The sequence below is a fragment of the Erpetoichthys calabaricus genome, chromosome 12 (assembly GCF_900747795.2).
Source record: "Erpetoichthys calabaricus chromosome 12, fErpCal1.3, whole genome shotgun sequence".
NCBI lineage: Eukaryota > Metazoa > Chordata > Cladistia > Polypteriformes > Polypteridae > Erpetoichthys > Erpetoichthys calabaricus.
Genome location: NC_041405.2, coordinates 92,262,972 through 92,403,985, shown reverse-complemented (window position 1 = coordinate 92,403,985; position 141,014 = coordinate 92,262,972). Strand labels below are relative to the sequence as shown.

Genomic DNA, 141,014 nt, shown 5'->3' with positions numbered 1-141,014 from the left:
TGGGGGGACAGATCACACATTTCTTCAGGCCTTAATGACTGACTAACTTTATAATCTCTCACCTTTTCTCCTTTCATCTGCTCTAACTTTGTTCTCTTCTTTCCCTCCCATATATTACTTGCTCTTTCCTTTTCAGTTGCAAATCTGATGAAGGCTATACAGATGAAATTACATTCTTTCCTTTAATTGTGAAAATAACCTTTAACCTTTTTTAAAAACATATATTTACACTGTGTATATAAATAAATGAACACTAGACAGTGTAGCTGTGTGCTCTACAGCAGGCATGTCAAACTCACTACCATTGGTGGGCCACTCCGACTGCCATACGTGCGTCAGCGGGCCGCACTGTAACATACTGAAAACTTTAAAAAATGTAACACTTAAAGTTTAAAGAAAAGCAACTAATTTCCATACAATCTCTATACAACAGCGTACAATTACAGTCTTAGCCTCTTAGCTATGCCCTTATATATTTATATTATATTCATTGCTTATATAAGAGTCTTACAGTGTGAGATCTATTTCTTTTGTCATGACACTTGGCATCTCTTGTTAGTAACCAGTTCGTCAATATCAGGCTTGAAATCTTGTGCAGCTGCAACTTTTATGAGGGATGAAAGGTGCTCGACGGTAAGTCTTGAGCAATGTAGGGTTTTGGTAGCTTTCATTAACGAAAACAATTGCTCATAAAGGTAAGTGCTTCAGAACATAGACAGTACTCTCGATGCCAACTTACAGATCTGCACATACGAGGGTGGCAGGTAAGCATACAAGCCTGGCACACCAACTTCGTTGTATTTTGCCTTCAGAATAGAATCTGACTGCAGTTCAATCAATTCCATTTGGATATTCTCAGGCGCATTCTCAACGTTGTAAGAGTATGGTGACGTAAACAGCGCAAAGTCCTGTTCGTGTGAACTGAAATTACGAAAACGCTCACTGAATTCATTGCTCAGTAATTCAAGTTGGAAAACAAATCCTCCAAAAATCAAATTTTACTTTACTAAGTTTACTTCAAAGTTTATATTGTAAAATAAGCAGATATACAAAAAGCCCCCTGACCTACGCTAATTTTACAAACTCAAAATCACAAACATTTGTTAATAAACAACTCACCAACTTCTCGTGTCCACTTCAGATCTTCAGCTGCAGTCTGCACTAACTGTTCGTTACAATACTAGCACAAAATTACATAAAACTAGAGCAAAAAAAACGTGAAAATATGCAAGCTATTACTACTCGTGATGGTCAGTTCTGCCCAGTGGCCAGTCTCAGCAGCCCAGCCAGTAGTGTACCCTGCTAGAGGCGGCTCTAGGCTCGTGGCGGCCCTGGGCAGAGAAAGAATCGATGGCCCCTTCGCCCACCAATGTCAATATGGTATCTTATGCACGTCGGATGGCCACATCCATTGCGGACATTGCATAGCCACCTCGTGCTCATGTCATGCTTCTATATGCACGTGTCCGTAACTCGAAAACCAAGTGGCGGCCCATGATATTCTCATTATGGCAGAACGTTAATATACTACATATAGCTTACTGCTCCGACTCGAGCGACATTAGTAAATACAGCGTACTAATTAACAAGAAACACAATGTTTTTTGGCCACATTGCCATCAGCTGTGCCGTTATTTTCTCTTTCTGTTTTATATTCAATATATATTGGTGTGGCGGCCCTGTGCAGGTGCACAGTTTGCACATGCCAAAGGCCACCCCTGCTGCCAGGCTGCTGCAGCCTAGCACTTCAGTTGCGACGTCGCGGCTCATTAACTTTGGACAAGGCTCGTGGCTATACTGGCAGATGACTTTTCCGGTACCGTAATGCCATGGGAAAACGCGCTTTTGTCAGAAGGCAGAAGTAAGAAAAGTCAATAAGTAAAACCAAAGATGCAGAATGATTCAATCACAAACGATAGTAATCATTTTGTACAAGTTTATTGCTAACTAGGATCTGTCATGCGGGCCGCACAGATTTCTGTTGCGGGCCGCGTGTTTGACATGCCTGCTCTACAGCACCGTGAAAATTGACCTTTATTTAGTGCATAGGAGAATCTTGTGTTGTCTCAATGGCTACCAAATGATGTTACCTTCTGAACAACTGTAGGACATTTGAGAACAGTAATATATGGACCTCCTTTATTTATGATATATGGTTACATTCAGGATAACTATAGAACCATCATAAACATGCATATTTGCGAGTCAAGGTTGAGAAGCTGTCAATTAAACAACGCATATTGATGCTCATTAAGCCATTCTTTGTGTGATTTAGTGCTATACAAAAAAATGTTGTTGTAGTTATACTTGGTCCTTTTTTGGTTGCAACAAAACATTGTGTTTAGATCATTAATATAATATTTAGAGATATGACAAAATCCTTTTTTTAGAACATCAACAGAACCCTTAAAAAGCATTGGTGTTATTCTACTTTTGGTTTAGGTGGGGCTTCATTACTCTGAACATTAAATTTAAACATTTTTCTCTGAAGAAGATTGACTGCTGTGATCCAAATTTAACAACACGGATCATAAAAATCCCCACCTACTTTGATTTAATTTGACTCAGTCACTGCATTCAATTATAATCAGTAGAAACTGAAGCCATACAACATCAACGGCCACATCTCTTTTATTTTTGTGATGTCAGAAAAGTGGTTTGTGTATTTTCTCCATTAAAGGAATAACAACCAACCCGAGAGGACTAGAAACTCAATAATATGACATCCATTGAGACCTAATTGTGAGGTTAACTACCTGCCTAGAACAGATCTGTGGCATTAAATCAGCGGAGGTTGTGTCATCTACCATTTCAAATCTAGAAGGAAAAAGACCAGAAAGAACAAAGATGAAGGAGGGATCAGACTTAAAAAATAATAACTGTAGCCAGGAGTGTAAAGGAATAATGAAAACATTGTATTGCTGTGGTCTGCACCTTCAAAACCCAGAAATGTATATATATTCAGTATATATATAACTTTATTTTAAAGTAGAATAAAAGCTAATGTTAAACGGTTAACTGAAGCCAGCCAAATGGGAGCTAGAGTATTTAGCAAAAGTCTAATGTTTACGAAAAGTCTAAGGACATTGTGGTGTGGGAGGTAAAATTTTCTTCAAAGAATACACCTTGCCTGACAAAAGGGCCTGAACTGCCTCGAAAGCTTGCATATTGAAATCTTACTCAGTTCACCAATAAAAGGTGCCATTTTGCTTCACTTCTCCTGGCAAGGGTATGAAACCATTTCTAAAGCTTTGAGTGTTCCTGGGAGCACAATGACCTCAATCATTTTAATTGGAAGATGTTTGGGACACCGAGACTCTTCCTAGAGATGGGCATCTAGCCAAACTCAGCAAGAATCGCATTAGTTAGAGAGGTGACTAAGAAATTTGTTTTGAATAGAAAGTTGCCAAGCACGCAAGTCCCTAAAAATACTCAAAATGCTCACTAGTGGGCTAGTCACCCAAAATGGAAGATGAAGAATCTCAATAAATAGAACAATTTATTTTTATTAAAGCTTTGTTGAAGAAACATAAACTCAGGTGAGCACAAAGGCACAGAAGGTAATGTCTTCAAAATTGGTAAACCAAAGGCACAAAATGTCCAAATACTCAATCCAAAAGGCGAAATGAAAAAAACAGAGCAAGGGATCAAAATATCCAGAAATCACAAAAAAAACAGTTTAAACTCAAGAGAACTCATCACACCAAGAGCACATTCACAATTAACCACAAGATACTGTGGGTTATCATCAGCCTTTTTAGAGTAGATGGTGATAGGCAGGTGGCCCTGCCCCTTGAAGGACCATCCACAAAATACATGGCACCTAATGAAAGGTGCTTAAACATGAAAAACTAAATAATCAACAATGCTTTCATAAACAATTGAGCAAAATAGACATCAAAGAGACATTTGAAACCCAAGCCAGGGGAGGAACCTCATCTGAAACATAACACCAATGGTCACTCTAACAGTCCATCAGAAGTCCTCTCCTGTGGTGTGTGGACCTGACAAAAGGATGGCCACCTCAGTAGTACTCCATCAATCAGATGAAAGTCACTCTTGAGTAAAAGGCACATGACGACCCACTTGGACTTTTCCTAATTGCATTTAAAGGACAGTAAGAGCATGAGGGCAAAGATTCTTTTGTCTGATGAAACAAAAACCGAACTCTCTGGGCAGAACTCCAAGTACTATGTGTGGCAAAGACCAGGCACTGCAGATTACCTGTCTAATACCTTTCCAACAGTGAAGCATTATGGTGGCAACACCATGCAGTGGAGTTCTTCATGATGGCAGGCACTACGACACTGGTCAGAATTGAGGGAAGGATGAAAGCAGCCACATACAGAGAGGAACATGAAGAAAACACTTCAGAGTGCACACAACTTGTGACTGTTTACTTTTCAGAATGACAATGACCTGAAGCATACAGCCAAGAAAATGCTGGAGTGGCTTCAGGACAAGTCTCTGGCTGCACTTGAAAGGCCCAGCCAAAGCACAGACTTAAACCCCATATAAAATCTGTGGAGATACCTGAATATGGCAGTTTACAGAAGCTTCACTGCTTGACAGGATCTACCAGGAAGAATGGAATAAACTGCCCAAATCCTTGTGTGCAAAGCTTGTAGAGACTTAACCCAATGAAGACTCAAAGCTATAATAAACACTTTCAAAGAGGCTTCTACAAAGTACAGAATTAAGGGTATTTATACCTATATGAATGAAAGATTTCAGTTTTTGATGTCTAATAAATTTGCAACTCTTTGTGAAAACATGTTTTCACTGTCATTATGGGGTATTGAGTATACAGTGGTGTGAAAAACTATTTGCCCCCTTCCTGATTTCTTATTCTTTTGCATGTTTGTCACACAAAATGTTTCTGATCATCAAACACATTTAACCATTAGTCAAATATAACACAAGTAAACATAAAATGCAGTTTGTAAATGGTGGTTTTTATTATTTAGGGAGAAAAAAAAATCCAAACCTACATGGCCCTGTGTGAAAAAGTAATTGCCCCCTGAACCTAATAACTGGTTGGGCCACCCTTAGCAGCAATAACTGCAATCAAGCGTTTGCGATAACTTGCAATGAGTCTTTTACAGCGCTCTGGAGGAATTTTGGCCCACTCATCTTTGCAAAATTGTTGTAATTCAGCTTTATTTGAGAGTTTTCTAGCATGAACCGCCTTGCCATGCCATAGCATCTCAATTGGATTCAGGTCAGGACTTTGACTAGGCCACTCCAAAGTCTTCATTTTGTTTTTCTTCAGCCATTCAGAGGTGGATTTGCTGGTGTGTTTTGGGTCATTGTCCTGTTGCAGCACCCAAGATCGCTTCAGCTTGAGTTGACGAACAGATGGCCGGACATTCTCCTTCAGGATTTTTTGGTAGACAGTAGAATTCATGGTTCCATCTATCACAGCAAGCCTTCCAGGTCCTGAAGCAGCAAAACAACCCCAGACCATCACACTACCACCACCATATTTTACTGTTGGTATGATGTTCTTTTTCTGAAATGCTGTGTTCCTTTTACGCCAGATGTAACGGGACATTTGCCTTTCAAAAAGTTCAACTTTTGTCTCATCAGTCCACAAGGTATTTTCCCAAAAGTCTTGGCAATCATTGAGATGTTTCTTAGCAAAATTGAGACGAGCCCTAATGTTTTTTTGCTTAACAGTGGTTTGCGTCTTGGACATCTGCCATGCAGGCCGTTTTTGCCCAGTCTCTTTCTTATGGTGGAGTCGTGAACACTGACCTTAATTGAGGCAAGTGAGGCCTGCAGTTCTTTAGACGTTGTCCTGGGGTCTTTTGTGACCTCTCGGATGAGTCGTCTCTGCGCTCTTGGGGTAATTTTGGTCGGCCGGCCACTCCTGGGAAGGTTCACCACTGTTCTATGTTTTTGCCATTTGTGGATAATGGCTCTCACTGTGGTTCGCTGGAGTCCCAAAGCTTTAGAAATGGCTTTATAACCTTTACCAGACTGATAGATCTCAATTACTTCTGTTCTCATTTGTTTCTGAATTTCTTTGGATCTTGGCATGATGTCTAGCTTTTGAGGTGCTTTTGGTCTACTTCTCTGTGTCAGGCAGCTCCTATTTAAGTGATTTCTTGATTGAAACAGGTGTGGCAGTAATCAGGCCTGGGGGTGGCTACGGAAATTGAACTCAGGTGTGATACACCACAGTTAGGTTATTTTTTAACAAGGGGGCAATTACTTTTTCACACAGGGCCATGTAGGTTTGGATTTTTTTTTCTCCCTAAATAATAAAAACCACCATTTACAAACTGCATTTTGTGTTTACTTGTGTTATATTTGACTAATGGTTAAATGTGTTTGATGATCAGAAACATTTTGTGTGACAAACATGCAAAAGAATAAGAAATCAGGAAGGGGGCAAATAGTTTTTCACACCACTGTAGATTGAAGAGTAGAAATGGCATATGTATCCATTTAAAATAAGCTGAATAAAGTGTGCAGAAAGTGAAAGTGTATAATACAGTGTATAACAGTCTTTAAATTGTATACAGGATCTTTAAAAATACATTCATTATGAGGACTGAAAATCAATTATTTGAACAAATGCTTAGTAAAAGTAAAATTGCTAATAATTATACATACTATTAGGAAAAGCAAATTATTAAATGATTTCGGAAGTACAGTGTTCCTACTGTAACAGAGAAGCGTGAAACTGACATACTTTGCTTTCTCCGCAGGTGGCTCAGCAGCTCTTTTTGTAGGTGATCTGTGTCTTTAAGAAGTTTTATTTAAATACGAGGCGTGTTTCCTGCTCCCATTGATCAGACGCACAAAATGAGGCAGGCGTAGGACTTGAACAAACGCACGGGAGCTGCAGGAAACTGGTGATCTTCAGCGACATCTAAGAACAGGGCAATTTTATTTTTCCAGAAGAATGGTAATCTGTGAAATTCAGAAGTACCATTCAGAGGGATAGTGCAGAATTCGTTCAGATGAGGATGCAGTAAAAGCAGGCTTTATACAGCTCGCGTTCTCCACAGCCATGTGAGTTTCGGTCCCGAATGGACTGCAGAATAAATGTTTCCGTCCAGTCTGTCAGCGGTGTTAACGGAAAGCACCAAAGGATAGCACTTGGGTTTTGGAGTGGTTTTGAAAGATCTGTCGAAATCTGATAAACTGAGTAACGACAAAGGATTGCCATCAGCCTGAAAGAGGAATATTAGAACAAAGAGCGCTCGCTCGCACGTCTTTTCACAGAGCCGGGCACTGGATCGCTCGGCTCGAATCCGAAAGGCGTGTGGCTAAGATGCGCCTTAGTTTGGGGACAGGAGAGCAACAACAAGAGTGGAATTTGAAACCGTGGAGGTGGGACAAACACAATTGAAACAACCTTCGGAGTCTGCCTTGAAGCACTACTGCGCCCAGCCCGCGCTCAAAGACGTCAAGAAAGGAGTATTTATTTTAAGGAGGGTGTGATAATAATAGAAATTAGACAAAATGTCGGCAGTAATGGTCGCGAAGAAGGTAACGCGAAAATGGGAAAAGCTTCCCGGCAAGAACACATTTTGCTGTGATGGCAGGGTGATGATGGCCCGTCAGAAAGGCGTCTTCTACCTCACCCTTTTCCTCATTATTGGGACCTGCTGTCTGTTTTTTGCTTTCGAGTGAGTACTGGGGGTTTGAGTCGATCTGATTTTTTTTGGGGGGGGGGCGGACTGAACTGTTAACTGCTGTTGCCTGATTATATATTTTTTATAAAGAGGTGGGTTGGGGGAGGGGGTCTTGAACAGGGGCGTCACCTCCCAATAGACGGATACTGCCTTGGTTGCTTTATTCAACTGCCTTCACACGATCAAGACCTGAATTCTCTGCGGATGTTACATTTAAATTGAGCTATTAGAGCTTAAAGAAAGTCTTTGTACGTTTCTAGGTAGATACGGGACTCATTCACATTCATGGGTACAATGCACATTAGAGTCTGCGGCCACTCGGTTCCCCTCCCCTTCGCTCCAGTGACGCTACTAACTACGGCAGAAGTGATGTCAAACGTATAAAAAAATCTGGCATTTCACATTTTAGCAGTCAGATATGCACTGGAAGTCCCGCACACACAATTATGTTGGCGTCCAAAGGTGAGCGAAAATAGCACACCTGTAACGCCGCATGGAAATCCATCAGAGAACCAAGGATGGGTTCTAAATGCCACTGACAGTGGAGCAGCATGGTGGCGCAGCGCGAAGCTCAGCCATTGTAATATCTTAAGAGTGGAGTTTGCCTGTGCTCCTTATGATTGTTTGATTTATTTTCTTCCACCTTTCATGGAATTTTGTTGGTTAGGCAACACTGCTTTGGCCTGGTGTCCTTGTGGGCCAGATTGGTACTCCATACAGCCTTGGGGAAACGTTGGCACATTTGACCTTTTTAGAATGGTTATTTGGAAAACTGGATATATCATTACTTGTGTGGTGCTTGTTTTGGTACTGGCTAGGCCTTATCGACATGCAGAACAATTTTAAAGAAACCCATTAATAAGCTTTTATAATACTGTACCCAAGAAAATTTTATCTTCTTAATTTACACAATGACAAGCATTTTTATAATTACAGAATGGTCTTATAAGACTTATTGTAGGTTGTCAGTCTTCATTCCTTGTAGCACTTGCCTTTATACTCATTTACTACACTTATTTATTACTGTGACACAGGAAAACTGAGCTTTTTTTGTTTTTGTTCTGTATAAATAGAACAGTTCATTCAACTTAACCATGATTAGTCAGTGTATTTTCTTCCATTCATCAATTTTCTAACCCACTTATGTAAATGAGAGCAGTAGCTTTTCATATTTCGCATTATTTGCACCTCATATAAAATATGTGGCAGCATCATGGCTATAATGAGTGATGAACTCCTTTGGAAAGCTGCTTGTTCTGTCCCTACGTCTGGTAAAAAAGCCCCAGAGCAATCCAATTTAACATGACAGTGGTTTGGAAATGTGCAAACAATTTGTACAAATACCTAATGATTTAATCCAAAAGCATTTTGAAAATGGTAAGTAAATAAATGGCATAATGCATGTTGTCTTACCCAGCACAAGGCCAGGCTTTATAAACTTAGATTTGTGAAGTACATGATTGTTGGTTGGAATGAACCATTCCCCTCTCAAAGGTTGGCATTTAGATCCTTACAGACACTTCCACCCAAGCAGTTTTTGTTTAGTTTTTATCTCTAGTGTACAGTGTGAAGTCCAGAACCAAGCCATATTAAATACTAAACATTCAAGGTTTTGCTTTTCATTTTTCTTAAAGTAACTTTAGTCTGAATCACGTGTTTTGTCAGTTTTCTTTTCATGCAAATTGACAGTATACTATATATTGTCCAAATTTTTTTTTTTTTTTGGTAGCCAAATTTGGTTTGCACTGCCTTGTAGCTGTATACACCTGTGTTCCACTGTCTGTACCCAGATATGGCCTACATAAGGACAGCACACAAGGCCAAGGGAGAAATCCCTGGAGTGTAGAGGCAAGGAAACTGCTTCCCAGAACCTAACTCTAACTGAAAGCTTACAGGTCCAGGGGAGCCTGGATGACGATCAAGCATCACATCCCCAGAGCCTAACCCAACTCCGAAGACCACAGGGAAAGGCAGCAAACCGGCCGATAACTCGAAGGACCCTATCCACCGTCTTTAACCAAATATGGTTCTTGCAACAATACCAAAAACATCTGCTGGGATAAAGTGTAACCGGTCCAAGTTTGGATGGACAGTGCCTTCTCTCTTCCCAGGAAATCTCCTGTGCATTCCAGAGTGACTTTGGGAACATAGATGTTTTAGATTTTTCTGAGATAAAATTGTGTTCAATACCTGGCCTCTCGCTCTTCAGATGGGCTTTCTTCAGGAGTTTGTTTTTCTCCCACATCCAAAAGACATGGTGCTGTATTATTTGCACATTTTAATTGAATTGACCTTATTTTTAGTAACGGCTGTATATATTATGGCTAAAATTATTACTAATGTAATACTGAAACATAATGTAGTACATAAAAAGAAATATATTGTGACTAATGTGGGAGTCCTTGTGTCACACAAAATCAACCACTTGCCTTCGTAACCAAAAAACTTTATTCCTCTGTGGGCAGAAATCGTTAAAGAAATCCTCTTAAAATAGACAATACGATATACTGCGGACTACCCCCTTATTATAATTGTCAGCCAGACTACTACACCACGATTGTGAAATCTTCCCCAGACTGTTGTTTTCCACCCAGTGCACTAATATGTCTCTAACTTCTCATCTCTGAAGAACAAAAAGAAATGTTAGCTTTTCATTTTTAAAGAACATTCTTCATAGAGAATCACATTACTTTCCTTGTGTCAAGATGTGTTAATCATTCATCTGCTGCTGGTGTGTAATGTTGGAAGTAGAGGCCACAAGAATGTGTAGATCGGTGCTGCCCAGTCGGGGTCCAGGATGCTGCACTTGCGGCACAGTGTATGCCAGGGATATTTTACGTTCCGATTCCAAACTGTTATCTGCCTTCTGAAAGGATCAGTATACAGGCAGATAATGGCAAGTTCAATTTGAATGCAAGAGTCTGAAAATAGGTCACATGTGATTATAAATCCATTCCAGTTTAGTCCAGGTGCCATCATGGAGCTCAAGAAGAGAAAAATCTTAGCAATGGCCAATCAAATGAATACCGTTAACTCAATGGTAGTAATATAAAGTGCCTCAGCAGCATTCCTAAGAAAAGAGTATGCTAAAATGAGCCTTTGACCTTGATTTGAATGTGAAGACTGCTGCAGCTGCCTTTAATATTATCTTTAAATTGACCTGGTATGAGCGGGTATGGGGTGCAGTGTTTCCCCTACCATTGAATATAGATGGGTCATCCCCCTGTATGGGGCTGGTTGTGCCTTGCATCTGATGTTGACAAGAGAGTCTGTGGTCTCTACTCCCCCTGAATAAGAATTAAAAAGGTTGAATGTGGATGGATTGATTTGAATGACTAAAATTGAAAATGGAATAGTAATGCCACATGAAACTTTAGACAAAATTCATATTATTTAGAACTACAGGTTTTAAAGAATATTGGTTAACTTCTGTAATTGAAGATGTGAGTTCCAAAATCTGCTAATTACACCTTTTGGTGAAATTTAGTGAACACGTTATTGTGACTTTTCATGCAGTTGGTCATGCGCTGAAAATATGTTTGAGCTTCAAAACCTGCTAATTGCAACAGTGTAGTGTTATAGTTTTAGGGATTTACAGTGATCCCTCGCTATATCGCGCTTCGCCTTTCGCGGCTTCACTCTATCGCGGATTTTATATGTAAGCATATTTAAATATATATCGCAGATTTTTTGCTGGTTCGCGGATTTCTGAGGACAATGGGTCTTTTAATTTCTGGTACATGCTTCCTCAGTTGGTTTGCCCAGTTGATTTCATACAAGGGACGCTATTGGCAGATGGCTGAGAAGCTACCCAACTTACTTTCTCTCTCTCTCTCTTGCGCTGACTTTCTCTGATCCTGACGTAGGGGGTGTGAGCAGGGGGGCTGTTCGCACACCTAGACGATACGGACGCTCGTCTAAAAATGCTGAAAGATTATCTTCACGTTGCTACCTTCTGTGCAGCTGCTTAGTGAAGCGACATGCTGCACGGTGCTTCGCATACTTAAAAGCTCAAAGGGCACGTATTGATTTTTGACTTTGTTTCTCTCTCTCTCTCTCTGCTCCTGACGGAGGGGGTATGAGCTGCTGCCTTCAACAGCTTTGTGCCGGCGGAGCTTCGCATACTTAAAAGCCAAACAGCCCTATTGATTTGTTTGCTTTCCTCTCTGTTTCCTTTGAAGAGGAAGATATGTTTGCATTCTTTTAATTGTGAGACAGAACTGTCATCTCTGTCTTGTCATGGAGCACAGTTTAAACTTTTGAAAAAGAGACAAATGTTTGTTTGCAGTGTTTGAATAATGTTCCTGTCTCTCTACAACCTGTGTTTCTGCGCAAATCTGTGACCCAAGCATGATAATATAAAAATAACCATATAAACATACGGTTTCTACTTCGCGGATTTTCTTATTTCGCGGGTGGCTCTGGAACACAACCCCCGCGATGGAGGAGGGATTACTGTAGTTTCAAAATCTGCTTATGGACCCAGATTTTCCTATTTATCTCCAAAATTTATCTTTTGTACTTGGCTGATTTTGGAACTGAGCTCTTCAATTGTGGTGCTGCCCTAGTCATTTAGGGTATGTACTCCTTGCTGTCATTGAAATTGGTAACCTGGGCTTTAATGGTGTGTTACCAAATGCCAGATGGCTAAGAACAATTGGCGTCCTGAGCGGTGAGAATCGTATGATGTGGCACTGACTTTCTGTCCATGTTTGGTATAAACTGGTGGTTAAGTTGGATCCTGTGATGCCAAGCTGTTTCCTTTGGTGTACAGAGTTCCAAACCCTGTGGATGGTTTACCAGTCTGCTGTAGCAAACAGTCATGCCACCACTGTAGACATTTTCATCAGTTCAGATTCCATTGTGTCCCCTTACTCCTTGTGCTTATCCTCGGAAAGTGGAAGGGCATTTTATCTTTTTCGTAATGATTTCTTCTCACTACACGTACATAAATGGAGCAGCTGTGCAGAGCTAATGGTATTCAGTAGTGTTGAATCGGCCCTGATGGCTGTTTTGCTATAGCAGTATTTTCTGAAGTGTTTTGTCTAGATGACATTCCGTGCTTGGTGATTGGTACAACATTTTAGCTTCTCTTTTGTGCATTTTGGTTATTTTTGAAAAGTTGACAGTTTCTGTGGGGTCCATGGCCAGCTTGATGTAGTTTTTTGTGAACTCTTCTGCAATGACTGAGTTCAATCATTTTTTAAAGAGTTTACATGGCAAGATTTTCAGTTCACTTTTCCCCCCGTGGTCTACAGTTACCCAGGCCAAGATTACTTCCCTGAGCCTGTGTATTGAAGGCCAAGCTGTAGTTCTTAAAATCCACCCTGTTGAGGTATTTGGTGGTAATAGAAGTAAACCATCAAAGATTTGTTTGTGCCATTTGGCCAATGCCAGGATTCTCTCTAGCTTCCCTCAACTTAGTACTGGATAAGCAGTTTCATAAAATAAAGTAGGTGATGGCTTGCTTGAGATAAATGCACTTTACTACTGTATTCCATGCAGTTGTACAAATCTACTGGTGTTGTGTATTTGAAGTGCAGTATTGCTGAAAAACAAGATGAAGGCTAGGGATCCTATAGTGTATCTACCCTTGCCTAATTATTGGCCAGGTTAGTATATGAAGGTACTGCAATTTGTTATCATTGGATAACAAATAATTGTATTTTTGCATATTAAAAAATAATTGTATTTTCACTCTTAAAATTGACCTGTTGTGCTTTCTGAGTGCTTGTCAACTCATCAAAGTAGGGGTCACTTTTTCTGTTTTGCATTTACCCTCACTAAACAGATAAAGCAGGGCCTAAGGAGTTGGAAATTAAATCCAAGTGTGTTCCATCCATCACTTAGTATGTGAGTAAGTTGCCTAGAGTAGGGGACCTCCAATGGGAGACGTAACAAAATAAAGATTGCCTCCCAGATGACATCAGACATGCCCATAGAATTGTATAATGGACATTTGTTTCAAAGTTATCCCAGGCCTAAATAGTACAATATACATGCAATGCACAAAGCCCTGATTCTATTTTCACAGCCCACATATAATTGAGTTACAGAGTTGGGGCAGTGTTGCGTTCAAGGCTCGAACCAATCCTGCACATGTGTAAGTGCCTTAGTCAATAGAGAAATTGGTTAAATGTGTTTATATAATAATTAATATGCCCTTTGTCCTTATTTAACTTTGACTTCATTATTTTACATAATAATTCAGCTTCCTTGAAACCCGTTCAGTAAAGCCCTTACTTCTGTGTCCTTTTGTTTTAACACCTAGATTCACTTTACTTGCCAAGTAATTGTAAAGCGCATTTTTGCCTGAGATATGTAGTAATAACCTTTAGCAAGTGGGTGTCATAAAGCAGTTCATTTATTTGTATAATACAAGAAAAGCCATGAAAAGCAGTTAATTGGGCAGGCGATACCACGGTGCATCTTATCTTCTTCAAAGGATACTGAACAGAAGTCATTCAGTTTGGATTTGCGTGTTTGCTATATTCAGCAATGGGCCTTGACGAGTTTTACTAAAGACTTAATCAGTTGATGTGAACAATGATCTGCAGTTTGATTTAGATTTATTCTTAATGTTTGAAATATGTTCTCCTTTTATTATGTCTTGAAAACTTATCACTTTTCTTTGTGTTGAATTCTACAATGACATTCTTATTGTGGCTCAATTGCTTTTCTGCCTCTTATGACTTTGTGGCTTTATAGTAACTGAGAGCTGAAATATGAGATCTTGAGAAATGGCTTCCAAACCAATCTGAGGACTGTTATTATTTCCAGTGCCCTCTGCCTTGATTTGTCCTTCCCTGTTAGTGTTTTTAAAGACTGTATACGCCTAATAACTACTGCTGGGAGGTATACCTGTTCATACCAAAAACCGTTTATTTTTGTTATGATATGGATTTTTCTTATACCGCAATACCGATTTAAATAGCTTAAACAACGTTCGGAACGTGGTGCAGTGGAAAACTGTTTAAGGGGGGACCTTACACCGCTAAACACGCATGCAACGGAGTACATGAGTTATTGGAGGTATTGAGCAATGAAAATGGACAGAGAACATTCAGAAACTGAAGCTGTTGCAGATGATAAAATTGAATATGATGACACAGAAGAACTTTTGCCAAAAAAAGGAGCCGTGTCTGTTGTCTGGAGATACTTTGGTTTTAAAAGGTCGGATGTAGACCAAACAACTATTTACTGCAAATGCTGTCGAGCTAAAGCTGTCGCCGGAGGCGGCAACATGAGCAATTTGCTGCACCACCTTAGCCGCAAACATGCTTTGGTGTACCATGAATGTATAGAACTAAGATTGGCACCCTCCATGTCCTTGGGTAAAACTGAAAAAGCTAGAGGACACTCGAGTCAGACGCGTTTGCCAAAGATACTGCCTACAACAAAAAAAGCAAGCAGTGGATCGAGATAACCAACGCCATTACAATCCATATAGCTAACGTGTCAGTGGACAGAGATTGTTAACATTTACAGAAAGTGTAGTTGGTTTACAAAAAATATTTACTATTTATTCCTTTTCTAGAACATGTTCAGTGCAATACAACTTTTGACAAGCACCTCTGGATATTTTACTAAGTCTAAATGCCTCTTCGGATGGTTGAAAATAAGTTGTCAAAATTTTAGTTTAAGTTGTTTGCAAAATTTTGTTCAAATAAAAAGGTTCTATATTTTGACTGCAGCTCTCATGCAATGTGATTCCTTCTCTTCATTAGTGACACCCCCTTGAAAACTATCACTTTATGGGGTCATGCAAAGCTGTATTAATACGTGTATGCACATTAAAACGTTGTTTTGTACAATGTACAATTCTCATGACAGTGGAATAGGTTATTCTTAGCCAGTCTACTGCAGAAATTGCAGTGGAAAATGTGGTTAACATCCACTCGTGCACGGGGAAAAAAAATACCGTCGAATACCGTGCAACTGGTATCATTTTGAAAAATACCATGATATAGAATTTTGGTCATACTGCCCAGCACTACTAACATTTATTTGTATAGCACATTGAACTACACTGTTTGTATGAAAAAGTGCTTTGCAAGATGTCAAAGAGAAAGCTACAAAAAAATGTAAATAAGATTAGGAAATAATATTAAGGAATAAATACCAAAGGAAAAACCAACAAACCTATATGGTCTTGGAAAACCGATAAATAAGTAGAAATGTAGTGTCCTTATACAGTATACAATATCGTGATGTAGGAGTCTGGTGATTAGTCAGATGAATGGGAAGAAAAAAAAAAGGAAAACAAAACCTCCAGCTTACAAACAAAATCTGCATGGGATCCAACTCCAAAACTCCACTGTATCTAACCAATCTACAGTATCTAACAACATTTTAATATTCTTGTACTCTAACAAGGGATATATATCTTTTTAACAATTAAATTGGGTTGCTATGTCTCTAGGGAGAGTTGTGTTAATTCTGTAGTGAATTCTGTGTATGGTAGTCTGCTGGGATATGCTGGTGCATCTCCTCTAATTGCTTGAGCTGACCTTAGAGGACACCCATTAGGATGTAGACTTGTCTTATGCATTGTGCTGGTCTTTTTAATTTTTACTTGCAGGGTGATTGTTCTTCAGATGCAGGCATTCTCTGCCCTGGGGCAGTCTTTTAAACCCGTCATCTTGTTAGAGGTCATTCAGTTTTTGCTTAATTAGTTGCCTTATCTTAAATTTTCTGCTACCCAAATCTTTGTTGAGATGCAATATGTTGATAATTTTTTTAGCACTTCATGTGAAATGTTTTTATACCAGCTCTTAGTTCTGGTGGGGGGGCTTTTACTCTAGTACGATTGGAATACAGCATTCATGTTCGATAAGAACACATTGCTAGACTTTTTGGGGATAAAAATGATAGTTAAGAAGTAAAAACCTGCAGTTATCCAGAAACCCTTTAGTCAGTAACAGGATGAAATGTAAAGCTCTTGATCTACAATATTTTATTCTACCACAGAGAAATGTACAGCTTGAGTCTTTCCTGACAGTATTGTGTGCATAGTGGGAATTAACTCTGTGAAGAATGGCAGTCCGCAGTCCATCACTGGGCATGTTGACTCCTCCTGGGCCAATTCAAAGACTCCATTTAAGATAATAGTATACATGTCTGCAAGATGCATGAAGAACCTGGAATACCTGAAAACAGCCTATGTGAAAACGGAGAGAACATGTTAACTCCACATGATTGTAATCACTTTGGTGTGTGAACCTTCATTCCTGCAGGGCTAATTTGTTTGACACAGTGTTCCTCTCTCTCATCAATGTAGAGTATATTTCTATATTATTTTAGCACTGTTCAGAAATGCTTGGTTTTATTATCTTAGTCTTGAGTCACTTTGTAGGGCCATTATGGTAGCCAGTATTATGGAGAAAATGGTATATGGCAGAATAGTTTGAAGATTTAATACTTCATATTTTAATGGTGTTCAGCATATGAGCCAGCAGTGCAGTGATGCTGATGAAAACAATACTAATCCCGTTTTTAGGTCAGTTGCTTAGGTGTCTTTTGTCTCCTCTATGCTTTATGAATGACCAGTATGTTTTTTGGGGGGTGGAATGGTTTAGCAGATTTTAAGCTGATGTCTTATGGCTTCTTGAGGTAGGATTTGATTTGTATTCTGCTGTGTAGAGTTTGTTGCGACTGTATTTTATTTTTAGCTGTATTTTTATTCCCCTGCAACGTATTCAAAGATAATGCATGTCAGGGTTTAATTGGTGAAACTAAATTTGCCACAGTCTGGGTATGTGTATTCGTGTATCTTCTAATGGATTGGAGGCAAGAATTTTAGCCTTAAGCAAAACAACAGAGAGGCTAAGGCTGGGTTTATACTTCACACAACACGACTCGTGCACCTGCAGGCACTACTGCTACGTAAGCGGTGTACTGGATATGCTTAAGCGCGTACTTTACGTAAATCTGAAATATTCCACAGAGTGGCAGTGGGAGATTCCGTCACTGTGAGAAAACAACGTTCAGCTACACTGTGTTGTGAATTGCCTGAAACATCCATTAAATTCCCAGGACACCTTGCCACAATAGCTCTGAAAAAAATGTTTAATGATTACATCCATCAATCCAGGTATGCGCCCATTCTAGCTAGCATTGAGTGCAAGGAAGAAACAGTCCCTGGATGGGAGCATCAGCTCATTGCAACTTGAATACAAGCACACATACACTTGTGTCATTTTAGCATCACAAAATCCACAAACCTGCATGTCCTTGGTGGAAACTGGAGCACACTGTGGAAACCCACCAGGGAAACATGCAAATTCCAGGCAGAGAACACAAAAGAGACTCTACTGCGAGGCAGCAGCACTATCACTCCGCCACCATGCATCCACAGCATGTGTAAGTATAAACAGTATTTATTATGTAAATGAAGTTAACGATTTATTTGTAAAATATAACCTACATGCTTTAACACATTTTCATATTCAAAGTGATATCAAATATAAATCAGGATTCTAAATGTGCAGAGAGCTGGAATATCATAAATTTAATGTGTTCTGTGTGGCAGCTGCTGCCTGCTGTTGCGCTGGGTTGCCAGAATCATGTAGTAATTAACGAGTGGATTAGTTTTAAGATGATGTTTATGACGTCCTACTTTAAAGACAAAGTAAACGAGATTAAAATTGAATTTTACATTTTAATCACAAAATGTACCTTCCCCCAAACCCGTGGCTAAAGTGCGGTTCTGTACATTCTGATGCTGTTGCGAAGGTGCAAAAAAAAAAAAAAAAAAAGACACAGAAGACAGAATGTGAGACCTTTTAAAATGTATTGCGTCATTACATTGGGGAATATGCAACACTTGTATTGCCTATGCGAGAAATAGATGAAGAAAACCACCACAAATACAGTTGTATGTCCGCATTTAAGTCTCATGGTTTACTTCACCACATCGAACCATTCATCAAACATCGAAGCACGCACATTGATCATGTAGGATCTGCAAAGTGGCTCGCTGTCACATTTTGATAGTAAACAGAGACTCTGACGTTATGTTCCAACTTGAACATGCAGCGCGCGTTTTTTTTTTTTTTTTTTATATATTGGTACTGCAAGTCGTGCACGTGTTGCGTTAATATCTAAGGATGTGCTCAGAAGACGTGTCAAATAAATGCTGGGAACGTGTGGCAGCCATGTCCAGCCATGATAATAAGCCAGTCAGTTTAATTCAGGGACCTAATTTTAATTTTATATATTGACCTTTTTTTGTGGAGCTGCATGGTGTAAGAATTGTATTACGCTAATGGGTTAAATAGAGAACTATCATTTTTTTCAGCAAGTTTTGTTTTTACTACTGCTTAATGGTGATATATTTTCATATACTGTATGTGGCAAAGGTTCTGTATTTTTAGAAAAATGTGAAATACAGGGGGGAAAAAAAACTCCAATATAGCCCTGCTATTTGTTTTCCAAAATGTTTCACATTTTTTCAAGAAAATCTTTCAAACAGACATTTCTGTAAGTAATCGAATGTCCCCTTAACATTCTGAAATAGTCAAACTGCTGTCTTACATTACACCCCTGGTGCCCACCAGTCCCAACTCCTCTCTGTCATGCCCACAGGTTTCTACATACTCAACCGGCAGTGCTGATTTCACATATGCCCTGTCCTGTAACAGCACATCAGCAGTTAGCATGTACTGTACCTGGTGCTCTAGTTGTCTAGTAGAGCGCATTTGTCTGAATTGTATCAATTTTAAAGATTCAAAATAGATTACTGGTATACACTTGTACCAGATTTCAATCTTTACCAAAATGAATTTGAACGGTTAAACAAAAAATGTGTTTGAGCCAAAAATCTTTAATTGGGTCACCTTTAACTGCAGTCTTTAGTAGCCTTTAGCAACATACGGACTTGAATGCTCCTGGTATGAGCTTTCAAGTTCATTTTTACCATCTCCAGTTTTCTCTAGCTTTGGTCTGAGATTGAGTGGACAGAGCATTGTTGGAAGAAAGGAAAGCTAACTGATGTTGAAACTTCCTACAACTACGTAAAGAGTGGGGACATTAGACACCTGTATCACAGGGCTGTTAGTTTTACTGTGTCAGACTGATATCATCATTATGATGCTGGCTTTTTTCCTGACCAAGTGCATACAGGAAAAAGAGGTTGTTAATGCACACGAAAGCCAGTGCTCATCTTTATCTGTCTCCGAAAGAAAGATCTTGTTTTGTATTCCTTTTGTCAGGTGTCCCATAACCTCTTGATGAATAACGCTTTGTTAATGATTATTAATGAGATCTGTGTGTGTCATCAGAGCTAGGAGCAGTTAGGCTGTGCGCGGTTGCATTTGTGAGCTGGTAGTGAGACGCTCTCAGTGAACGAAACTACTGTGCTTTTTAATGGCTTTCCTTTTTATTTGTTGCCAGTCAATCTATTAGGTGTCCTAGGCAGCCACTTAATGCACCTTCAGCAGAGGGGAGCCATTTATGAAAGTTAAAGGGTGCTTGCTTAGGGCACTGAGAGGTACCCAAAGGTTGTCGAACTCTAATAATACTGAATGGGTGCTGTTACCCATTGGGTGGATGCTCTGTGCAACAAGGGGCGCATGCTTATTAAAGTCTGTGATATATATGTGTGTGTGTGTATATAATAATATATATAGTGAGTAAGTGGACACTTGAGGGTGCTTTTGCCCCATGAAACCCAACAGACAGATCCCGACACAGGTTTAAAAGCACCAAGAAGTAATTTAATTTTCTTCTACAAAGTGCCCCTAAGCACCTCCACCACCATAAACAAGCAATAACTATAATATTTATTCTTCCACGTGACTGTCGCAGAAACTGCCACATTGTAACTTTTTTTTTAGTTGGCAGTACTTGATAGTAGAAGAGATGAGGAAAACAGCTTTGCGTCTGTCTACTTTTTAACTGCGCCGAGCTGTAAACAACATGTCGGGCAGCGTCCTCTCTTCTCGCACTGTTTGTGACACTTCAAGTGCCCTGTCGGCTCCTGGGAGAGTGGAAATCTTTGAGAATGAGTGTAATCGGCGCCATCTAAGCAGGACTCCATTTGTCCCTTAAGGTAAATTCAGGTCACTAAAACCCTGCAACATTCAAGTTTGCTTTTGTGATCAAGTATTTTAAGAAGATGGAGAGTTTATATCTAATAAGATGTACAGACCTCTTCATGTAAAGTGTTGGACTTGGGAATTGTTTGGACCTTTTGCCCATTAAGCACGGAAGGGCAGCGTCCACATTTATCAGAATTATTTTTCTCTTAAATCACAGGCACATAGTGCAAGGTTGTCGGGCAGAAATTTGGACGATCACACAGAAAATGTAATTTCTCTACCACAGCGGTCGTGTAGCTCCTTTCAAAAGGGATCTACTTCCAAGAGAAGATCCAAATACATTTTAGCTGCTGTTAGTACTACTTACGTGTTGTGTTATACCGTCTCTAAAATGTAGTTTACCCGAAACCACTCCAGTAGTTCTCAATGTATCTTTACTTCTTAAATGTATAATGGGTAATCAACTAGTACTAAATACAATAATTTTCCTCCTCTCCTCCCAGCAGCTCCGTCACACTCCCTCCCAACTCCTGCTAAGCTCTCTGGGTCTCCCATAGTCCTTGACCCGGAAGTGCTCCTGTCCTTCAGTCAATGTGATTCAATAGCACTTCCGGGTCAGATGAAGACATATTTTTCTTCAGCCCGGAAGTACTTCTGCTCTTCTGTCCCCATGACTTGGGAGTACTTCAAGGCTCCAGGGAAATTAAAAATCCCTGTGTTTCCCTGCAGCGTCACACGATGGCACCCAGCAGGGCTGTGAAGTTGAACTCCATCTCCCATGATGCCCTGCGGGAATCCAGGGCACCTCCATGCTGCTGGGAAGACGCCATGTATCGGCCTGGATGTGTCGGCCGGGATGAGCTGCTGGCCGTCCATCACTTTATATATATATATATATATATATATATATATATATATATATATATATATATATATATATATATATATATATATATATATATAATATGATTCAGCTTAATTTATGGCCCTTTATGTAAAAGGGCTTCCAGTATACTAAAGAATAAATAATTAGCCTTTAGCTCTTTATTTAACTGAATCGTAAAAGGGGTATATTAAATAGAGTAGTAGTGGTTCAATAAACTGGAGCAGCATTGTGGCACAGCAGCTCCTATTGCTGTCTTATAGATCCAGAATTCTGTGCCCATTTTTAAGTTTAATTTGTGGCTCTTAATTAGGACTATTGTTTGTGTATGTTTCCTGTAATAGACTGATTTGCTGTCTAAGGTTGGTTGTGGCCTTATGGCCAAGATAGTCAGTCCGCTGAACTGGATAAACATGTTAGAGATTGAGTAGAAGGTTTTCCAAATACTGCACTAAAATAAGGTGCGTGGAATTGAAACCAAATCTGTCTTCACACAACTGCTGGTTAGGGTTACTGGGTGGGCATATTAAAAAAAAAGAAGTGTTCATTTTGTAGGTCTAGTTGGTATCCCTTCCATTTTGTAAGGTTTCCATTTCTTCCAAGAAAGGTTTAAATTAAAGCCAAATTAGAGAGTGTGGTGAATAATTGTGCTAGCAAAGCTTTTTACAACTCTTTTGCTTGGACCTTAATTTTCTATGTGGCCTCTAGCTTTTCAGGGCCCATTTTTTGTCTCTGTGTGACCCTGAGCAGGTCAGTTAATGCACATCATTAGCACACTGCAATTCTGTGCTTGTATATCACCCTGGGATACTGTTCACTGTACACAATAGGTGTTTGGCAAGTCACCCTCTGGTTTCACAATGGTTTTGATAGTGTCACAGAAGGATGGAGGGGGGTATCCTGTCTTTCATGACTCTGTCATGTTTGTTTAGTGTTTTTGGTGAGTAAAGTCCATCTGAACATGATACAGAATCTGCTTCCTTATTTCAACACCTGACGCTGCTTCTAGTTTATTTGGCTGCCTTTCTGTCTGTTCCAGTCTTTGGCATTAATTTGTATCTCAAACCACAAAAAGGGTGACATCCTGTGAATGGCTACGTTGCATTTAAAAAGGGGGGAAAATCTACATTTAAATATGCTTAATATATTCTGAATAGGTTATATCTTTTTGTTTTATAATACCATTCTCTGACAAATGAGCAAATGAGGATGTGTGTCTGAAGCAGAATGAGTGCTATTTCCTTCTATTTAACAAATACATTTGCATACATATCTTTTTTGTTTCTACTCTTTGCTGGTTTAATCACATCCAAAGACATGAATGTGATGAGAAGGTTGTCTTCTTCACACTTCATGATTGTGGGGATTCAGTGTCTGGGTTTCCATGTGCCTTTGGCTTGTTTTCATTAGCACCTTTAGCTACAGCACAGAACTTGTTCAGTTTGGCTTGAAGAGTGGGATGCTGTCATTACTAGGATTTGAACCCTGTCAATAATTGCATGCAGCAATGTTTAAAAAGCCTCCTCTTTTTCCATTTTTTTAATATGTATACCTATCATTCCACTGAGTTGATCTTTCTTTGTGTTGTTCCATCTTTCAATTTCTTCATGTTCTACATTTTCACTTGTTACAACCAGACATTCTTTGTCTCTCATGTCCCTGTTGATGAAATGGTTAATTGCAAAACCAGCTGAGTCCTGGATATTTGTCTTCTCTGCAAAGGGCAGTGTGTCACCCTGGCTCCCAGAAGGGAGAAAAAGTAAAATGATTTGAAATCAGACTGCGGCAAGCTTTGGTGGGGGGGTAGGGGGGTGGTTAGTAGCAGGCTGGTCTGTATGCGTTGGCACTGCTCTCTTAGATTAAGGTCACAGAGGTCTAAAAACGGCAGGGAGGGAGACCTGTCTGCACTTTCACATTTAGTTTTAAATGAGAGCAGTCAGACCTGCTAAGTGGAGTAATGTGAACAATTGGTAATAAGTGTACTGAAGCACGTTTCTGGCCTTACAGTTGCGTGCCTGGCAAATTTAAAGCAGCCAAGGACTTTTTAGTTCAAGGGATGTTCGTCTTTTGAAATAACATTTTGTTTAAGAGTTTTATAAAAATGTATAGTATGTCATATCCTAAAAACTTGAAGCTGAAGTGCATGGTTTAGTGTTGAAATACCAGAGCCGTTTTAATTATTAATTCTTCTCATATATTCTAATGTTTTTAGTAGTGAGTCATTCATAAAGTGGGCTGACAAGATGTCCTCCATCCTCGATGTAAGTGTTCTGTCACTTAGTGTCCCTGATTGGCTCCTGCTCTTTAACAGCTGGTGTAAGCTACATCACCCTCTACAGTTATCATAAAGCCTCACCCATTCTGAATTCTCTAAGCCTCACAACATTAATTATGGCATCAGGCATGGTTGTGAATGTGCTTTCCTGAAGTCGGAGTCCTGGTTAATGTTGGGCGGAGTGGTGGCTCTGAGGCTAAGGATCTGTGCTGGTATCCAGAAGGTTGCCGGTTTGAGTCCCCGTCACTGCCAAAAGAGATCCTTCTCTGCTGGGTCCTTGAGCAAGACCCTTAACCTGTAATTGCTCCAGGGGCACTGTACAATGGCTGACCCTGCGCTCTGACCCCAAGGGGTATGCGAAAACTAACAAATTCCTAATACAAGAAATTGTATAAGGTGAAATAAAGAACCAAAAAAAAAAAAATATTCAAGTTTCTAGCCCTGGGCCCTCTGTATTCTCGTGATCATCTTATTTTACATTAATCTTCACTATTTAATTTATATATTCCCTGGGTCAGGATTACCACATGTACACCAGCGGGGCATGCTGGGACCTGTAGTTCTAAGGGACAGCCCTGTTGGTTTACATGGGGGCTACCGGGGGAGCTGCCAGGATTAATGATCCCTTCTTTGTGGGGCTTCCAGTTGACCCAGAAGTGCTTACAATGGGCTGTGCCTTTAGCACCGGAAGTACTCCTGGGTCCAAGATGAAAGAAGCCTGTGAGTGGTATTTGCATTAATAAAACATATTTGCACCCAGGACTTGTGTTTGTGAGGTTGTGTCACTTTCACATTTAGTATTTATGGTATGGTTAAAGAATTATTATGGAGTGTGGACATCCCTTCCATTTGGTAAGGTTTGTGCCGCACTCCGATAGAACAGTACAGTTATTAGGTTTGGGTGTAATATTAGTTTTAATGTTGGTAGAAGCCTAAAAAAATACTCCAGTAGACTATTCTACAGAGAATTTATTTTTGCACAGGTTGGCCTGCATTGTTTTAATGTTAATGCACAACTTTGCCGTTGGTCTATGCTGTGTAGAATTACTATGTTTGGTTTCAGAACTAGTTGCAGCTTCTGTGACAGAGGCACTGGGCCTCATTTCAGCTGATCGCAATCTATTTCTAAAAAAAGTGTTGGTATTCATCAACATGGATATGGCTGTCCTATGTGACCAAATCCCACGTCAACTCTGAGGTTGGCACATCTAACATTTTGTCAACAAGAAGGGTATTCTAGCCCAGTAATTTGAAACTGTGCATTAGAGAAGCTTTAATGCAGGTAATATTGGGGAATGAATGCGTGTCCAGTTATCACAGATTTATCAAGGTTAGAGCTGCTGTGAAATCCAAGCAAAATGTCTTCTAATTAAATTGAACTAGTGTAAGTAGACTTTTGTTGGTAATGTTGAATTAATAGAAAACTTCAAACTGGCCCTGAATTACTGAGTGTGGCTCTGTTCATGGGAGTGCCATGCAGTCTTACACATCTTTCTGTGTTTCTTCCTTCTATAATATGTCCACGTTCATCAGAATTCTGTAGTTGGATTTATTATTTTTATAATGTTCTTATGAATGGGTGGTCATATCTGGAGACGTAAGGAATTGGTACCTTAAACCCTGAGCCATTTATCAGAACAAAAGTGCTATTAGTGGGTTTAAGTGTATGTCTATGTAATGAGAAATTTGAGAATTGAAACTGAACACTTTTTAATTGCATGCTATGAAAGGAACTTAATGAAATAAATGTCGTTCAGTAACTGTAAAATAAAAACATGCTCCATCTAGTTTATTCTCCCTGTAACCTTGTGTGCAAGGTAGGAATCAAGCAGACTTTGACAGGGTGCCAGTCTGTTTGTACAGGGACAATATTTAAAATTCTCATTGTATTTGTATTTTCTTTATTGCTTTATGAAAGACTATTTCCTGCCTTTCATTTACCTGTAATGCCCGAATAGGTTAGTTGATTTGCAACCTCTTACTGTATGTATATAAAAAGTATTAGAATTGTAAATTTTAAAGTTTGATAATTCCTTTTAATACATTTTTTGTTTTTCCCCAAACAACTTTATTGTAATAAAGATGCTATTTTTTGATGTACTTTTTATTTTTGAAAACCAGAACATTTATGTACAAAGGCATGCTACTCTTGGACACAAATAATAACCAATAAAACCATTAACTTCAAAATCAATACAAAAAGGTGGAAAAATAAAAATACAAAGACAACAGACAAAATAAGATTCAACCCCTACCCATAAAAAGACATTTTTGATGTGATACGGTGACACTATGGCACATGATTAGGCAGTTTTTATTTCATAATATTTGTATCCTTTTTGGACGAGACATTGAAATGTGATTCCATGGTTTTGAGTGTTATTTTGTGTATCTGACAAGCTTCTGTATCAGTTTGCCTTGGTGCAGATTAGAATGCCCCCACATCATTTTATCTTCAGACATCAGCACAGTAAAAGTAGTAAGCCATGTCTTCTGTGGTGTGAAGGGTATTTTGTAATGTAATACCTGTAGTGCTCCGATTCTCAGCTGGAGATTTACATTATGCAATGATAGCAAAAATGAACACCATCAGCAACACCAGTATGCTCAAAGAGAAGCTTTTGTAGATTTAAACCTTGATTTTGCTTTACAAGTTGGCTTTGAAGACACTGCATGATGTTTACAACACTTTCAAATTATTTGTTTGGAACAATTGGATTAGGTAAGACTCCTCATTTTATTTAAGAAGTTTAACCACATTTAAAATTTATATATTCACTTTTCCCCTAGGACTTGACCTTTTCTAAAATACAAATTTGTAAAGTCATTAACCAGTGGCCCAAAAGTTTGCAGTCCCTCCCAAACATGGCAGTTACTGTTTTAATCAATGCCTGCTGAAGACTTACTACTTGAGTGGCCAAGCAACCCCTGGTGGATCAATCAATTAATGTGGCGAGGCTAACATCTCTTATATATATTTCTCTTCTGGTTCGTCCTGCTTCCACTTCAAAACTGGTCCCGCCCTCATGCAGCCGACACGGCATTTCTCGATTTCTATTCGTCGTCTTCCATGTCATGCACTATACTGGCCTGCTGAGCGTAATACATCCAACAAGTACTCAAGGTGCTGCTACAACGGTAAAGTAGCTTTACTAGTTTTGCGGGAGCCACCTGTGTCTTTACAACAGCTTCTTACACAGCAAACATCAGAAGCTAAAAATTATCGTGAACACATTTGAGAATATAACCCTTCTCTAGTGTTTGCTTCCATGGGTGCACAGATAACTCAACCTCCTGGCCATGGACCATACTGCTTTAAAATACACGGGCAAATTTATCACCAAATCTCTCCACTATACGCCAACACTTCTACCTCTCCAGGATATGGACAGTTGAATGTTTTTGACACAGCGCAAGCTACTAAAGTACGCTTACAAAATAAAGCAAATTCTGCATGCAGCGAAAATGTACTTCTCCAGCTAGATTCCATGCTCAGAACCATCAACCCCTTCGCTAAATCATACAAACACATGTATGAAATCGCTCGGTCCAATCCAACAGCATCTGTACGAATGGTTTTCAAGGAAACCCCTAGGCACTATTTACGACAATACAATGCCCTGACATGTCACACCGATGTTGCGGCAATTTTCGTTGGAGAAGATGGTGAAACGCCTGCCGAAAGGGACATTTGCATCTATCCCATAGGCAACTCCTGTAAACAGATTTACACACTCAATATGAATTGTGATCCTATGGTCTACCCACTTTTATTCCCTTACAGAGACATTGGCTGGCACAAAGATTTACAACATGTTCCAGATGAAAGAACTGCCAAACAAATGAGGCTTACTCAATGCCAATTTTACGTGTACAGATTAGCAATGAGGAATACATTTAGTATTTTGCACTCCAGCGGCAAACTATTCCAACAGTACGTCGTAGATGCATATGTTAAAACAGAGGGCACGCGTCTCAACTATCTCAGATTACATCAAAAAGATCTGCGCATCGAACTATCAGACGCACTGCAAGCAAACGCTGAAAATAACAATGTTCGTGTAGGCAAAATGATCATATTACTGTCCACATTTCCAGGAAGTCCAAGATACATGCAACAAAACTATCAGGATGCCATGGCCATAGTACGTAAATTCGGAAAGCCTGATTTATTTATCACTTTCACATGTAATCCTGCTTGGCCGGAAATTCCATATGCACACTGCGTTTTTCAAGAAGTATTTATTTCTTCTTAATTTCTGAATTCCTTTCTCACCGTTTTCCATTCCTATTCTTACACCGCCGTATGCTACGGCGGGTGTCGGCTAGTATCCAAGAAAAGATTAATGCTGTCTATTTAAATGGCTGCTTTATTTCCATAACCTTTTTTTGAAAGGTCTAGCAGCCAACTATGTTATTTAACTGTACAGTTTCATCATGTTGTGTACATGGAAGCTCAGCAAAATGTGAAAAAATTGCAGACAGCTTGGGCTAATTGTTTTTTTGGTTTGTAATGTAAAAAAAAAAGCAGGCAACCAGGCTGTTAAGCTTTTTCGGATCCTGGTGATTCTTGGTGTTCATAAAAAATCGTAAATTCCATCCTGACGGTCTAGTCTTTGATGACTTGGATTTTTTTGCTCACAGCCATGTCTCGGACTGGAAGAATGAGCAACCTACCTGGTATATAGTGAAGTTGAGGAAGACCTTCTGCGTGTGTGGCTGAGATCAGTGTTTTCTACTATGGGCGATGCTGTCACTGTGCTGTGATAGGCTTTCTCATCAAACAGTCTTGCATTCATCCAGTTAATGAATTCTCTCAAAATGATATTGATAGTTAAACTGAACAGTGCAAATACTAGATTTGACCAAATGTTTTTTTCAATTCTAGGAAGATCTATAATGGTGAGTTCATAATGTGTAAATATTTTATATTTATGACAGCTGCCTATTTAATATCACCTGCATTTGCATCTTTTGTTGAAAATGGTTTGATTACGTGATCAGTTTTCAGTGAGACCACCTGTATTTATAGATCATGTACTTATCAACCTTTGAATAGCAAGGGTGTTTAGGTACAAACTCTGCTTTTCAAAACCTAGGTTTAACTTGTGTGAAAGTCACATACAGTATTCATAATGACTTAATACTTCATGACCTGAAAGAATACAAAATGGTGTGTTGTTGTTGTTGTGTTTTTTTTTTTTTTTTTTTTTTTTTAAATGTGTTGCTGAGATCTGCTGCAGCTGTGTTTAGATGAATCACAGATCTGTTGGCTGTGGTGCCCTAGTGGAGTGTGGGATAAAGCAAAGATCCACAGCTCTAAGCCCAAGCTCTGTGTATGTAATGTATTGCTTAAAAGTTTTTTGTAAAGAGGTGAACAGATGGCACATCCACCCTTGGCATGCGACAGACATCTGTGTATAGCTGAGAAGAGGACACTTTCCCATCTTTTGTTACGGAGTGGTTTTGTTTAGGGCAGAGTGGTCAGTCAGCGCACTGTAAGGGATCCTTTTGTTGTTTATGCCAAATACAGACATGAAGGCTATAATTAAAGTGGCAAAACAAAGGGAGTGCCTAATATCTTTTTGCATTGATTCTACTCCATCTGTGTAGCACTAGCACGCCAACTAACTGTGCTCAAAATAAAATGTCATACTGTAAGATGCTAGCCTTGAACATCTGTAATGCCACTCTGTCTCTCTCTGGTTTAAATGTTTATTGCTTTTATCTGAAAACAGATTGGTTTATATGATCCAATTGTGTGGAATGTGGGCAAGGTTGACATTTTTAAGTGCTTATTTCTAAATTTTTTTTTTTTTTTTCACCTAATGTTGGCTTGACCTAATTCTATCTCCCTTCTTGATCCGAGACAGATGAGGGATACCTTCAGGGCACACAACACTGTAAGCATGCTAGGTTGCTGGTGTAGATCATTTTTCCTATCTGTGGTATCAGCAATGGGGTGGAGTATGAATCATTGAGGCATGGAATTGGTAAGCTTTTTGTAGCTTATGTGAGTCAGTCAAATCAACGGCATTCTTGTAGTTCAGGTCAGAGTTAAATGAACATGTCCATGACTATCGTGACCAAAGACATTTAGGATTGTAGCATCCCACACTCCAGCGACAATCTGTTATATTTTGTATTGTAGATTCGTTCTAGTTTGGCATTATCACATCTTGTAATTTACTTGTCACAGCAGACACGTGAATCCTATACGCCAATTAATTTCTAGATTCTCTTTCTGTGCAGCAATTTCTATCCTTTGCCCACATTACTTTTATTGATTTCTCTTGAGTGTCTTGTGTAACTTTCTCTTTCCAGCTCAGCCTACTAGTTTTATTTACCCCAATACATTTTCAAATGTACAGACTTTCTTGTCTTGCTGCTTTAGGAGAACAGTTAAATCTTTTCTTAAGAAGCAATAACTTGGATGATAATACTCTTGACTACATTCCATGCAGCAAGTGATGGAATTGAACATTGTGCACAGTGATAGTTATTGTATCCAGTGCTGGGTAGGAGCTGACTCCCATGAAAGTAAAGAATCGTTCAGTTAGATAAAACAGAAGACAAAAATCCCCAATAAGGAAAGCATGACACACAAATTCTCTACTTTTCCTGTACCATGTTTGCTGATATTGATACTTTTTTCAGCATTTTATTTGAATACATATTGCAAATTTTCTGTATAAACCGACGACTTAAACGGTTATTGTTAAAATAACGTAAACATTTAAATTTGCCAGTTAGCTTACCTTCGGGAACGTAAGAAAAAGTAACATACCATAACACATTTTGTTATTTTGATTTGCTTTAAATGAAAATGTTTTATTACTCAGCCATGCTCATCAGAGTAATGCAAATTGCTTTCCAGCTGTTTTGATTGAATATTTTAACTTTCTTCAATAATAGCTCAGATGACAGAGGAGAGGCATTCTGAAGTGCAGGTAATTCAAAATTACTGTCTCCCACCACCTTTAGCTCTGTGTGAGGCGTCCTATTTTCCAGATGTTGATTTTTAGATTACTTGCTGCACCAGCAATGCTTTGTTTGACAGTTCAGCCACAAATATGTAGACTTTGCAACTTACATTATTAGTGAGTTCAAATTATACTGGAACTACCTTCTTGCTTCAAGTTGTTGTCTTCCATAATTTTGGAAGCAGGGGCCTTTGAAATCTCCACATCCCACTGGATGAACATGACAGGTCACACGTGTATCTTGAGAGCTATATTCACATACATACTGCTAGGCTGAATCAATTTAAAGTATTTTTTTTTTTTTTTTTTTTTTTTTGTGTGTGTGTGTGTGTGTGTGTGTATATATAAAATATAGATTTCTCTCTCTCTCTCTCTCTCTCTCTCTCTGTCTTCCCCTACTGTATTTCTCTACTAATGCAGTCATGTTCCTCAGCCAGATGTCAACACATGGAAAAAGCTTGGAAAGGGTCTATCTGGCATGAATTAAAATGTGATGACTAAAATGTCCACTTTACTGCATATCGTCCGGTAGGCAGAATGAACTGCTAGCAGTGTACTGGAATATTTATTAGCTGGATGTGGCCCAGTTTGTATTTAGCTGTATTCATGTGCTATGGGAGTTTCTCCCCTTACCTCTTTGTTCTGTTCTTGTAAAATTCAGGTAGAGAAGCGACATTGCTTCTGATTGTTGTATTTGGTCTACATGAAAATCATTTAAAGTTTAGCTTAATTTTTACATGAATAACAATTGCACAGTAAGCATATTACAAGTGTATTGCATTGCTTAGGGTATTTTGTGGTTAGTTTATATTCTATCTGGCTGAAAGTTTTTCATTTTTTATATGATTGGCTATGGTGAAAGTTCAGCATTATATCAAAACTAGAAGATTTGCATAGCATTATCTTTTCTGAAATGTTTAACTCTTGAGGTTGGCCTTGGGTTTACGGAGGTTGAGAATTTGCCATGGCAGCCAATGAGGTTAGAGGCAGTTGGGAGTTTAAATGGTAATGCTGATAGGGAAGCAAGAGTTTTGCCTAAGGACTTCACCATCTACCCTCCACTCCTCACTATGGATGTGAGTTTAGGGTAGTGGCTGAGATTGCTGGAACAGTTGGTTGAAATGAATTCACTGCATAGAATAGCTGGTCTCGCTTTATTTAATCATTTGCAAGGACCTTTGAAGAGACTGAGAAGAGCAGTTTACAGGAATGTTTAAGATACCCCATGGATTCCTCGATTGAACTGGTGAAATAATCCTTTGGAGTCTCCAGCTATTTTCCTTTAGATCGGTGCATATTTTTCTTACTCTCTGTTGCAATAAACGCTTCAAATATTTTTCTCCTGTGGTCACTTTGGTTACTTGGCTCAATGGTAGCATAAACTGAAATTGCAACTGCATGTGGAGTTTGCAGCAGTTCTGGGTCTTTATAGCTAGGACTGCCTGGTAGATTTATTAAAAGAAAGTATTTTTTTTAATACACTGAACCAGAATACATTTTCACAGGGGAGTATGGTGAATGATTGTAATGAAGTTTACACCATAATAAGAGAAAGAGAACTTGTTTAGGAAGGAGGCAAATTTATAACAAAATCCTCCGACTACATGAGGATAATTTAATTACATGGGGAGCTAACTGATCATAACACATTTAATATGCTGCCCTGGTAACATTGCATTAATCATTTCTTTGTGCTGATCCAATAGCAATTAAATGAACTCTGGAACATTTGAAAGCCCACAGGCGTTAGAAGTTTGACGTTTGTAATTCGGGTATCAGCAGAAATGGTTGTACTCGGAGGTCTTAAAGCAGATTTGGTGAAAATGTTTTGTCCTCCGCCCAACACTGTTAAAGTAAAATGCAATGTTTTATAACTATTAAGGAGGCCTTTTTTGTTTTTCATAAAATGTAGAACTAAAGAAAAATTGTTGTAATCTTGTGTATATTGTTTAGTGTCGGTGTTTAGCAAAGTGTACTTACAGTAGTGGGGTATGTCTTGGTTAGCTGATGGGTTTATTTTGATGCCAGCTCTTTCATTTCCCCACCTTGTTAATTTAAGTTTATGTGCTTTTTATGCATCTTGGAAAAGTTGAGCAGGATTAAGGTTTACAAGTGACCTTTACTGGTAGCTATTGAAACAGATGCCTCATACGGAGTTTACTGCAGTCTTTAATACATGGTGATAAGGATGTGGATGGTGACTTCATCTGCCTGTTGAAAACACATCTGATTTGTTGCAACGTAGAAAGGGTAGCACCTCAGAAGAATTTGGAAAGTAAGACTTTGTTTTCTCTGACTTTTTGAAAGGAAAATTGAATAGAAGCCCATACATTTAATTTTGGTATGTATACTATTCAGTTCAGGGTCACATTGAATTCAAGTCTATTCTAGTAGCATCATGTTCAAGGTAGATACCAGTGCTGAATGGGATGAGAGTCCTTCACAGGGCACATTTGTGCACACATCCACACTGGGCAATTTAAAATCCCCAGTTCATTTAATGTTAAAAAAAAAAAAATATATATATATATATCATAACAGGAATAACAGACTGTTTGGTGTCGATGACTGTCACCAGTGTTGCTTTGGGGAGTTAAAAGGATGTACATACATTTACATACTGTACATATGTAAATATGTTCCTGTAATGTGTCTGCTATAACCTTTTGTCCAGATACTTCAGTTTTTCTCCAACATTCTAAAGATCTGAAGAGTAGACTGATTTGGCAACTCTAATTTGGATCCTGTAGTGGATCAACAACCCATTCAAGTTTGGTTCTTGCCTTTTGCCTAGTGTTATTTATATAAGGTCTGTCTTTTTCCTTGACCTTGAATTGGGTTAAATAGGTTTGAGAATGTTTCAATGAGTGATGTTCAATTGAAAATCTTACTGTATTTAACATATTGTAACTTTTTTTTTTTTTTAATAGATTTATGTAGGTCTTTAGGCAAGAAGGAAACAAGGTGATGGGTGTGCATGTCTACTGTTCATCTTACTGGTTTTCCCTAGAGTTGTTTACTTTGTGGATCTTTCAGAGATTTCCACTTCTGTGGCTTTAACTGGATGTTATGTGTATGATGGTATGTCAGGCTCTCCAAGTCTGTAATGTATATAAAAGGCGCAATCCTGGGAGCTGAGCCCTCAGAGTTGGTGTCCTGCATGCAGACCTCTGTTCCTCTTTGTTTCACAGATCCATGTCCATGAACACGTGACAAAACAGTAAAAATGAATGCACATGATTTTTTTTTTTTTACTATTGTAAAGTGATTTACTCATTTTTGTTGCACTTAGCCAGCTGGTAAATATCAACAAGCTGGAATGGTCTCCAGTAATTTCCAAAACATTGAAACATTAAGGACATTGAATTTGTGGCTAGTAGTTGGCAATAACAAGAAATGTTAGCTTTACATTTGCATTTCTCTTACCAAGCTCACAGTTAACAATGATACATTGTTCCAAGTAGCATCTATTTTCTCACCTGCCTATATTCAGTTCAGGGTTATTTGAGTTGCACTTAACTTTTTTTATATCGAGCATTGTTTTAAAGCTGCAAGCAACCATGGAAAGGGCCTCCCATCCATTGCAGGGCACAATGGCAAGCCTTTCAGTGCTGGGGTAGTTTGGATTTGCATGTTATCCATAATACATCTGTGTTAGTTTGAGTGGAAAAGTAGAGTATCTGACAGAAAAATCCAAACCGACATAATGAAAACTGCAGACTCCATGCAGACAGTGCCCAGGCTGGGATTCAAACACAGCATGAGTGGCTTTCAGCTAATATTATACACTTGTGTGTTGCCCTCTGCTGCCTTCTGATGGTATATGGGAAATCAGTTCGCCTTCAGCCTATCCTCGTGACTGGCAGCTCAAATGCTCAGAGTAATTTTCGGAATACTCCTGAAACACAAACAGCATGTATTATCTTGCCCAGTGGGCCACTTATCCACACTGGTTTTTGCAGAAGATCTCTAGTTAGTATTGTGGAAGTCTCTTCTAAATAAAGTTTACTTGCATGCTTTTTACTTTGGCTACAAAGTAGGCAGTACAGAGTAAATAAGAGGAGATGATGGTACTGGTTTTGTGCATCTGAAATTATAAAGAACTGATTCCACACATTTGGCAGGGCTGCACAACAGGCTGGGATCATGTTTACTGGTCATTGTGTGGTACGTTTTAGCTACATGATGCCATACCCCCCCCCCCTTCCCCCAAGGGAGTACAGAAAATCAAATTATAAGTTAAAACGAACTAACCGTTATCAGCTATACTATGTCTCCCTGAAATTGTAACTTAATAGCCCTGGATTAAGTGCTTCTTTTTTGGTGTAAAATCCTTTTGTGAAATTTAGCCACATGAAGAATGAAGGGGGAAGCTTTTATTTGTGATCGGTATTCCTATGTGGCACTTAGGCCTCCCTCCTGCTGTGAAACATGCAGTTTAAAAAATGCTTTTCCAAAAACCAGAAATGGGAAGATTTATTTGCAGTCTAAACATGTTCATTGGAACAGTGTAGACCTACATGAAAGCCTTTAGCTCACTAAATTATGCTGCCTGTGGCACACTTGTCAAGCTGTCACTCCCGTGGGTCTTGGAAGAAAGCAAAACATGTGGTAATTAATCTGAAGATTGGCCTAAAAGGATATTTTTGTGTTCATGATTGACTCCTGCCCACACAAACAAGAAGAGGTAGTGGTTACTATTTGTTGTTTGGTACCCTGAATGAATTGGGGCCATTGTGACAATTGGTAGTCTAAAATGGATCCTAGAATATCTCAAGTTTTATGCATAGACTGTTTCTAGGCTTGATGATGGCTCAACTTTTAACATCCACTGAACCTTTCATTCTTAACATGAGGCTCATTGATCGCAATAGGACCCTCATGACAAGCCTTCACCTGTTTCCTCATAGATAAAGATTGAGCATGGCTGCCATTTCTTTCTGTCTGGTGTTGTGTTGCTAAATAAGTGTAGTTAAGTAGCTTGCCATTCAATGTAAAACATGTTAAGTGGATATTATATTTACAAGGGAAGCAGAAAGTTTGGTCATATGTCAAGGGTAACACAACTTAATTTTTTTTTCTTTCTTTCTTTCACAGGTGTCCATATTTGGCAGTTCACCTCTCTCCTGCCATCCCAGTCTTTGCCATTGTACTGTTCTTCTTTGTGATGGCTATGCTGCTACGGACAAGTTTCAGTGACCCTGGTGTGCTACCCAGAGCCCAGCCGGATGAGGCAATGTATATTGAGATGGAGATTGGTAAGAACATTTTTTAGTTTTGTTATGATTAGCTTGAGGGGAAAAAACAGTGCATGCAGGAAAGGGTCATATGATTGACTTGATTCGTGCCTTTTACCACATGCTCTGGGATAGGGTTCCAGTCTCTGTCCCTTAAACCAGGGGTCCCCAACCCCCGGTCCGCGGCCCACTACCGGGCCGCAGCCATCTGACAGCCGGGCCGCGAGAGAACTGCCGGCAACGGAGACTCACGCAGACTTTTCAGAACGCTAGGCGGGTGGGGCTTTGCAGCGGCGCAGAGAGAGGAGAGAGACTATGAGGGGCCAAACAGGCCATACATCATATATTTCTGTGTGTAATCTATTGGTAAGTGACCGAGGTGAGAGAGTATTACAACAAAGTATTTTTATGGTCCCGACAGTTTCCCTATATGACACGAGTCTATAGAAATCTCGTTACTACGAAGTACATTCAGCAGATGCTTTCATTACAACGAAGTGACCTTGAAATGCTTGAACAATCATCCACAGAGCAGTTAGATCTGTGGTCGCAGCTCAGTTGTGCACGTTTGCACAACGATCCCCAAACAGAAACATTGTAAAAAAAAAAAAAAAAAAAAAAAGTCTCTTTCTTCGAACTTTCCTCGTACTGTTTGCTGTTTTTGTTGTCTGGTTTTCAGTGATACCTTTTGCTTATTGCTTGTCAACATTTGAAAAACATCCATTAGAATTTAACTCATTGTCACCCTCCTATAGAAACGGCAGACACGATAAAAAGATAGCAGTGTTAATATTTGTGATGTGCAATCTGTTGGAATGGCAAATGCAAAGCATATGTCTTTGTTATATGCAAAAAAAGAAAAAATTTCGGGTTGCAAACGTATGCGAACTGCTTAATAACTTAATAATAACAGAAATGTTATGGAAATTGTGTATAAAACTGCCCACTCCTCCCCCCGACCGGTCCGTGGAAAAATTTGCATCTAATAAAGTGGTCCTTGCTGTCAAAAAGGTTGGGGACCACTGCCTTAAATGACCGAGTCTCTTGTCCCAATCCCAACGATTGGTTAATGTGATATGAGCTTCTGTGATAGGCCCCAGTGCCCCACAACAGAGTTAAGTGTTTTAAAAGTTTGTTTTTCATATGACTTAGATATTGAATTGACTGCTATTCTCAATGTGAAATTTCATTAGCAATGTATACAGTACATAAATATTGCATTCAGGAGTTTTCACTGTTACACAGAAATATTAAAATACTGAAAGGTTTTAAGTAGCTACTTGCATCACTTTCTTTCCCTATTCTCTACTGAAGCTCTGGCAGGTTTTAAGCTTGCATATTAATCTGTGAATCTTCTCATTGGCAAGCTCAAGCACTCTTCAGCAGCAATGTGTCCATGTGTTTCCTTGCAGGGCTGAATCCCCGGTGGAATGCAGGGACCTAACTTAAGTATGATGCCTTGCCATTGCAGGCTATACTTTTCCATCAAACCACATTCACTCTTACCAGGTCATTTTTTCAATCCCCTTTCAAACTAACTTGTTCACTGGGGACGCAGGGGAAACTGTTAACTATACATAGAAACAAAGTTGGCACTTGAACCTAGGGCCCTACATCAATGAATTGACAATGTTAACTTTTGTATTAAAGTGCTCTTCAGAATTCAGATATGCCCAGCTTCATTCTGATCTCTCAATTCAGAAAAGAAAAAAAATGCTCCTTAAAGATTTGTATGTTTGGTTAATTAGAAGTGCCACACTGGCTGTGTGAGAGTGAACATGTGATGAATAGGCATGCCATGCATCGTTGGTTGTTGCTGACTTAATCTGGAATTGGAGTAAATGGGTTTGAGAATGTGTTATTAAATACATTCTTAAGGTTACACTAGTAGAGAGAAGACTTAATACAGTCGGTTGAGATAATACTGTCCTAGCATAATTTGTCCAACAGCTGTGCTTCTTCTTAGTATTTGTGTCCATCATCCTTTGTGTTTGTCTGCTAGGTGGATTACATCTTGCCTGAAGAAGGGGCCTAAGTTGCCTCGAAAGCTTGCATATTGTAATCTTTTTAAGTTAGCCAATAAAAGGTGTCATTTTGCTTGACTTTTCTCTGCTAGAGGGATAAAGACACTGAGTTGATCAGCAGATTGCTAAAAGCTTGGTTCCTAGTGGAAGTATTAATAATGTGTGGTACTTCCTCAAATGGTCATTTTTTTTTTTTTAACAGATCAGTTTTCTAATTTATGTTTGTTTAATTATGTGTTAAAACTTACTGTCTTTCAAAACTATAGAAAGGATTGACTTCATTTTTTCTCATACCAAGTATTTTTCATTCTTCTAAGAGGAAGTTGAATATTTTTGTTGTTGCACCATTTCTATAACCCTGAATTTGCTGCAGGCAAAGTTCAACTTTTACATTGCTCATAACGTTTACTTTCATATCAGCATACCACTTACAGTGGTATTTTAGATTATTATCTAGTTAAAAAGGTCCATAACCCAGAGTGTGATTGTAAAATGAGGTAATTTAGGTTTATAAAGCAAAATCAATTAAGATGGAATAACTGCTGTGCTGTGTTTTTTGTACTTTTTTTTATATATATATATATATATATATATATATATATATATATATATATATATATATATATATATATATATATATATATATATATATATAAAGATGTTTGATTTATTTTACAGAGGAGGATTGTGTTTTGTCCTCCGAACCCCTTTGTTTTCTGACTTACTCTTGCTATTTTTTTGTGGTTATATACTAACTGATTGCATTCCTCAACTTTTGGAAAGAAAAGATATGCAATTTTTCATGAATGTAGATATTACAAATAACAAAATAAATAGTAATCCTTCTTTTAAACATAATTTTAAAACTTACTGTACTGTACTCTCCAGTTCAGTGCTGTGTGGAAGCTAAAACCTTGTCCTGGCAGCATTTGATACAGGGCAACAAATGTGAGTTGGGGCCCAGGCAATTTTAGGGCTAACACTCACATAAAGACCTTCAAAATCACCAGTTAATGTGGTGTTGGTGTGGTGTGTTCGTTGGTGATTTGGGAGGAAAGTCTGTGCAGACGTAGGGAGATGTTTTAAGTGCCACATGATGATAGTCAGGTTTGGAACTTGGCACTGCTGTCAAACAGATTCAGTACACAGAGTTAACTACTGCACTCTCAGTATTTTAAACATTAAAGACTTCCAAAACAATTGACATAATACTTATTAAGGATCTGTTTACTTTACTGGGTGGCATTGTGGCACAGTAGTTAGCATTGTTGTATCCCTTAGCTAGTGTCCTGGGTTTGATTTCAATGACTGGCTATTGCCTCTGTGTGGATTTTTCTCTGGCCGACACAGTTGATAGTAATTACTTCATTTAAATTCTCTACAGTAAGTCTTTGTTCGTTTTGTGTATTCATTTCACAGAACTGTCTAAACTTATGAAACTTTATCATCATCTTCACCTATCTGGTAGGGAATTTCATCCTTTGAACAAACATATAGTATGTGCAAGCTTAAAGTACATATTTAACTATAATGTTGTTATAAATTTAGATTTCTGGCTCACAATCAAGAGTAATACATTTTAATAACATAAGCATTTATCTGGGCAAAGGATGCCCTAAAACTCATGAGTTCAGGTTTTGAATCTTAGCCTGTCTGTTGTATGTGCTTAACTTGCATGTTATCCCCATTTATATGACAGTAATCCCCTGTGATGGACTGGCGCCCTGTTTAGGCTTAGTTCCTACCATGTGCAGTGTTGTCAGGATTTGCTCTAAATTGGACTATGTAGTTTTGATAATGGATAGGTGACTAACAGTGGAAGGCACAGTGGTATAGGTGGACAGCATTGCATGCAGCTATTCAGTACTAGTTCAGTTGCTGTCTTCTGTTTGAAGTCTGTATATTTCCCTATATTCATGTGGCTTTCTAAGGGATCTGCAGTCTAAGGTTATGCTGTTAAATTGGACTGGTGTGAAGGTGTTTCATGGTGGACTGATGTACTGTATCATGAAGGGCTGATTGCTCCCTTGTGACTAATGATGGGAGGATAGAATTGAACATATCAAAAGACTGGGAAAGATAATATAAGGATGACAAAATGTTTTTGCCTAGTTCTCTGCCCTTTATTAAATGACACACAGGTTTTTTTTTTTTTTTAATTTATTAGCTTTCTTCAGATGCAGGCCAACCATAAAAACATATATCTACAAGCTCTCTCTCTCTCTGTGTGTGTGTGTGTGTGTGTGTGTGTGTGTGTGTGTGTATATAATACAATACACACTATGGGGCGGAGCCCCCTGCTCGCTTCGCTTGCCAACCCCTGGTGTTGGGTAACCCGAAATACATTGATGTATGTATGAGATAAATTGGAGTGTAAAGGTGTAGATGATGAACAAAGGAAGTCGTTGATAGATTGTGTCATCTGGATCTAACACGTAGATCTGTGCATATTTGCGTTCGTGATTTGGCTCAGGGTGCACTGTTCCAATCCGATGTAATATTTGTCCACATACGCAAAAGTAGTATGGGCCATTGCCAGCTGGTGGCCTGATATTTACCCCGGTAGATGCAAAAGCAAATGAACTATTGTAGGATCTAATGCAGTCCATAAAGTTTTTACTTTCGGGTACATTGTTAGTTAGAAGCTTCCATAGATATTCAGGATATTCATCTAAAGGAGGCAGTCTAACCTGACCCTTTTTACAACAACGTGTAAACTCATTAGTTGTATTGCCAGTTGTTTCTTCAGGGAAGTTAAGTGAATGACAATGACAGCAAATGATATTCATTAATCCTAATGAATGTTCATTAATAGTGGACTCATTACAGAATGCGTTGTCCGCTAATTGGCGGAATTGTTTAGCGGCTGTTTGTCGTTCCTTTCTTTGCCGTTTATCTATTGCCTCTGCTGTTTGAGAGGCGCGTTGTAGGCGCCTGCGTTCATTAATTGTATTCAGTTGGGCTCGAGTCTAGCTCCGTTAGTCGAGCTGTTTGGTTTTGGAGCCGAGACAGTTTTGCTTCGAAGGTTTCAGACGCGCGTTGTAGGCGCCCACGTTTAATGATTTTATTTATGCGGGCTCATTTTTGTAGCTCCGTTAGTTGAGCTGGATCGTTTTGGAGCCGTGACCGTGACTCCATTAGTTATCCGTTGTCTACCGTTAGTAATATGGATAATTGCACTTGCTGTTAATACGGATCGTTTTCTGTGGTTGTACTGTTAATAATGCATCACTGTAATGTGATTCACATATGCTATATGGTTTGGACGTGTGAGGATGCCGTACGTTTAATACGGAGAGTTTGTTTATTCTTATTACCCGGACCATGCTGTGTAGTGTGGACGTTTATTTCAGAAGCGCGTTGTAGGCGCCTGCGCCTTTCATACATTCTCGCACCTTCCGTACTCTTTGTGGACCTTTGCAGACTCCGTCGTGTCGTCCGTTTGACTCTGGGGTGCAGTGCAGAATCCTCTTTTCTGTGTGGCTGTGTCGTTAGTTGTTAGCTATGGGCGCGTTGTTGCTTCATGTCTTATTTACGTTAGTTGAGCTCTTTCGTTTTTGAGCCATGACTCCTTCGTTCGCTGTGGATCAGACTTCGCTTGCGGTTTATGAGACGCGCACTGTAGGCGCCTGCGCACTATGTCTCCTGGGGCCATCGCCGTGTACCTGCGTCCGTGCCTTCCGGTTTACCATTCTCAGTTAGTAATATGGATATATATAATATATATGGAAAAGCCCTTAAATAGTATGCCAAAGCCCCATATGGTCATTTACAAAATTAAAATGTTCTCTTATGGATAACGTTTGTCCTATGCATGGCATAGAGCATAGTACAACTACTTAGCAGAGTGTGCAACTTGCTTTGAGTCACACAGTAAGCATGTAGCAAAGATTGAATGTGTGTCCTTGTCAGTTGCTTACCCATAAGTTCACAATACCTCTTGCACTATGTTAGCACTTTTCTCAGCAATCCAGTTCTTGCCCTCTCATACATGGCAGCCTTTCAATGGGGATTTCATGGCATGTAAACGTTACTGGCGGCCATCCATTGATGAAGATTAGAGGGGGGGTGGATGGCTAGTGCCTATACTAGGCACAAAGTGGATGTCAGTACATGGTAATGAATTGATAAGTCTTTTATTGGCATGGCCATATTTTAGGCTTCAGGCACAGCAATTGGATTGCCTCCTCTTTCAACAGTACATTTATTCCATGGCGGTGAAGTGTTAATCCAATACGAACTGGCTCTTTTATTACAAAAGAATCATTGGATACTATGGGGCACATGATTTAGTCCATGGTTCTGCATTCAATACTTCCCTGCTGTCTTTGCCAGAAATGAATGGTGAATGAGGTGACCATACAACTTCAGAGAAAAGGCAAACATCTAGCCTTTTATATTTCTTTATTATTCATCAATATTACAATTTTTTTCAGTGCTTTAAATTTTTACTGCTTTTTGCATTGTGTAATCGGATCATACAAAGAGAGAGCTTCCTGCACAGTTTCTGCTGATGAAACATTTTAAATGGAGCACCTTTTGCAGATCTGTCTATTCTGGCATATTTACAGTCCATAGCAGTACAGGTTTTAATGCTTGCATTAAATTAATGGCACCAGAGATGCAGTCAGGTGTTGGTTTTCTCATAGGTCTTTCAGCATAATTGATTCTATGTACCCTATTATTTAGAGACGTATTTAATGTGTTTTTTTTTTTTTTTTATTAAATCATTGAGTCCCTTTAGAGACTCTCTATTAAATGTATAATATAATACAGCAAATTTATAGTTTCACTGGATTGTGCACATTCCACTGTATGAACTTTCCTCCAGATGTCCTAAAAATATACAGAGTGTGTGTGGTAACTTTTACCATTCCTTGCCTTTGTTTCAGTATTAAAAGACTATTATACACATTTAGTTTTTCCACATTTTTCTTACTAATATTTCCACAGAGGTATAAGACTCTTGAGTGGCACGTCGTCCAGGGTTGGTGCCTGTCTTGAGGTCATTGTTGTTGTTGCTCTGCCCCATGAACCTAATATTGGAAGTTATTTACAAAATGCGAATGGAATTAACTTTGAATACATGAGGGTTTTTTTTTTTTTTTTAATGCCCCTTTAAGGAGACCTATGTCAAAAACGTTGACTTGTCCCACTCTGTTTTTTACAGAAGCAGCAAATGGAAATGTCCCATCAGGCCAGCGGCCACCGCCTCGGATTCGCAATGTCCAGATCAACAACCAGATTGTAAAGCTCAAGTACTGTTACACATGCAAGATCTTCCGACCTCCAAGAGCTTCACATTGTGGAATCTGTGATAACTGTGTGGGTGAGTAATAAATAGATGTTTAGTATGAATGTGAAAGCTTAGTCTGAAGGAGCTGTACAAATTGACATTTAGAGAAATCTGTAGAGGGTGAATGGCTCAAAGGAGATGGTAAGAACAAAATTCTGCTCACCTCTGAATCGTAGAATCATCTTAATACTGATGACCAAAATGCTCCATAGACCAGTGTTTATCTGTAAAACAAAATGGTATCCCCTGTTGCTGCAAAAATAGATAAGGCATGAAAGGTTAAGTTACTTTCTCAGCCTCCGTTAAGGTTTCTTTTAATTGTGTTTTTTGTGTATCTGTTCTTTTCCTCAGAGCGCTTTGATCATCACTGCCCATGGGTGGGAAACTGTGTGGGGAAGAGAAACTACCGCTACTTCTACCTCTTCACACTCTCCCTGTCACTTCTTACTATATACATCTTTACCTTTGATATTGTCCATGTGGTTCTCCGTAAGTATCTTATTCTGCAGTTCTCCCTTTTGTCTAGTCCTTTGTAAGTATGGCCTCAATTTTTAATGGTTCTTAAAAGATGATCCATTTTAAAATCTTACCATTGTTTATTATATTGTTTTGATTGTATTATACTGATTTTGATTGGATTGGATTGATCATGTTTGATTAAATATTTTTTTACCTACTGGTTCTGAATTGGTTAAAGGTGGCAAAATTTTGGAGACCCTGTATATATTCATATCTATATGTATGAATAAAAATTTTCTTAGGCTGATGCACTGTTGTGGGGTCACTAGAATGAATTGTAATATTTGGAGGAAGTAATTAAACTGTTGGAAACGGAAACTTGTTATTTATGACCCATGGTATCTTTGATTTATCTCACAATTTTGGTATATCATTTATAATTCTATTGGGCTAATGATATGTTTGTAGAGAAGAATGTCTGTCTGAGTGGGTCAGGTTTTTAGGAAATGAAAGGGAAGACCTTTGTTGAGTAGAGCATAGGGATTGCATGTTCACCTCGGAAATTAATCATCTCAGGAAAAGTTAATATGCACACTGACCTTGTTTGGAACTTGTTTGAGCAGATGCTGAGTTGGCATTCTGTACCTGTGTTGCTTTGGGGATTTTTTTTTTTTATAGGGCAGTGGAAATAGTGAGATGAGAAGTAAAGTTTTAAGATAAGAATTTTGCATGTATTGAAGGGCAGATTGTTTTTGTTATTTAGGTGACTTCCAGGGGGACATTATTGTGATGATTGAGACTCATATTATTCAACATTTTATGTTTTTAAGATGATTGCAATATGCCTTTCCTGAGGTGGACAAAAGACATGCATAAAAAAAAATTAAACAGTGAGACAACTGAAAGTTTTATTCCATCTGTTTTATGTAATCCTTCAATTTTTAGGAAGGTCCTGGAGTGCCATGGCTGTATTTATTTATTTGTTTTTTTTAAACTTTCATCCATTCCGGGTCACAAGCAGCAAAAGGCTATCTTGGCACAGTCAAAATCAAAGCTGGAGTCAATGCTAGGTTGAATGCCATCTTACCACAGAGTGCACTCGTGTATGCAGCCACACTCACAAGGCAAATGTTGAGGCATAACATAATAATCTCAAAGCTGCTTAATCCAATCCAGGGTTATTTGAGGTGGATTGGCACCACTTGTTTTATGCCTGGCGCATAAAGTTGAGACTGCCTTATAGTATTGTAGACCTTATTCCTCCAACTAATGTGAAGGGTTCAAAAGGAATTTTTTTTTTTGTAATTTAGTAATCTACTTTTGCTAAAACTAAAATATAGGATGTCATGGTGGTGCTAGAGTTAGCACTACTGTCTGACAGCTTCAGAGAGCCAGCTTCAGTTTTCCCTCTGATCACTCTGTGTGGAGTGTAGAGATTTTATGGGTGTTCATCGCATTCTGAATGTGTTAATTTACGGCTCTTAACTATCCCAACACGCACATCTCTATCTGTTCATGCACACACCCTATGATTTGCTGTTGTTTAATTCAGAATTGATTACCTTTCTGCCCCCTTGGACTCTTTGTTATCTGTGACACTGAAAAGTGGAGGGAGGGTTCTGAAAATGGACCGATGAAACATGAAAATGCAAAGTTCAGAGGTTAAAACAACACAATTGAACCTCACAATTTGTTTGAAAAACAAATGCAGCGAATATGAAGACAAATGAGCAGTTTATAATTCCACTAATGTGTACATTTCAGTAGAATGAATAGTAAAGTATATTATAAAATGTAAATGATTTACTAGTAAAACTGAAAATTAGATTCCCTTTTTTTAAACTTTCTCAGGCTTATTTTTTTTTTTTTTTCTTTTCTAATAAGCATTTTACAATTTTTCGCAATGCCGGCTAATTTATTTTTAGAAATTTGCATTCCTTTCAATCTAAATAATGAAAACAGAGGGGTGGACTTTTGCATTGCCTGTGATTTTTGTGTTCTGTTTTTAGATCAGCTAATTTAGAGAGAAACTCTTCCCTGCATTTATTTTAACATATAATTTGCATACATCACTGGGATCTGTAAAATGGCAAGAATAGATGGCACAGTAACTAAAAATGTGAAACTGAATTAATTGGTGCCTTGGTTTCTTTTTCAGGCTCTGTTAGTGATGGGTTTGTACAGACACTCAAAGAAACCCCTGGAACATATCCTTTTATTGTAACAATTTTATGTTTTGGGAACCACATTGCCTGCAGTTCTGTGTGGCCTACCCAGTAAATGTTTTCTGTAGATCACACTGAAGAAAAGAAGTCTGACCAACCTCTTCCTTCTTTGACTGTTGTTTGGAATGAATGACTATTTAAAGGAATAATGAACAAGTGCTAATCATTAAAAATGTGAAGGCAGTCATTTTGGATGAATGTTCAGATTTTGCATATCTTCATTTATAGTGTCAATTTGATTTTATTGATTTTGTAACTTATAGTTTAACTGTATATATCAGTTTCTGTTATCAACCAATTAAGCTAGTTTTATTAGACTTGCAAAGCAGTGAATGGTTATGCAGCATTTAGCAGTTCATAGGGGACCTTTACATGATTACATACTTTATTTCTTAGTGGAGTGCTGTAGTTTCAAAACGATGCATTGATTCCTAAGCAAAGCGAATGCATTATGAAACAAACTATAATCACTATCCTGAAAGTTCAGAAGACATTCTGAAAGTGGCATTCTATTTGGGTTATGCACTGCGTTGTATTGCTTTCATGTACTTTAGAACTCTAAGTATGCAAGTAGCTATAGTCTGCCATAAGAAAGAAATTTTGCCCAATTGTGCGTTTTAGGTCTACATTTTAAGTATCTGTGGTGTCAGACTATTATCCTGCCGAGACACCCAATTTATGCTGGTAACTTAAGTAAAATAAGGAGTGTAATCATTTGTCCCCAAGCTGGAATCGCAGACACAAACAAGAAGTTTGTAAAACAATCATTGAAGTGTTTGTGATGTTTATCTTAGCTTTATATTGTATACATGCAGATTCACTTAGGCAGCATTTGTTAGTTTTTTGCTTATATTTAACAATAGGCAATAGGGGAACAACCAATAGAATGAAAGTTAATAAAATAATAAAAAAAAAAAACACAAACAATATTTGCTGATTATACCTAAACTAAAATACTCCTATATTGTGACAGCACTGAAAGTTATTTTTAAATGCATTTGTTATATTAAGTACAACCATGTTGACATCATTATTGCTACATTCACATCTTGGGATGAATATGGAAACAAAAAAACAAACCATGTAATAAATTGAAATCTAGTTATTTTTCTGACAGTAACTAGTCTTCTTCTGGAACAGATTTTTTTTTTTTTTTTTATTCTTATTTTTTAATGTCATATTTTTATTTACTATTTTCAGGTACTTTTAAGTAATCCAAGTGTTTACAATGCACCACATTGCTTTATCTTATTATACAGATGAGTGGTGTATTCAGTGCCAGGGGTGCTCAAAATAGACTGATTTTTCTGCCAGTGATAACTTGGTATTTCTATTGCATGAGAGTGGGGGCAGCCATTGCCCTTCCCTGCACAAGTATATGCAAGCTAGGAGAATAAGACAGGATAGTCTTGCATTAACACTAGAATTACCAGAGCCTACGAAAAAACTCGTATATCTGGCCCACCTTAAATCGCTTCTTAAATCCGTTCACACCTCTCCGCCAGCATCCTTTGTCCTCTAAATGTGCTAATAAAAGACACGCTGCCAGCAGCCGGCTATTCCATCCCCCCACCGACTTAGAACGTGAGCGAAGTTTTCCCAGCTCACGCCTTGATTGATTATGTGGGAGTGAAGTGGAGTTTTACAGTGGAAATAAGAGATCATTATTCTAAAGTAATCTGTGTAAACACATTGTTAAAACAGAAACTTTGTCATATTTTAGTAATAAATGTTACAAAATGTAGTAGGCATAAACTATAGAATGTGTAAAGCCCGAGTTCCAAAGATCAAATAAACACTTTCACAAAAGCTTCATGGACAATACAACAGCCTCCGTGGCGTAGCGCATTAAGATTTGCCTCTTAGAGCACAACAGCTCTGCCCCCTTTCAGACCTGAGTTCGATTCCCCGCTAGGGATAAATTGTTGCTTTTTTTTTTTTTTCTTTTTAACTTCAAACGGACATAAAATTTATAAATTGGTATGCACTGTCAGTTAATGGGATCGTGTTATTTTCATGTGGGATGCTCCTTTTAAAATATTTTTTTAACAATTGAGACTGCAATTAACAGGAACAACTGTCCTTATAACTGTTATTTTTAAGATCCATAACACACAGACAGACGAGCACTGCGTAATAGGGAGACAGACAGGCAGAGATATATAAATAAACAGGGAAGGCACATGTACTGAAAGAAGAAAAAAGATCAACGTGCGTTGTTCCTGTAGCAGTGAATGAGCTCACCCGCTCTAACATCACCCCTCCACCCGATCTTACTTAGAGAGTCAGATGGGGGGGAGGGGTGATGTTAGAGCGGGTGAGCTCATTCACTGCTACAGGAACAACGCACGTTGATCTTTTTTCTTCTTTCAGTACATGTGCCTTCCCTGTTTATTTATATATCTCTGCCTGTCTGTCTCCCTATTACGCAGTGCTCGTCTGTCTGTGTGTTATGGATCTTAAAAATAACAGTTATAAGGACAGTTGTTCCTGTTAATTGCAGTCTCAATTGTTAAAAAAAATATTTTAAAAGGAGCATCCCACATGAAAATAACACGATCTCTTTAACTGACAGTGCATACCAATTTATAAATTTTATGTCCGTTTGAGGTTAAAAAGAAAAAAAAAAAAAGCAACATTTTATCCCTAGCGGGGAATCAAACTCAGGTCTGAAAGGCGGCAGAGCTGTTGTGCTCTAAGAGGCAAATCTTAACGTGCTACGCCACAGAGGCTGTTGTATTGTCCTTGAAGCTTTTGTGAAAGTGTTTATTTGATCTTTGGAACTCGGGCTTTACACATTCTATAGTTTATGCCTACTACATTTTGTAACATTTATTACTAAAATATGACAAAGTTTCTGTTTTAACAATGTGTTTACACAGATTACTTTAGAATAATGATCTCTTATTTCCACTGTAAAACTCCACTTCACTCCCACATAATCAATCAAGGCGTGAGCTGGGAAAACTTTGCTCACGTTCTAAGTCGGTGGGGGATGGAATAGCCGGCTGCTGGCAGCTTGTCTTTTATCAGCACATTTAGAGGACAAAGGATGCTGGCGGAGAGGTGTGAATGGATTTAAGAAGCGATTTAAGGTGGGCCGGATATACGAGTTTTTTCGTAGGCTCTGGTAATTCTAGTGTTAAGGAGTCCAGGGCAGGGTAAACACTCAATTATTAAGAGCTCATTGACAGCAGGAATTGGAATATGAATGACATTGGCTTTTCTCAACTGTGCATTAGAAAATTGGGGAGAATTATTTTACAAGTATTTACTTCAAAAAAAAAAAAAAAAAATAAGGCTCAAAAAGTGATGGAACACCTGTGTAGGCTTCACGTGTTTTCTGTGTTAGGTTGTTTTAGCTATATTTAGACAAAGCTTGTCCTCCTGTTAAGTGTGTTTACGGGATAGTTGAATCCTGAACAAGTAGTACCCAATCAAAAAAAAATGTTTACAATATAACCTGATTTGGCATGTGTGTGGACTGTTGAGCATTTACTGTAATACTTTGGCATTAGCAAGACAAAGCTCAAATCTGATCTGATGTAAATTTATTTTATTGAAGACTATTACATTTTGGGCCCATTCAGACTTTGGTGTTTTTCTAGCATTTAAGTGCTAGACCAGAACTCTCCTAAACTGCTTGAAGCAACATTATTCACACCTAAGCCTTTTAACAGTGAGTAGTTTAGAAAAAACATGCATGCAGTAGTTTTCAAGTGTTTTCCCCCCAAATGCTCATTCCATTGAAATGAATGGTAACACTCATAAAACAATGGTGAAAGAAAACAAAAGAGTAATTTGGAAGCAATTTTACAGAAAGTTGCTGCCTATTCCTGGATAAAGCAGCTCATTGAAACTAGAAAGAAAAAAAAAAAAACACTCATTGTTGCATGTGCATGTGCATCAGTCTTCTAGTGACAGCTATTGAAGGAAAAAGATTAAGGTAGATAGCTTGCACTCAAGTTATAAGAATTCAAGAAAAATGCGGCGATGCTTATTAGCTACCTGAGACCTTAAACTGGGCATATTAAATTTACCCCTCAGCCCATGCAGAATTAAATGTATATGAATACAATGTACAGTTTATTCGGTTCTTTTGAATTGATTACAGCTGTGCACGATAACCCCTTCCCTACTAGCTGTTACTAGACAGCAAGTTCATGGACTTGCATAAAGTTGCACAGAGAGCAACAGGCAATTTTTTTTTTTTTTTTTTTGTGATATTACACAAATATTTTTTTAAATCTACATATCACTGTTTATGTGCTTATGGACCCCCATATGTAATCCTAGAATTTTTCAGGATAGCTGCCTGAATTGTCCTCTCAACTTTGTTTTCTGCAGAACAGGGTTCACCCAATAAGTGTGCTTTATGTCATTGATGTCAACTACTCTTCAGTACTGTGATTGCTAGGATTAAAAGCAGTCAAGTCATACAAGACATTCTAGAAACAAAACCATCACTTCACAACTATAAAATGAAAATAATGTCAACCATATTTTCCCTGCAAAATGCTTCTTCAAAAATGCTGGAAAAATGTCCGGCTTGGACTCCCTCAAGCCCTCTGCAGAAATCAGTCAAGTTTAAAATAACAAGTATTAGCCATAGAGCACATACATTTATCTAGAGTTTCAGTAGTTTTAGCTTTCAGTCTTTGGGTAAAATAATAATAAAAAGCTCTGATTAAAGCCAGGAAGAGTATGTAGCTAGCTTAAGAAAGGATTAATCTGTTCTGACAAATACGGAAGTGACCAAATAATTCATAAATAAAGGTCCAAATTGGATTCATGGTCAATGCTGTGTAACTGGAAGTTATTTAGCTACGTTTGTGTAGCGGTAAGTTGAGAAATGCTGCCACTTTGTGCTGAGTGACAGCAATGTTTGAGGTGGATCTTAGGGTGTGATTTGTTTACATTGCAACACAAAAATGAAGAAAAGACTGCCATGCAAAACTACACTTATTCACAGGATCCTGATCACAAGTATTTTATACTATAATACTACAGGTAACATCTGAGTGAGGTCAAAGATTGCACTGTAAATGTACCATTTAGGTAGACAAAGTCCAGATTCAGTCCAGACTAAATTTATTCCAGTCCTGGAAGTTTTTAGACTTGTGGAAAAGTGGCTTTAGGATGGACATTTTAAAAGGTGGATTTAGCATAATACACACTGTTGCTATAAGTAAGTGTATTTTATGTGACTATAAGGTATTCTGTCTCTCTCTTTTTCCCTTAACTTTTCTCTCACGGTCTTGGAAGTTCTAGTCTGCTTCTTCACACTGTGGTCTGTAGTCGGGCTGACAGGCTTCCACACATACTTGGTCCTTCTCAATCAAACCACCAATGAAGATGTGAGTACTGAGGTTTTTTTTTTTTTTTTTTTTTTTTGTGTGTGTGTGTATTCCCTCCGCTAACCACCAAATATTGTTCTCCTTCTTCCATCTCTTGAGCATCTCTTCATGATGTGTGTTGTATTTTTTTGTAATCAAATTTTTAGTAACATAATTTTAATGACTGCACGGGTGGTGCTTGGGCATGCAAGTCGTTGCTTGTTAAATTGCTTTAGGTCTGGTCTGTGTATTTGGGATCAACGTTTCCATTGTGTGTGGAAATTCAAGCGCAAATGCTTACGTAACTTCTGCTTACTATGGTTGTTGTCAGGAAAATTTCTGTTGCTTACCAACCACTGGTGGAAAGTAATTAGAAATAATAAAAGCACAGCCTGCATGGATTTTGCTCCCTGTCAGTAAGTGTTTGCTCAGCTCTTACACCCAGCCAACCATCATTATTAATAGCTGAATCAATAACTGCATGTATTCGTTCATTTGACTAGCACTGTGCGGTTCTAGTGATAAGACAGGACTAAAGGACACCTTCACTTTAAAAATAAAAACTTGTTCAGTTTTGTCAGTGTTACTAAATGTAAAATCAGCTTTACATTTCAATTACTTTTTCCTGGTTTAAGGTCCATGCCTTCTTAATATGTTTTATTTCACTATTGTGATTGGGCCATATCATATCCATCCTATGGGAGTTTATTTTAATTTCATTTCATTTGCAGTATGCACATGAACACATTCTTGGCTACAGGATAGCAATGATAGTCTGATAAATGGCCAGAGAAGGCAACCTTTTAGGTATTGTTATATTTTATGAGCTGTATGGACCTGTATGTTGGGAGAATTTGTGAGAAAAGAATGATTTAAAATAGAAGATGCTGATTAAACCCAAGATGTGGGTGTGTTTGATATATGTTGGCTCTTTCTTGGGCATCTTTGAATCAAAGCAAAAGTATGCAAGCAGGAAGGTGTATGGTGGTGGTTAGGAAAGTTGGCCAGCCACTTTTCTGAGTTTATTGAGGAATATTGCATAGAACTCCGAGCAACAATGTGCTAAAAGTAAATGAGATTGGCAGTACACTGGGGTGAGGTGTCCAGTAAAGTCCAGAGGATTCAAATGCAGTATTCTGTTGCTTTTAAGGATAAAGCATTGGGTCATTTTACAATAAACTATTTGTTGAATCTGCAAAACAAAGAAACTGGACCACAAATTTTTTTATGAATGAAATAATCAACAGTACAAGTATGCGGTGGATTTAGAAGGTTTTTCATGCTACATTCCCCGTGACCCTGTAATTAGGATATAGCGGGTTGGATAATGGATGGATGGATGTTGGGGATTAGTCAGTAGCTCTGAATATGACCTAATAGGAATAACCGCCAACAAAGGACTAATAGTTCATCTTGATGGTTTTGTTATAGAATGTTTAAATACTGCACTCCTAATGGAATCTGAGTAACTATTGAAAATGAAGTATTTCTACTACATGTTGGATGGAAGAAGTTCTAAATTAAACAACCAAGTGGGTTTACAGGACATAAATATTTTATCTTTGATGGCAAACACAACTACTACTGTAAATATACATTAGTGTTAAACATCAGATTCTACTTCTCTATCTGGATAAAGTGGATAAAATGATCTTGTGGCTGGCATAATTATTGCAGAGCTAGGGAGCAAAAACACCTAGTGGTGGAAAGAAAACTTGTCAAACTATTAATCTTGTGCCTTTTCTCAGAAATGATGGAGACTTTAGTGACTGTTATAAAATACCCAGTAACAAGGAACGGTTATAATTTGGAATACCAGATAGTCTGTCTGTACAGCTGCTTGCATTCTGTAGGGATTGTTATTAGTGATAACTGCAGTACAATGTTTTACACTCACAGAGATATTACATATACCAATCTGAAATATTTGAAGAAAAGTTTCCCCAAAGGTCTCCATCCTGGCTAGCATTTGCAGAAATTAATTTTATAAAAGAGTAAGTAAATTGTTTAATTCAAGAGAGTAACTGTAGTGTAGGCACAGGCATTAGTGTTGCTCCATCAATACCTTTTGACTTTGTAAATGTCCGCTTCACTCTTAATAGATCTTAGGATTTTCTGGCAGCACACAACCCAATGAACAGATGGGAGTCCTACTCCTGTTCCCAAGGAGAGTAAATTGTCAACCCAAAGACTGTTCTACTTTACTCCTTCTAAGGCTGTAAAAATGACACCGCATTCTCAAACCCGTGTAATCAAATTCAGGATCATGTGCTGCTTGAGCCTACCCTGGCAATAACGTGTGAGAAATAGCAACCAGTGCTGGACAGGGTTCTAGTCCATTGCAAAGCCCATGATACCACAAAAGGTAAAAGTAACACGGCATACAAAGTGTACCATCATGTAGTGCCATTGATCCATAGTGTCTAGTATCAACTCAAAGAATGAAAAATGGTACAGTGCTGCTTCCTATTAAAGAAAAAGAACCTTTGGAAAGGAAAATTCAACGTTTTAGTGTTTTTTTTTTTTTTTTTGTTTGTTTGTTTGTTTTTTTCTGTTACGCAGTTTGAAACAAAAATGAGAATATCTGGGACTCTTTCACATTTTCATATTGGTATTTGCTCTGCATTGATGATTAAGATGGCATAGAAAATTGGTATGAAGATGCCAAATAGCCTACTTCAGCTCAAGTAGTGAATTTATTTTTGAAATCTCAGACTACTGCCAAATTAACCAAGGCAGATATCGGATTAATATTGTGATAAAATGTTTGTGTTGTTAAGGAAAAGGACCTTTGTGAGAATTTTATCATTCAAGTCTACTTGCTACTTTGTGTGTGTGTGTGTGTGTGTGTGTGTGTGTGTGTGTACTGCAGTCTTGAATAGATGGCTGTAGATGTCTTGACATGACATTTGTTTGTCATGTCAATCAATTACTGTTGTCTTTACCTTTCATAGCAAGTGCGATCACGGGAGAAATATTGCGATTTATAGTATAGGATAAATTAATTGATAACTTGCTTGAATGCCTACGTAGATAGAGACAATGGAATCTGTGATCTAAAGTAAGTCAAAGGTCCCAGCAAGATGAGAAATAACAAAAGGGAAAAGGTACATTCAGTGCTCCAAGTGCTTTAACAATGTTTGAAATCTAACAAATGAAATTAGTGGGGAATTATTCATTTATTTTTTTATAAGAAATAATTATTTGATGTTTTTATTGTTTTGTGTTTTAAGACTTCCTCTTTATTATGTTGATTTTTTTAAAGTATTTTTTCTCTTTAGATTAAAGGCTCATGGTCAGGAAAGAACAGGGTACAGAATCCATACAGTCACAGGAATATTGTGAAGAATTGCTGTGAAGTATTATGTGGACCAGTGTATCCCAGGTATGTCCATCCCCTCCACTCCAGCTTTGTTGACAATTGCATGCAGTATGATGCAGTGTCATTGAGCAGAGTTTGCATGCCCCCTTTGCCTGCATGGGTTACTCTTGGGGTAGTTCTCTCTCTCTCTCTTTCTCTTTCCCCCTCCTCCTGTATAAATTGTGAATGTGCGCTGGCTGTATCATTAGAGATAAGGTACGTGTAGATGTTAAGATATCTAGAATAATCACAAAGTTGGTAAGGCTGGGCTTTAAAGATAAAGTTGAATTTTAAAGAGAGGTCCAAAAACTATTCTTGGTGGCTAACTGAAGCATTTTCTTTTGTTGTTGCTAATACAAGGGGGAAAACACTACATGTTGTAGACAGAAAAACACTAAGTAAAATACATTTGTATCTATCAATATAAAATAGTTTTCAAATATCTGGCTGGCTTTTGTTATAAGTAGGAAAACAAAAATTGGGTATTTCTGATAGTATTTATAGTTGTAATTGTATAGTATACACACAAAATATGTAAATGAATGTGGCACACTTAATATGTGTGTTGGATTACAAAGTAGGGATTAGAAATATTACCCAATTCTCAAAGGATTTTATTAGAAGTTAAAGATTAGAGGATTGCATGTGATAATGAGCAATACATGCTTGGTCAATAGAAGAAAGGTTAAGAAGTAGTCTTTTTTTTTTTTTTTTTTTTTTATTTCTCCTTATTTTATATCATTATTGTAGACTTGCAAGGTATTTTTGTTTACCGGCTCCAGGTTTCATTATCCTTTAGTCATTATTTGACATTTCTAGATTTGATAGATAGATACTTTATTAATCCCAAGGGGAAATTCACATACTCCAGCAGCAGCAGCATACTGATAAAGAAAATATTAAATTAAAGAGTGATAACAATGCAGGTATACAGACAGACAATAACTTTGAATAATGTTGTTTACCCCCCGGGTGGTATTGAAGAGTCGCATAGTGTGGGGGAGGAACGATCTCATCAGTCTGTCAGTGGAGCAGGACATTGACAGCAGTCTGTCGCTGAAGCTGCTCCTCTGTCTGGAGATGACACTGGAGATGATTCTCCATGATTGACAGGAGCCTGCTCAGCGCCCGTCGCTCTGCCACGGATGTCAAACTGTTTATCTCCATGCCTACAATAGAGCCTGCCTTCCTTACCAGTTTGTCCAGGCGTGAGGCGTCTCTCTTCTTTATGCTGCCTCCCCAGCACACCACCGCGTAGAAGAGGGCGCTTGCCACAACCGTCTGATAGAACATCTGTAGCATCTTATTGCTGTACTTTCTTACACAGAGCATCAATATTGGCAGTCCAGTCCAATTTATCATCCATCTACACTCCCAGGTATTTATAGGTTTGCACCCTCTGCACACAGTCACCTCTGATGATCACGGGGTCCATGAGGGGCCTGGTCCTCCTAAAATCAACCACCAGCTCCTTGGTTTTGCTGGTGTTCAGTTGTAGGTGGTTTGAGTCGCACCATTTAACAAAGTCATTGATTAGGCTCCTATGCTCCTCCCCCTGCCCACTCCTGATGTAGCCCACGATAGCAGTGTTGTCAGCGAACTTTTGCACGTGGCAGGACTCCGAGTTGTATTGGAAGTCCGATGTATATAGGCTGAACAGGACTGGAGAAAGTACAGTCCCCTGTGGCACTCCTGTGTTGCTGACCACAATGTCAGACCTGTAGTTCCCGAGACGCACATACTGAGGTCTGTTTGTAAGAGAGTTCACGATCCATGCTACCAGGTATGAATCTACTCCCATCTCTGTCAGCTTGTCCCTAAGGAGCAGAGGTTGGATGGTGTTGAAGGTGCTAGAGAAGTCCAGAAACATAATTCTTACAGCACCACTGCCTCTGTCCAAGTGGGAGAGGGATCAGTGTAGCATGTAGATGATGGCATCTTCCGCTCCCACCTTCTCCTGGTATGCGAACTGCAGAGGGTCGAGGGCGTGACGGACCTGTGGCCTCAGGTGGTGAAGCAACAGCCACTCCATGGTCTTCATCACATGCAACTTCAGAGCGACAGGCCGGAAGTCATTCAGCTCACTAGGATGTGATTTTTTTCCAAAGCCTCGGGACTCTCCCCTGTTCCAGGCTCAGGTTGAAGATGCACCGTAGAGGACTTCCCAGCTCCAATGCACAGGCCTTCAGCAGTCGTGGCGATACTCCATCTGGACCCGCTGCTTTGCTGGCACAAAGTCTCCTCCGCTCTCTGCTTACCTGGGCTGCTGTAATTGTGGTTTGGAGTAAACTCTCTCCTATGCTGGTATCAGCAGTAATGAGGCTAATGCAGTGGACTGGTAATTGTACCTTTTACAGTATTGTTTAATTAAGAATGTAAGAAATTTGACAAACGAGTTTGAAATTATTTTGCCCAAAGAGATCAGTATATATGCAGTACATTTAAGTACTAACCTAAAAGCAATACAGAACAATATTTTAAAGCAGACTGCAAGTAGTCTTATCCAAAGACTAGATGTAAAATTAGTAATATAATAATGGCACAGTTATTTAATGGCGGATGGAATAAGCTCCGTTTTACAGCTGGACTGACTAAGTAATGCAATTGTGCTTTGTGAGGTGATTTAATTTCAATAATCATCTAAACAGTAGTAGAGTGGGATCAGTTTTGATGGGCATGGGAAGCTCATTTACATTTTAGGAGCAAGAACATTGAAACAATGTGAGTTTTTACCCAGGCAGGGAGGGACAGTTATTAAGCAGATAAATCACAAATCAGAGACACATGTATTTTTATACTCTCATACAGACATATTGCTGTTTCATAAATATTTAAATAAATATACAAATTTCTAGCTTTATATCAAAAGATGAAAGGTTACATAATTGTGCGGGAGAAATTATTAGCCTTTTTGAGGTAAATTTGTATCTAACCCTTGAATGCGTGTTTTTAGCCAGCATCCTTGCTAAGATGGGTAGAGCACAGTATGTATTTCTGTGTAAGCTACTTCCTGCCTGGTACTATGCCCTCTGCTGTCCATTTCTGGAATGGAAACTTCTGTTAGTATAACTATGTCAATGATGTTATGATCATATTTTTAACACTCTTAAGATGAAATTTCACTACATCAGTATATTCTTGACTAAAATCTCTGAGGTTTCTATTCTTGTGGCTTATGTACCTTGTGCAAACTGTGTCTAAGATATCATTGTCAACAAGCATGGTGCCCATTGACCCTACGTTTTTGTTTAGTTTCAGACTGTTCACTCTGTGACAAGTTTTTCTATTCATTCCTCCGTTATGAAACTTGATTAATCAACTTCAGACGAGGGCATTGAATGCAAACACCGTAAAGCCTATTTCACATTAGATGACTTTTCCAGAGTTTTTTTAGTCTTAGCTTTCATTTATCATATCCAATCGGAGGCAGTTGACAACACACTCCTGTGAAGCCAGTTGCCTTAGGTGACATACCTAACAACTGAGACCTGCTAATCTGTGACTGGCTAAGATAAGCTCAAACAGTTGGAGGGGTAGACTGAGTGCAGGAGAACTGACAACCAAATGAACCGATGTGTGCTCATCTGGAAGAACAGTGCATAGAATGTAGCGATGAGGAATAACTCATAAATAGAAAAGCTTGTCTGTGTGGCGTCTCATGTTTTATGTGCTAAAATAGAATGGGGGGAAAAAGGGCAGAGGCTGCGGATAAACACATCATAGCTCTTTGTTATAACACCACTTTGTCATGCAACACGTTATTGGCTGTCAGAAAAAGGGGCAAGCACAACTGCACTAGAAGGTTGGTGCTTAGTTGGTAACCGTGACATGGCCTGAGATTTTCAGTTGTTTAATTTAACATGGTGCAGTGACAAGACTGGCGACTATGATCAGCAAACCTGACATGGCCCACAAGGACAAGTCACACAATGCGACATCGGCTTAAGTCTACCAACCTAGCGACAAATTCATTAGTTTCAGTCAAATAAAAGTCATTTCTGTGGTTTCAATAGATATTGGTTAACCATCAGGTGGAATATAAATACCATATATGCTCAAGCATAAGTCAGGTCTTGAAACCCAAAAAATCAATCATAAAATCAGACCCTGACTTATACGCCCATTCAAAAATGCAACACTTAAATTATTTATTTATTTTTTTTTAACATCTTTTTGCCTCCTCCAATCCCAGACATATTGAATTTTGTTGCAGCAGCGCAGTTACCAATTTATTTCGCTACTTCAACAATGTTAAAACCAGCTTCATATTTTCTTCTGATCAAAAGCTCCATTGTAGATCTGTTATGCTCTTACAATAAAGGTGTATGAGGGTGTGAGATACAAAAAACACAAATCAGTGCAAACGTTGTTTCAGAATAGTTCGGGTATTACCGTGTGGTTATGTAGGCGAGAGAGAGGTTAAGAGCACACACAGATACAGCGCATTGCCGCACCCACATGGAAATAAAGGCAGTGTGCTCCGTGGTTACTCTCTTAAGTTGGCGTGAACATATCATAATCCCTTGTACCAGTAACATGCGTTTTCCGCATTCAACTTTTATGAGCGACATTATAAAATACCAGAAATTATACTGTAAAATCAAGTCCCAACTTATCTGCGAGTGTATATACGGTAGTTACCACACAATAGAAGTGCCACACATTTTAGTTCAGTTGCTTTATTACCATATGGCAAATGACATTGCTATTTTTGTTCGTGCTACTCCTCCGTGGAATTTGCAGATACAGTTAAAAGCTTACTATGACTTACATTTTAGAACTCAAAAACAAATACAGTATAAAAGACTCACTGCAGTAATTAATTATGATATTCAGCAGTATTTTTGTTCTGACTTTGATGTTACTGGCCAGCCCAGAAGTGGAGCTCGTGCTTAGATGTAATGGCTTGGTTCTCGGAGCTCATCTAATGACGAGTCCATGTTGATGTGTCTTTGTGTAGCATGAACCACATTATATAAGTATATCACATTTCACTGCCTTCTTTACACAAGGTCAACCACAAGAAGCAGCAAATCCAAAATATGTCACAGCTCCATGCCTGTCTGCTTGCTTTTTACTCCTGGCTCACTCATACACTGCTGCTAGTGATCCAGATAGTGTCTGCTTTTAAACATGGGGAAAGATTTATTTGAAACCTTGCTAGTTTTGTCATCCCAATTTTGTTGTTACAATAACCAGTTTTATAGCAATTTTCTGAGTTTACTCGTGTTACTTGTTTGATCCACAAATCGTCTTTTATCAATGCTCCACAGCCCTTGGCATCTTTTGGGATGAAACCTGTTCTTTTTTTATATCCTGTGATACCACATCCAGCTTCTTTATGACACCCTTGGCCTCATTGCTTCTACCTCCAGCTTAGTACACCTGTTCACCCAGTCATTCTTCATTTTTCGCTTCATGTGTCCAAATCATGTTAGTCTGTTTCTCCTTAGCACACCCATCACCTCTAGACTAAGCCTTTGTGTTAATTCTGCATTCATCTCTCCTTCACTCCATGACTCTCCACACATCCATCTGGTCATTTTCATACTTGTTCCTTCAAGCTTTTCCCCATGTCCTGCTTCTATTGGCCATGTCTCATTCTTACAGAGAATACTATTCCTAAAACCGTTGTCATAAACTTTACCCTTCAAAGCCAGAGAGACTCCTTTAGAAGTCTAAAATCAATATTTTAAAAAAGTGTAAGCTTTAGAAATGGAAGATATATTGTGTCATCTTTTACAAGTGCAGGTATAGTCTGCATTTCATACCTCTGGCATTATCATTAACTTTATTCGTGCACTAAAATGATCACATGTTAAAAGAGATAAACTGTTAATGCTTATGTAAATTCATTCATACTATTTTTTTAGCCTAATTTAATCAATTTTAGGAACAATGGAATCACAGTCTGTCCTGGCAGCACTGAGAACGAGCCTAGAACCAACTGGGCACTACTTCAGCTGGTAAACAATGTGCGAGCCATTAAACTCGCTTGCTATAAACATACTATAAACATACTTGCTATAAACATACAAAACAGTCATTTTTGAAGGGCAATGTTTTCCCAATACCTAGTCCTCTTCCTTTTTTTTAATGAGGTGATAACATTTATACAATAGCATTAAACTATTGGATATTCTGAAATATTTTGAAAAGATATCACTGTAGAGTTTCAGTCATGGACTTCACTCCCATCTCTCTACAACAGTTGGTTAACAAAAATGAGGTTTGCTTCTTTTGGCAATAGTGAAACACATTTTGGACTTTGCTAGGAAATATCTTTTGTTTTTTTGTTTTTTTTTAAGTGTCCTGGACAGACGAGGCTTGATGGCAGAGTTATCGTCTTCCCCTGTTATGATTTCAGATGCGAAAAACTACATCCCAGACCTTCAAACCACAGTAAGTGCCCCGCTTGTTGATTTTGTGGTAACTTTTGCTTTGTAGAACGAACCAAATTATAAGGAATTAAACTAGTGTTTCATCAGCTCAATGAGAGCTAAGGTTTTATTTTGCTTATATTTTGACAGTCATTTTTTTTTTTTTCTAGCGTGCAAGTTACTTTTTAGTTTGCCTGTTTTCCCATTTGGACAGTTAGCCTTGGTAGTAAATGGTTGGGTTTGTCTCTTCCCCTCAGAACAGAGGGCAAGGCTTTAGTTGAAGCCTAATTACACAGCCCCAAAGCAGTGTGCTCAATGGGATCACCTCTACTATGAAAAAAGGCATCTCCACTATGTGTCTATAATGGGTAAGGCGTTTTCTAACTTGACATCTGCAACTAACTACTGCAGTGTACAGTATGGCTGATAACTATGGAGCTGCAATGAGCAAAGTTCCTTATTATTCCGTGCAGCACCTATAATTAAAATAAATAAATAAATAAATAAATAAAAAAAAAAAAAAAACAACTCCAGAGACCCTTTTCAGCAAAGTTGGGGAATTTTGTGTTGGAAACTTATTTTTCATCCCATTTATTGAGTTGCTTGTAGTTGAGTTTTTAAATTGGCCCTTACCTTACATAACAACATTCATAATTAAGTTATTGTCAAAACAGCAATGTTGAAATTATTGCAAATATATTGAAAATCATATAGGAATGCAGTAGAAAAATTAAGGGCAGGTATTATCACAGAGCACTTCTTAACGATTCCATTAAAAAAAAAAAAAACTTTGTTTCTACAGTAATCATATGTTCTTGATAAAGCTGTTTCAATAAAATGGGAGGATTAGCATTTAGTGATTTCAAGCTGATCTCCAGCAGACATGTGAAGTGCACATTCACACTGGTGATTATATTGTAGTATCAGAAAAGTATGTGTAAACGCTGTGCAATTTGGTGTCCAGGCCAGATGTGAATCATGAATAACAGCTTGTAGAAAGCATCATTATTTTGTATTGCTTTTATTATAAGTGTCTGTGTGTGTGTGTGTGTGTGTGTGTGTGGACATACATGTATATGCAATAAATTCAGAAAGTATTCAGATCCCTTCTGCACATTTTATTGTGTAGTAGATCAGGGGTAGGCAACGTCGGTCCTGGAGTGCCACAGTATGTGCAGGTTTTTGTTCCAACCCAGTTCCTTAACGAGAACTCAATTATTGCTGATGAAGCACATATTGCTTAAGTGACATTTTAATGCTTCATTTTAGTGGTCTCGCTTGTTAAGGTTCTCCAACCTTAATTGCTTATTTCAATCTTAAACTGCTGCATTCAGTGTTTTAATTGCTCCTTATTAGCAATAAGATGTAAAAGACAAAGCAGCCAGCAGTTCTCCAGCTAGCTTTTTTCCCAATTACATCTGTGTGTGTTCATCATGCACGGTTTGATTTAATAAAACATTTAATAGAAAAATGTGACAGACTGAAAATGATCTGTTTTAGGCTTCATATCATTTGGATGATATCCTTGTAAAGGAAAAAAATCTACGATATAAGAGCCTTACATTGCACAGACTAACAAGCCATAAAATTAAATAAGGTCTGAGATTGGCAATGATTGGTTTCTAATTAAGCAATTGGGTTGAATGAAAACCTGTAGCCACTGCGGCTCACCAGGACCGACATTGCCTACCCCTGTTTTACATCTTATTGCTAATAAGGAGCAATTAAAACACTGAAGCAGCAGTTTAAGATTGAAATAAGCAATTAAGGTTGGAGAACCTTAACAAGCGAGACCACTAAAATGAAGCATTAAAATGTCACTTAAGCAATATGTGCTTCATCAGCAATAATTGAGTTCTCGTTAAGGAACTGGGTTGGAACAAAAACCTGCACATACTGTGGCACTCCAGGACCGACGTTGCCTACCCCTGTAGTAGATTTCATTTTACTTGGATATTTTTGCCATGTTTGCTCATCAATCTCAATAACCTATAATGGCAAAGTGAAAACATTCTCAGAAAGATGTGCAGATTTTTATGAAAAATCAAAAATTGAAAAATGTGAAATTTATCTGTTTAAAATTGAATCTAGAACACAATGTTTGCTGAAACTGAAGGAAATAGAATACTTTCTGAATTCACTGTATTTTTGTAAGATGTATATTGTTACACTTACTGTGCCTGTGCACATGTATTTATTTATTTTTATATAATAATATTAAATAATAACTTGGTGAGACTGAGTGTGGCTTTTTTTCAGGAATTGGTCGGATTTTGCTGGGACAGGCATGGGCTTTCCACAACCCTGAGCTGGATAAACAGAATATAAAGTGTTTATATTTGTGTGCGTGTGCATTATGAACAAAGGTCCATTTTAAAGATGTTTTACCTTTAGCAGTTATAGTGGAGTTCTGCCTTCATGGGTGCCTCATTGAGGTCTTGCTTCTGGTTTTATGGGGAACTAGGGTCTCCTGGAGTAGTGACGTCCTACTATTCTAGTTGACATTCAGGGCAAATTCCCTTTTACTTTCAGGGACTTTCTTGAGTATAACTTTAAGTGACTTCTAGTCCTGTTCTGAAGAAGAAGAAAAAAAAAAGCATGCTTTGGGGAATTTTAGGTTTAGGTCTTGAGACCTCTAGCTCTTTGCTCTTGTGACCTTTTATAAGGACTTTCCCAATGGGTGTTGTCAAGGTTGTTTTTCATGTCAGTTGCTGGCCCAGAACTCTTGTGGTTTTATCAACGTGCTGCTCCATAACTAAGCAAAACTGATCAAGCTGATGTTATAAATCCACAAATATTTATTTTTAATACTGCAGACCAAAATTAAGCCCCAGTCAGATATCACATATCCTGTGTAGTACTGAGAATTCTACCTCTGAGCCACCATTGTGTGATTCATTAAATGAAATTAACTATCATTTATGTCTCACAGAAAACTACAGCACCTCTGATTCCCAATGAGCAGACTCCAGAAGAAGCAAAGCCACCGTTGCAGTATCGGACAGAAGAAGCCACTGAGCCGAAACAGTCCCCCACAGTCCAGGAGCTGCCTGCTGTCGATATACCACCAGCATCTTTGACTGACACGGCCCCAGCAAAGGAGCAGGTGTTTTAGTTGGCTGCTACATTTTGATGGAGCATTAAAAACTGAAATGGTCAGAAAGGATTTGTCTTCAGTATTAATTTTGGTTCCTGTGTTTTGAGTTCACAAATCTCCAGTTGACAAAACTCCTTAGAGTCTTAATATTTTACTTCCTCCTTGGAATCTTCAGCCTTGCTATCTTGTGTATGAATAAAATCGTGGAGACCTGACTATGATAACTTTATTACTAAAATGGGCCTGGCATTTCCTGTTTAAGGATTTCATAGAAAATGCGTGTTTGTAAATGTGGAATGTTTGAAACTTCTGTGAAGGAATGGAACACACAGGAAAAAAAAACTGAAAATGACCCTGGAAGTAATGGGAAGCAAAGCCAACTTGTGCTCATTAACCGAAACTGAAATATTATTAAACCTCATGTATTTATTATTTTTTTTATATATGTGTATAAAAATGACATATGGATAGGGAATAAATTTGCCAATCAAACTTTTCTTAACTTATAAGCCCAATGTCTCTGCTCCACACACACTGAGGAGCGTCTGAAATCCAGTGACCCTCAACCTGTTTAAAAAAATAAGGGGAGGTGAAATGTTGTAGTGCTGTTTTTAAATGAAGGGGTTCATTTCTAGAGCTTGTTCTGACACTGTTCATATTTATTTAAATATTAAACCTGTAAATAACTGATGTTTAAGTAAGATGTTTAAAAAGCACCTCTAGCCTTGGTGGCATAGCATTAAGGCATCATGAAGCAGACTTTTAAGTGAACATATCGTCAAAGCTGTGCAGAGGTTGTGATTAAGTTTGGCTATTGGTTGAACTTCTTAGCCTCATTTCTTTCTTTTGTTTTTTTTCTTGTACCTTACAAATGTTCCTTTTGGCTTCTGTGGTTCTCTCCACCTCTGTGTCCTCTTTCCCCAGCAGTCACCTTGTGCTGATTTGTTGTTTATGCTTCAGAGGGTAGTAGTATCATTTCTGTTTTGTTACAGGCTTGTACTGATTTAAAACTGATTTTCTCTCCTCAGTCTTATTTGTGTGTATCTTAAACTTTTCCAGTGCCTTAATTTAAACTGCACTGTCCCCATTTCCTTATACCTACTTTAAGTCACACAAGGCCTATGCACTTCTTTGGTGGGTAGCATGGAAAGCCCTACACAGGTAGCCTTTAGGTGCTTTCTACCTTTTTTTTTTTTTTTTTAATATTTAGTTTGTGGTAGAGCATGTATGTGCAACATGTTTATCCCATGTTTATTAGATTGCTTTCCCAGTTTAAAAAAAAAACAAACGACAAAGCACTTCATCTTGGTTTTTATAATTCATAAAATAAAGCAAGATGGCTGAGAAGAGGATGAAGGATCTCCCTGAGTATGAAGGTATTTAGTGCTGTCACTTTAAAAACAGATTTCATTGCACTGGATTGCTCCACGTCCAACTCCAGACCTGGAATTAATATGGGGCTATTCATTTTTATTTTGTGTTCTCTTTTGAACTCTCCTTTCTGTATATAAAGAGATAAACAGACACATACATCTCAAGATATCAATAAGTGGGAGTATAGTTACAGTACATAAAAAGAATGATGTGGTAGTCGGATTGGAAAGTCCATCTCCGTTTGGCCTGGTGCTTTGTGGTGAGGTAAGCTGGCTGGAAAGGAAAGGGGGAAGAGTTTTTTTATTTTTATTTTTTTTTTAAATGCTCTGTGCTTATTGCAGTGATGCTGGATGCTAAAATGAGGCTCAGCTATTGGAAAATATCAGCTTCTGTTGCAGTAAGCCCCACTTATGATAAAGCACCCCAGCCAAGCACAAGGAGGTGGGTTTTCTAGTTTGACGCAATATACACACACATACACACTCATGCTGAATTATATGAACTCTGTGTATGTGTATAAACTGTATAATATACAGTATGTATGAAAAGATATATTGAAATATATCTAGAGGTTTATCAATAAATATAGATGGTGTAATTTACAGTTCATGTCTGTCTATATATGCGTGTGCATATATAATAAAAATATATATAATATATAAAATAGTATGTATATTTGGAGAGAGATCTTTATACAATTATGTCAGCGTCAGCATATACATAAAATGTAAGAATAATATATAAAATTTGCTTATGTCTGTGATAAATGCAAAACTCCTGCTCTAGTTTGTTTTTTCATCAATACTTTACAGTTGTAATTTTTCATTTCGCAATGTGTAATGTCTGTTTTATGGAGTGGAGCCTTTTTTTTTTTTTGCTAACTCGGTGATTTATTGAGGGAACAGAAGTTCAGAGAAGATCATCTGTTGTTTCCAGTGTTTACAAAGAAACCTCCGCAGCTCCTGTTTCAAATATGCCAATATGTTAAAATGCTCAGACTGCAAGCTGATTTAGCGCTGAACAAAAGGAAAAAGGTAGCACCGGAAAAATGAAAACTGGCACGAATATCTTGGTTTTCCCCTGGTCATGCTTTGTTGCTAGTTCTGATCTGCCACCCGTCTTTCTTGCGCCAGATGTCTCACATGTTTATGCTTGATTGACTGTTTTTGCCGTCTGCACTTCTTTGTCTGCCATTTAAGATGCTGATGTGACAAATGATTTTATTTCTGGTATGAGTCAGAAATTTTTATTGGTGGTATTTTTTTCATTTTTATTAATTTTATAAGGGGGGAAAAAACAAGTAGACCTGGCTAAAAATGTCTTGAGTTTTGACACTGATGTATTTTTGCAATTCGTCCCTTTCCCCTGGCCAGCATATGAGTGAGTGATGACCACAAACCCAGACCAGGATCAGTGTTTTGTTTTTTGTCAACAGAGGAGGACCATGCAATGCCGATAAGGTTAGGAGACATAGAGAAACTGACAGCAGCCATGCCTGTCATCCGGAATTCCATACTGGTCTACTCTGATGGACACCACAGTGCTGTACTTGCTAGAGCAACATTCATGCTTTTCACTGAAGCTTTCTTTTAAGCTTAATTGTATTTTATACTTTAACTAAGCCATAATGATTATTACTTCTAGGCATCAAGGAACAGTGTAACATTCGAAACTGAAGTATTATCTCTCTAATACGCTCAGTGAAGTTTTTTTGTTCGCATATAGGTTACTAATGTGTTGGAAAGGAAAGTCTAATAAAAAGCTCCATAGCCTTCCTGTTCTGACTGACCTGTGGTGTTGTGGACCCTTGCGCGCCCCAAACCCCCTCCCCCCCCCAATGCCTCAGGGGCTTTGTTTGTTCTGGGTTTAGATTACTTGTGCTAGTGACCAAAATCTAAATGTACAGTAAGTGTGTGAGACTCTTAATGCAAACTACAAATGGATTTGTAATTTTTATGTTATTTATAATTAATAGTTTATGAAAGCAAGCAAATGTGTGTGAGGGGTAGAGTGATCTATCACTCCCAGTAATTTAACTTACCTTCACTTTGCTTTGTAATAACACTGTGATTATGTATATTTAATTTTGTATTTACTGTTCACTGTTTGTTTTTTAAATGAAGGAATGATGTGTCTAAATTAAAGAACTCTTGTCTTACTTGCATTTTGCCTTTGTGTGTTTGTGTGTCTCTTTTCAAATCTCCTCTACTACTGTATGTTGTCATTGGTTTTATTGTTTTTTTGTTTTTTTTTTTTTTACTGCAGGCCTTCAGTCTGAGACCCCCTGCTGACTTAAGGGGAATCTATTTTCACTTGGTGGTGTTGACACTTTGATGCCTCTGTATGCGTTTGCGTTGCATAGTTTGCTGTCATTGTGGAAGCCAGGGTGACCGTTTTCTTTTGCTGCATTTTTAGTGGTTTTTTTTTTTTTTGTATATTGTTCTCAATCTCTCCTATTCAGACCATAAATCTCTCACAACTGAGAATGCAGATGTGTGACACTTCTGACCTACCTCATACAGTTAGGTCCATAAATATTTGGACAGGGACAACGTTTTTCTAACTTTGGTTCTGTACATTACCACAATGAATTTTAAATGAAACAACTCAGATGCAGTTGAAGTGCAGACTTTCAGCTTTAATTCAGTGGGGTGAACAAAACGATTGCATAAAAATGTGAGGCAACTAAAGCATTTTTTTAACACAATCCCTTCATTTCAGGGTATCAAAAGTAATTGGACAAATGAAATAACTGGAAATAAAATGTTCATTTCTAATACTTGGTTGAAAACCCTTTGCTGGCAATGACAGCCTGAAGTCTTGAACTCATGGACATCACCAGATGCTGGGTTTCCTCCTTTTTAATGCTCTGCCAGGCCTTTACTGCAGCGGCTTTCAGTTGCTGTTTGTTTGTTTGTGGGCCTTTCTGTCTGAAGTTTAGTCTTCAACAAGTGAAATGCATGCTCAATTGAGTTAAGATCAGGTGACTGACTTGGCCATTCAAGAATTTTCCACTTCTTTGCTTTAATAAACTCCTGGATTGCTTTGGCTGTATGTTTTGGGTCATTGTCCATCTGTATCATACAACGGCGCCCAATCAATTTGACTGCATTTAGCTGGATTTGAGCAGACAGTATGTCTCTGAACACCTCAGAATTCATTCGGCTGCTTCTGTCCTGTGTCACATCATCAATAAACACTAGTGTCCCAGTGCCACTGGCAGCCATGCACGCCCAAGCCATCACACTGCCTCCCTCCACCGTGTTTTACAGATGATGTGGTATGCTTTGGATAATGAGCTGTTCCACGCCTTTTCCATACTTTTTTCTTGCCATCATTCTGGTAGAGGTTCATCTTGGTTTCATCTGTCCAAAGAATGTTTTTCCAGATCTGTGCTGGCTCTTTTAGATGTTCTTTAGCAAAGTCCAATCTAGCCTTTGTATTCTTGAGGGTTATGAGTGGCTTGCACCTTGCAGTGCACCCTCTGTATTTACTTTCATGCAGTCTTCTCTTTATGGTAGACTTGGCTATCGATACGCTTACCCCCTGGAGAGTATCGTTCACGTGGTTGGCTGTTGTGAAGGGGTTTCTCTTCACCATGGAAATGATTCTGCGATCATCCACCACTGTTGTCTTCCATGGACGTCCAGGTCTTTTTGCGTTGCTGAGTTCACCAGTGCTTGCTTTCTTTCTCAGGATGTACCAAACTGTAGATTTTGCCACTCGTAATATTGTAGCAATTTCTCGGATGGATTTTTTCTGTTTTCGCAGCTTAAGGATGGCTTCTTTCACCTGCATGGAGAGCTCCTTTGACCGCATGTTGTCTGTTCACAGCAAAATCTTCCACATGCAAGCACCACACCTCAAATCAACTCCAGGCCTTTTATCTGCTTAAATGATAATGACATAACGACGGACTTGCCCACACCTGCCCATGAAATAGCCTTTGAGTCAATTCTCCAATTACTTTTGAGCCCCTGAAATGAAGGGATTGTGTTAAAAAAATGCTTTAGTTGCCTCACATTTTTATGCAATCGTTTTGTTCACCCCACTGAATTAAAGCTGAAAGTCTGCACTTAACTGCATCTGAGTTGTTTCATTTAAAATTCATTGTGGTAATGTACAGAACCAAAATTAGAAAAAAGTTGTCTCTGTCCAAATATTTATGGACCTAACTGTATATCGTGGAAGTGTCTGTCCGCAGCCCTGCTCCCCATTTTGGTCTTGTGTTAATACTGCCATTGCAGTCCTGCTGCTCATTAAGTGTGCGTAACATTTAGTGTTGGGCTGTGTACAAATCCATGAGCCTGGTAGGTGAAATTTTCATGTTTAGTATTTGTTAGTGTTAAGTTTTTTATTTTGCACCTTTCATTGCTGTTCATAATGTAAAAATACTAATGAAGCTATTTGCTAATTGTCTAGAGCTGTCTGGTTACAGGATGTGTCTCCTTTTTTGTCTACTCAAATAGAAGTTATTGTTGGTGGCTTTCGAAGAACGGAACTCAACAGAGTGCTCCAAAAGCAGTTTACATTATGGAAGGTGAGATTAGTCTGCCAGTCTATATTTACAGAACCACTTCTGTATGGTAAGTATTGCTCTTCTATAAAAATTCAAATCAGTTTTCCTGCTTTTATTTGAAGGATATAATTCATATTGCAGGTTCACTTACTCCTTAACCTCCTATATTCACATGATATTGAACGCTTGACTTGACTTCCAGTCTCATTCCGGCTTGTGTTTCTGCTGCAGGCAAGTTAAAAAGATTGATATTGACTTGTATATAGGCAGTCCATATGTCCATCCATATTAACCGCTTAATCCATTTTAGTGTCACAGGGACTGCAGCCTGTCTGGTGCAAGGTAGGAACCAACCTGACAACTGTGAGGCACAATTGCTCGCTAACACCAGGTCAAGGCATATAGTCATCTTGAAATAATCGAAGAGCTCGTCCATGGCATGTGAGAAGAAAGCTCACACAAACATGGGGGAATGTGCAGTTTTGTGTTGACTCCTCTTATAAATATTTCATTGAGATTAATTCAGTAGTGGTGCAAATATTTTTATTTATTTTTGTTTTTGTGTTGTGGTTTCTTGCAAAAGCTATTCAACGTGACTGAGCTGATGTTGCCATTTTGTTTCCCTGTGCATGTGTTGACATTCACCAGGCGTTTGGGTTTCCTCCAACATACCAAAATGCTTATATGTTTAGTGAAGGGATGAGTTGAATTTGACCCAAGTAGGAGGAGGTATAGCCTGTGATGGCCTGGTGTGACCAGGCTGGCCCAGGAAATTAAAGCAGTGGTGTCCACACTTAAGTAAGCATTATTAATCCTTTCATTCATTTTTCTGAACTAACCCAAGTCTACCCCAGTGGAAGAAGGGTAGGGCAGGGCATCTCTTTGCATCATATCAGTGGGTGCCCTAATGCAGTGTAGCACAGAAGAAAAGAAGATTCTGGCAGTCGGAATAAATGCTCACCTCCCACCTACAAAGGATGGGGCATGGAGCCCAGAAGACTCTGTCAGACAAACATAGATGTGCTTTTCTAAACCATAAAAAGGGCTTTGTTAGAATACTTTTACATAAATGAGGGACAGAATAAATCTTGCATGCGAACACAAGTGTGTGAGGCTTACCACTGACACTCCCTTTTGAGTTCCCTGTAAGTGGCTTTTCAAAACTATAGAGACTCCTACTTTAAAGCCCTGGACTGACTTGCCTTCATTTTTACCGTCTGTGCTTCTAATTTTTTGATGTTTCACGCTGGCACCATCCCTCCCACCTACACTCACTTGTGATAGTTCCAGTGAACATAATGTGCATGTGTGTGGGAGGAAACTCATCGAAATGGAGAGAACGTGAAAATATAGTGGAACCGGCAGGGGCTAGTCTGGAACTGGGAGGCAGCGGTGCTATCCACCACACCACACCAATCTCACATTTTCTTACTAATCCGCTTCAGGTCACAGGGTTGGATTGTCTTCTGAGAGCACTGTGTACAGACAGGGTCAGAAACAACTTTGGATGAGACACTGGACTATTGTAATACACAATCACTTTCTCCAGGCCATCCTAGAATCTTTGAGAAGCCTAAAACAATGACATTCTCAAACCTGCTTAAACTGGTTCACAGTCTGGAGGCCAGAGCCTCCTCTGAAAGAATTAGGTACAAGATGGAATCCAACCATGGCTGGGGAGGCCATTCATAGCAGGCCACATTCACACAGGGTCAGTTCACCTAACATGCTGCGATGGACTGGCCCGCTGTCCAGTGTTGATTCTACCTTATGCCTGATGATTGCTGGGATTGGCTCCAGTTGCCTTGTGACCTCCCCAAAAACACACTCCTTTTGGGGTGTGGTGGCGAAACCACATAGATGTTTCAAGTTTTATTGCCATATACAGATAACAATGGAACATTACCAGTAATGAAATTATTGGACTCAGAGTCCCCTCAGATTGCCCTGTAAAATAACACTTGACAGTAATAAAAAAAGCAAAAATAATAAAAGTAAGAATAAAACAGTAAGGCGCATAAAAAATATTCAATGTCTGTAGAGGGAGTAGTGCATGTACTGTAGTTGTATGTATGCAGTTGTAAAAAATATTCAATGTCTGTAGAGGGAGTAGTGCATGTACTGTAGTTGTATGTATGCAGTTGTAAAACTCGTTAACTTTATTTGAGCGAGGGGATTTCAGCATTGTCAGTTTATTAAGTTTCTTGAAGAAACTGACGCTGATCGCCAGGGGCCTCATGTATAACGCCGTACGTAGAACTCTACACTATAACATGGTGTAAGCACAAAAGCGGGAATGTGCGTACGCACAGAAAAATCCAGATGCAAGAATCTGTGCGTACACAAACTTTCATGTTCTTCCACTACATAAATCCCGATCAGCGTGAAAAGTAACGCACGTGCACGTGCCTTCTGTCCCGCCCCAACTCCTCCCAGAATTATGCTGCTTTGAATATGCAAATCGATATAAATAGCCTTCTGTGAAAAGACAATGGGAAAAGCACGGGGGAAAATATAAGAGTTTCAGCGAATACCAAGTGGAGGCAAAGGAAAAACATACTATTTGTTGGTTTAAACAGTGGAATAATCAACAAAAGAAAGTTGATCGAGTGACATAGTGTCGGAGAAACTCAAAAGCTCAAGTTCACAAAGTCGCACAGTGCCCGAAATAAAAAAGAAGTTGTCACATATCAAAGTCGGTGTAAAAAAGCGACTCGTAGCGGACCGTCTGAGTGTCATATGAAAGCTTATTAGGTTTCAGAGAAAAAAGCACGAAATGTCATCTTTATTCTCGAAATTTCCACTTCAATCACATAGTTTATTTTGTCATTAAAGTAGAACATCATAAACTTCATCTTAAAATCGTTTATTTTACTAGTTTCTCAAATCCCATCGTAACTAAAGTAGGACGTTAAATGCTTTGTTCTGTGTTTGATCTTCTATGTGCTCTATGTGTGTGAATCACTACGTGCTTCCGTTCTTTCTCTTTCTCCGAAAGGACACAGAATCCATTACATTCGTGATATTATAGCTCTCTGAATAATTAAAATACTGAGATGTATACGTGATATCTTTTTCATGATGATAGGAATGAAAGCATGTTATTAAACATGGGAACACGGTGGCGCAGTGTTTGTTCATATCTCACGCAAGAGGCTTGCTGCGCCATGTGCGACCTTCGATGAAATAATTTATTACAGAAGTACTGTCTCTTTCAAACGTACTAACCTCCAATTCCTGTCCTTACTTTTCTTTCTCCAAATACCCAATCACCACACAATCAGCTCTGTAATAGATGTTAAGCCATCTGTAAGCTTAGAACGCAGATTCTTCAAAACTTTTAAGGAACATTGAAGTATCTTCGTAGTACATGTTTAATTATTCTATCCGTCTATCCTTCTAGTGTCGCGTCAGCGCCAGCAATAATACAGTGCAAGGCAGGAGTTATCCGTGAACTAGCTAGCGCTGCGGCACCGTGTCCTCACATGTTTAATTATTAACAATACTGATTATTTAAATGAAGTTAAAGTTTTATCTGTATACTATAAGCAACATATTTTGCTGCATTTCATCTTAAAAATGATATCGTCATCATACGTGCTTTATAAAGTGGCGCAGGTTGTGCAATATTATAATTGTAGTGCAAGTTTACAGTGGCGTAATTGTACTTATAAGTACAAACAGTTCTACAAGGAGCACTTGATTGAGTGCGTTTATAGTTCTTGGGATGAAACTGTTTCTGAAACGCGAGGTCCGTACAGGAAAGACTTTGACGCGTTTTGCCGTGGCTGAGGTAGTGTGTGCTTGAAACTGTATACTGATAATTCTCTTTCCGATCAGCTGCTGCTGTGATTCCCCATTCAGATACAGTGATATAAATACTCCGAGTGGTGCAGTGAGAGTAATCTAGAAAAAGATGATCCACTGTGGCAACCCTTAATGGGAGCAGCTGAAAGAAGAAGAAGATGCAGTGAGAGTAACAACGCTAAAGCAGTTATGGTATTTGGAATACTATGGCTACTCCCTGGACAATTATATTGCTGCAGGTTAATTAAAATCAGATGCATTACACTAATAAACAATATGCAGTTAATTTCAGTGTATTTATAAAGCCGCGTCAGGAATGTGGGTCTAAGAAAGAAAGGGTAACCACACAGGAACAGTAGCACTGCTTTGACGCTGGGAGCCGCCAGTCTGCAAAACCGAGTGGAGAAACTGCGTACACCAGGGTATGAGGTACCGTGGAAATGTGCGTGGCTTTACGCCAAGTTTAGGTTTTATACATCGCGATTTGAGTGTGAAATGTTCGTATGCAACATTTCTGTGCGTACGCACTGTTTATACATGAGGCCCCAGGACTTGCTTTACCACCCCAATGTCTGCTGGTTAAGTTTGGGGAAAGTATGTCGACGAGTGTGGGAGCTCAAACAGGAGATTATCTAATTTTTGGAGCAACTTGAGAAAGCTGACGATTTTCCTGAGCTGAGTGACACAGATTGGCTTTGTGATTTAGCTTTTGCTATGGACATACTGACACACATGAATGAGCTGAACATGAAGCTACAAGGGAAAGACCAGTTTGTGCATGAAATGTACACAAACGTCAGAGCCTTCAAAGCCAAGCTAGCTTTATTCTCAAAGCAAATGTCAAACAATTAATTTGCTCAATTCCCCACACTGGCTACGCTGAAAGAGGCCCCCTTGACTTGTGAAAAAATACAGGAAATCACTGGACGATCTGCATGGAGAATTCTGGCGTCGGTTCTCTGATTTTGGACAAATTTACAAGTCACTTCAGCTGGTGTCATGTCCCTTCACACAGGACCCTGAAACGGCGCCACAGGAGTTGCTGTTGGAACTGATCGATCTCCAATGTGACACCGTCTTAAAGGAGAAGTTCAACTCTCTTAAACTGGATGAGTTTTATGCTTCATTTAGCGCAGCCAAATTTCCAAACATCCAGAAGATGGCACAGAGGATGCTGGTGTTGTTTTGCTCTACGTATGTGGGTGAACAGACATTTAGTGTGATGAACACCAACAAAGCACCTCAGATCTGTTCTGAGAATTGCCACAACAAAACCAACACCAGACTTCGATGCACTGGCAAAAAAGGGTGATCAACAACACTGTTCCCACTAAAAGTGAATGTAAATATTAACACTGTAATGCCTTTTTTATGTTTATGTTTGATATGTATGCATCTAGTGCTGGCCCGACCCATCTGTCAAATTTTAAAAGTCAATGTGGCTCCTGAGCCAAAAGGTTTGCCCACCCCTGCATTATATAGTGAGTGTAGTCATTGATATTATTGTCCACAGCAATCCGTTAAGTTTCCCAGTCCGTAATGTAGAAGCAATGACGAAAGACAATGCCTGAATGGTTTGCCCAACAGTGAACTGATCGAGTCAATGGCTACTCGCATTTCAGCCTCTGCCTATAGGCTGGCAGCAGCAGGACCGAGAAGTGATCTGATTTGCTGATGGCTGGTCAAGGGTGGGCTTTGTAGGAGTGTGTGTGGTGTAAACATGATCCAGGATATTATGGTTGTGTGTTGCAAAGTTTACGTGCTGGTGATATTTAAGCAAAACTTTCAGATTGTTGCCAGCCACGATATAAGCAGCCTGTGAGTATAATTGTTCCTGCCAATTCATAATACCGTAGTTCGTTCAGTACCCTTGTGATGTCTGCATGGTAGAGTGGGTGGGGTGTATAATCAGCGGGGCAAATACCGCTATGAACTCTCTAGGCAGATAATAAGGTCTGCATTTGATCATAAGGTGTTCAAGAGATTATCTGTATATTTGTACACCAACGTTTGTTGATCATTATGCACACACCACCTCCCTTGTGCTCCTCCGACTCCTGTGTTCTATCCTGGCGATTAATGGAGAAACCCTGGGGTACAATGCACGAGTCAGGGACTGAGGGATCCAGCCATGAATCTGTGAAGACAAAAACATTGTAACTCGTAATGTCCTGATGGAAACCCAGACTGGCTCTTAATTCATCCATTTTATTTTCCAATGATTGGACATTCGCTAGAAGAACACTGGGAAGTGGGAAACGGTGTTATCTATTTCTGTGCCTGACCAGGATTCCAGCTCTTCTCCCCCTTTTCCTCTGGCGGTGTTTCTGTCAAGGTAGCCTAGGTACAGTAAGACACCTCCATTCATAGAAAAGTCCACTGGTATAGTTCCAGATGACAAATTTTGTCAGATGTCTGAAAGTGTCTGTCTGTCATATGTAATCAATGTGTTACAAGTTACAAGAAAAGCGCAAAGTTGAGGAGGATGCCGAATGATGGATGGCATCCTCACTGGTGCCGTCTTCATCAGCAGATGCAAGATTTAAACCCAGGACTTGGGAAGCATGAGGTGGTAGTGCTATCCACCGTGCTGCATTAACACATTTTATCATGTGGCAGTTCATGCTAATGTAAAAAGAACATGGAACAAAATACTAATTCCACAAAAGTTCTTCGACAATTTTATTTTACAACTAAGACCTTTTCACTTTTTTGTACATTCAAAAACAACAAAAACATAAAAAAAAAATTCAACAAACTAGAAACAAGAGCAAACCAATAATCACGTCGATTTCTCTTCTAACAAAATAGGCAAAAATATACATTCAAAATAAACAATAATAAAAAGTAACTGCAGATACAGTATAATATTTGAAAAGACTTTGTACAGCAGACTAAATATACTGTACATAAATGCCATGATACTCATTCCAGTGGTTCATACAGTGAAGATACGCACTCTGAAGCAAACCTTACAGTCCCAGTGCCACCAGCTGTACTGTACTGCGGGCAGACGTGACAGCCTGACCAGGAGAATGGGTCTCTTTAATGGCTGTGTAGGTGGAGCTTGACCTAACAAGACTGAAGAGGCCAGATTTAGCCCAGTGGTTCCCAAATGTTTCTGGTGGTGACCCGGAATACAATCTTGTCCAAGTCTGGGGATCTGAGACACTAATATGAACACCACCAGTCATTATGATCGTGTGTTTGCTCAGCTGGTTTTACTGAATGAATTACTTTTTTGTTTTTCAAAGAGATTTTAACTGGACAGATTACATGCAAATGAGAATCTATTACACACAGATTTTTTCAGAGCCTATCATGGTCAGAGTTGATGATAAAATGACCCAAAGTAATGGTTACTATAATCTAAATTCATTTTCCCATAGTGAAGTACCGCAACATGTTACTCTTTACATTCTTGCAGTCACATTACAGTTACCGATTTAACTAGGATTTCTTACTTGTGTTACATAAGTTTCTAAGTAAATAATATTTTAACATCATTAATGTCTTGAAGGGCAGGCATTCCATTTAACACACAATGTTGGAAGAGACGAGTGTGGCTGTCTGGTCGATTTTTGCATTATTTTCATACAGACACATATTGAATTTTCTTATGCTTCCAGATCTGTATCAGAGATGTGTATTATGACATTACTTGGTAATTGATGTTACCTTATTAATAAACATTAAAGTATAAAATCACTTTTACAATGCATTGCAAGAATATAATTAAAATTCCTTTTCTTAAGGAAAACTTAGTTAAGACAATTGTTGCGTCTATCTGGGAACTTTACAGTTAAATGTGTGATATTAGCTACATTAGGCTTTTTTGTTCCTTGTGCTGTACAGTCTTTTGATAAAAGCATATGAGGAATTAGAAAACAATCTTTGATACTTAAATGAAAGTGCTTAAGTTTCTTGTGTCTTTTAAAATGTAGCACTTTATCCTGATATTCATTTTGAGTGTTTTTTTGGTCACATCTCTTCAATGCTCCCACGAAAATTGAGAAAACTGTGAACAAATAAGGTTGATTACCTTAATTGTTAATGAATGTAAGATAGCTAGATAATAACAAAATGTGACTTTCTTTTTCATCTTCACATGCCCTCTTGATACTGTAAAGACCAGTGAGATGGGAGACACAGCCATGGTTCTTGTGTAAAACAATTGACACTGCAGGCCACTGGCCCAGCCAGTCAGTATGTGCACTCATCTGCTGGGCTACTTACCATTTACCAACTCCCTGGGTGCAAGAGTTTGGTCAGTTAAATCAGTTTTATTTATTGTGAACTAAAGACCTCTGCTGCCTGGTCCATATGTTTGAAGTGGCACAGCTCCGATTTAGGTCATGAAGTTTATTTGTTGAACTGATGAACGCATGCTCACTATTATTATTATTTCCTCCCTACAAAAAGACTGAATAATTGATAAAAAAGACTACATAAATTGATAAAGAGGAAATAATGAGTCATCCTGGCACTTTCTAATTGGTGCATGCTGCATTTTTAGGGATCTACAGAGTACCATAATGTAATTGGTAATGCAGTTACTTTTACCAAGATGTAATAATGTAAAGTTATATTACAATTTGCGAGGATTAATCAGTGATTTGTAAAGGAGTACTGTCAGTGAGTAACTACTCCAACTCTGATCGTGATACCGCTTCATTTTTTGTGCAACCTTTACTTAAAGTCTGAAAATAAAATTTCTTACATACTGCATGAAAAATTCTTTTTATAGTTTCACATTCTTGAATGAATCAGAATACAAAAGAAATGCTGGCAAAAGAATATAATAATAAAAATAAATTCCAATGATAAAACTCATTAGAAACGTTACGAATGAATAAAAATGAAACCATTTAAATGAAAAACATCTAATGAATAAAAATCATGTGATCAATAAACAAGCCCAAAGCTCTAAAATGACCATACTAATATTGAATATAGATAAGAGTGCTACTTAACAGCAGGCATGTGTATTGGACATGAATGGACTCTGACATTAAGTGGACTGTATAAATGGATGATCTATTATTCACAGCTATTCTAATTTCATTAAGATCTTAAAAATTCTATCAGTGCACAAATTGCCTTACAACTCCAGAATATTTTACCCACGACACAACCCTCAGGAGTATCCTCACAAGCACAGGTCTGGGAACCATTGGTTTAACCACTGAAACATGAAGCTGGACTGGTTTGTACCTTTATTTTTTGAGATAAGGTTTCAGCTCCTGTATAGTTTGTAATACAATGTCTACGAATATAAAAGCAGCCTTAGCTGTGCCTGTGCTCACTTCACTCTGTCACCTGTTCTACATGCTCATTCATTCCACTGAAACTAATTTTAATAATTCAAAGGCACAACAGTCCTTCAACTCATCATGTGCTTTTGTTGCAAGTTTGATCAAGTCTTCTGCCCTTTTACTTTTAACTAAAAAAGCAAAGGTGGTTGGAACCAGAAAGGGGTTTTTGAACTCCCATTTTTTTATTACTATTTATTACTCTTTAGACTTGCCATTATCCTTCTTCATGGTTGGCATTCAGTGTCATCATGTTGTGCCCTTTAAATTCTTATTATATTTTTCAGGAAAAATAAGCCTTTTTGTAATATTATTTACAATAAGTTATTTTCAAAGTGAATATGTGGATTTCTTGAAGTAAAATGTAGGTCTTTTGCTGTTAAAGATCCATTCTGGGCCGTTTCTTTTAGAAGTGTTTGCCAGATAGTTTAGATGCCAAGTAAGTCTTTTTAATCCAAGGCTCATGGTGAGGTATATCATAAACCAGTACATACCATTTTTTTCTCTTTTCTCAATTGTATTTTAAATCAAATAAAAAGATGATAATTAAACCTCTGGGATTCATTTGGACTGTCTCTCCATTTCCACTTCATCTGTTTTTTGTTGGAGGGACGGTTTCTTTGGCTTCTTCGTTCTACCTTCAGGAAGCGTCGTCCACCTCCAGTTCCTGCAGCTGCTCAGTTATGCCACCGAGTCCGTTCTCCAGATTCTCAGAGCTTTCAAAGCAGCCTGAGTCACGAGGGATGTCTGCTTTCTGCTCAGAGTCCTGGGAGTCATTTTCCTCACCCGCCTCATCACTTTCACTTTCACCTACAAAAATATATATTTTTTTCCTTAGATGAAATTTCCCAAAACAACATTATCTATTTTTTTCTTTCTTAAGTAAACAAACTGTGTACAGCCATTTTTCTACTTTATGGATGTGTATGTATGTATGTACTCAATGAACAAATCAAATTCATGTTAATCATGAAAAGTGATGAGCACAGAATCATGGACATAGTGTGAAGGTAAGCATCAAACAAAAGTAATTACTTAATAGAACTACTGGAAGTAAGAACCAAGATTGACCACTATACTGTATTTCCATTGAGGACTGTATCTACCTGTAGTCCCTCTGCTCAGTACACATTGCCACTGGTGATCTAACAATTTGCCCTGCAGTTTCTGTTTTTCACCTTCCTTTAAATATTTTTATACAGGTTAAATCCTGTTATAGCAAATACTGAAATAACACAATTTTTCAGAATAATGAATACTTTTTGTGAGCCTGGACAAATATTCACTCAACATCATGTTCAACACATTTCATTTTAATGAAATGTAAATTTCAGTATAACAAACGTTTTTTCAACTGAAGATAATAATGAGCTGCAAAAAATATTTTAAGGCCATGCCCGCACTTTTCGCCAAGTCTCAAGAACTCTGTCTGTTAGACCAAAAGAAAGTAACAGTCTTTTGCGAACTTTTCAGTCTCTGGCAGTCTTGGCAAGAGTGTAGGTGGGACATCATACAGGTATAACTGGATTCTGTGCTCTCCTCAGCGTCTGCATGGTTAGTTGTGTCATCTGCGGATACTGTACTTGTCTGTATTCATACCTGTATTACTATATAAAAAGTTACAACCAGGGCGGCACGGTGGCGCAGTGGGTAGCGCTGCTGCCTCGCAGTTGGGAGACCTGAGCTGGGTTCGCTTCCCGGGTCCTGCCTGTGTGGAGTTTGCATGTTCTCCCCGTGTCTGCGTGGGTTTCCTCCGGGTGCTCCGGTTTCCTCCCACAGTCCAAAGACATGCAGGTTAGGTGGATTGGCGATTCTAAATTGGCCCTAGTGTGTGCTTAGTGTGTGGGTGTGTTTGTGTGTGTCCTGCGGTAGGTTGGCACCCTGCCCAGGATTGGTTCCTGCCTTGTGCCCTGTGTTGGCTGGGATTGGCTCCAGCAGACCCCCGTGACCCTGTGTTCGGATTCAGCGGGTTGGAAAATGGATGGATGGATGGAAGTTACAACCAATGTCTCATTCTCAAATAAAATAAATTGCAGGTGTTTTATTACTGTATAGAGAAGGCAGGCACAGTCTCAAGACTTCATTCAAAATAGGAGCCGTGACATGGGCAATCATCCTGCTTTAACTCCCATCTTCAGATTAGAATAACACCAGTGGCTTGGAATCACTGTTGTGGTAGAGCAGGAGCATGGAAGGAAGAACAGGTCAAAGCCTGGTGTTAAATGTTCTAAACATCATGTGACATGCATGTTGCCCATGGTTAACTGTTTACCAGATGCAGCAGAGCAGCTGCTGCCATTACAGATGGCGAATCACTGGCAACCTTGGTCACAACAGTATACGTATTTTCCCCATATTTGTTATAATGAAATTTCTGTTAAAACAAATTTTTTTATGGCCACGTGAATTTTGATTACAATGGAATTTCACTTGTATATAATCAGTCCTTTTTATTGTTGAGTATCTGTTTGTACATCATGTACATAATGAGTGTGCACCAAATAACTTTCCATAATTCTGTGCTTCATTCTGACATCAGTAAAAGTTGGTGACTATTAACCACTAACATAAACAGGCAAATGTGTCCCTAAAAACTCACCTCTCTAGAGAAAATATGAAAGTTATAGACCACTTTTCATATCTCAGCAACAATGTGTCCCAAAAGGCAAACATCGCAGAGCAGGTTCAAAACTATATTAGGTCTGTCAGCACCTCTATCAGGGAACTGTTCTGGTGGGTCTTTGCAAACAATTAATTCAGTTAGAAAAGCAAGCCAAACATCTACAACGCTATTTACATCACTATTCTCCTGTAGAATAGTGACCTCCGGGTTACCTTCTGTCATCATCTTAATACTTCCAGGAGATTTTGTGAATGAAACCTAAATCATTTTTTTTATATCACTTGAGATGATCACTGCACCAATTCTAATGTCCTCTTCCAAGGCAAAAAAAGAGCCAGCATTTAGGCCATGATAGTGCAGAACCAACTCTGCTGGAATGCTTGAATCCCAGCTTTGTGGATAAATCCAAAGTAAATGGGAGGTTCCGTGAAACAGTGAAAGTCTCCCTTACAAAAGCTGGATCGACATCACTAGCTGGGACTCGTTCTATGGAACTTTCTACTATGGCACTGCATTACCCATAAAACCAGTGCTCATTCTGAGACTGACTAGGTTTTTGATGAAGCAGACAAAAGACGGTGTTAAAGGCATACTATGGGGAATCACTCCCATGTACCACTCACTAGCAACACGGTCTCAAGATTTGTGCTTTGATGAATGGGCTCCTGAGCCATTTATGGACACACTGAAAGCTGTGACAGGTGTCAGATCTTGTTTCTTTTATAAAAGAAATATCAGAGGACGCATAATGACTATGGGATTTTCATAGTCCGAGGTTAAAGTGTCTTGTCCTTTTTACAGGCAGAGCCTGAACACTTGGAAACCATGATGATCTGGCTGACAATCAAAGTATATGATAGTATCAAACAGAATCATTTTCCAAATGAATATGTTACCTCAGATAACATCAAACAACACAAGAACAGCCTGTGGAAACAATAAGCTTGCAGTTGGAGCACATCCTGGATGAGTCACCAGTTCAGAACTCAATAAAATCTTTAAATATAGCCATTTAAAGTCTATGAAATACATACTGTCATATTCCAGGAGATGCTCAGCTGCTGTCAGCAATTTAGACCGGTGTTCTGGATCTGTGATATTGAGCTCATTCAGATGGGACTCTCTCAGCTCTTTAAAATCTTCCAGACTCTCAAAGCCATGCATTGAAAAAAGGGGGATAACCTCCTGTAACATGCAAAAGTTGACAATGTCACACGAATGGCTGAAAAATAAAAACTAGATCTCATCAGAGGATGGTTAAGATTTGATGTGTACATTTTTCATTCAAAGTCGGACAGTAAAACAAAAGGCTTCTTTTTGAAAGATGTTCAATAAGACTTTCGTTTAACAAGTATTTGCTGCATATAAAGACTAAAACTGAACACTAAATTGCATGTTTCATTTCTGTTGTCTTTTTAAAATGCTTCAACCTTAAAAAAAAAGCCAACATAAATAGATCAGGCACAGTCTTTCCATTATACATATGGTATATTTATATAGCACCTTGGTATAGTCAACACCACTCTCAAGATGTTTACACAACTACACTACATTTGGTAACATTTTTTAACATCTAGTGCATATTGGGTTGGATTATGAATAATGAAATAGTGGCCTTGTGGTTTATAGTCCATCTCCTCATAAACTAGACCACACTGCCTAGTAATAATGACATTACCGTCAGATCGATATTCTCAAGGACCTCCTCCAACGTTTTTGGCTTAAGCTTCTTGTTTTTGCTGCGGCATCTCTTTCGCCTAGGAGGGGTGGATTCCTCCGGCAAAATGTCAACATAAATAAACTTGAAAGATCCGACTTTGTTGTTCAGCATGCCAGTCCAGGTTCCAACCGGGGGCTTCTCAATTATCTTAATTATGTCTCCTTTCTGTATAAGGGGAAGAACAGAGGCAGGCGTGTTATCATAAAGGCATCACAGATTAGAGATACATCTGCCATAAACATCATTCAAGATAGCATAACATAACATCCTGAAATATGCTTATTCCTCTTCAGAGTTTTGGGGGGACCTGAGCCCATGCTGGCACCATAAGGTTCAGGGTAGAAACCAATCCTAAGTGCCAGTCAACTACCGGATATACTCACACTACACTCATTTTGAATCTCCAATTAACATAATACTCACATTTTTGAGATATTGGAGGAAAACCAGAGTGCCTGGAGAGAAAAACATGAAAGCACCCACAGAGTAACTGGGTACAGAATTTGACCTGAGGATTCAGACCACTGTGCCCCCCCATCCTCCAGGATGACACTTGAATTGATTGTTTCCAACACAAAGATGCCTCAGGTAGACTGAGTTGACGTGATCATATGGAAACAATTAAGGTTATGGTGTGTTCAGTTTCTTACTGTATAGGCCATTATACACTTTACTAAAGGCCCGCAATAATATGATGTTTAACATGAGAACACTCACCAAAAAAGGGGGATATAGGCCATCATGGTCATTAAGTGAAGTCGAATCATACAAGAGAAAAATTAGCCACAGATATCGTACACAGACACAGATAAAAATATTTTCTCACAGTCTCATGTTCTACATTACTGCATACTGTATTTTAACAGTATTATAAACCCAAGCCTAATATTAAATAAACCTTACCATTTAGTGAAGAAATGACAAAGACCAATGATGCTTATTTCATTTATTAATTAAAGTTATACAATACCCAGGGTCTCTCTTTAAAAGGCAATTTCCTCTTTGGACTCAAGAATTGGTTTACATGCACTTTAAACAACATTAACAGCAGCCAGGCATTTCCTGAAGTGACTGATCAATCTCTTATGGCACTAGGAAAAAATTCTCACCTATTTTCTCTTGAAGAGCTTTTTCAAGTCAATTGCTGTGACACTTTTTGAGCTTTATCTACCTCTTTCCTGGTCCTGACCCAGTATCTTGCAGGGCATGGTTTCTAAACATTTACAATGCCATTCCAGCACGCTCCTCAAATGCAGACCTGCTTTTAGGTGGTGGATCATTGTCTTGGTGAATGACCTTTGTGTGATTTGACCAAGCTTGAGGATGGATGGCCTGACATTCTCAGGATGACTCCTCTGATACAGGGCGCAATTCATAGTTCCTTCAATGATGGGAATGCATTCAATTCTGGGAGTGGCACATAAGGCCCAAGCTGTTGCCATGAATGAGTGGTGTCATCTACTGCATGGTTAATTACTGGTTTATGAAAGTTGAGAATGAACGAGAGAATTCATCTTAACATTTATCAGTGACCGCAGATCACTTTGTGGCTTATTCTTTATGTACAGTATTTATTGCTGCCTAAACAGACACTAACTAATGTTCTATGCTCCTGTTCATGAATGGATGTAATGCTAAAAATACTGTTTAGAACTTAACCACATTACTGGTGATCTTCTTGTATTTGTAAAACACAAAGACAGTAATTTTAATCAGCGGTGCAGCTAGTACATTGCCCCACCACCAAATAATATTAAGGAAAAGAAATGTAAAGACTTCAAGGGAAAAAAAAAGGTTAATAAAGTTTTTTTTTATAAAAGGTTAATAAAGTTTTTTTTTATATTTACCTGAATATAGAGTTTATTTGAAATATATTTTTGTATGTCTAATTTTTATGTAAGAAACATGAATAGGTCACTTAACACTAAATACTGGGTAAAATATTTATTTGTTAATTATTTATTTAATTGAACAGACATTTATTGAGAGTAATTTAAACCTACTGTTGCATTGTTTTTTTTATTGATTATGCACCACTTAGGAGAATATGCTATTTTAATGACAGAAAGCATTTATTGAATTGTATTATATCAGGTCAATTTATTTTCTGTTTCACATGGTATGATTTACAGTTTATAAAAATGTAATATTGTAATATCACACAAATAATCTAGAAAATCCTTGTTAATCGCATTCTCATGTTAATGCTCATAACTGATAACTTGAATATCACAAAACTAGAAAACTGTTCTCATAAATGCTAGTCATATAAGAAAATGAATTATACTGTCATATTAGATCATTTTTTTCTTTTAAGTTTTTCTTTTTTTTTGGACAAATCCCCTCAGGGGACATCTTATGTTTATTTTTGTGGCTCTTTTCTTTTTCAATAGAGAGAATTGCCAAGCTTAATATTCTCATTTGTGACATAGCTGATCTCAAATAGTCAATCTCAGTTTGCCAGAAAGATCTTTCAGCTGTTCCTACTGTTATGTTTACTGTCAAAAACAAAACACATGTAGTAGACATATTGTACCTTGCATATACAGCTTCAGTTACTAGAAGCAATACATTCATACAAACTTAACCCATAGGTCCACCTCAATCTGAGCTTTGTTGCCTTATGCCAACAATACACATGGATCCAGCTTGTTCAGAAGTGGAATTGCTTCCAACACTACTATTATGTTCTATGAAAGCACATCCCATAGCACTTTTTCCAAGTGCTAGGTAACAAATACAATAAACAGGTAACATTCATACAATTTTTGTTGGAGACTGTACCCAGTGCAAGAGAAAGCGCCCTGTTATTTTATATGCTGCATTGCACGTGTGTCTGACATGTTAGCCAAACTTTCCCATTACATCTCAGTGTGTTAGCAGTCAGCTCGCTTCTGCTACTCCCCTTCGTCATTTCAAGGATAGGACTGTGACCTGCGATTTCAAAGCATACAGTTTCAAATTGCCGTTTGTAATCCTGATCACATGCACTTGCTGCATGGATTAGTAAACGTTTGACTTTTTAGGGAAAAAAGGCATGAAGAGCTTAGGGGCCCCGTGGGATTTCCCTCCCACTCCATGCCATTGCTACGCATCTGATTTTAATGCAACCTGACCCCTTTCCATTTAGTATAAAAATGTGTAATCTCACAGTTAGGATACTAAACATGCCGGCTTTTTGAGCGTTTTCAAAAGTATTTCAAAGCATCTGTCTTGTTCAAAAAGTGGACGCCACCACTATTTTAAGATTATGCACCTACTCTAAATTTTTAAGACTATGGCCTTACCCCCACGAATCTTAAGTTCAGGGTTTGTAGTAGGGGTAGGCCAGTCTAAAACAAACAACAAGAAGGAGATGGCGTCCACTTTTTGAACATGACCCAGCAACTGTTTACCAAAAGTATACAATATTTAAACTTGGAGATTAATTTTTAGCACGATTAAGGTTTATATAATCAAAACATGTCCAAACATACCCTCAAGTAAAACCAACTTTTAGTACTTTCTTGCCTTTACAACAAAACTGTGAATTTTTCCGTCAAGAATATTTTTAATGTGTTGTTAAGCTTAAAAAAGAAACATTAACAATGAGAAGGATAACATAAACTGTAACACAAAATCAGAGTCCTATCTGATCCTTGCCGAAAATAAGGTTTGAGGGTGGTTCATTAAAAATGTCAATCTATCATTCTTCAGTCTCTGAAGGGAACCAACGGTAGCACATCCCGCTGTACTCACGTGCATTGCACTCACTTTTATTGTGCCGATTTAAATCCAACAATTAACACGAAAACTATCCTCTGAGAAAAATCTGGGAGAATGTGCAAACTTCACACGCCCGAGCCTGACATTCAAACCCTAACGCGAGAGCAGCACTACGCACAACATCAGCTTCCTACTTTTGTGCCAGCCACCATGTAAATGCCTTTGACCTCAGCTTTGGTATTGTATATCTAATTCCTACATTTAACCATTTTCAATTGCTGTACAGTATTTCATCCCTCAGTTGGACTGTTCACATTCTGTCTTCGCAAACTTTTGGTTACATCCAGGATTGCTAGGTATCATTTGCAATCGCCCAAAATCACCTAAAAACAGCCCAGCCATAAGCATCCTGTCTGAATTGAACAGGAGAGTATTTGAGTACAATATCTAAATGTGCAAATGCTCGAGTAACACCCGAGAACTTTTTGTATTGCCGGGGCTGAGGTTGCATCTTTACATACACTTCCACACTGTACTGTGTACAGGAGACAATAAGGACCCATCTTCTTCTTCTTTCAGCTTCTCCTGTTAGGGGTTGCCACAGCGGATCATCTTCTTCCATATCTTATCTTTCTGTCCTCTGCATCTTGTTCTGTTACATCCATCACCTGCATGTCCTCTCTCACCACATCCATAAACCTTCACTTAGGCCTTCCTCTTTTCCTCTTCCCTGGCAGCTCTATCCTTAGCATCCTTCTCCCAATATACCCAGCATCTCTCCTCTGCACATGTCCAAACCAACGCAATCTCGCCTCTCTGACTTTGTCTACTGTGGCGAACGGCCAGGTCCTGTGCCCAGCCAGGACGCCCCTGCTGCTTATGTTCCAGGGAGCAGCCATGGGCAGCTCAGTACCTCCCCCGGGACGCTTGGTGGCAGCCTCCCTGGCCGACGGTGATTCCCCAACCTCCCACAGGGCTCCATGGGAGATGGAGTCCTCCACAGCCTGGTTGGGGCTCGGGGTGGCCGCTAGGGGGTGCTGTCTGGTTTCAACAGCCTGGCTGGACGAATCTTCAGCCCCACCCGGAAGTGCAATTAGGACCAGGTGGTCAAGCACCTGGAACGCTTCTGGGTGGGCTATAAAAAGGGCCAGCCACCACCACTCAAGAAGCCAGAGTCAGGAGGAGGAGGACTAAGCTTGAAGAGGAGTGGTGGTAAAAGGAGAAAGAAGTGTTGTGTTGTGTTGGAAGAGTGCTTTTGGACTGTGTATTGCTTGTGGGTCACGGGGAAGACGTGCGCCCACGGGTGAAGACAATAAAAAGTCTATTGGTTCATTACGTGCCTCTGTGTCCTTCTTTGTCAGGTCAGGTGCCTATATAGCACCTTGTTACACTACCAACCATCCAACTTGAGCTGACCCTCTAATGTTCTCATTTCTAATCCTGTCCATCCTCATCACACCCAGTGCAAATCTTAGCATCTTTAACTCTGCCACCTCCACCTCTGTCTCCTGCTTTCTGGTCAGTGCCACCGTCTCCAACCCATATAACATAGCTGGTCTCACTACCGTCCTGTAGACCTTCCCTTTCACTCTTGCTGATACCCGTCTCTCACAAATCACTCCTGACACTCTTCTCCACCCATTCCACCCTGCCTGCACTCTCTTTTTCACCTCTCTTCCACAATACCCATTACTCTGTACTGTTGATCCCAAGTATTTAAACCCATCCAACTTCACCAACTCTACTCCCTGCATCCTCACCATTCCACTGACCTCCGCCTCATTTACACAAATTATCATATATGACAAGCATTTTAACATGTCGGCAGTTTTATTTTTCATTAAAATAGAAGATTTTTCTGTAATGTTTTTTTTGCTTTCCCAGTCCTTGCAGAATCTTTTCTAAGTAGTCCTTGCAGACAGGTGTTGCCACAACAAATCGTTTTTTCTTTCTTTTTCAAGACCTGATTGTTTTCCTACTTTGTCAGTTAGTCATGCTATTGAAATTTTTGGTTATTTTAAAAGTCATTTATTATCTTTCATGCTCACTCCTACTGGCCTTTACCTTGCAAGTTGGAGCAAATGACCTGTGCCCCGCTATATGCCACCTCAGTTTTACTTGGAGTAACGTTTAGATGTCTGTGGCTTGCCTGTTTAGGTTAAGGACCCAAATCCCCACACCACAGAGATGTGCTGACACTGGTTATGCAAACTAGGCTTAACAAAGCTGTAACGAGGTTTTATTTTTACTTCTAAAAACTGCCCAGAACATCGCCTTGTTTTTTTCCATAGAAAATAAAAAAAATATTAAAAATCACCAAAAACCAAAACCCGCGAAATCCCTTTTTGATAACTGGAGAAACCAATCAAAAATAGCCAAATTCGGCGGGAAAATAGTGAACGGAAAGTCTGAGTTCTAATCAAATTTGAGCCTATTGCTGGATAGGTCTGACTGACACATTGTGTATCCAATAAGATTTGCACATTATATAGATGCGGGCTGCCATATCTTGTGTCTGCAGTGCGCTAAGAATACATGCAAGAAGTGAAAAGGTAACTTATTCAAAGCACTTATCTGCTGCTGAAGAATGTGAATTTCCCATTGGGATTAATAAAGTATCTATCTATCTATCTATCTATCTATCTATCTATCTATCTATCTATCTATCTATCTATCTATCTATCTATCTATCTATCTATCTATCTATCTATCTATCTATCTATCTATCTATCTATCTATCTATCTATCTATCTATCTATCTATTTAGATTTTGACCATCTTTGGACAGTAGACGCACACACTGGTTTATATGTTAGGAGGAGCAGGCCTTTCTAATTGGTCTTTATCTCACTTATTGTTGACTGAGAACATCTTTATTTTATATTGGTTAGATGTTGGTGCTGTTCCAGAGGCTTAGGATTATTTTTAAATTTTCTGTGTGAAGTTTGGCAGCTGGTGAGGGGGCTGCACTAAAAAGGGGCGATACATTTTAAATAACAGAATTAGTATACAGTGGTAGGTAGCAGCGACTCATGTTCGTGATTTAGCAAGCCGCTTGTAGAAAGAGAAGAAAAAAAAAGAAAAGAAGAATGCAGAAATCTCACAGTGACAGTCAGTACCCAAAGAATCAAACCAATACCTTCGACTGTGAGGCCACACCACTCACCATAACATTAAAAATATCTCCTTTAAAAAATATATATATTGAGTTGGTCTCGTCCATTGTGGGAAATATATCCATTTAAAACATCCATAGTGTGTTTCTGTGTGGACAAGGCTTAATATTGTAAAGTGCTAAATAATACTGCTCCAGAAAACTGGAGTTGATGCCAATAAACCAAAAATCTTGATTGGGGGTTAAACATGAGACATTACAGTAGATCTTTAAACAGAACTGCAATGGGGCTCTGATCCCATCTTTCTTATTTATGCAAGAATATAAAAATACATATCATATTTCTAATGTATAATATTCGTTTAAGATATTGTTCCGCTGTCTAAGAGAACAGTGCTAAAGGACAGAAATGTACTGAGTTACATTTCAAAGAGGTTTGAATCTTGTTAGTCACTACAGCTATTAGGCTACCTTACCCCCTTCCTAGCTGACGTAGGGTCAATGTCAGTTTGAGTCATCCCCTGAGCTCTTAAAGCCTATTTTCAGACTTGCTAATCATTATTGTACATTTTCTAATGAAGTACCTGCCAGCATATTATTTTAGCTTGTTTGTGGTCTGGGCTAACCCAGCCACAGGGGATGCACAAACCAGTGTGTTTTTTCATGCTGGTCCCAAGTCTGGATAAATGGGGAGGGTTACGTCAGGAAGGGCATCTGGTGTAAAATTTTGCCAAATCAATATGCGGACAACAATACAAATTTCCACACCGAATCAGTCGAGCCCTGGGTTAACAACAACCACCACCAGTACTGTTAGCCAACAGGGTGCTGGCGGAAATTGGGCTACTGTTGGCTGAAGAAGAAGAAGGAGAAGAAGAGTGGGAGACGTGTCCGGAGGCAGGAGGAGAGGAGGAAGGTAAAGAGAGTGGAACTGATGGTAGCAACTTTGAATGGTGGCAGTAAGATTGGTAAGGGGAGAGAGTTAGCAGATAAGATGGAGAGAAGGAAGGTTGATATATTGTGTGTGCAAGAGACTAAATGGAATGGGAGTAAGGCCAGATGGATCTGAGGTGTATTCAAATTGTTCTATCATGGTGTGGATAGGAGGAGAAATGAAGTACTGGTTATTCTGAAGGAACAGTATGTCAAGAGTGTTTTGGAAGTAAAAAGAGTGTCAGGCAGAGTAATGATTATGAAGCTGGAAATTGGAGGTGTGATGATGAATGTTGTTAGTGCATATGCCCCACAGGTTGGGTGTGCGATAGAGGAGAAAGAAGATTTTTGGAGTGAGTTGGATGAAGTGATGAGCAGTGTATCCAAGGGACAGAAAGTGGTGATTGGAGCGGATTTCAATGGACATGTTAGTGAAAGGAACAGAGGAGACGAGAAGGTGATGGGTGAAGCTGGAAATTGGAGGTGTGATGATGAATGTTGTTAGTGCATATGCCCCGCAAGTTGGGTGTGCAATGGATGAGAAAGAAGATTTTTGGAGTGAGTTGGATGAAGTGATGAGCAGTGTATCCAAGGGACAGAAAGTGGTGATTGGAGCGGATTTCAATGGACATGTTGGTGAAGGGAACAGAGGAGACGAGAAGGTGATGGATAGTTATGGTGTCAAGGAGAGGAATGAAGAAGGTCAGAGGATAGTGGTTTTTGCCAAAAGGATGGACATGGCTGTGGTGAATACATATTTTAAGAAGAGGGAGGAACATACGGTTACATATAAGAGTGGAGGAAGATGCACACAGGTAGATTACATCCTATGCAGAAGAGTCAATCTGAAAGAGACTGAAGACTGCAAAGTGGTGGCAGGGGAAAATGTAGTTAAGCAGGATAGGATGGTGGTCTGTAGGATGACGCTGGAGATCAAGAAGAGGAAGAGAGTGAGGGCAGAACCAAGGATCAAATGGTGGAAGTTGAAAAAGGAAGACTGCAAGGTTGAGTTTAGGGAGGAGGTGAGACAGGCACTGGGTGGCAGTGAAGAGTTACCAGACAGCTGGGAAACTACAGCAGATGTAGTAAGGGTGACAGCAAGAAGGGTGCTTGGCGTGACATCTGGAAAGAGGAAGGATGAAAAGGAAACCTGGTGGTGGAATAAGGAAATACAGGAGAGTATACAGAGGAAGAGAATGACAAAGAAGAAGTGGAATAGTCAAAGTGATGAAGAAAGTAAACAAGAGTACAAGGAGATAAGGTGAATAGAGAGGTGGCGAAGGCTAAAGAAAAGGTGTATGATGAGTTGTATGAGAGGTTGGACACTAAAGAGGGAGAAAAGGACCTGTACCGATTGGCTAGACAGAGGGACCGAGCTGGGAAAGATGTGCAGCACGTTAGGGTGATAAAGGATAAAGATGGAAACATACTCACAAGCGAGGAGTGTGTGTTGAGTAGATGGAAAGAGTACTTTGAGAGGCTGATGAATGAAGAGAACGAGAGAGAGAGAAGGTTGGATGATGTGGAGATAGTGAATCAGGAAGTGCAACAAATTAACAAGGAGGAAGTAAGGACAGCTATGAAGAGGATGAAGAATGGAAAAGCTGTTGGTCCAGATGGCATACCTGTTGAAGCATGGAGGTGTTTAGGAGAGATGGCAGTGGAGTTTTTAACTAGATTGTTTAATGGAAGCTTGGAAAGTGAGAGGATGCCTGAGGAGTGGAGAAGAAGTGTACTGGTGCCGATATTTAAGAATAAGGGGGATGTGCAGGACTGCAGTAACTACAGGGGAATAAAATTGATGAGCCACAGTATAAAGTTATGGGAAAGAGTAGTGGAAGCTAGGTTAAGAAGTGAGGTGATGGTTAGTGAGCAGCAGTATGGTTTCATGCCAAGAAAGAGCACCACAGATGCAATGTTTGCTCTGAGGATGTTGATGGAGAAGTTTAGAGAAGGCCAGAAGGAGTTGCATTGCGTCTTTGTGGACCTGGAGAAAGCATATGACAGGGTGCCTCGAGAGGAGCTGTGGTATTGTATGAGGAAGTCAGGAGTGGCAGAGAAATATGTAAGAGTTGTACAGAATATGAATGAGGGAAGTGTGACCGTGGTGAGGTCTGCGGTAGGAGTGACGGATGCATTCAAGGTGGAGGTGGGATTACATCAGGGATCGGCTCTGAGCCCTTTCTTATTTGCAATGGTGATGGACAGGTTGACAGTCGAGCTTAGACAGGAGTCCCCGTGGACTATGATGTTTGCTGATGACATTGTGATCTGTAGCGATAGTAGGGAGCAGGTTGAGGAGACCCTGGAGAGGTGGAGATATGCTCTGAAGAGGAGAGAAATGAAGGTCAGTAGGAACAAGACAGAATACATGTGTGTAAATGAGAGTGAGGTCAGTGGAATGGTGAGGATGCAAGGAGTAGAGTTGGTGAAGGTGGATGAGTTTGAATACTTGGGATCAACAGTACAGAGTAATGGGGATTGTGGAAGAGAGGTGAAAACGAGAGTGCAGGCAGGGTGAAATGGGTGGAGAAGACTGTCAGGAGTGATTTGTGACAGACGGATATCAGCAAGAGTGAAAGGGAAGGTCTACAGGACAGTAGTGAGACCAGCTATGTTATATGGGTTGGAGACAGTTGCACTGGCTAGAAAGCAGGAGACAGAGCTGGAGGTAGCAGAGTTAAAGATGCTAAGATTTGCACTGGGTGTGACAAGGATGGACAGGATTAGAAATGAGTACATTAGAGGATCAGCTCAAGTTGGACGGTTGGGAGACAAAGTCAGAGAGGCAAGATTGCGTTGGTTTGGACATGTGTAGAGGAGAGATGCTGGGGATATTGGGAGAAGGATGCTAAGGATAGAGCTGCCAGGGAACAGGAAAAGAGGAAGGCCTAAGCGAAGATTTATGGATGTGGTGAGAGAGAACAGAACAAGATGCAGAGGACAGAAAGATATGGAAGAAGATGATCTGCTGTGGCAACCCCTACCGGGAGCAGCCGAAAGAAGAAGAAGAAGAAATGGTCTGGGCTAACTCTGAGACAAGATACAGGCAGGATGTCGAGCCCCCTCCTTCTTAACTTTTTAACAGTTGGACCCCTGCTAATAAATGGATTTGGTTGCCATTTCCAAACACAAGAGTAAGTGCATTTGAGAAGTATTCAAACTGGATGCAAGGAGAGATAACATACAAGCAGATGAATCATTATAGATGGACCTGGACAGACTTGAGACTTTGGCAAACTTGTGGCAAATTAAATTTAATATAAGGAAATGGAAAACATTATGCACAAGAAGTAAAATGTTCAATTTGAATTCACAATGGGATGTTTAAAACTTAAATCTTAGCGAGTGACCTAGGTGTCATAGTGAACTCATGTTATTTACATCCAGAGAGTGGTCCAAGGGTGATTTAAAAGGCTATTAAGATGTTAGGTTACACGTTAATAAGTTTATAGTGTAGAGTACAAGTCAAAGAAGCTTATGCTTAAGCTGTTTAAAGTAGTGATGTGGCCTTTTGTAGAGTACTGTGTTCAGTTGTGGTTACCATTTTATAAAAAGAACGTAGCAGGGTTACAGAAAGTCCAGATGATAGAGTGACTTGGCTGATTCTAGGAGTGAGTCTGAGTTCTGAGGAAAAATTGATAGAGCTCAGCCTTTCCAGTTTAAGCAACCATACATAAGAGGTGAAATGATTGAATTGTTTAAAATGTGAAAAGAATTAGTATAGTGGATCCAGGCTGTGATTTTAAAATAGGTTCCCTACAAGAGAACAGCAACACAAAACTAATGAATATTACATTATTTACAATGTTTGTAATGTTCTAATGAAGCAACAGCAAAGTGCAATTTCTTACGTGTCTGTTTATCAGTTTAATGTTCGCTGAATAAGCTTTACAATAAATAAAAGCTCTAAAGGAGAGCAGTAGCAGCCTTACCCTGAGTTTCAGAGAGTCGTTGTCATAGGGGCTGGGCGTGAAATCAGTGTGCACCCGTGCTCTGCCACAGAAAGGTCCAGTATAAGGAGGAGTGGAATCTTCAAGTCGCATGCTGTCCCGGTTGCTATATCCGCTATCCAGACTTTGTCTGTCACCACCTGAAAAGATTCAGAGTACAGTTTGCATACAACTTCACTGTCATTTTTCTCTTTCAGGACAAATGATAGCAATTAAAGAACTAATTGTGTGGGACTGGCAAAAGGAAAAAACAAAAGTATTAATGAGAAGAATCCATTCAGCCCAACATAGCTAATTTCCCACTCTGTTAATGTTCCTTAAATATTAATTAGCTAAGATCTGAAGGTGCATCTTTAATGGCTTGTATACTACTGGACTTATATAATGTACACTTCCCCTAGCATCTTACAGGGGACAGCTTGGCTCTCAGTGCACCCCACACCTTCATCCCATAAGCTCCATGCTCAGGGAGTGCCATCTCTTGGTAGCAGCCTTTCCAAGATAAATGATTCGAGTTCTCCAGCCTTTCATGTTTTCGTCTGTCATTGACTTTGGATTCTAATCACTCCTTTTGGAAGATCACCATTTTAACAACACATACTGTATTCTTGAAGGCTAAATGAAATCACATGAATATAGATGATATTGCATGAGCTGAGGTGTTCCTCATCCACATTCTGACACCTGTCATCTGGGAAAATTCACCTAACCTTCTAACAAGTCCCCTGCGTAGTAACCTTAATAGTTAAACATGTAGAGTCTGTCTTCATTTCACTATTGGCTTCTAATATATCATAAACTTTTTTTCTTCATTTACATTCTGCATGAAAACATGAGATTCAAATATTTGCCCATCACTACAAACTACATAGGGAAAGTAATATATAAAAAAATATAATTTTGGGGTGTAAAATTCCTTTAAAGTGGATAATGGTGTCACTGCAGTAAATGCATTTTCTATACATTAACAGAGTAATTCAGTTAGAATATGAACCAAAAAGGAAATATAATAATATGCTAGTAATTGTATCTCATAACCCATTAGTGTAATAATACAGCTAAGTATCTCATGAAATAATGAGTTATACACTTTGATGATAACATATACTTGTAAAACTGTTACCTGGAATTTACTTGCATTGATTGCATGGTAGTTTTATTCTCACTTTCATCATATAAATTACAAATAAAACAAAATACAGTGCACTTCAAATGCCTAGCATGCCATTCTCAAAACTGCAAAGTCCAACACAGGGTTGATGCCTGTCCTGAAAACACTGGGTACAAAGCAGGGCACTTGTTCACATGGAGCCCACTCTTGAGCTCTCTTCTATGGGCTCATTCAAAATCACCAGACAATCTAACATGCCTGCCTTTGGGAATATAAACGGAAAACCAAAGCACCTGGAGACAAATCCATAGGGAGAGCATGCAAGACAACAACAGGGCACATGACTGGAACCCAGGATGGCGCTGAATCTCTAAGTAGCAGCATTCACTTCTTTGCCACTCTACCACAAAACAGCACACATAATGTAGAGCACTACTGAATATACTGCGGAAGAGCTGCATGAGAAGGTAAGACCTTTGACAGATAAGAGGAGACCATTCAGCCCATCAAGCTTGTTTATTTATCTAATAGCTAAAACATCCCAATATCTCATCCAGATACTCCTTAGAGGTTGTCAAGGTTTCTGTTTCAGCTACATGGCTCAAATAAGCATTTAAATAATGTAGTTAATCGGACAGTCACTGTTACAATGTAATGGCACTGAGATGCACTAAATTAAAGCTGGTTTAGGTTCCCTGATGCTGATGTTGTTGTGGTGTTGCCCATCTTTTCTTTTCATCCATCTAAAAACTTGGCAAAATGATTCCATGTTTTGCATGGCATGAACAGCTCCAGGCAGTTTCTGCACGTTGATTTCATTGAGTGCCTTTTGTTCAGTAAATGTCAGCAAATGACACTAACAATATTTACCCGGTGACAATAGACCTTTGCCCCCCAATGTTTTCTCTGATCTACGTCTAAGGCATTTTAGAGCCCCAGGCTATGTACAGAGTTGCAAAACCAGTGGTTTATGATGGTCACGTTTTAGAGGATTGCAGAATAATTATAATCAATATACAGTATATATAGTAGATGAACTGTGATCCCCCAGCCATGCTATTTCAGAACTTCTTACTAAACTACAGGATTTATCATTGTACAGTCACTGATTGTAACGTTTTATTTTGAAAAGGTCCTGCATTTAAATCTTTAAACCATAATACAGCTCAGATTAAGCCTGTTTGGGCTGAGTTTAGTTAGTCCTTTCACCTGTTTGACATTCTTTAGTTATGAGTGGATATTCTCTACTTTGACGGCCCTTAAAATCTTATTCTCCTACTAGTAAGGTGAGCCCCTTCATGAATGCAGTATACCGAGGAGGGAATGTTGTCCTCTTCCTTATACAGTTTGTGCTTCTATAAAGTTCAGCTAGTAATGGTTTCTGGCTCTGCTACAGGTATCAATTGTTGAATTATCTTCTATTCTGTACAGAATAGATTTGCTAGATTACCTCTAAAAAATGAGATGCTGCCATACACTGTGGTCTTTCTAATGCACTTCTAAAAAGCTGATTGTTATTAATAAAAGAATTTGAAAAACATAAAAAAGACAAACATGCCAGTCAGTCCTCACAATCCCTGGACATTAAAGATGTCTGCCCTTCCAAGTGACTGAAGTGCTTTCTATACTGCATTTCATTTATATAATGTATTGATATATTTAACATATTCTGTGTCAAAGTGTTTTTTGCTTGAATAACAGTGACAGTGAGGAAACTGTGTAAGAAAGTCAGTGCTGGTTAATAACTGGTCCCTTTTCAGCCTGGTATTGTTCTTGTTTACTGTTCTCGATTAAGGCTACCTTGTGTATCTCACTTGCATAAAAAACCTCCATTTGCTGTCTTTTTTTTGACAGTTAAGTTTCCATTGGTTTTATCGTAATTTCCAAGTGGCACTTTGTACTTTTGCGCAGCTTTCAGGAAACCTTTGAGTCGGTGACAGTGTCCTGATCTGTTTTCTCTTTCAGATGGGACATTTTGTCTCTATGTCTTCTGTGTCAATTTCCACTGATAGGATGTACAAGGCTGGCTAACCTCTTTTCCTCTTCCATGTTGGATTGTGACTTTCAGGGTTGTTAGGGCATGGAAAGATTCCCAGTATGATTACATACCATGGCTGCACAAAGGCATTAGCAGATTAAGCTATATCTTTTTTAGTATCTCGCACAGCCTCTGCCTTGTCCTGTAGAATTTGCAATCAATAGCCATTAGAGAGCTGAAACTGCCAGACACATTTTGACTGCCGGCTGTAGTAAGAGATAGCCAAGGATCGATGCAGATTATGTAAGCAAAGTCTTTCCAGTTTGGCCTGGAATACTTTAATTACTGGCTTATGTAAAAGCTCCGATTTTAACAGTAACACAGCTATTATTTGCAATGACTGTTGCGGGCATTTAACCGAGTTCCCAAAGAAATAACGCTGGGAAATTTACAGTAATATGCAATACTTCCTATGAGATGATAGATCTTTTCCTGCCATTGCGATCCGTGGGATCCAGCAATCACACACTAGTCCTGTTCTACTAAATTAATAATGTATTTTAAATAATTAATGTGATTAATTCACTCATCATTTTGAATTAATGGAATGAAGTTGTGTGAAACGAATATCCTCAACTGTCTCTCTGAATGCAGGGAAAAACAAACCAAAGATATGCTAGCTCTAATATTCTTACGTGTAGTCTGTGATGTCCTCTGATTAATGTGCGGTCATATTGATTTTACCTATGGTGGTCTCTTTTTAGATGATCTCTTAGATCTAATAGATCTTTTTTTATCATACAGAATGACTTGAAACGGATTAGCACAGAGTGAATTGGGTGATACAGGCTGAAGTCAGTACCCTGAAATTAAACTAGGAGTTCAACTGAAAGCAGTGCTTCGCATCAGAAATAATGAAATGGCTCAATGAAGACCAGCAGCCACATATGAGGGTCCAGGGCATGATTTAAAAATGTCTTTGGATCTTGGAATGTTTTTTGGTTGGATCTACAGTATTTAAAATGTAAAATGTACAAATTAGCCGCACCTCATACCCATCATTAAGTCAGAGATTTCACTGTCCAAGTAATCTGAAGTCCATTGTTTCTAATTTATATATATATAAAAGCCAAATACTACTGACTCACTCATCACGAAACCTCCCGAACCATGAGGACTTGAAATTTGGAATGCAGGTTACCCTTGGCCCATAGGTGCTTGCTAAGAAACGGTGTTAAAAATTTCGTGATCCAGCGTAAAATTTGTTAGTTTTTTAGACCCGTTTGTATGTCTGTCCGCTTTTCACGAGAGAACTACTTAACGGATTTAAATTGGGGTTTTTTTCTACAATTTGCTTGAAAATTCCGTTGAATTTTCCGTTCTCTCATTGTGCTAAGTTTCATAGTTCGCTTGCAGGAGCGATATATTTGCACTAATCCGAGAGAGAGGCTGTGAGCCATCGAGAGTGACGTCAGGAGTAGGGAGCTGAGCAGGGCCCTCCTCGCTGTCCTGTTTCACTACTACGCGGGCGAAGCTGCAGGTGATGGCTAGTCATAAATATAATAATTATGGATAGAGAAGATGTAAACAACAAATAACATCCATGTGTCTATTTTCGTGGAGGAGCTGGAGCCTTTCCCAGCAATCATCGGGTGCAAGGCTGGACAGGATGCTGAAAAATAAACAGCTGTTCTGAGGGGTTAAAGTGGTCTCCTAGCGTGATTTCCCCTTGCTTATCATCCTATTTATTTTTCATCTGGCAAGGATATGGATCTCCAGATAATTGTTGTTGCTAATTATTAACAGAGAACAAATAGATTTAAATCCTTTTGAGATTTATGCTGCATGATTTTAAACTTGTTATGGAATTTTTTTAAGTGTTTTATTTCATTTTTATATCTGGGGATAGTCGGTGTCTGTGTGGTAGCCATGATTTTTTTAGAGCAAGGCACATTGTAATTGTTTAAATAAATGCAAAGCTGTAAATCATTTTCTTTAACAGGTACATTATAACAGGTGAAACTGCAAGGTGTAAATAAAGGTGATGTGGCTGTATCGGAAAAAATGTTGCATGTCTGTCACCTCAGAAATGAGTTCATTTTCAACTTGGAAAAGTCTAACCAAAGGGAACTTTGCTCTTTGGACATGTGTGGTATGTTGTTATCTGTTATCTAATCTTGTGCAACCAAGTCCAATAAACCCGAGTTCTGATTGATCCATTTTTAAAATATATATATTTTTTTATGTAAAATCTTTTGGGGAACAGGACAATTGTAGTGATGCACTGTAATACTTTTTTTTGTTTTTCTGACAGTGAAAGTTTATTCTTTTATTTATCTTTATTAAGTCAAAGCTACATATTAAGAAAATTATTATAAGCCCTCCATGAAGGTCTGTAGTCTGTATACTATAGTCTTTATTATTCCATCCATTTTCTAAGCTGCTTGTTCAGTTTAGTGTTTTGTTTAGCCGAGCAGCAAACTCACACAAATACAGAAAAAGGCGGTGATACAAAGAGGTTTTCATGCAGACTCTACCCCACATCATTTTTAATAATTACTACAGAAAATCTGATCTAGCCACAGAATAAAAGGACAACTTACATCCAGAAAGCTGACGCATCAAAGGGCTGTGAATTTGTTCGTCTGACTCAAAAGAGCACTGAGAAGTCCTCTCTCCGATCCGTCCATCTGGGATATCATCAAAAGACATGGGAGACATGGAGCCATCATCTCCACTGTCCATCTGAAATAAAATGGTTGGGAATAGACACTGAGTATGTCATAAATAGTTTACATGGTACAGCACCATTGTGATCCCTGCTTGAACAGTGAACATGGTGTAGTGGAGATCCTCATATGCAGTAGGGCTTATTAGTGTGATATGTTCAAGGACTTGGTGTTCCTGAGATCTTTATTGTTGGCAAACAGTCTTTAGCAGAACAATTTAAAATGTAGTTATCATATCAAATTTTTCATTTGGAACCAGGCCTAGGAGTGATGTTCACTTAAGAGTGCCTGGTAATTGTGCATCCAACGTAGGCCAGTTGCTCTCAACTTGTAGGAACCACTTTATGGTTTCAGAGCCTACAAAGTGAAGGTCACAGGGTGCTGATTTAGATGAACTAGAACTTTCCTGCTCAAACTTATTCCTTCAGCAGAGGACAAAAAAGAGCAGGAGATTGAACATAGTTTCAAAACATTCCTACAGTTACATTAGTGTGATGTTACATGGCAGAAAGAACACCAATGGCTGTTATTTAAGTATATATACCCTAACAAACTTATTACAGAGTATTAGCCTTCTTAGTGCTGCCTGCATTATTCACTAGCTATAGGGATGGCTTGTACATTTTCTCTTGCTTCCAATATACTATTTTCACCATTCTCTTATTTCTTCTACAGTATCTGCCTATCTATCAAAAACATCTTGCCTCAGCCTACATAGGCTTAAGGATCCTTGACAAGAAACTGCCATTTATTCGTCATCCCCAGTTTACTTTCAGACCACCCCTGAAATCATTTTCAGGAATCAGGAAACGGCCTGTACCATTCACTGTGTTTTCTCGCTGTCCCTGGTGTCTCTACATCCCTGATACTTGATATGCAGTTAAAGCCTCCAACACATAGTGCTGCACCTGGGTGTTGTGTGCTTATGGGAATCCCTGCTGCCATTAAATTTCTTATGCATACCAAAAATACACCATTGTATGTTGTTCCATATAGACAAAGGAATCTGGCAATTACATTGTGGCAGCAGAACCTAGGGGGGCACCTGCACCAAAAAGCCTAAACACAAAACAGTGGACTTGCACTTCACATACATTTTTGGTTATGCATGGCCACCTTTGGAACTTATCATTACTGATAATGTGATCAATTATTTTAGGAAAGAATGACTTCAGAAATATACAATCTACCCGTAGCCTCCAGATACCGTAAGACAATGAGCTGAAGTGCCATCAAGGAGTTTATTTGAGGAAACAATGGAAATGTTTTAAAGAGGTCAAGTTGGTTACATTAGGATGAAATACAAAAATTGTATCATTCTAAAACATGAAAACTTACTTAATGTGGTCAGATATGCAAAATTCTGTTTTTCTTATCTTTTCATTTCAAATATGGATTGATTTTGTAAAGCAAAAACATGACTTTTAACTTTACTGTCTTTATTTGAGTAGCTGCTTAACAATTATGTGCAGAGAACCAGCTGATTGACTTGTGTGTAAAAGAAATAAAGACTGACAATTTAAAAATATACTAGTGCAATACAAAACATCCCTTTACTAAAAATCTTAAGACATAAAATATGAACAGCTGTAGGCCTCTGAAACTACTATACATTTGAAAAATTCCTCCATGGTTAAGCTTAAAGCAATGGAGGATGTACAAACCAGTGTGTTTCTTCATACCAGTCCCAAGCTCGGATAAATGGGGAGGGTTATGTCAGGAAGGGTCTCTGGTATAAAATTTTGCCAGATCAATATGTGAACAACAATACAGATTTCCATATAAGATTGGTTGAGGCCCTGGTTTACAATGACTGCCTCCAGTACTGTTAGCCAACAGGGTGCTGGGCGAAATTGGGCTACTGTTGGCTGAAGGAGAAGAAGAGGTTGAAGGCATGTCTGGAAGCAGGAGGAGAGATGGAGGGTTAGGTGAGTGGAAGTGTGGGTTGGAACTTTGAATGTTGGCAATATGACTGGTAAAGGGAGAGTTAGCTGATATGATGGAGAGAAGGAAGGGTGATAAGATTGTGCGTGCAAGAAACCAGATGGAAGGGGAGTAAAGCAAGAAAATTTAAAAAAATAAAAAATAAGTAAATTTCCCCTTGGGATTAATAAAGTAAGTATCTATCTATCTATCTATCTATCTATCTATCTATCTATCTATCTATCTATCTATCTATCTATCTATCTATCTATCTATCTATCTATCTATCTATCTATCTATCTATCTATCTATCTATCTATCTATCTATCTATCTATCTATCTATCTATCGCCAGGTGTTTCGGAGGCAGGTTCAAATTGTTTTACCATGGTGTGGATGGGAGGAGAAATGGGGTAGGAGTTATCCTGAAGGAACAGCATGTCAAGAGTGTTTTGGAGATGAAAAGAGTGTTGATTATGAAGCTGGAAATTGAAGGTGTGATGATGAATGTTATTAGTGCAGATGCCTTGCAAGTTGGGTGTGCAATGGGTGAGAAAGAATATTTCTGGAGTGAGTTGGATGAAGTGGTAGAAAGTGTACCCAAGGGGGAGAGAATGGTGATTGGAGCGGATTTCAGTTGACATGTTGGTGAAGGGAACAGAGGGAATGAGGAGGTGATGGGTAGGTATGATGTCAAGGAGAGGAATGAAGAAGGTCAGATGGTAGTGGATTTTGGCTGTGGTAAATACATATTTTAAGAAAAGGGAGGGATGCAGGGTGACATGCAAGAGTTGATGAAGATGCACACAGGTGAATTATATCCTCTGCAGAGGTACAGTCTGAAGGAGATTGGAGACTGCATAGTGGTGGCAGGGAAAAGCATAGTTCGGCAGCATAGGATGGTGGTCTGTAGGATAACATTGTAGGTCAAGAAGAGGAGGAGAGTCAGGGCAGAGCAAATAATCAAATGGTGGAAGTTGAAAAAGGAAGACTAACGTGGAGTGCAGAGGGGAAGTGAGACAGGCACTAGGTGGCAGTGAAGAGTTAGTGAGGTGATGATTAGTGAGCAGCAGTATGGTTTCATGCTGGGAAAGAGCACTACAGATGCAATGTTTGCTCTGAGGATGTTGATGAAGAAGTATAGAGAAGGCCAAAAGAGGCCAAAATAAGTTGCATTGTGTCTCTGTGGACCCAGAGAAAGCATATGACAGGGTGTGCCAAAGAGGAGTTGTGGTATCATATGAGGAAGTTAGGAGAGGCAGAGAAATATGTAAGAGTGGTATAGGATATGTACTAAGGAAATGAGACAGTGGTGAGGTCTGCGGTAGGAGTGACAAATGTGTTTAAGGTTGAGGTGGGATTACATCAGGGATTGATTCTGAGCCCTTTCTTATTTGCAGTGGTGATGGACAGGTTGACAGAGGAGATTAGAAAGAAATCTCCATGGACTATGATGTTTGCTGATGACATTGTGATCTGTAGCGATAGTAGGGAGCAGGTTAAGGAGACCCTGGAGAGGTGTAGATATGCTCTAGAGAGGAGAGGAATGAAGGTCTGTAGGACCAAGACAGAGTACATATGTGTGAATGAGAGGGAGGTCAGTGGAATGGTGAGGATGCAGGGAGTAGAGTTGGTGAAGGTGGATGAGTTTAAATACTTGGGATCAATAGTGCAGAGTAAAAGGGAGTGTGGGAGTGAGGTAAACAAGAGAGTGCAGGCAGGGTGGAGTGAATGGAGAATGGTTGTGAGTCCAGCTATGTTATATGAGGTTTGATGATGGTGGCACTGACAAAAAGACAGGAGACAGAGCTGGAGGTAGCAGAGTTTTAAAGATGTTAAGATGCATTGGATAGACAGGATTAGGAACGAGTACATTAGATGGTCAGCTCAGGATGGACGGTTTGGAGACAAAAGGCAGAGAGGCAAGACTGCATTGGTTTGGACATGTACAGAGATGAGATGCAGGGGATATTTAGAGATGGAAGATAAGGATGGAGCTGCCAAGCAAGAAAAAAAGAGGAAGACCTAAGAGGAGGTTTATGGTTTAGGTGACTTGCAGGTGGGGGTGTGACAGAGCAAGATGCAGAGGACAGGAAGATATGGAAACAGGTTATCCACTGTGGCGACCCTTAATGGGAGCAACCGAAAGAAGTAGAAGATGAAGAAGTTTAAGTTGTCTTTTGTTCTTTAGTGGAGGAAGAGCATATGTTGCACGAAGGCAGGATTTCATTATGGACTGAAATTTCCAGCCAATCATCATTCCCAGGGAACATACAAATTGTGGAAATACTTCAGAGGTGAGCATGCACAGATGATAAATATGAACCACAAATTCATCTAATAGCCAGCATATTATGGTATTACACTTATTGAAACAACAGAATTGAAATCAGCAGACTGATTTAATAATGGCCAAATTTACCCTCTTGCTATGAAAAAGTGTAAGAAAAGAAAAAACACTTGTGTTCTCTGAGTTCAGCTTTTAGGAACTGATGATATAAGGCAAAGGAAATTTTAAAAACACACACTTGTGATCTGTGCATTCTGTAACAGCAGTGCAGCCTGTTTGCATGCTTTCCTGCAGAGGGCACTGTTGTACTATTTAGCGTCTGGTTAAAGATAGTAAATCCTCATTTTCTATAGGACACACAATGCAATGAATGGCTCTTTGGTAAAGAATTTTTCTTACAGAAGTTTGAAAAGAGTCTGATGATGTCTCAATGGCACAAAAGGATCAGGTGTTGTACTGAACTCTCTGACAGAAACTCTAAAGCACTCACCCCTTCTTCTGCCAGTGCTTTCTGTACCATTTTCCCCATCTTGCGGTTCATTGTCCTGGAGATTACAGCTCTCCACTTCTTTCCCAGCTTTCCTCCACTTTTGCCACCCTCTTCAGTTGTTGGGGAAGGCCCATCTGCCTCTAGAGTCTGTGGATAACAGAAGATAGTGAAAATAAGTGAAGAGCATGAAGTATGCAGTTTCCTTGTAACAAGGCATAAAATGTAGGCAAGAGAGCACCATGCTTGTTACATGGTGATAAGCCAGTGACCAAATGCAATTTGCAGAACTGAAGGCCAGTGCCTTTTTTATTTAGCGGTCTCAACCACGTTAACATCCTGTTTTTTCTAATTTCTGCATTTAACCACAGCAGCATGCCTAAGAGTGCTACATACATGCAGCCAGAAGTGCTTTTACAAATGTATAGTAATGGGCATGAATGGATTTAGAACAAAACATTTTAGGCTTCTTTCATGAATAGCCCAATCTTTAAAATTAAACCTTTAACTGTGTGACAGGACACCCCTGCATATATTCTGGGAAAGCAGCCATGGGCTCCCCAGTACCTCCCCCGGGATGCTTGGTGGCAGCCTCCCTGGGTGATGTGGGTGCCTCAGTTTCCCGCAGGGTTTCATGGGAGATGGAGTTCTCCACAACCCTGTGGGGATCCAGGGTGGCTGCCAGGGGGTGCTGCATGGATCCCAAAGCCAACCTGGACACCTCTACAGCCCCGCCTGGAAGTGCAATTAGCAACAGGTGATCAAGCACCTGGAACACTTCCGGCTGGGCTATAAAAAGGGCCAGCATCCACCACTAAAGGGCCAGAATCGTGAGGAAGAGGACAAGGTTGCCTGGGAGGAGTGGTGGTGCCAAAGTGGAGGATTGTGTGTTGTGGGTTCAGTGCTTTTGGGACTGTGTTGTGGCTGGGGGGTTCACGGGGAAGACGTGCCCTCCAGCTGAAGAAAATAAAAGTCTTGTTTGGATTTTACACGTGTCTTTGTGTCAGTCTGTGCCATGTCGGGCACTATATAGCGCCTTTCGCACAACTGTCAATTCTTTAACAAGATAAAAAGACTTCTTCTTAACAAATATTTAAAATATAGCACACTAGCCAACCCGTGGCGTAGCATATGCCGCATAATTATTTATTGATGGGTGAACACTTCCTGAACAACACAGTTGTCCAAATGGGGTGGGTTTGAGGATACGACTGTAAGTGAATGAAAAGATGGAACTCTGGAGAGAGCAACATACAATTGTCTGTGACTGAAAACTGGGTTTGGCAGATACAGGCATATCATTTTGAAAGTCTGTCCCTGTGCCTTATTAATTGTCATTGCAAAGGCCAATCTAACAGGAAATTGTCTGCGTGTAAAAGTAAAAGGCAAATTTGAATCTGATGGGGTCAGGGATATCCGGGGAATAAGGACAGTTTGTGAAGTAGGAGCTGCAATAGTTTTACACTCCAGTACATTGTGGTGAATGCTGGTAACAGTCAGTCTAGTGCCATCACCGAGACTTCTTGCTGCCATGAGGTTTCTGAGAAGTATGATGACTGAACCTATTTTAATTTTGAGTTTATGCGGAGGCATGCCAGTGGGAGTAAGACTGTTAAGAAACTCTTCGGGGAATGAAACTTGATCTGCGGGATTGTCTGTGACGATGGAGGCAACGCTGGTGAAAGTTACTTCGTCGGTAGGGATAAGTTTCAGTACTTGTTCATTAAGGTGTAGCGAGTCTTCGTTGGTGACGCTTAATATAGCTTGCATACTGAGTTGTTCCGGAGTCACAGTTGAGAAAACACTTTTTTAATGAGTTTTAAGCACAGGGAAAAAAATGGACATTTGAAACATCTGTAATGTAATAAACCACCAAGAAAAGTAACATTGCAACAATGCACGCTACAAACCGATCAAAATCAAGCCCGGTGCATTCTTTAACTGCCTTCTCTGCCTTATGTGTCCAGCCCCCTTTCTCTTGCGCGTGTGTGTCTCTCTCTCACTCCTGTGTGTGTGCGTCTCTCTCTCGCGCGCCTGTGTGTGTGTGTCTCTCTCTCTCTCGCGCGCCTGTGTGTGTGTCTCTCTCTCGCGTGCCTGTGTGTGTGTCTCTCTCTTGCATGCCTGTGTGTGTGTCTCTCTCGCGCGCCTGTATGTGTGTCTCTCTCTCGCGCGCCTGTGTGTGCGTCTCTCTCTCTTGCGCGCCTGTGTGTGTGTCTCTCTCGCGCGCCTGTATGTGTGTCTCTCTCTCTCGTGCCTGTGTGTGTGTGTCTCTCTCGTGCGCCTGTGTGTGTGTGTGTCTCTCTCGCGCGCCTGTGTGTGTCGCTCTCTCTCTCTCTCTCTGGCTCACTCGCTCACTCGCTGCACAGGGAATGCAAGGAAGAGACTGAACACGTGCGGAAATCATCGGCGCACACGGCTGCTTAGTGAATTATTGTTGGTGGGCGGGGCTCTGTGAGTTGGCCGGTGTGGCGCTGTCTTGCGTGCGTCTTGCTTGCTATGGACGGTTTCTGAGAAGCATGACGACTGAACCTATTTTAATTTTGAGTTTATGCGGAGGCATGCCAATGGGAGTAAGACTGTTAAGAAATTCTTCGGGGAATGAAACTTGATCTGCGGGATCGTCTGTGACGATGGAGGCAATGCTGGTGAAAGTTACTTCGTCCGTAGGGATAAGTTTCAGTACTTGTTCATTATGGTGTAGCGAGTCTTCGTTGGTGACGCTTAATATAGCTTACGTACTGAGTTGTTCTGGAGTCACAATTGAGAAGTCGATGTCGCCATATAGTTGTTGAACGGGATCAGAAATAAAAGGAAAACAATGTGAAGGTAATGGACGTGGGAGGAGTGTTAGAGTTGGCGGGCGGGGCTCTGTCTTGCGTGCCATGGTCGGCTGCTTAGTGAATTGTTGGTAGGCGTGGTCTGTGAGTTGGCGGGCGTGGCTCTGTCTTGCATGCGTCTTGCTTGCCATGGACTTAGTGAATTATATATATAGATACAAAAATTGCTAAAATTTGAAATTTTTGGCAAAAAAAAAATCTGTTATACTAAAGTGAAATCTTAGTCATAAATTAAAAACAAAAAATGACTGATTACATAAGGATTTACCCCATTTTTTAAGAGGGGCATAACAGGAAATTCAATAACATGATACAGGACAGGAACAATGTGTGATGGTCCGGGTTGGTTCCACACTCCCTGGTTGCTTCCAGGAGCTTCTTGCAAACGGAACCGTTAATAGTTGTAAACCGCGATGAGCCAGGCAAATGAGGATACACATAGTCAACAAGGGGTTTGTGCAAAATGATTCAAGTGCTTTTATTAAAACCAATCAAAAGTGTTCAAAAAGTGCAGTTCAAGAACAGATCTTCCATAAATAAATAAGCCATAAAATCAAAGTGTCAAGTGAACAGGCCATGAGTTAAAACCCAATAAATAAACCATGAATTAAACAGGAATAAAACACAGTCATTAAGTCCTTAATCTTTGCCCATTGTTCGACTGAGCCCAGTGCAACTTACACTCTGTCTCCCCGACTCACCCTTAGGTCACTTGGCTGGCCGAGACTCCAGCAGCTGCTGTCCTCCTTACTGACCCCTGTCTTGGCTACCACACCTCTTGGAGATGGCTGTCCCCCAGTCTTTCTTCTCACACTCTTGGCTTTCCTCGAATCCACCACCACTGAACCCACTCCTTCAATAAATCAGTGAAGACAATCTGCCCCTAGAGCACTGATCCTTCATTCTTCTGCAGAGCTACTGACCACTTTGCTTCTCTTTCTCTCTCGCTTACTGGTTCTTAGGCACCCAACTCAGCGTTCACTCACAGTCTTCTGTTGTTCTGATCTGCTCTAATTTTGATCTGATTTTTTGATCCCTTCCTTGTACTGTGCAGGCTCCTTCTGCCACTCCGAGGTGTGAATGAGACACCTGACTGACCTGCTTGAATCTGCACATGAATGCATGATCAGCAAAGCACCCCAGTCAACCCTGGCGTGGCACCTGCATGCGTACACCCGCATCTGTTCGGAGCCTGCATGCTCCAGGGTTCGATTATTTATTTAAAAATTGTACTTCACCATGGATCACTTATCAAAATCCCTCCCACCTCCCCCTCCCCCTTAAGCTGCCATTTGCACAGGAAGGCGCAACACTGCTCCCAACTCAATGTAGCTGGTGGCCAAGGTCTGTGGCATGGCCCTATCACTGCAATAAAACCATAAAAACACTAAAACAAACCCCTTAATACCACAAAGCCCAAGCCACCTTCTTAAAATAGGACATTAAAAGAATAAGAACTTTTAAAATGACTATAAAATCAGCAATAAATACACCATCTGTTAACACTTCCAAATTTTAAAAAGTCCCCTTTAGGCTCGAGTAGGTGGGTTTGTAAAACAGTTAGGCTCATCCCACCACTGCCACCATTGGTGATGGTTCTGGGTTCAGAGGTTCCTGGAAGCAACCAGGCAGCGTGGAGCCAGGCCAGACTGGCACACCATGTTTTACAAGGTCCTGGCAGTGAATACACTCACAAACAATAAAAGTCACCATGTCACTGCAAGTAGTTGGATACTACTAGGGGACTACAGTCAGAGACACCATCAAGGTAAGAAACGGGCCACAAGAGGTAGTATGCTATGTTTTCCAGGGCTGTAATGGATTGAGAGGGTTGACTGACCCAAAAAATAAACTGATACCTATAAGGCTGACTAAAGGCTCATGAGTCTGAGGACACTAGCGTCTGCTGAAGATACCACTTGGAAAAATTGTGGGGTTGCCTTTGACCCCCAAAAACATTCAGGGGTTAAGCCAGACATGTCCAGTTGATGAGTTTAGAACCAGTAGTTTGGAAGCTGGATTTTGGTATAGATGTCAGCCAGTGCAAGGAAGAGGAGAGGGGAGATTGAGAGTGATTGTGAGAGATACTATGAGGTAGACTAGTAGGTGAGCCCCACAATCTGACAGACAGAAGTTCAATATCCATACAGTCAGGGCCAGACAGACTTAAGGGTTTTGTTTCCTTTTTTCTTATCCTTTTTGTATATCGATCTCTTGTACAAATATTGTGTGTAATAAATCTTTTTATTCTGCATACTTTGGCCTCACTGGTGTAATTTTGGCTGTGAATCCACTATGAGAGTGTTCCCTTTGTTTCAGAAGAATCTGATGTGAGTAGGTATCTCAAAATTGGTTCAATTTGGTCCAGCGATGTGTAGTTCTGGTTAGAGTCACTTATCTCTGGTTAGTCCATCCATTCATCCACATGTCCATTTCCTGAAGTCGTTTATTACAGGATTGGTCATAGTTCCAGGCAGTGTTTACAACAAGTAAATAACAGTGACAATGAAACATTCAACATGAGGGAAGGTTACAGAAATTCCCTAGTCAAAGGAATTGAAGGGAAAATTCATCAAAGCAAGCCCTTTTCTGACAAATAAAATAGTTTTAACCTTTATGAAAGTGATTGCTCTCTAGAACCTGAACATTTGACAAAAACTGAGGTTCATGTGAAAGCTGTAAAACCAGAGAGGTGGTGAGATACTCCGATCACAAACAGGAGCTTCTATCCCAGTTACAAAGCATGGTGGTGGCAGCATCCATCGGAATCAAAGATGTACTTTAAAATTGATTTAAATATATGAGAGTAAAACAACACTAAAGTTTTTTTCTTTTTTTATCTCTGTTTTTGTTTTATTCATCTTTTGCACTCAAACTGACTGTCCATAATGTTATTTAGAGCTGTTCTGGAGGCACCTCTGTCAGGCTACATCAACTGGTGTATAATGTCACAGGCACCATTTTGTATGTATATAATAAATGTAGAAAGGAGAGATAAGATGATAGTTTAGAGCAGAAAATGTAGTGTGAGGACTGTTGTGATGCCAGTTTGGAGTCCAGGGCAGATTGCAGGTGTACAGTGTGCTCAGACTCCGTGAAGGTGAAGGTGCACATAGTAGTGTGGACAAGCGGCCCAGGGGGGGTGTTGATGGGGGAATTGGTGATGGGATGCAGATGAGGGTGGTTCAGCCAATTTCGTCTTTAATGCTCTAGGGTGTATAATTAGGCACCTGCTCCCACTGAAGCATAAAAGGAACCTCAGTAGGACCCGGGGGAGGGGGGAGAGCAACCAAAGATTATAAAAAGGCAGAATCAGGAGTGTGAGCCAACGAGGTGATGAGGAGACAGGCGGTCAGTGGCACTACAGGGGAGCAAGAGATACAACGATAAAGGGATCCCCTGCTGAACAGTCTGCAAGAGTGTGGACAATTGGGAGGATCCCTAGGGATTCTGTAGACGCCAACAAGGGTGTGTTGGTAGATGGAGGACTGTCTCTGACCATCTCAGCAAATTCTGAAGCACAGCGTATAGGATGAGATTCAGAGAAAGGGACCACAGCTGTTGTCATTTCAGCTCAGCTGCAAGATCTGCAGGGTGAGATAGAGAAAGAAAGATGGGCTGGGCTGGCAGGAAAGGCAAGAGAAAGGGGTATCACTTTAGATTTGGCATCCCTAATACGCTGTACTTAACTAGGAGTAACTAGGTGTTATTACCTTGTACTTACTGTGTAATACAGTGTAACACTTTAATTAATTACTCAATTGTAATTGTTATTCCACAATTTTTAAAAGTACGTATGTACATAAACTGTAGAATAACAATTATAATATGGTGCATTACATCGTGTTACACAGTAAATACATGGTAATAAAATCTAGTTACTCTGTAATTGTACAGGTAATTACATGGAAAGTAATCACAGCAGATTAGGGACACCTAATCTAAAGTGATACCAAAAAGGGAAACCTGATGTCTGTATGGTTTTAGGCTAGGATTTTAATGTAATGAAAGAACGTGTTTATTTCTGGTTTTATGTCCACAAATACACTGATTTATGGAAGATTATTTATTTATTTATTTATAGAAAACTTACACTGCTCTTTGTTTTGAACACTTTTTGTTGGAGTAATAAAAGCCCCTTGCCCATTTGCAACATCCCTTTGCTGTATGTGTGTGAACCAGGCTATCTTGGTTTCATAACCATCAATGTCCCGGGTTCAAAAGAGTAATGCCATCTGTGGGCAACCTAGTCATCACAAGGAGAAAAAAATAAAAGAACATGAATGTAAAAGGGAAGAAAGTTGAATTTTGGTGGTGTCCTGGTTTTGATGTTTTGTTTTTCTCATTTCATGAGTTTGGGTTCCCCCATATTTTCTAGGTGTTCCAGAGTGGATTGATTGACTGGTTTGAACAGTGCCAAAAGAATACGCTCTTCCTAATGTCTGCCACTCAACAAATAAAACCAGCGACTGAGTAATTGCAGCATTTTTATACCACTTTAAGGACATTTCCTTGAATCAGGAATTTGTGAGCATTGATGATTTATTCATTAAAGTGTCTCTGTTAAATCTTTTAAATCAATTAAATGGACAGTATGGAAAAAGTTAAAAACCTATGTTTAACAAAATTCGGAATTTAATCTGTGGGAGCATAATAAACATGTGTGGCCTGCAATTTTTATCCAAGAGGGGCATCTGCAATTGATATTATGACATTTATCTGGATTTTCATTAAAATTAATTTTGAAGGATTCTGAGAAATTTTAAATTCACATAGTAGAATTGTATTGATCAATTTCAGAACATCACAACAAAAAAACAAACAAATAAAAGCAAATTACATTTTCAACCATGCCTCCAATACTTCTACATTGAAACCTAAGAATGAGCACAAGTCCAAGTGTTTGTACAGAGCAGAGGCCTTACATTCCCTTGGGCAGTCATTGGGTGTCACTGAATCTTTACCTAATGAAACACAGAGTGTTACCATAATCTGTGACACGCTACACCATGAAACAGCCAACTGTACGTCAAATGAGCCTTCAGATACAAGTCAGATACAACGTGTTACATGCATATTGCAATTTTATTTTCCTTGGTTCTGACCCCTCATATATACAGTATATGTGTTTTATCTGGCTAGCTATATTATTCTTCTAAACTCATCCTGCACTGTGGGTATTTTTACAGTGGAATTTAACCTTGAAGATAATTTGAAGGCTGTGTTCCTGAAAGTTTCAGTTCTTCAAGGAGTAGTAGTAGTAGTAACAGTTTGTCATGTGTACAGAACACAGTGAAATTCTTACTTGCATGTCTGGACCAACATAATGGACAGAACAGTTACTTCCTTTTGCATATGTTCACTTTGCTGAAAATGGCAGGTAAGTGATGTATTTTTCCATCTTATGGATTCAGCACTTTAATGTAGACACATTGACAATGCAGGACTATTGAAGTTACCCTTGTGAGTCGGTGTTGGCTCTCTGTGTAATACAGTGATCCCTCCTCCATCGCGGGGGTTGCGTTCCAGAACCCCCCGCGAAAGGTGAAAATCCGTGAAGTAAAAAGCATATATTTATTATGTTTATTTTTATGTTGTCACGCTTGGGTCACAGATTTGCACAGAAACACAGGAGGTTGTAGAGAGACAGGAACTTCATTCAAACACTGCAAACAAACATTTGTCTCTTTTTCAAAAGTATAAACTGTGCTCCATGACAAGACAGAGATGACAGTTCTGTCTCACAATTAAAAGAATGCAAACATATCTTCCTCTTCAAAGGAGTGCGCGTCAGGAGCAGAGAATGTCAGAGAGAGAGAGAGAAAAAAGCAAACAAATCAATAGGGCTGTTTGGCTTTTAAATATGCAAAGCACCGCGCGGGAAGCATATCGAGCAACAAAGTAACAAGTAAGCCCAGCAAGGAAGGGAGCAATGTGAAGGTAGTCTTTCAGCGTTTTTTGAGGAGCGGCTGTATCCTCTAGGGGTACGAACAGCCCCCCTGCTCACAATATATTTGAGGAGTTTTATTTAATACGTAATACGTGCTCTGATTGGGTAGCTTCTCAGCCATCTGCCAATAGGGTCCCTTGTATGAAATCAACTGGGCAAAACCAACTGAGGAAGCATGTACCAGAAATTAAAAGACCCATTGTCCACTGAAACCCACGAACCAGCGAAAAAGCAGCGATATATATTTAAATATGCTTACATATAAATCGGCGATAGAGTGAAACCGCGAAGTCGAAGCGCGATATAGCGAGGGATTACTGTATAGCATGGGGCTGTTGACCCTTAAAATAGGCCTTTTCTCGAGTCTAGCAAGTTAAACAAATAATTCGGGCCCAACAGCCAATGAAAGGCCCCTGACCCACACAAGGAAGGAGAGCAATATGGGGCGGGGATGACTTTAACTGGCTGTCAGACTCAGGTCCTTGAAGTGTGGACCAGAAGCCTTGTGGTGTTTGAAACATGAACTTGTATCTTGGAACATGGACCACAAAGCACAAGCCTAAACATTCAGGGTTCACAACTGCACAAGGTTTCTTTTTAATAAAGGGACAGCACCTCTTTGTTCCACATCTTAAACTGACCTGTGCTCCTCCTGATTAAAAGTATGCCATTGTGGTGTAGTGGCTAACAAACTGAACTCTAAGCTGCTGGTTCAGTCCTTATCTTTGAGTTACATACTCACCCTGCTTGTACTCCAGTAGTACAAAAATAAAATACACAGAAACAGTTGTTTTAACATAGTGCCTTGGGTTTTTTAAATTATTAAAGAAAGGCCACTAATGCTGCACAATGTACTGTAAGTAAATGTAGTGCTTCTGTTTAGAAAGTGAGAAATAATAAACAAAAATAAAACAAGAAAACTAAATGTCATTTAAAGAAGTAACAGATATAAGTAGTACACCTTTAGCAGCACACAGCTGTTTGTTCAGAAGACTATTTTTTTGTAACTTCCTCATTTATGTCTGATCTATTTCTGTTTTGAACTGATGCTGAAAAGAGCAGCAGAATTAAACATGTTAAACCAGATGTTCATTTTTAAAAATGTTAAATGATAAAGCCATTAAAGATTACTGTCACGACTAATTCATTTATTTTAGCTTTTGGTTCAAAAGACCGGTGAAGTAAATGTTTTAAATACGCATTATTGGGTTGGCCCTTGTGACAGGACTGGTCTGAACTCCAGTTGTCAGGACAGAGCAGAGATTCAGTCGTTTGCCTACCTAGTGATACGTTTCAGAATACAGCTGACCATTGACATTTGGACAAATTTGTGGTCACAGTAGGCCTAAGCTATCCAAGCAGGCCCTAGTCCATGAAAGGCATAGTACAATACGTTTGCCCAGAATATTGCACCTATAAGAAACAAATACACAGAAGGCACAACACGACTATGTCACCATATTAACATAAAAAAAATATTACATAAAATCAAAACAAAAATTAAAAAAAAAAAATAAACAGAAGTTCTCTACTCTAAACACATTCCTGGTAAAACTCAAGACATTTGACATCCCCAGCTCATGTACAGGTATTGCTCACAATGGGCCAGTCTTTACTGCAGAGTCAGTTATAATTTTATGATTATCAAGCATTTAGTTAAAGCTTTTAATCCGTGACCAGTCTTGCCTGGGCTCTCCGTTGTGTGGGTATGTACAAGGTTAAAACTTATAACTGGTTGTGGCAGCAAGGGGCACAGCAGTAAACAGAAAACCTCCTTGATTTCAGGGTCTTGTTTATCAGTAACCTACAAGGACATGAGGGACTGTTCACTAATCATATACTCCTGTAATTAACTGTGCATTTAACAAGTGTAATAGGTGTGTACAGTATGTAATACACAGATATCAACATAGCAAAGTACAGTGAAGTCTTGAAGGGAAATCCAACTTCTGCCTGCAAGAGACCTGGGGCCTGGCACCTAGATTTCATTAATTTGGTTTAATGTAAGTTTGAACTTATTCATCCCAATTTTTTCTACTAATGAGGAAAACATGAATTATTTTATCTGAGGGGTGACACAAATTAGTACTGCCAAGTGAATTTTTTGTAGGCTGGCATCTTTCCTGACTGAGTTGACTGCATTATGGAGTTTGGATCTTGTCCTCTTTTTAACATTTTCTGGCTCTGATGATAGCTGTGAGTCTTAACTGCTCCTTGTCACTGCGTGTGAATAGATAATTAGTGTGCTAGGCAATGGACTGGCACCCTGCTGAGGTTGGTATATCGGTTTATACCAGAACTGTTTAAATATGTTTTGTGCCCTACAGCTAGAAGAGAAGGGATTTTAGAAAAGAGAAAGACTTCTATTCTACATATTTAGCGTGTTTGGTAGCATATTTTAGCATCATGGGTTCAGTTTGCACAGTCTCCTCTTTTTCTGTTGGTACTCCACTTTCAACAACATGTAAATTGGGCTAATGGGCAGCACTAAACTGACCCTGTGTGAGTTGGGGAGAATAAATGTGAAGCTGCCTGGTGATTAACTTGTGCCCAGTTCATAGTTGGCTCTTGTTCTGTACCTCATGCTGCTACCAAAGACTGCAACCCCCTGACCTTAAATTGGAGTAAGTGGGGTCTGAAAATTACTAAATAAACAATCCTTAGAAGCTCATTTTATGAAGTTTGCTTTAACACGTATAGTTTGGAATGAGCAAAAAATAAGTAAAATTGACGTGTTACAATACACAAGTACAGTATCTCTGCTTGTTATAAATAAATATCCTGTATTCTGAATCCTCTGAGAGGGAAGACTTTCTAACATCTCTTGAAGGTTAAATGCTGTAAATAGCCGAGTTGCACAGGCTTGTGTTCAGCCAGTCTATAAGGGTGCTATTTAAAGTTCTTGGTACAAATCAAATAATGCCCTCATTGACCTAACACAATTAGTAATAATGATCAAGTGCACCAAACTTGGGGTCAAGATTTTGTCAAATATACTGATTCGGAAAGATGAGTCTTTTAATTTATAATATACATGGACCAGATGAAGATCAGTTTAACACTTTCTTTCTGTTATGTGAGTTGTATGAAATATAGGTTACCTTCCATCCATCCATTTTTTTTTCTTCTCTGGCAGCAATGTGATAAGGCATCCAGTCGTGATGGGACTGTAGACACTCAAACACACATACAGCACAGGGCCATACACAGGAAGTCATTTAGAGTCACTAATCAACCTGTCTGGGTGGCTTTAAAGTGTACGAGCAAACCAAAGTCCCGAAAAAGACAATGTGTGTATGGGGTAAATAAGTCAAATTTATATACAGCCCACCCATATATACACACACACAACCTAAAACCTTTAAAAAAACATAAACCACTATGTATTTAATGAAGCATTTATTAATGTATATATAAAATTAGTAGCCAAAGTATATTTGCCAGTATATTTGTAGAATAGGTTAAGGAAAGAAAACAAAGGTTTATTTGCTTTTTAAACGATGACAACTGTCATCCAAGGACTCTGTGGCTCTGAGGCTAGGGATCTGCACTGGCAATCGAAAGGTTGCTGGTTCGAATCCCGTAAATGCCAAAAGGGACTCTGCTCTGTTGGGCCCTTGAGCAAGGCCCTTAACCTGCAATTGCTGAGCGCTTTCAGTAGTGAGAAAACTGTTATATAAATGCAAAGAATTATTATTATTCACACTGCCTCTTTATCAATGTCTCTTCTCTTATGAATTGAGAATTTGTTTTTTTTGGGTCTGATTGAATTCCAGAATTGCAGTAACTCCCTGTAACCATGAAATCATGAATGTTGTCATGTCTGACTTGTGCCCTTAGGTGGGCAGTTCGTTATGCTTAAATTATGAAGAAAAGCCGACAAAGTAGAAGTCAAACAACAACTCTTTGGTTTTTCTTTGTGTTTTGCTGCACTTCCACTCTCGATCAAGCCTCACCGAATACCATTCTGCAAAACCACACAGTGCCCCTTTTTCTATTACAGTAGATAGAATCAGCATGTGACATTGCCCGGGTAAGTAGTGTTGTTAGTCTCTGATTATTTTGTCTGCTAGTTTGGCTTCAGTCTGTTCGGATGTTTCATTTGCTCTGAGCCAGCAGGTGGCACTGGTGTGTAAATCTCTGGGACCCCTTGGGTCAAAATGTTTGGCTCAAAAGAGCAACTATTCCAATTTTGGTTCACATTGGTCAACGGGTGAAGGATTGTATAATGTACCGGTACATACGGATAAACAGACATTCTATTTCATATATAATATAGATTTGGTATCAGAATGATAAAATAAGAGATTAGAAGAGGTAACATGGTATAAATGATATGTTTGATGGAAAATGCCCTCATTTTCAAAGCTGAGGCCTTTGGGAGAAGTTCAGACAACACTACAGTGCATCCGGAAAATATTCACAGCGCATCACTTTTTCCACATTTTGTTATGTTACAGCCTTATTCCAAAATGGATTGAATTCATTTTTTTCCTCAGAATTCTACGCACAACACCCCATAATGACAACATGAAAAAGGTTTACTTGAGATTTTTGCAAATTTATTAAAAATAAAAAAATTGAGAAAGCACATGTACATAAATATTCACAGCCTTTGCCGTGAAGCTCGAAATTGAGCTCAGGCGCATCCTGTTTCCCCTGATCATCTTTGAGATGTTTCTGCAGCTTAATTGGAGTCCACCTGTGGTAAATTCAGTTGATTGGACATGATTTGAAAAGGCACACACCTGTCTATATAAGGTCCCACAGTTGACAGTTCATGTCAGAGCACAAACCAAGCATGAAGTCAAAGGAATTGTCTGTAGACCTTCGAGACAGGATTGTCTCGAGGCATATATCTGTATATATGTTTTTCAACGGCAGGAACTGGGAGACTAGTCAGGATAAAGGGAAAGATGACTACAGCAATGTACAGAGACATCCTGGATGAAAACCTGCTCCAGAACACTCTTGACCTCAGACTGGGGCGACGGTTCATCTTTCAGCAGGACAACGACCCTAAGCACACAGCCAAGATATCAAAGGAGTGGCTTCAGGACAACTCTGTGAATGTCCTTGAGTGTCCCAGCCAAAGCCCAGACTTGAATCCGATTGAACATCTCTGGAGAGATCTTATAATGTCTGTGCACCGACGCTTCCCATCCAACCTGATGGAGCTTGAGAGGGTGCTGCAAAGAGGAATGGGCGAAACTGGCCAAGGATAGGTGTGCCAAGCTTGTGGCATCATATTCAACAAGACGTGAGGCTGTAATTGCTGCCAAAGGTGCATCGACAAAGTATTCAGCAAAGGCTGTGAATACTTATGTACATGTGATTTCTCAGTTTTTTTTTATTTTTAATAAATTTGCAAAATCCTCAAGTAAACTTTTTCACGTTGTCATTATGGGGGTGTTGTGTACAGAATTCTGAGGAAAAAAATGAATTTAATCCATTTTGAATAAGGCTGTAACATAACAAAAGGTGGAAAAAGTGATGCGCTGTGAATACTTTCTGGATGCACTGTATATGGTGGCTGGATGTTTCTACTAGATGTTTCACCAAGCAAGTGTGGAAGGTTAAATTTTATATTTCTGCCATTGGAGTAATGAAACTTGGCTGGAAGGTCACACCTATTTTGGGGAGATACATCAATTTTCAAATTATAATTTGTGCTTGGCAGTAGAACCCTGTGTGTTATCTTGTTATTTTTCACTCCTGGTATGATCACATTGCAGTAGATGCTTTGCTAAAACCTTGATTTCCCCTCACACTTCATCACACTCCCAAATTTACTTACACAATGCTGAATCGTGGGCTGCGTTGCTGCGGGGATTTGCTCAGCTGGCTGGTTGCTCAAGTTAGCTCTCCTGTGGGGCAGTTTAGAAAGTTCAAGACTGAAACAATCTGCTCCTAAAGGTACATGCTTTATATTTTATATTATTGTCATTATTAAACTCAGAAATCAAATATTCATGTGTGCCTTAAATGCTGAGTTCAAAGTTTAAGGTTGAGTTCATCTCTCAAAAATGATGATGATGATGAGATTCATCTTAATCGCGGTTAGTCCAACAAAGGTAGCTTGTAAATTGGTCTCAGTCATATAGAAACTTTGCCTTCCCTTGTGACATTCATCAATAAAAACTTGCTGAGTCATGATATATTTTAACAACAAACTGATTAATGTTGTGGTGAATTTGCACTACGCCAATTACAATTGCTTTCTATGAAGGTGGCTGTGCAGGTTGTGTGTCGTTCCTGTAGATCCATAGTGCAGTCTACACTCTCATGTGCAGTAGTTCTGTCTGAACAGTTCACTCTAGGCCTTTATCTGACAAAGAGGATTATCATTCAACAGCCATTTTAAAGCTTTTCTTTGTTCACCTCACATGCAGAAAAAACCTGTGGCTACCATGAACCAAGCCAAGGCCTGCCTATGATAATGCAAAATTTGTTACACAGGCCTGTCAACGAATTAATGAACTTGTTAAAACGTGGCCTCTATATCTGCCCAACTGCTTGTCATCTGATTGCTCTTGGCTGCAAGAAGACTTGTGGTATTTTGATTCATTATTTGTATTCTGAGCAATGAAATACCTGTTAGTAGAAGCATTGTCATGTTTGTCAAGCAGTGTTACTCTATCTAATTTTGTGTGCAGCTTCACAAAACGACAATACAGACAGTTAAAAGTTTAAGAGAGCGTATCGCAGATTGGGTTTTATTTATCCCAGGCTCAGCTTTTTCATTCACTTAAAGACTTCTTCAGCCTCAAATTGGCAAGAAGAGGATTATCTGCCATGATAATGCTCTTGTTCACTGTGCTTCACCAGTTATGGACTTGCTGTCCTCCATGGACACTGTATTCACCAGATCCATCAGCATGTGAAGAATCCGCTAAAAGCACAGTGCTTTCAAACAACCGCAAGCTTCCAGACAACAATAGCCTATGCTGAAGGAACTTTCCAAGAATTTTGAAACAAGCTCTTTTGTAGGAGACAAAGTTAATGTGCTATACATATTACTGTTACATTTTCTATAATGTCAGTCTCATTAATGTCACGACAGATCTTGGATTTCTTTCATTTACTACCAGCCTGTGACGTTCCACTGCCCAACTTCTTTGCCCTGATGATCAAATCGCATGCTTGAAGGAGTGATGGTGTACTCAAAGGCAATTTGACTTCCTGTATTGTCTTTCTGTGGCATGATAAAATTGTGTAAAAATGAGGTGTGAAGCAGCTCTTAGATTATGTTTGCTTTCAGCAGGAAAAGCATTCTTCTTTAAACACAGAAGCCAGCATAGATGTTTAAAAATAAAAGCTGATTTTATTTATGCCTGAAGCAGAAGTGAATCTAAATTGGTGTGGTACAGCAGGGATGTGCAATACTCTAATTCTGTACGATTAGGCAAATGATGACACGATAAACCCATAAAAGAGACAAATCAATGACGCACCTGCAGTAACTGGACAACAAACAAAACTCATTAATGGCACCAATGTTTGGGTTTTGGTAGGCTGTCCATTCTTTTTTGTGTTCTTACCTGCATTATTCTATTTAGGGTCATGAGGAACTGGAGCTTCTTTGAGCAGCAGTGGATATATGGTAGAATCTCAACGTAGATGTAATTCTCGTTCATTGCAACGATCTACATCCTCAAAATCCTGAAATCCAATACCCTGCATGTGATGTCCAAGCAGCACATATAGGAAACAACACACATGACCCAGCAAGACAAATAAACCAAACGTCCCTGTTCTGGAAGTGATCCATTCCACCTACATACACATGAGTGGAGAAGACCACAATGACACAAATCAGAAGATACATAAAAGAACATATGATTTGGTTAAGAATGCTTTAGCTGTGGACAGATCACTTTATCATAAATGCCAATTCATCCATTTTATGAATTGGAATGATCTGTTGTAGGATTTGTCTTGGCTGCACTAATTCTTCTGTTTCCTAAGCCTGTTCATCTAACTGGCCAAGTTAGCTGGGGTAACAGTCCTTGAAAATACAGACATTTGTTTTTTGTAAAACACCATTGGTCATATATAGTGCTGTTTTTGTTCCTGTCATATACTATGATTAAGATAATCAGTTAAACGTTCTGCCGTACTTTGTCATCGTGTTTTATGTGCCACCCCACTTTGATATGTGAGACTGTGCTGTCCAGCTGTCCCTTTGAAGTTAAGACAAATAAGAAATTAAATGTTAGATTGCTTTTACAACTTTCGAATATCTTCTTCACATCCATACTGTGGCTAACACAGAGTGTACGTGTGTCGTGCTTCAGATCAAGAGACTAGTTCATATTGTTTAAGGATAGATGGACTGAGCAGAGGAAAAAGAAAAAACGTTTACAGTGGAGTAGGCAGTTCAGCATGGCGCAGGCTATTCAGTCTAACACATCTGGTCCATTCTCTTCACCAAAATCGTCAATATTTGAATGTTCCCTGAGGTCTGATTTCAATTAGATTGCTTGGTAACTTGTTCCACCTATGCTTAAGTGCCAATGTGATAAATCTTTTATAACATGTGTGTGACATTTACATAAAACAGTCTTTCATCTGTGCTGTCACACTGTTGTCTCTTCATAATTTTAAACACTTCTATCTTGTTACCCCTTGTTTAAACTGAAAAATGAAGCTGTTCCTCTTAGCTTATACAGTTCTACAGTTTCAGTATTAGTGCTGCCGTCTAGTGTCTTTATCGTAATATGGAGATCAGAACTGCCATCACACAGTACTCCAAATATTGCTTCACCAGTGCTCTGTACACATTAATCCTAACTTTTCTTAATGTATACTCCACATGGTAACTCACCTAGATTTTCAAGTCCTGTGTTTGGTTCTGAGTATTGGAAGCTGCAGATATGATATGCTGGATGGAGTGCACATGAGACATATGAGAAACACAGGCCAGTGAGGCTTTTGTGTTCAGTAAGGAAGATTTTAAAGGGGGCTTATCTGTGCTTTACTGAGTTGATCAGCTTTTTCTGCAGCATACGGATGATGTGATGGTGATCTCGGACCCAGACAGTAGCCTTCTGGACAAGCAGAATCTTACTCAGTGGTTGCAACAATAATTACATATTAGTTTATGTCAGACTGAGACTGAGACAGCTTTAGGCAGTTGATGTTTCTTAGGTGAGTAAAAGCTGACATTTTAAACTGCATATTAAAATGAGACTGTGTGGTCCTGGATAACACTGTAGCTGATTTGGACAACTGACTAGACTTTGTGAGTTTTACAATCCAGGTATTGATGCTCAAATACACATGGTATTCCACAGAGAAAATGATTGGCTTGAGTGGTTTGGTAATGAGCAGCAGTAACAGTGAGAATTATGTTCATGGTGACAGATGATCAGTCCAAGTGAAATTGTGTAGAAAGAAGTCTTGTGGATTTCCATATTTGAGAAGGATAGTTGGGGCCATTTCTGGACATAAACAAACTCAGTAACAGTGAGAATTATGTTCATGGTGACAGATGATCAGTCCAAGTGAAATTGTGTTGAAAGACGTCTTGTGGATTTCCATATTTGAGAAGGATAGTTGGGGCCATTTCTGGACATAAACAAACTATGTGACCATTCGGGGTTTAATAGTCAGTGAGAGGTCTTCTGTTGCAACATAACATTCTCAAACCTGCTTAATCATGCTTATGGACACTGGGGCCCATCGCCTGTCTCTGTGATACTGGACACAAGGCAGGATGCCAGCTCTGACCAGGTCCATTTAAATGGGTCACTCACACACACACGCTTATTGGCATTAATTTAAAGTCATGAATTAACCTGACCTGCATGTCTTTGGGATTGTGTGAGGAAAACAGTTAAACTGACACAGACACACAGAATATGCAATCTCCACATGGATGACAAATGGATTTAGGGTTTAAGTCCAGGACACTACCCTTGTGCTACCATGCTACGTGCATTTAATTATTTTGGATATGTTTTTATAAATGTATATCATGTTTTTATGCATTTATTTCTAATAGGATTGACTACAGCAATGCGGTGTTCACTGGATGTCCAAACTGTTCTTTATACAGCTTCCAATTAATCCAAAATGCTGCTGCAAGAATTTTTACAAGAACAAGAAAATGCAAACTCCAGTTCTTAAATCTTTACACTGGCTCCTGGTTAAGTTTAGGGCAGATTTCAAATCCTCCTTTTAACATATAAAGCCTTAAATGGCCAAGACACCCAGCTTACTTATCTGACCTTATCATGATTTACAAACCAGAGTGCATATTAAGATCTTCACTTTAGCATGCCCAGACTAGAGCTGCTGTTTAACTGTGGATATGCATCTCTGTTATTAGTCATCAGCACTAAAACATAAGTAATAGGAGAGTTATAATTTGTTACTAACTCTTTGTACTCAAATGTGGCACTTGGTGCCACTGCCCACCTGCCAAGTTGTTTGCCTGCTTAAGGTAAAGTCATCTCTGATGGAGGAGCACTGGACTCGTCGGGTAGAGGGGTTCTTTCATCAGATTGGCCGGCCCAGCACTGACTCAGCTGTGGAATGACCAGTAGCATGGAGGCAGCTTGATGGCTGAGGTCTCCAGGACTCTGAACAAATCGGAATCCTATTATGTGATATAATCTGCTCTTACTTTTTTGCCCTGTACTTGTACCACTACTATTGTACTATTATATTGTATTGAGAATTATTTGTGTCCTCTTCTGTGTATTGCATTTACCCCTTTGTTTGACAACCACTGCATGCCCAACCTACCTGGAAAGGGGTTTCTCTCTGAATTGCCTCCCTCAAGATTTCTCTCATTGTTTCCCTACAAGGTTTTTTTTGGCCATGTTTTTCTTGTCTTCTTAGAGAGTCAAGGCTTGGGGGCTAGACAGGCCTGTTAAAGCCCATTGTGGCACTCCTTGTGTGATTTTGGGCTATACAAAAATAAATTGTATTGTATAAGGTTATTAAGTATCTATCTATCTATCTATCTATCTATCTATCTATCTATCTATCTATCTATCTATCTATCTATCTATCTATCTATCTATCTATCTATCTATCTATCTATCTATCTATCTATCTATCTATCTATCTATTGCCACATGTGTAGAGTACAGTGAAATTCCTACTTGCATGGGCAATGCCCCAAAACAAGTCCGTCACTTAGCCTGCCAGAGAGCCTAGAAAAGGTGTTGGAAATGGAGTCTGATTTTGTGTTGTTAATAGATACTTGTCTCTGTCTGTGAGGTAAGGCTTGAACCAAGTTGGTAAGGCCTTTCATCACGATTGAGTGATCTTTATTGTCCATCTACATTTGAAAAAAATCACAAAGGTCGGGAATTTTGGGTTAATTGTTACGATACTCAGCATCACAGTGGTATAGGGTCTACCATTGTAGAATCACAGTGCAGACATTACTCTGGCTATTGTCTGGGTGGAGTGTTAACGTTATTACTGTGTTTTTGTTGGGATTTCTCTGTGTACTTTTTATTTTCATCTTATTTCTGTGGATTAATAAATTACCAGGTGTCTCTAAATTGGCACAGTGAGTGACAGTAAATGTGTGTTAATATGCCCTGCAGTGGACTGGTGCCTCATTCAGTATTGGTGTTGGTATAGGCCCTGACTCCATAGGGTCCTGAAGTAAAATGATTGGGTGAAGAAAATAAATGTGGATGAAAAGCTGGCTAAGTGTTTAGAAAGGAGCAGACTTCAGACTGACACTCATGATGATATACAGTTGACAGGAACACAACACTCAAGAATATTAAATAGGTTGGGAAGGTTAGAGAATGGTTTGTAGCTCCTAGAACTTCCAGAGTCCAGTCTGTTTTTTAAAGAAAGGGAGGGCAGCAGTAGAAAGTTCAAGGGTCAGAGTAGTAAGACATTATGAAAGGTGTTAATAGTATGACGTATACAGTGATTTATACTTGATGACTGATGTTATGTCTAACTTAGATGGGCTATGGCCCACACAGCCCTGAACTGAAGATTTGACAGCAGTCATAAAGGAATACAATGGCTGGAATGAAATAAGATACTTGTGAGGTGTTGCCAGCAAGCTGACCGTGGAGTTTTTTCAGCTTGAAAGTGTTTAACAAGAGTATAATATTTTCCATCAGTAATGAGGCATGTTGACAGTTTGTTTAATTTCTACAGCAATGTTATTGATGTAGTACAGCTGGAGTGAACAATATTAAGACTGATAAAAGAAGTAGCCTTGTGAAGTATATCCTTATGCTGAAGGAGTGTATGTACTGTTCAGGAAACCTGTACAACTAATTATCCTTACAACCTTCCCTTTTAAACTTACATAATCCAGTATAAGGTCATTGTGGACTGGTTTCTGCTAGTACACCGGTGTGGTCCATGCTGAGAAAACTTGTTTGGCAGATAAGATCTTCTGGAGTGAGCCTTCTTGCCATCCCAGGCCTTACACAGTTGCTCATTTGGTTTTCTTCTGCCCCTTTTCTTCATAATGTTCACCTGGTTCCCATACTCCAGTCCAGACTGGTGGCCTTCCTCTTCTCTAATGCTCACCAAAATGGACATTCTTCTGTGCAGACTGTGGCAGTTTAATTAGCATTATTCTTGTTTCTCTGATTTACATCTGCTCTTCTCTGTTGTGCTGAGCTTTTCTTCATTTTAGTCTGCCAATTAACTTAAGAAATTCTAATATTTTAATAAATATTTAAAAATGCTTTTTGCTTTATGAGCTACTTTGTAAGGTATAAACTTAAGGTTGTTTTTCAGGGCTGCAAAGACTAACTGTCATTTACCTTTCCTATTCTGTTGACTATTCAATTGCTGTTTAGGACATTTTGAACGTGTTTCCTATTCTACTGACAGGTCATTTTATTTTAATGTCTTGTGATAATGGCCAGAATGACAGTACTATGCTATATTATAACAGAGGGATTGATTGGTTGGTGACATTTAGGGCTCTTTGATTGCATGTAGTGCAGTTGAAGGTTAAAAATTCAATGTCTTACTCATGCATATGCTGTCACAGAAGTTCAGGAGACCTTCTAAATGAAGGTTTCCAGAGTATTTTTTATTCCTCCATTTTTTGGAACACCTTTCTTGAACATCTTTTTTCATATTGTTAATGTCCACCCACATACTAAAACCTTGAAACAATAAGGGACACAGATACAGATGCAAATAACAATTCAAGAACATTAATACATCAGTCTACCTATGGGAAAATTTGTGGATTACAAACTCCGAATCTGAAAAAACGTACGGGTAATGTTCACTACACGACATCCCTAGACTTCAAAGGAGTACTAAACAGAACAATGCGAAATAGGAAAAGGAAAACTTCTGTAAGGCAGAAAGTCTGAATGGCCCTTTGTTAAAGAGGTTGGTCAGAATGAAAGCCAACAGAGTAAAGGGATGTACACAGTGTCCAAGTTTATTGCCATATGTTACAGGTGCATAAGTTAGTGCGTTTGATTTTTATATATAAAAAATGTACTCACTGATTCTGTCAATGTAAATTCTTTGTCGGTCACCACTGGAGATGTTGGCTTCGACTTTATGAAATCCTTGAAGCTGCTTGATCTTTGCAGAGTCAACTGGGAAGAAGAGGAGAGAAGAGAAAGGGACTTAGGCTGAGACTTTCATGACTTTACTTATTTAGTGCGTAATGAGAAAGATCAGCCATTTAGAAGCAGAGAAAAATGTAATTTTCACTTTGTATTCTTAGCGTCAGTTATTAGTGACTTAAGATACACACAGACTTGTAGACCAGAAGCTTTATTTTCAAGCAAAATGTCAAAGTCTTAAAATCTTAAAGACCTAAATTTTTAAAGAATATCCTAATAAAGCCTATAATCTTTTACAAAATCAACACCTTTGTACTATTCATAAATGAAACATCCTGTATATTGCTGGCTCAGACTTTATGGCTTTTCAACATCATCTATGCTACAAGGTATTGTAGCATATCCAGAAAATCTGTCCTAGAGGACACTGTTATTGTCAAAGCACAGCGTGGAGCTGAACTGAAACCCAACATTTATTATCCTATCTATTAATTTTTGAAATATCACAGGAATGAGGTGAGCTGGAGCCTAAAAAGATAGACTGAGTGAAGTGACACTGAATGTGATGCCAGTTCATCATGGGTCATGCACACCTACTAGGGCCAGTTTAGAGATGCCAGTAAATGTTTGGTGTTTTACAACTAGGGTTAAGTGTTGAAAGGGGCTAAAGAAAGAGCCCAATGGCAACACATTTTGGCTGTTTGTCTGGTATTTCTATTAGTTAGCCACACACCTCTTAGAGGTTACATATGGGACAAACCTCTGTGAACTAACATACTCCAATAAGGTATCAACGAGAGATAATAATCGATAATAATTAGACAAGGAAGTTCAATAAAAGGCACGCATTAGTTGCTGGTTAAGTGTGTGGTTGTCTTTAAAGCCTGTGTCTCCTCAGGAGGAAGCTGCTTGGCCCGGAAATAGCGAGTAAAAAAAAAAATGTCCTTAATACTGAACATGATTTTTATCATTAGGTTAACTATATGGTTAGAATATCCATGAATGATTTGCTATTTAATTAATTCAATTAAATAATTTAATTAGATATGAATATATGCTCTTCAAAGTACCCATGATGGATGTTCCAAGATCAAGTCATAAATATTGTATGTGACTCTTCTAAGTAAGCTATGCTTAGCTGAGCTTTGCCTCAGAATGGAGAATAAGTCAATGACAGCTAGAGAGCTTTCACTGGCATTTCTGCACAGAAGGGTGCAATTAGGGTGAGAGTTTGAACCGTAAAACGTGGTGAAAGAAGCAGGATGTTTGCATCTGTAGCACCAAAACCACACGGTGATCATTTACACAGGAAGTTGACGGCCTGCTTTTGCACCAGGATGCACAGAAGTGAAAAGAAGAACAAGCTAATGCTAACTCATGGCTAGCACTAAGACAGCGTACCTGGGGGAACTCAGTTTTCATTTCGTTTCTGAAAGTAGCTTACCTTCATTCTGGTCTTAGTTTAACTTTACAGAACATCGTTTGGTCTCTGATTATGCAGCAGAAGGCTGGGGTCTGTGTAAATTAAGTAGTGGGCAGGCAAGGGAATTTGTGCCATAGGCTATGCTGTTCAATGCTTCTGTCTGAGGTCACTTTTTGTAATTGGTATTTCTGTTGGGGTACTTGGGTATATCTGTGTGTGATCTAGAAAGATGGGGGCGATTTGGGGTGCTTGTGCAATGCCATCATTATTTATTGAAACTGCTTTGTAAAAGGGAGATCTTTCCTACACTCATACAATTCCTTTGCTTCCCTTTTTATTATAGAATATTTAATGGAATATTAAACATGAAATTGTTTAAAACCAGTGTTCAATATTGAACATGAATGGAGAAATTACATTTTAACTTCTTAAAAGGCCTTATTTAAGGTTGATGTACAGTGTATCAGTGGCTGCAGTGACAAAAGACAGTCGGATCAGAAGAGACCTAAGCAAAGTGGGTCAGGGAAAAATATGGGCACATTCATCAAAGCCTCAATCTCTGAAGGGCACTGGGTTCTTGCTTGCACTGTATTTTTGCTCACTCTATCTATCTATCTATCTATCTATCTATCTATCTATCTATCTATCTATCTATCTATCTATCTATCTATCTATCTCTATCTATCTATCTATCTATCTATCTATCTATCTATCTATCTATCTATCTATCTATCCTTAATCCAACTCTATCCATCCATCTTCCACACCTAATTTAGGGCCATATTCCTATAGCATTGAACGGTAATGTAGGAACTAGCCATGGATGGTCACACGCCTATGATTACTGATGCGGAGTACATTTAGAGTAAGCAGTTAGCCTTAGAAATGTCTCTTTGGAAAGTGCTAGGGGAATCCACATAAACAGTGTGGAAATGCAAACACATGAAGACTCCATTCAAACTTAGTCTGAAGTTCTGAAGCAGCAGTAATTTCATTCTGGTTTGAATTTGTATCTGACATTCTTCCATCCATTCCCATTCAAGGTCATAATATGCTGAAGTCTGGTAGTTTTGTTCTGAAAAGTTAACTGAGATATGAAGAAAAAGTCCCTAGCAGGTGGGTGGAAATGTTACTATTTTGTAATAGAACTTTGAATTGTGTTTACCTTAGACTTTTTTCTGCAATTTATTTTACATTGAAAACTCTTTTCTGGCACAACTATTTCCCATACAGCAGCTATAGAGAATATTCAGTATATTTTGCAAAGTATTCTTACATCAGAAAATAGTTTTATCAATACTTAAGTTATATATTTCAGGACTTTGCTGAAAATTGCTGTCTCCCTTGTATGCTTTATACTTCATTCAATCTTGAAAGCTATTATTTTACTAGTTACATAAACCAGCTGCACATCAGAATGGGTAATAATATTGACACTGGTTTTGATTATTAGCATCTTCAGTTCAATTTAAAAAGTCATTGAACTGTAGGACAAACATGCATCTATGTTAGATTACTCATTTGTGATAGTTAATATGCAAGTAATGTGTTTAAAGTACAGGAAAATTACACAGCGAGCATTAGTGATGTCAGGGTAATGGCACCATGGACCCAGAAGTTTTTTGCTACATCAGTGTAAATCAGTAAAAACTGCCATTTATCAGACAAGGAAATGTTTTTCCACATTATCAGAGATTAGCACTTGTGTTCCTTAGCCATATGCAACCACATGTTCATGCTTTTCCCTGACAGAACGGTGAGCCAAGGGTTGACTGACTGTATCTCATGAGTTTCTGTGTGACATTCTTATATAACTAGAAGTAATCGACACACACATACAGAACATGTGATACCCTGCTGTTGGGCTTTTCTGATGTTGAAAATAATATACTGAAACATAATGAGAAATTGTACACATGCATTTACATACACTATATGTAACTTGCCTGGTTAATTCACTCTAGTGTTATTTAATTATAAACTAAAATGGATTTTTTTCCTCTGTTTTTATTTGTAGAAAGATTCAGGATAATGGTAACAGGCAGGATCATTTACATTTTCTATTCAATAACATGACCTTCTGTAGTTTAATAGATTCTTGTTTGTAAGTGTTGGCGAGCTGCAGTGTGTTGCATGTTGGTTGAACATGTAAGCAAGAAGTATCTACAGTACATCACAATACTCCTACTGCAACCTCTCTAAGTGCCTTTTTCTTCGAGGGACTACTTCTGACCTTAGGAATCACATTGGTTGATGTTTTTTCAGTGTTGGTGACCCATTTGTGACACATCTCTCATCTTATTATGGCTTATATCCTTAGTAAGGTGGCTGTTCTTGTCTGGTACCTGTTAAGTTCTAAACCCAGCTGATCCCATTTTTCACTATTTTCTGCATTTTATTGTTTCGCTTTTTATTTTTCACGTTATTTTACGAAAATGCCAATCTTTAATTATTTTGAGAAATTCAAAATGACTGCATTAATATGACCTTATGAGTTGTAGCTACATCATGCAAAGAATCTGAGTGTGTGCCATGTAAAAACTGGAAGGTAATAAAAGTTTGGTTTGACTGATTCAATTTAGAAAGCAGGATGCAATGAATTCAATGCATTATTTAGCAAGTTATTCTTTGGCTGCCTTTTTCAGGATTGTGTTGGGAGAGTGTGCTCTTTAAGGTCTAGTTAAGTTAGGCAGATGCTCATTTGTGTTCATATAGGACCAAGTCAGTGAAAACTACAAAATGACCACATAAGAGTGACTAGGCTGATTCCAGGACTGCAGGCTATGAGTTATGAGGAAAGTTTGAAGAAGTTAAACCTTTTTAGTTTAAGCAAATGAAGATTAAGAGGTGATATGATTGCTGTGTTTAAAATTCTGAAAGGAACTGACATAGTGGATCAGTCAGACTGTTAGATTAAAATGCGGTCAGCAGGGCACAAGTTAGAAACTTGCTAAGGGTAAATTTTACACAAATGTCTGGAAGCTTTTCTTCACACAGAGAACTATAATCATATGGAATAAGTTATGAAGTAATATGGTAGACATTCTGACTCTAAAGACATTCAGACTTGACTGTATGATGTAGTTTTGCAGGATTTAAGTGGAGAGAATTGGCAAGCTTGTTGAGGCGGGTGGCCTGTTCTTGTCAAAATGTTGTAATGTTCTAAAAAGTTAGTTCTTGCAAGTTCAATAATAAGGCCTTCATCCTGTCCTATTCCTCCTGCTAGTGCATAGAGGCTGTCAGGGGTATTTGCGTTGTGATTATTCATTTTTCCTTGTGTGTATGTTATCATTTTTTTTTATTAAGCACAGTTATTTAACTTTATCATTATGATAACGTCATCATTGTTCCACTATTATAGTATGATTTTCAGGAATGAAGGCTGTCTTTTAATCATGATCTCCATGACTATGGTCATGCTGTGCATGGCAACAACATTTTTACCACTACTGGTGTCGCAATGCATAATATCATCACACAATTAGTACATTTAATGGCAAAGAACAGTGCTTAGCATCCAAGTTTCGGGATGAAACTCTAAAACAACAAATCATTAGATAATGTTTATTTCAGCAGCCAACATAAAACAGCTATTAGATTAGATAACCTTGACATCACCCAGTACATTCCTTTGTTCAAACTCAATTACATTCAAGTTCAAGTTCAAGCACTTTATTGTCATTTGTGACAGCCCTAAGGTGCATTTAAAGAAAAGTCAAATAATTCCAAATATGTCATATACAGTGTTAAGTGATCAAGTAACCAGAGCAAATTATTATTGCTCAAAGTACAGCAGCATAAATTGTTATTGCACCTGTTAATGAATAGTACATTACATATTATACATTGTATTACATTAGTATATTGCAGATTACCAATATAGGTTATTGCACATGTTCAATTAAAAATTATTTCAGACTGAGGAGATTCAGAGTTCAGAAAGTTTATGGCAGATTGGAAAAAGCTATTTTTTAGTCTGTTTGTGTGTACACGGATTGATCTAAAGCATCTGCCTCAAGGGAGGACCTCAAACATTCTTATTCTTCTACACATCTGCAATGGACTGGCGCCTTGTCCAGGGTTTGTTCCTGCCTTGTGCCCTGTGCTGGCTGGGATAGGCTGCAGAAAATCTCCGCAACCCTGTTCAGGACTAAGCAGGTTAGAAAATGTATCTGTCTGTCTGTCTTCCATATAGTGCTGTCTGCACATCTGAATATGTCACTGACAGAGTAAACATGGAGAAGAAATGAGATGTTATTAATAAATAGCACATTACTTTCAAATGCACTGTAGTAAAAAATAAAGAACCCTGGGAATAAAGACAAATGAGTTGTTCGGCTGGCTGCCATAATATCTGTCCTGCACTATTATAAGAAGTGACGTTACCAAATCTTCACTGCTTTACCTTCTACGTAATTCACAGGGAAGCCTAAAATGTATCTTGAAGGCACAGATTCTTTCTTGGGCCCACATTTATTCTGAAATCATTTCTTTTTTTATTCTGTGTTTATGCTTCTTAGAGGTGGCCACATTTCAACCACAGAGCGAATTTGACTCACATGCACATTTATACACTGGGTTTAGTTTTTCTACACCCACTCTCAAATTCCTCCCTTATCTACTTTTGACAGGGGTTGTGAGCACCCCCGGCCTTTTTCATGTTGCTGTCTATACTCTTGATATTCTTATTTGCATAACAAACTTTCTTTCCAATTTCCCAAGTACAGAACGCAAAGTGCAGTTTGGATTCTAATGGACTAGAGGACCCTAACCGTGAGAAAGGCAATGGGCATTAATTATTGGTGAGCCCCTTGGGAAAAGAAAACAATCATTTTACTTTTTTCACCAGCAACCCAGAACATTCCTGTCACTCTTATTTTTTCCTTTTTGGCATAGAGAGCAGCATAGTTACACATCAAGTGTTTATTCGTTACTTTATGATTTTGTTTCGCATCATTTTAGTGACACCGGAGTGTCCTCAAAAACAGCCTTATCTGACTCATAAGAATCCCGTATTTCGTCTAACGGATCACAAAGTCTGTGCACTGAACTTGACCACAGGATGTGGTGTGTTCGCTTGATCGCTTGCAGCACCTTGCAATTTATCTTTATCTCTCTTGCGCTTATGCAAATTTTCCAAGCCTTTATTCTGAGTCACTGTGGGGGAGGTATTGAATTGTAGTTCAATCAAGATTACCTTCCAGGAAGATGAGAAAGGGAATATCAGCTTAGCAAATACCTCTCAAGGCTCACATTTATCACTTAATTGCCCTGTTCTTTTATCCCACAGGAGTTCATTATTTATTGCTGGTGCTTACCTCTTACAATAAAACACACTGACGCTTCCCACATTTGCCACTTTCTTTAATCAAGCCTGATGTATTATACTGTTTCCAGCAAGTCTTTTTTACATAGTTTTGCAACTGGAGAACATGCCTTTGGACACGTAACAAGCTGTTAGGGTGCAGATCTTGAATTTGCACATCATATTATTGGATGCAAAACTACATTTTGGGCCTTATCTCAGTGAAGGAGCCACAGTATATATTATTACCCCTCCACAAATTTTAAGGGTACAGGTTTTGTCTAACTATTGCTTTTGGCAACTTGTGTGCAGAACTCCTCTCTGCATTTTACCAGTTAAATGGCTGTGTATGTACTTGCTTGGAGTCTATCTTTCTTCTTCACATGATTTTAGGTGCCTGGGCTGTCTTTTCACTAGCTTACAGAAAAGTGCAGTTTAGATCATCAGGAACCCTGGTATCTTCGTTTTTAGATATGACTTGGCTGCTTGGCAGAATTTGCTTGATTATACTCTGAATTTTTTGAAGTTCATTTGTTTCTGAAAAATTAAATTAGTAGAAGTCTTCTTCAATATTGGGCATTCTATTAGGAGCTAAAATTTGTATTTAGTGTCCATTAAAAAAAAAAAAGTGGTAACCCTAGGATCAACTTTGCTTTCCTTAGGTTAAGCTTTTATGATGTGTCTTGGGGTGGCCCTCATGCTGTAAGTGTATATGTGCATTGTACAAACAAAGAACAGAACTGAATGTACTTTCAGTGCCAACTTGAAATAACTGCAAAGCAGACTTGAAGATTCAAATGCAGTTCAATTTGGGCTAATGCCACCATGACCAAAGAGGAACAGCCTGAACGCTATCGCACTCCGTAACTCCATTAGACTGCTACTGTGGTTGTGGAGGAAGAGATGGGGTGGTAGAAAATGTGAACAGAGTGATGGGGGCTCATTGGTTTAAATAAAACTAGAAGGCTTTTGAGATGTCTTACATGGTTTACAATGAATGAACCCCCAGTCTCAGCTGCTTCTGAACACAAAGCTGAAACTCTATGCCATTTTGTAATGTGAACATAATCTTCTAGTGAGGTATACCACTTCAGACCAAAATAAATAAATAAATAAAGCATTGACAATTACCATATAACACACTCATAGTTTATATCTATCTGCAACAAACACTAAGAGTGGTAACAGGGCAGAAATGTACAAGGAACATACTTTGAGTACTTGACATACTAAGTGAACTGAAAGCATGTTCATCAGATAGATGGATGGATGGATGGATGGATGGATGGATAGATAGATAGATAGATAGATAGATAGATAGATAGATAGATAGATAGATAGATAGATAGATAGATAGATAGATAGATAGATACTTTATTAATCTCAAGGGGAAATTCACATAACCATAACCCCAATCATACAGACCAGAAGAAAGCTGTGGGGCAAAGATGGAGTTCACAACAGCAGAATAATTGTTCCATGACAGCTATCAAAAATTAAAAATGAATAGGGCTGTGAAACAAGTATTTGGCTGTAACTGTCTCTGACACGATTGCCATAGCAATGGCCGTATCATCTTTAAAACAAAATTCAATTCCTCAGAACTCGAATTCTAATAAATGGTAAATGGTGTCACAAGGAAAATGTGCCAACAGAGTACTAATCCAGGAAGTGATGCTAACTGAAGTGAACAGAGATGGTGTGCGGATAGGTTTCCTTCGTAAGTAATATGATGCACCATTTTCATCTTAAACATTACTGCAGAAAGCTTGAAGCTTTTTAGCATCAAGTTTGAAGAGCACAATTTAAGCAGGCTGTTTGTAAGAATCAGACAATATCCGTTAAATAGATGCTGTTTTGTAAGTCCTGTCTAGTTGATTAAGCTGTCCCGAAATGGCATTCTTCATGTTCTGGCTTGCTTGTCATTTTCTTGAAGCATGTGGTTGTGTTCAGCTTTTATTTTACTTGTCTATCTACTTAAGTATCTGCAAGTTGAGTATTATGTATAAATGTATCTGAGGGCCAAAGTTCTTTTTATGAAAGTTTAAACATAGACTTTATTGGTTTCCTTTCAGGAGGTGAAGTAGTTAGTTAGATCTGCTGCTTCAGACCTCTGGAACCAAATTTCAAATCATGGCCTGGTGAAAGTCAGCATCAAGATCGCTCACTATGTGTGTATTCACTTAGATATAGGTGACTCTGATGTGGTCCGGTGGGAATGAGTGTGTGTGCATGCCAGATGGTGGACTTAATGCCATCTCATCAAATGTTAGACACACAAGACCCACTAATGAAAAAAGTAGGTACAGAAAATGGAGGGAGTACACTATGATTTTTGATCTTCATCTTAAACTATTTCAAGAATGTAAAAACATGAAGTTAGGGTTTTGATGGGACATTTGATTTCTATATAACATCCTCAGACATGCTCAGTCCAATTCAGGGTTGGAAATCAACTCTGGATGCAGTGCTGGTGCATCCCGGGAGCCACTCATACACACAGCTAAATTCACACTTGCAGAAAGCCACTTAGGAATTACCAGTCAATTGTGTGTAAAGCTCATTGAAGACATAAGCATCTTACTGGACACTGGCTCTGTTTCTCAAATAGAGGGAGTCTAAATAAATAGGGGGCCCGAATTACAGGGGTGTGTGAATGATAAGAAGGTCCATAAAGAGGAGAACGGAGGCCTACTTGTCTGTACACTCCATAGGCACATTGAAACCTGTTGAGGCTTCAGAACGAGTGAATGCACTTTTAGAGATGCAAAGATGTGGCGGGATGCTGAGCACATGGGCATGATGTTCAGGCAACTCAGGTTTTCATTGACCTCTACCTTGTGTACACCTGCCAGATACTGATAAATTCAAAAGGTAACAAAGTTTTCACCTCGCATGTTTTTGCATTTTATTGTTAAGTAACACTGAATCACAATGGATTTCATTTGTCTTTTTGAGATTTAACATAAAAAAATCTTTAATGTCAAAGTGAAAACATTAATTGCAACTATAAAACACATAACACACCTACATTATCACTTTTATGGCTCATTTGTTTAGAAGTTACATAATTAGTTAAATGGAGATCGCTTGTCTGTGTTTTCAGTTGTTTGCTGTGTAAATGTCCCCTGTATGTGGAAGGTCCAGAGGGGGCTGGGTGGTCTCATGGTCTGGAACTCCTGCAGATTTAATTTTTTTTCTCCAGCCATCTGGAGTTTTTTTATTTTTTCTGTCTTTCCTGGCCATTGGACCTTACTCTTATTCTATGTTAATTAGTGTTGTCTTATTTTAATTCTTACTTTGTCTTTTTTTCTCTTTTTCTTCATCATGTAAAGCACTTTGAGCTACATTATTTGTATGAAAATGTGCTATATAAATAAATGTTGTTGTTGTTGTCCGCCTTATAGTCAGTCAGTATCATGGCCTAAAGTACACAATGGAGGTAAAAAGCACTTAAAGGTGACTGAAAAGTACAAGTCAGGGGATGGATACAAGAAAATATCTAATATCCCTTGGAGCAAAAATAATCAATTTTTAGAAAGGAAAGAGTATGACACAGCTGTAAATCTGTCTAGAGCAGGCTGTCCACACAAGGTGAGTGGTCATGCAAGAAGAACACTAGTGATGGAGGCCACCAAGAGACCTACCATAGCACTGAGTGAATTACCAACTACAGTGGCAGAGATCTGAGAGACTGGACATACAATGATTGCTTCATGGCATCATGCACATGGCATCTCGGCCACAGAGAGCACATGGGAGACTCTGATGTCAGATGGAAGAAGGCTTGATGAGACCAAAATAGAGATTTTTGGTCATCAGACTAAATACCATGTATGAACACTGCACATTATCAAAAACACACCATCACTGCTATGAAACCATCACTGCTATGAAATATGGTGATGGCAGCATCGTGATGTGGGGTTGCTTCTCTGCAGCAGGCCCTGAAAAGACAGTGAGAGTAGAGTGTACAATGAATTCAGCAAAATACAGGGAAATCCTGGAGGAAAACCCAAATGCAGTGTCCAGTAAACCTCAACCTGTGGAGAAGATGTGTTTTCCATCAAGACAACGGCCTCAAGCGTAAAGCCAAAGCTACACATAAATGGCTTCAAAACAATGTTAATGCTCTGGAGTCTCTATCCAATTGAGAACTTCTTGCTGGACTTGAAAAAGTCTGGTCACTCTTGATCCCCATGCACCCTGACAAAGCTTGAGCAGTTTTGCAAAGAAGAATGGGGAAAACGTGTAATGTTCAGTTGTGCACAGCTGGTAGAGACCTCTGCAGACAAACTCAAGGCTGTAATGGCTGCCAAAGGTGCATCTGCTAAATAGTGATTATGCAAAAATCTGTTTTCACTTTGACATTAAAGGGTGTTTTTCTGCTGACCAGTATCACGCAAGCCATTGTGTGTCAATTTTGTGAAATAATAAAATATGAAAACCTCTTGGGTGAATACTTTTTATAGGCATTGTAGAAGTAAAAATGTCACCTGTCTGAAAGTGTGGTGAGTAAGGTGTGTGTGTGTGTCTCTGCTATCCTCTTAACTCAGACACTCATCTTAATATTAGTCTGCTGAATCTTCACTCTTCCGTACTCCTCTGCTTGAATTTACTCTTACATCTTACATATATAGATTATTATTTTTATTTGCCATCTGTCCACCTATCCATTTTCAACCTCCTGCTTTCTAAAACCCAAGCCATATCAAGGTCTCACACACACTGTTCAAACACTTTAGCCACCAGCTAAGGGTCACAGGATCCTCACATCATTGAGTGCAAGGTGGGATCCAAACCTCTATGGGTCACCAGTCCATCGCAGAACAGTAGTCAATGCATATAACTACTAAAACATGCTAATGACAGCTGCAGTTTGGTCTCATAGAATGTGGTTAACTGGGATTTTCAATGTCTTAAACTGCATTTTGCTATCAATGCATGACACATTAACTGACAATAGCGTACAGAATTAAAGACTAACTCAGCAGTCACACTTCTAAGTGTTACCTTTCTTGTTGCTGCTGTGGTTTAAGGGAGCTTTACCGTTTATCAGAAAAGCAGCCTACGCCTTTGGTGTCTGTTCATTACTGAAACATGCACAGAGTTCTGTCACCATGAATACCACATGCTGCATTGAAACTTAAGCCAAAAGATCTCACACAGCCAACAACAGCAGCACTTTAATGAAAAAAGGTACAGAGCATACATTTCAGCCTGGTGGCCATAGCATGTGCTCTGTAGATGTACAGACTGAAGCCATATGGGTGTCTGTGCACTTTAGCTTTCAAAAGTAAGTAAAATGATGAACCCACAAATAAAGCACTGTGGTTATCATGAACAGATAGCATTCTTCACTTCCACATAATTGAATGAGCTCCCAATTTGGAGCATCATGTATCATATTCCTAAAATAAATTCTCTTAAATCACAATGAAGAGTACATTTTGTATTTATCTAAAGCAACCCTGTTATCCTTGTTATGAAGATAATGACAAAAGAAGAGTAACTCCTACCTTCTTCTTCTGCACCTGCTCCTTCTCTGAAGCATTTGAAGGTTTTCGACGAAGCATTTTAAACCCAAAGTGAAATATAACAATCCAAAGACAACCAGCAGTCCTGAAAACACAGTAGAAAAGATCTGATAATCTTATATTAAATATGAAACAAAAGCCGGGCAGTTCCGTGCTTATAGCACATGAGAGTGGAGAACTGTGAGTGAGAGGAAGTCATATGACAAGAAAGATACAAGTGGTATATTCTTAGTAAAGGCTAAAGCAGGAAGTCTTTCATGTCAGAAGAAAAAGAAGAAGAAGACAAAAACAAAAACATCTTTAAAACTTGTAATCAGTTCTGGAAAGGAAATATGGTTTGTGCATTCACCTGCATGATCTATTACAGTCTATACATTTATGTGTATTATAAATTTAAATTTGATTTCTCTCCCAATCACAAAGAAAGACCAAGTCTCTCATTGAGCTGATTGCCTTTTTAGATTTTCCCTCAGAAAGCAAAGAATCATTAATCTGCTGAATTATTACAGGGAGTCTTGGACAACATACAGCCTTGGGCAAATGCGTGGCAGATGAAAATTAATGTAAGTAAATGTAAAATATTACACACAGGAAGTAAAATGTT

At 39.0% G+C, this 141,014-nt stretch overlaps 2 protein-coding genes across 3 annotated transcripts in view; one reads left to right on the top strand and one right to left on the bottom strand.

The window, feature by feature from the left end:
- zdhhc9 (zinc finger DHHC-type palmitoyltransferase 9) overlaps positions 1–64,828 on the top strand; it is a 66,271-nt gene extending 1,443 nt beyond the window's left edge. The window contains exons 1-9 of one of the 2 annotated variants that reach the window (XM_028815887.2): positions 6,792–7,643; positions 35,928–36,088; positions 43,262–43,420; positions 43,739–43,876; positions 46,005–46,053; positions 51,326–51,428; positions 54,689–54,792; positions 61,077–61,170; positions 64,081–64,828. In XM_028815887.2, the coding sequence (XP_028671720.1) occupies positions 7,477–7,643; positions 35,928–36,088; positions 43,262–43,420; positions 43,739–43,876; positions 46,005–46,053; positions 51,326–51,428; positions 54,689–54,792; positions 61,077–61,170; positions 64,081–64,263 (1,158 nt within the window). In that variant the 5' untranslated portion in view covers positions 6,792–7,476 and the 3' untranslated portion in view covers positions 64,264–64,828. Of the gene's footprint in view, positions 1–6,791; positions 7,644–35,927; positions 36,089–43,261; positions 43,421–43,738; positions 43,877–46,004; positions 46,054–51,325; positions 51,429–54,688; positions 54,793–61,076; positions 61,171–64,080 lie in introns of those variants that run through there. The other variant, XM_051935074.1, reaches the window with a different exon arrangement.
- Positions 64,829–76,613: 11,785 nt separating this feature from the next.
- sash3 (SAM and SH3 domain containing 3) lies at positions 76,614–140,613 on the bottom strand. The gene is made up of 8 exons (XM_028815886.2): positions 140,393–140,613; positions 128,080–128,175; positions 105,827–105,973; positions 100,999–101,140; positions 95,289–95,446; positions 83,559–83,765; positions 82,915–83,065; positions 76,614–80,067 (listed from the first exon to the last, which is right to left on the bottom strand). The coding sequence occupies exons 1-8, from the start codon at positions 140,447–140,449 to the stop codon at positions 79,898–79,900; spliced, it is 1,128 nt and encodes a 375-aa protein (XP_028671719.1). The 5' UTR covers positions 140,450–140,613; the 3' UTR covers positions 76,614–79,897.
- Positions 140,614–141,014: the final 401 nt, after the last annotated feature.

Bases quoted from the DNA above. Each gene is read 5' to 3' on its own strand.
- sash3 (XM_028815886.2), bottom strand. From the start codon at position 140,449: ATGCTTCGTCGAAAACCTTCAAATGCTTCAGAGAAGGAGCAGGTGCAG. The intron at 128,176-140,392 runs GTAGGAGTTACT...TCTTCTTCCCAG, and splicing joins AGCAGGTGCAGAAGAAGAAG to TTGACTCTGCAAAGATCAAG. The intron at 83,766-95,288 runs GTAAGGCTGCTA...CCCCTTATACAG, and splicing joins ACGACTCTCTGAAACTCAGG to AAAGGAGACATAATTAAGAT.